The sequence below is a fragment of the Neomonachus schauinslandi genome, chromosome 15 (genome assembly GCF_002201575.2).
Source record: "Neomonachus schauinslandi chromosome 15, ASM220157v2, whole genome shotgun sequence".
Taxonomy (NCBI): Eukaryota; Metazoa; Chordata; class Mammalia; order Carnivora; family Phocidae; genus Neomonachus; species Neomonachus schauinslandi.
The window spans coordinates 11,229,592-11,357,684 of record NC_058417.1 but is presented as its reverse complement, the minus strand read 5'-3'; the positions used below and the strand labels follow the sequence as shown (position 1 = coordinate 11,357,684).

The window sequence follows — 128,093 nt, the reverse complement described above, 5'->3', positions numbered from 1 at the left end:
AAAAAAAAAAAAAAAAAAAAAAAAAAAGAGAGAAAAGAAAAAAAAAAAGAGTTTTTTTATTACAAAATTATTTTTATGGTCCCTTTAACAAGGACCCTATGGCAAATGCACAATTATTCAGAATTACATTTTATCGTTTTCACATTGAAAACAGCAAATGTTGACTTAGTAATTTTTATACCTATATCTATATGTAAATGTATATTTAATCAACCAGCAGTTTCAAACTAGTCATCCTGGTACAAAAGTTTTGCAGCATTGCATCCATTCTAGTGCTAAACCTGAGAGCTGTTTTGGGGGCCAGTTTAGCATTTGTACCTCCTCCTTTTGCTACTCACGACAGCAGTGCTCCGAGATGACCTTCTCCATCGAAAGCAGACGGGGCCCGTCGTTCTCCTGAAACAGCGACTCTGAAATGTTGGGACGGGGGAGGGGGTGGGAACGTGAACACGCTCGAATAACTCAAGGCTCATGTGCCAAAGTGTGTGTGTGGGTGTGTGTGGGCGGGGTGTGGTTTGGGGGGGGGGGGGTTGTTGTTGTTTTTTAACGTTTTAAAAAGCCGAATAGGTCGGTATCAGTTGGGGCGTCGCATCGGCTGGTGGTTTACGAGACTTGCTCAGAATACAGGAGGGAGAGAGCTATAACCCACAGGAGCAAAACAGGCTGAAAGCTGCCTTTCCAGGGTCGGTGTGAGAAAACACGCGGCCCTTCGGTCTAGATGAGCGTTAGGGACGTGGTGTATTCTTAAAAAGTGACTTTCCTTTTGACGACCTATGTACTGTACAGGACTGAGACTGAATGTCGGGGAAGCCTTAAAGGAGAGATACGTGGGAAACTAGTCAGAGGGCGCCGGGACACCAAGGCGGTGTAGTCCTAAGGCTTTGGACGGAGGGGAGACCGACCCATCTAGGGAGGCCAGGATCTTGGAGCCCCCAGAACGTTGCCCCAGTGACTGCAGTGGAAAAAGGATTCACATCCATTGGCGGAGCTGAGCCCGGTATTTTATTCTGAAACTTCAAGCCGTCGCATGGCTGGCTCTGGTCACACCAGCCAATGGCACAGTACCGAGGAGACCGCGCTCACACGGCCTCCGTGTGGCTGGTGGGCGTCACGTGAGTAGAGGAGACAGTGGGCGACTGTGCTGGCTTCCCTGGGCTACACGAGCCATCCATCCCCCCCCACCCCCCGTTCCTTTCTCACACCAAGCTCATCAGTCTCGTCTGCATTTTGCAAGCTCCTTGAAGCCTAGTGGCCCCACTCGGAACCCGAGGGGCGAGCTCACCCCCTGGAGCTCATCAGGACCCTGTCCGTGTGGCTCTGGAGGTCAGTAGGTCAGTCGAGCGGGCAGGAAAGGACATTTGCAAACATTGCTGCTGTTCAGCTAGCCAGACGGGCCAGGTTCTGTTGTAGGATTTCTTCCTTTTTTTTTTTTTCTTAGCGAGGTAATGAAGTGTACCAGTTGTATTGGGGAAAATGAAGAAGTGATACCTTTGCTAGATCTTTTGGGCGCATCTGCAATGAAGATTTGTTTGCATAAACATCTGCCCGGCTGAGGACAGGGAAGGCATTATTCTGCCCACCTCCTCTTAGTAATTCCCAATCAACATCAACTCTTTTCTTTTCTCTGCGTCCCCCATCCCCCATCTGTGGTGATCCTTTCCTGACCCTTCTCCGTGGTTTACGTGCCTCTGGTACTGTGTGCAATAGTTTGGTTGATGCTTGTATTCACTGGTAAGAAATCAGTGCAGGTTGCAGATTTTCTACCGTCTTTCTGCACTCCAAACCAACCTGCCGTGAGGTGGGATCTTAGGGATCCGGCCCTTCTTTGCTCAGAAAGCTTCCATTCTGCGCTTCCAGCCTTGTCTCTCTTCTGTGCTGGAACTATCCTGCCCATCCTTTCAAACTATACAGCATTTCAGCTGCAGTCCAAAAGTAAGCAATGCCTAATGTGAAGTAGAAAGTCCCCTCTGTGTGCTGGTTCTGTTGGCAACGTGGAAATCACAAACTCCGGGAGAGCAAAGGGGCTTTTCAGTGTCTTTTGCTTTCAGAAACAGGGAATTTATATTCTAAGGCCTTGAATGGAGGGGTGTTTTTTTTTTTTCCTCATAAAATAGTCTGATAAGCTAATTTTTTTAAAAAATGCCATTAAGTATGTTGCATTGTGGTTTAAAATTACTAACAAGTTCTGGGAAAGGAAAAATATTTGATTTTGAATCTTACATGTTTTTAAAAATTAGATTTGAATGGGCACAAAGTATGACTATTTTGTTCCTTTAGGGAGGACATGTGGAAAGGGTTTGAGGGTTTGGGATGGGAGAGGTATTTTGCAGAGCTATCAATGTCCAAATAATTTTTAAAAAAATAATAAAGGTATTTAAGCAGTGACTTTGTCCTATTTCTAAATCAAAACTGTTCTGTTAGAAGAGACCGCCCCCCCCCATGTCCTTATTCCTTCTCATTCCAGTGCTGTCCACCTCTCCACATTGACATTTGAGCTCCATTTTGTTAATTTCTACGTTCCTTTAAAAATGTGGAAGGTTTTGTGTTTTGTTTTGTTTTGCATGTGTTCAGGATCCATACCTTTACTTCCCACACAGAAAATTCACAAACAAAACTCTCTGTTCACTGCTTCTCAGTCGCGTCCCGGCACAGGCGGTGTGGACGGGGGACCGGTCTTCAGAGGAAATGCCCGAGCCCCAAAGCTCTCGGGTTCCCGAGTGGCTGCACCAGCGGCCTCCTGCAGCCAAGTTCAGGCCCTTGACTTCTCTGCACCCTGTGGCCGAGGGCCCTAGCCCAGCCCGTTAACGCCTGACTTTGATTTTGACACAGGACCCTGACTGGTGTGCCAGGCAGGACACCTTGGTTCTCTTGTTAACAATATTAGGTTTCTGGACCACCTCCCTAGGCAGGGAAGGAACACAGCTGAGAATGCCCTGGAATTTTTGAGAAAATGTTTACGGTGTTGAAAAGGTTTAACGTTAAGCGAGTTGAAATGCTAAGGAAACTTACATCCGTGTCGGCGCCAGTTTCCAGCGTGTGTATAAAGTATCATCCAATCTCCCGTTGTTTGAGCAACAGTGCTAAGAAACTCCTTTCTCCCGAGATGTGTCAGGAAAGGAATAGGCTGTTCACAAGGCCGAACTGCCACAGCTGAAGACACCATTTACTGGTGGTTTTGCAGGGGGAGAAGGCTGTGGGACGCCTGGGTTCTCACTTCCAGACCTCCCTTTAAGTCCTCATGGGACTTCCCATGTACCAGCCAAACCCTCTGAGCCTGGAGAGCGGAAGGAACAACCTTTACGTAGGTCAGAGAGTTGAGGGTTCTGGGCGGTGCTCCTGGAAGCACTTTTGAAACTGTAGAAACACCCCACACATGTCACACGTCCTTCTTGCCGGATAATAATAGTACAGAATATTTGCCAAGGCTTGCCGTGTGCACTGTTCTGTTCTAAGTATTGGGGCAGTGCAGAAACGCGCCTCGCTCCCGGGCCTCGAGGGACTAATAGTCCGAAATAGAGTGGAAATTGGCATTCTGATCCCCAAAGCTGGCAAAACCCTCTTTCTTATCTCAGTGTTAGAGCCCCACTTCGAAACCTTAGTTGGCTTTTCTTTTAAGCCATCCACTGGAATGGTGGAAAGTGCGTGGACCGTGTGAAGCGTGAAACCCACGGCAGGACAGGACAAAGGGGAGATTAGAAATATCAACACTGCCGGGCGCCTGGGTGGCTCAGATGGTTAAGCGTCTACCTTTGGCTCAGGTCATGATCCCAGGGTCCTGGGATCGAGTCCCGCATCGGGCTCCCTGCTCAGTGGGGAGCCTGCTTCTCCCTCTGCCTCTCTCTCTGTCTCTGATGAATAAATAAAATCTTTAAAAAATTAAAAAATTAAAAAAAAAGAAGTATCAACACTGCCTGCATCGATCTCAACTGCACCTGAGGAGGAAAGCGTTAAAATTGCCCAGGACTGAAATAGGCAGCTGGCTGTGACACAGAAAAGTGCCTGAAGATTGGATTGCAATTGAGCAGCTTTTTCCTCTAGGTTTTTCTTCCAAACATCTGAAGATCGAAACTCCCTACTTGTACACAGCAAGCAAAACTTGTAAGGCTTTTCATCTGTAGAGAAGCATAGGCTGAAATTCAAGTTCATTTTTGCGTTTCGTTTCTTTCTTTTTTTTTTTTTTTTTGGTCCTTTTGATTTTTCAGCTGGCCTCATCATTCGCAGCATTGGTACTCATTTTCCTCTCCTTTTTTGCTCAATGAATAGCCCCCTCCCTCCACGCTTTCTCCAACTGGCACTGACTCGGAGCACTGCTTCTCAAACCCGGTTGCACCTTAGAATCACCCAATTCACTTAACAGTCCTTTCGCCCGGCAGCACCCCGGACCTGTTCTCTCACAACCTGCCGAGTGCCTTGAAGTTCTCAGGTGATTTCGGTGTGCGGGGAGGATTGGGTTTCCCACAGAAATGAGAGAAGGGCTTTCCGGCTCGAGATGTGGGTTTACTGAGCGTGGTCCCTACTGGGTGGAGGCAACACAAGGTGTTTAGCATCACGACGTCAGAATAGCAAATGCCAGGGGTGCCTGGGGGGCTCAGTCGGTGAAGTGTCTGCCTTCGGCTCAGATCATGATCCCGGGGTCCCAGGATCGAGTCCTGCTCGGGCTCCAGCGGGGAGTCTGCTTCTCCCTCTGACCCTCCCCCACCTCATGCTCTCTCTCTCTCTCTCAAATAAATGAATAAAATCTTTAAAAAAAATTTAAAAAAAAAGAATAGCAACTGCTAACCTGTTGTGTGCAGACAGAGCCAGTGAAAATGGCACTCCATGTAGAAGCTCAGGCTCTGGGAAAATAAGGGGCGATGGTATCATTTCTTAGGAGGTCAGTGCTTACCTTCATCAGGGCCTTCATTCATGGGCAAACACTTCGGAGCCACCCACCATTCTGTGCGCCTGGGATGCATCCTTGCACAACAGATCCCAAGAACGGCCTGTGTTCTTGAGGGGAGGGATACATAACAGCATAAGAAAGAGCTCACGGAATGTCAGATGTGGTATTAAATGATAAGCCTTACAGGAAAAGAAAAAGCCAAGCCTGGGGGTACCGGGAGTGCCAGCCAGGGGAAGGGGGTGGATTGCAGTTGTTTAAAAGATGGGCAGGTTGGCCCCCATTGAGCAGGTGACATGTGAGCAAGGACCTGGGAGGGGGCCGGTGTGAGCCAAGCAGATGCGTGAGGATGAGCATTCCCCGGGGGGCAGGGGTCCCCAGGGAGTGAGCAAGCTGTGCTAGAGAAACAACAAGGAGCTGAGCCAGAGGAGGTGAGAACAGAGGTGACAAGGGCATGGCCATGGCGGGGTGGGGGCTGCGTAGGAGAGTCAGCCCCTGTGGGACCTCGTGGATCGTCGTCATGATAAGGATTCTGGCTTTTTCTTAGAGAGGAGTCGCTGGACGATGGGAGCAGAGGAGGGACATGACCCGGGTTCGGTTTTAAAGGATTTTGCTGGCTGGCGGGCAGACCGAAAGGGCAGGCGTGCGAGCAGAGACAGCGGTGAAGAGGCCACTGCAGCCCTGGGAGAGGCCGTGGTGCCAAAAGAGAAGTGAGGAGACGTCTTCGTCTGCATAGGTTGTGACGGTACAGCCAGAAGGATTTGCTGATGGGGGCGCCTGGGTGGCTCAGATGGTTAAGTGTCTGCCTTCGGCTCAGGTCATGATCTCAGGGTCTTGGGATCGAGCCCTACGTCAGGCTCCCTACTCAGCGGGAAGCCTGCTTCTCCCTCTCCCACTCCCCCTGCTTGTGTTCCCTCTCTCGCTGTGTCTCTCTCTGTCAAATAAATAAATAAAATCTTTAAAAAAAAAAAAAAAAGGATTTGCTGATGGTAACAGCAAGACAGCCGTTCAGGGTGACTCCAAGGTGTTGCAAAGGGTGGAGTGGCCACCGTGTAGTCAAAAGTCACCTTACCATTTCTTCCCTGAGGAATTTTATTATTTTTTGTTTTATTTAAGTTTTAGTTATTTAAGTAATCTCTACACCCAATGTGGGGCTCGGACTTGCGACCCCGAGGTCAAGAGTCGCATAGCCCTTCCGACTGAACCAGCCAGGCACCCCTCTCTCTGGGATTTTATTTATTTATTTATTTAGATCTTATTTATTTGTTTGAGAGAGAGCACAAGCAGGGGGAGTGGCAGGCAGAGGGAGAAGCAGGCTCCCACTGAGCAGGGAGCCCCATGCGGGACTCGATCCCAGGACTCCGGGATCATGACCTGAGCCGAAGGCAGCCGCTTAACCCACTGAGCCACCCAGGTGTCCCCCTCTGTGGGATTTTAATTTACAGAGGTGACTGAGTGACGAGAGAAAGGCCAATGCCATTGAAAGGTTTTTATTCCTTGTATTTCCCAGGAGGAAAGGGCATGCCAGGTTACACAGGGCCACATGGGGAGCACCAGGTTTGGGCTAGGAGGCAGGAGGAGTGAGAGGAAAGGCAAGGCCAAGAGTCTTTGTTGGGGTTTCCGAGGGAATGGCTAGTCAGGACCTGGCAAAGAATTTAGGATTGGCTAGTTTAAATAATTCCAGTGGGCTTTGGGGCCTGAGGCCGTCCCTAACTGTCTAGTACCCTGCCCTGGGGTAATCAGGGAGAGGGATATTGCCTTGGTGTGTGAGCGATTGATAAGGAGGTAGCTGGAAGCCCGGGGCTCTGTATGGGTTGTTTGCATATGAATGCATACTGGGAAATGGGGAGCTCTTTGTTATCTTTAAGAATTGGATGGCCCTGGGGTGCCTGGGTGGCTCAGTGGGTTAAGCATTGGACTCTTGATTTCGGCTCAGGTCATGATCTCAGGATCTTACGTTGGACTCAGTGTGGCCTGTGCTTGAGACGCTCTCTCTCCCTCTCCCTCTGCCCCTCCTGCCTCGTCTAAAATAAATAAATAAATCTTTAAAGAAAAAAAAAAAAAAGAAGTGGCTGGTCCTGGGAGAGACAGTGTGTCCTCAGTCAGCAAGGACACAAATGCCAGAGCATCAGGAATAAAATAAGAAAATACATAGTTAATATACTTGGCCTTGTGTTGAGAGAAACGCCAAAGGGACGGATCTAAGAAAACACAACAGTTATGTATTTGTATTCCAGCTGCTAGAAAGGGACACCCTGAACTCCCGGTGGCTTGACCTGATGGACATTTGTTACTCATTCACATCAAGTCCACTTGGCATAAGTTGCGCTGTGGGTTCTGCTCCACCAGTCATCAGGGTCGCGCCTGGCAGAGGCTGTGCCATCTTTTTATTTTTTTCTTTGAGAGAGAGAGAGTTCAAGCAAGTGAGGGGAGGGGCAGAGGGAAAGGGAGAGGGAAAGAATCTCAAGCAGACTCTGCGCTGAGCGCGGAGCACGATGTAGGGCTCGATCCCAGGACCCTGAGATCATGACCTGAACCAAAATCAAGAGTCAGAGCTTAACCGACTGAGCCACCCCGGTGCCCCGGGGCTGTGCCATCTTTGACCTGTGCCTTCCGCAATTGTCCTGGGCGGGCAGAGGATCAAATGACAGGCTTCCATGGGCCGGATCTAGAAGGGTCTTCCATTGCTTCTACCTGTTCAGTGGCCACACCCAACTGCAAGAGGGGAAAGGTGGCCTCACTGGGTGCCTGAGGGGACACGGAGATCAACTGGGTGACCAACGGGTCATTCTGGGGTGCAAGAGCTGGGGTTCGGCTTTGGATGAGGTAAGTCTAAATAAACATGCATAAGGCTTCCAACTGGTGATGGATGTGTGTGGATCGGAAACTCCAGGTAAGGTCTGGACTGGAGTTAAAACTGTGAGAGCTGTCAGCATCTGGATGCGGTGCTTAAAACCATGAGATGCCAAGAGCTCACCAAAAGGGTGACGGTAGACAGAGGGACCCTCCAACACAGAAAGCTCACGCACAAGAGGAAGACTGGAGATGGAAGGAAGAGCCAACGAGGCCAGAGGCGAGCCAGCAAATGGGTGTCCCTCAAGTCACATGACGACGGTGCCTTCTGGAGGAGGGACCAGCTATGTCCATGGCATTGAGGGTTGACCATGGGGTACAGCTATGTGAAGGTCACTCTTCTGACCTTGACAAGAGCAGCTTTCAGGGAATGGTAGGGGCAAATTGGGATCAGAGCAGGTTCAGGAGAGAAGGGAGGAGAAAGCAGACAGCAAGAATAGATAGCTTGGAGAGTTGTTTTGCTGCCCAGGGAAAGCAGCAAATAAATAGGAAGTCGTGGTGAGGGAAAGTGGTTGAAAGGTTTGGATTTTGTGAGGGACAAAATTATTATTATTATTTTTTTAAAGATTTTATTTATTTTGAGAGAAAGAATGAGCGAGAGAGAGCACATGAGAGGGGGGAGGGTCAGAGGGAGAAGCAGACCCCCTGCTGAGCAAGAAGCCCGATGCGGGACTCGATCCCAGGACTCCAGGATCATGACCTGAGCCGAAGGCAGTCACTTAACCAACTGAGCCACCCAGGCGCCCGGGACAAAATTATTTTTAAAGATTTTATTTATTTATTTGAGAGAGAGAGAGAGCACAAGCGGGGGGGGGGGGGGGGGTGCGGGGGAGGGAGAAGGAGAAGCAAACTCCCTGCTGTGCAGGAAGCCCAACTCGGGGCTCAATCCCAGGACCTGTGCTGAAGGCAGACGCTTAACTGACGGAATCACCCAGGAGCCCCTATTTTATTTAATTTTTAATTGAAGCATAACTGACACACAATACTACATTAATTTCAGGTGTACAACGTGGTGATTTGGCAAGTCTATACGTTGTTCTGTGCTCACCACTAGTTACCATCTGTCACCATACAACACTCTTACGATACTATGGACTATATTCCCTGTGCTGTACCTTTCCTCCCCGTGACTTATAATTATTCCATAGCAGGGCAAATTATTTTATGCTATCATATGTAATGACTTCTTTTTATTGACGTAAAATATACAAAATCTAAAATTTACCCCTTCGGCCACTTTAAAATATACAATTCAGTGGCATTAAGTACATTCACAATGTTGGGCAACCATCACCACCACCCATCTCTGGAACTTTCTCATCATCCCAAACAGAAATTCTGTACTCATGAAACAAAGCTTCTCCCCCCTCCCTCCCTCTCAGCCCGTGGTAACCTCTGATCTACTTTCTGTGGCTATGAATTTGACAACTCTAGGTACCTCATATAAGTGGAATCATATAGTATTGGTCCTTTTGTGACTGGCTTATTTCACTTAACAGGTCAGAATTTCCTTGTTTTTAAGGCTAAACAACCCTTCAGTGGATGTCTATACCACATTTTGTTTATTCATTCATCTGTCAATGGACACTTGAACTACTTCTACCTTTTGGCTGCTATGAACATGGGTGTACGACTATGTCTTTGAGATCCTACTTTCAATTATTTTAGTAGATAGCTAATATCTACCCAGAAGGGGAGTCACTAGAGCACACGGTAATTCTATTTTTAATTTTTTTGAGGAAACTCCATACTATTTTCTTTTTTAAAGATTTTATTTATTCATTTGAGAGAGAGCGAGACAGAGTGAGCACAAGCAGGGGGGAGGGGCAGAGGGAGAGAGAGAAGTAGACTCCCCACTGAACTGGGAGCCCGACGTGGGGCTCGATCGCAGAACCTGGAGATCATGACCTGAGCCCAAGGCAGAGGCTTAACCATCTGAGCTACCCAGGGGCCCCTCCATACTATTTTCTACAGTAGCTGCGCCATTTTACTCCCACCAGTGGTGCACAAGGGTTCCAATTTCTTCACATCCTCATCAACACTCATTTTCTGTTGGTTTTATATATATGTGGTCATTTTAATGAGTGTGAAGTGATAACTTATCATGGTTTTTTCTTAAAGATTTTATTTATTTATTTGAGAGAGAGACACAGAGATAGTGACAAAGAGCAAGAGAGAGCATGAGCGGAGAGGAGAGGGAGAAGCAGACTCCCTGCAGAGCAGGGAGCCCAATGCGGGGCTCGACCCCAGGACCTCCGGATCATAACCTGAGCAGAAGACAGACGCTTAACCGACTGAGTCACCCAGGCGCCCCTATCGTGGTTTTGATTTACGTTTCCCTAATGACCAGTGATGTGGAGCATTTTCTCATGTGCTTGTTGACCATGTGTAGATCTTTGGAGAAATGTCTATTCAAGTCCTTTGTACATTTTAGAAATTGGGTTGTTTTGTTGTTGACTTTTAGGACTTTTTTCTATATTCTAGATATTAACCGCTTATCCGGGTATGTGATTTGCAAATATTTTCTCCCATTTCATGGGTTGCCCCTTTACTCTGTGGATAGTATCTTTTAATAGGCAATCAAATATTTCTACATTTCTAGTAGTGGCCTCTCCAGAAGTCTGTAAACTCTATTTCAAAGATTCCTCAAGTGACACGATGGCCACGTTTGGGTTTGGAGGACCCAGACCTTCCAAGCAGAAAAGGCCAGTTGCCCAGAGAATACCTGATATTCAGGTTGTCTCTCTTGACCCCAGAAGTAGGAATGATTCTCATGTAATTTAGGAAGAAACTGAGGCCCATGGGGATTGTGACAGCTGCAGAAATGCCAAGACTCTTGGGAGGTGAGTCATAGTTCAGAACACTTGTGCTTCCCCAAGGGTAAACTGGAAGTGAATACGCCTCTGTGGGCATCATAAGCATGGTGGGAAACGAAGCCCAGAGAGCCACGTCATGTCAAAGTTGGAGGCAGAGAAGTGTTGGAGACCCACTCCTGGGCCAGGGCTCCTACTGGCCTCCACGTTGGTGTGGGCCTCCCTAGGTCCCAAAGGGCTTTCACGGAATCTTCTTTAAACCTTACACATAGGGCGCCTGAGTGGCTCAGATGGTTAAGCATGTGCCTTCGGCTCAGTTCATGATCCCAGGGTCCTGGGATCGAGTCCCACATCAGGCTCCCTGCTCAGCGGGGAGCCTGTTTCTCCCTCTGCCTCTGCCTCTCTCTCTCTCTCTCTTTCTCTCTGTCTCTCATGAATAAATAAAAATCTTAAAAAAAAAACCCAAAACCTTACGCATAGATATTCCTATCCTCAGTCTACCACGTTATGTCACCTTACAAGGTGACTGGACTTGGAATTGAAAGCTTTGCTCTCAAACCTCAGCCCTGCCATTGAATAGCTTGAGCCGCCAGGCCAGGCACTTTGAGTGGCTTGTAATCTCTCTTTGTAGAAGGTGGATGAGAACTGCAAGCTCAAAGCTTAGGAAAGCCCCTCTCTAGCTCAGAACCTGGTACATAATAAACATTCAATAAATGTGGTTGGGATCTGAGGAGGATGTGAGACCCACAGAGGAAAAATCACTTACAATGGCCCTGGTATTTGAGAACTTATGGGCAAACAATGTGCCTGGTACACATTTTCTTAGCAACCATGCTTTCCCATTTTTAAGATACAGAAACAGATTCGGAGAGGTTAAGATATTTAACCAAGCTCATACTGTTAGAAACCTCAGATTTGAACACAGGTCATTTCCAAGGACCCACTTTCTACCCCCCAACATTTTACTAAAAACATATAGAAGAGTTGAAAGAATAATTCAATACATACCGACACATTGTTAACATAGGCTACTTTAGCATGCTTTCTTTCTTTCTTTTTTTAAAAGATTTTATTTATTTATTCATGACAGAGGGAGAGAGGCAGAGGGAGAAGCAGGCTCCCAATGAGCAGGGAGCCCGATGCAGGACTCGATCCCAGGACCCTGAGATCATGACCTGAGCCGAAGGCAGACGCTTAACCATCTGAGCCACCCAGGTGCCCTAGCATGCTTTCTTTAAATGTATACATGGTTGGAACTACTTAGAGTAAGATACAAACATCATGTCCTTTAGCCCTGATATGGAATGAATGTTTATGTCCCCCCAAATTTATATGTTGAAGCCCTAAGACCCCAATGTGGTGGTATTTAGAGATTTGTCTTTGGAAGGTTATTAGGGTCAGATGAGGTCACAACGGGATCGGTGCTCTTATAAGAACAGACACCAGAGGGGCGCCTGGGTGGCTCAGTCTGTTAAGCGGCTGCCTTCGGTTCAGGTCATGGTCCCAGGATCCAGGGATTGAGCCCCACGTGAGGATCCCTGCTAGGCGGGGAAGTCTGCCTCTCTCTCTCCATCTGCCTCTCTCTCTCTATCTGCCTCTCCCCCCTACTCATACTCTCTTTTGCTCTCTCTCTCAAATAAATAAATAAAAATTAAAAAAAAAAAAAAAAGAACAGACACCAGAGAGCTCTCTCTCTCTCTCTTTCCCTGTGTACATGCACTGAGTAAAGGCCATGTAAGGACACAGGGAGAAGGCAACTGTCTGCAATCCAGGAATAGGGCTCTCACCAAGAACCCAACCATACTGGTACCCTGACCTCAGACTTCCAGCCTCCAAAGACGTGAGAAAACGAAATTCTGTTGTTCAAGCCATCCAGTGTGTGGTATTTTGTTATGGCAGCCTAAGCAGACTAAGACAATCCCTAAATGCCACCGGGTACATCCGCTGAGAATGAAAGACACTCTCCTACATAATCACACCCAAGAAAACTAGCAATGATGCCGTACTATCTAATACCCTATCCAAAGTCAAATTTTCCTCAGTTGTCTTAAGAACGTCTTTTTATAGCTGCTTTTAAAATGTTAACCAGATTCTGGGCAAAGTCCACACATTATATTTAATATCTTTTTATCTAGAACAGTCCCACTGTCTCACCTCCCAATGCACCTTCCCATCCTTGGCAATTGTGAAGAGCCCAGGCCACTTATAAAATGTACCACTTTCTAGATTTGTCTGATGTTTCCTCGTGTCTAAACACAGATACAGTATTTGGGGGCAAGAATTCCAGTAGGAGATGCTGTCTACTTTATAATGCATCATATCAGGAGGCATCTGATGGCAGGTGGTAAGGCTAAGTTGGAACACTTCGTCAACGTGGTAATGGGCATCCACTTTCAACCTCTGCACAAAATAAGAGCCACCAGGTTTTCAACTCAGCTCTTCTTGACACCAGCAGAGTCAGCTGCGCTTGGAACCCGAAGTTCAGGGTTCATCGCCCAAGATTCCCTCTGGGTCTCCCAAGCTCAGCTCAGGCCCAGCTCAGCCCTGGCTAGGTACAGCATGGCCCCGCCCGGACCCGCCCCGGACCCGCCCATCCTGGCCCCGCCCCGGCCCATAGCGGGCTCCCAGCCCCGTCGGCCCAGCGGGCGGAACCAATAGTGTCTGGCACTCCGCTCGACGTCGTCCGTCCGGACTCTGAATCCCGGAGCGCCGGGCGCACGAGGACGCTGTTCTCCGTGGGCTTCCGGGCGCACGCAGTTCTGCCGCCGCGGAGAGGGCGGAATTCCCGGTGCTGCTGCCGTGTCTGTCGGTGCCCCGGGTTCAGCCGCCACCATGGGGATCCTGGAGAAGATCTCCGAGATCGAGAAAGAGATCGCTCGGACGCAGAAGAACAAGGGTGAGGGCCGGCCTGGCGGGGCCTTACTTTCTGCCCGCCTCAGTTTTCCTGTCTGTAAAATGGGGGAACAACTCCAGCGATAGAGCGGAACGGGCTCGAAGGCAGCAGAGAAGTGCCAGAGACGTGACCAGGTCTCGCAGCGCGCTGGAGGCAGGCAGGACCAGGCGGGATCCTGGTCCCAGCGCGCTGGTCTGATTGCAGACGGTCGCTGTGAGATCGGCTCGGTGCCAGACCAGGTGCCCGATAGAGAAATCGCAGCGCGCAGCCAGCGTCTGACCCAGAGAGAGGCATGGTCGGGCTTCAAACCCGGGTCCCCTTTTGTCCTGGAAAGCCCAGGAGGAGACCTTTCACGGGTATAGCCTCACCCAGCATCTCGGGAACGGAGGCCATCAAGACTCGAGCCTGGCGGACCTGGGTTTGAACTCCAGCGCCACCCGTACATGCTGTGAAAGCTTGGAAAGTCACTTCGCCTCTTTGAGCCTCAGTGCCCTCATCTGCAAATGGGGATCATAATCCCCGTCTCATCTTAGCTCACAGCTAAATTAAACTAGATAGTGTGTGCAAAGTACTAGGCACATGGTAAGCGCTCTGTATTTAAAGTACCCCCGCGCCCCGGGCGCCTGGGTGGCTCAGTTGTTAAGCGTCTGCCTTGGCTCATGGGATCGAGCCCTGCGTCGGTCTCCCTGCTTGGCGGGAAGCCTGCTTCTCCCTCTCCGCTCTCCATGCTTATGTTCCCTCTCTCCCTGTGTCTATGTCAAATAAATAAATAAAATCTTAAAAAAAAAATAAAGTAACCCCCCCAACATAGATAGCACATAATAAAGGATCAAATCTTGAGTTAAGATTGTAAGGGCTGGAGGAGCTCGCAGGAGAAGAGCAGTGGGGAGAGAAAAATGATGACACCCAAGAAGGCTTCCAGGAGGAGGTGAGACTTGAACTGGTTAAGGGGAGGGTACTCCTGGTGAGGGGCGCTGCTGAGGGAAAAGCATGGCAGTCGGGGTGAGCATGGTGTGTTCATGGGGCAGTTCTAGATCTAGAACAATCTAGATCAGAAGGAGGGTCTGGAGTAATGGGGGATGCAATTGGCTTGGGTGGGTGAGGCCCGGTGCCTAAGCAGTCCTGCTGTGGGGTTGCAGAGGTAGGAAGCGGGGAATCCTAGGTAGCTGGTCTCAGTGTCTGTCCTTCCCTGGCTCTTGTTTAGTTCTAGAGGCTGAGAAGTTGGGGGACCTCATTCATTCATTCATTCATTATGTGAATCTTCCCCAAGCCCTTACTATCTTCTAGGCATGAACACAGCAGGCACATCCTTACCCTTACGGAGCTGACCTTCCAGTGGATGGTCTTTAAACGAATAACCAAATAAACAAGATCATTTCAGCCAGCCATAAATGCTGTGAAGACAAACAAGATTGATCTAAGAAGAGTGTGGGGGGTGGGAGGTGGGACTACCAAGGTAGAATGATCAGAGAAGACCTCCATGAGGTGGGGACATCTGAGCTGAGACCAGAATGAGAAGGAACCAGCCATGCAAAGATCTGGGGCAAGACTGTTCCTGGCAGAGGAAGGAACGTCGCTGAGGCAGGAACAAACTTGGCTTGTTCAGGGATCTGAAGGTCTGGGGCTGGAGTGCAGTGATGGCAAAGGAGAGGGCCAATCATGTAGGGCCTTGTAGGTCATGGGAAGGTGGCAGCTGTGTTCTCAGGCAGTGGGAGCTAGTGGAGGGTGTTAAGCAGGGGAGAGACATAGTCTGATTTCTGTTTTGTTTTATTTATTAGAGAGAGCACAAGCAGGGGGAGTGGCAGGCAGAGGGAGAAGCAGACTCCCCACCAAGCTGGGAGGCCGACGTGGGGCTTGAATCCAGATCCTGGGATCATGACCTGAGCTGAAGGCAGCTGCTTAACTGAGCCACCCAGGCATCCTCTGATTTCTGTTTTAAAAGTTCCCACTGGCTGCCCTGTGGAGTATCATCTACAAGGATCGAGGAGAGTAGCAGGGAGGCTTTGGCAGTGGTAGAAGAGGGGATGTAAAGATGATGTAAGGATTAAGACCTAGTCCTTCCCTTCAGGGGTGCTCAGAATCTTATGAGCTGGGATGACAGGAAGGATCAGATGAACCTGACGCTTGCTGAACCCATTCTTGACCACTTGTCACTGCCATCAATTCACTCCTTCCCTTGTAGACATTTCCTGAGTACTTGCCCTGTGCCACCAGAAGCCGGGATCCTGCCCCCTTTGAGTGAGGGAAGTAAAGAAACAAGATAGTTTCAAGTAGTGATCAAAGCCATGAAGACAATAAACAGGATCATGAAGCCAAGAGGAAGGGTGGGGGTTGCTGTAGATCATAATGATAACCAACAGTTATTGGGTGCTTACCGTGTGCTAGTCCTTGTTCTTAGTGCTTTCTGTAAGCCTTACGAAAATCCAGTGGAGTGGTTTGTCCTGTTAACATCCCTGCTTTGCAGATTAAGAAACTGATATACAAGAAGATTACATAATTTTTCCAAAGTTACACGGCCAGGAATGGCAGGGTGGGATTCCAGCTTTGGTTCTTCCCTCGGCATGACATTGCCCACAGTCCCCTCTGGCCGGGTAAGGGAGGTCTCTTTGAAGAGATGCCATTTGAGCTGAGCCTCAAATGTTGAGAAGGAGCCAGCCCTGGGAAGATAAGGTTGCAATGGAAGGAATAGCAAATGCCAAGGTCCTGGGGCACGAATGGTGACAGCTTGTCCTGAAGAAACAAGAAAGCCACTGTGGCTGGAATGTAGTACATAAAAGAGAGAGCAGAAGGAGATGTTGGAGAAGTAGCGAGGGGCCAGGTTACCTAGCCCCTGCCCGCTCTTGTGGTGAAGATTTTGTAACACCTCCCTTTACTGTCATGAAATGCAGCTCCCTTTTGATAGTATAACTTTTATACACACAGAATATGAGAAAAATCAATGTCATGCCCTAATCATAATACAAAGGAGGAGAAAAAAAAAAGTATAATTAAAATAGTGTTTATTTCAATATTTAAATGTTGGGGCACGGCCAGGATGCAGTGATGTTACAATGAAGGCGTGAGATGGTTGCACCTCTGGGTGGCATCACTGGGTATGTGGCAGCCCCATGCACAGTGTGATATGTTGGTGACTCAGGCACCCTACAAGAGGCATCACTGGTGACGGCCTGGGATCCCAAGATGGTGAGCACCTCTAGGTAAAGTTTCCAACAACACATGCTAGAGTCTTTCCTTAACATGCACGGAAGTTGCATTCCTGGAAATTTCAGTGTTTATTGACATTGTAAAAAAAAAAAAGTGTCCTGTGTTTCTACGTGAAACAGAATGAGGCTCTAGACTCCAATGATCCTAACCCAGGTTTTCCCTCTGCAGATGTCTTAGGACTGTGAAAAGTCATATGGAACGTAGGACGACTGATGGCTGTTCCTGACTGACTCACACTTTGTAGGGCTGTGGGTTTCCCTGGTCCCTGCCTGATAAATGCCAATGGGGACTTCGCCATCACACGGACAGCAGAAAACATCCCCCAGAATCCCCCAGGGAGTGGTGCTGCCCCCATTGAGAACCACTGACCTGGGATCGCATGGTCTCAATAAGGAGTCTAGCTTCTATCCTAAATGAAGTGAGAGGCTAAGGGGGCCTTTTAAGCAGGGGGGTGTTTTCTTCCCCGATTGGTTCTGATGTTTCCAACCAGCATTTGGTTGTATGTGGGGGTGCACCTGACCCACGGGGCTTGGAAACCCTGGATACTTACCTCCCGTCTTGCTTTACGTCCTGTAGCCACCGAGTATCACCTGGGCCTGCTGAAAGCAAAACTTGCCAAGTATCGGGCCCAGCTTCTGGAACCGTCCAAATCGGCCTCATCCAAAGGAGAGGGTTTTGATGTCATGAAGTCGGGTGACGCCCGCGTGGCACTGATTGGATTTCCCTCTGTGGGTAAGGTCAGTGATGGTCAGCATGGGCCTTGGGGAGGAAGCAGCTGTCCCAAACACGACTGTCCAGTGCCGCCTCTTGCTACTTTTCTGAATTAGCTCCAGGCTCCAAGGAGACCCAGCCTCCCCCAGGATTGGGTCCCACCCCTTTATCATCCTGCCATGGCGACCATCGTTGTCTGTGTGGGGGAGAAGTGTGGCCACTCAGTCTCGGACCTATCCATCACGTACGAACGTTTACTCAGTGCGTACCCTGTGCCAGGCTCTGGGCCGGGCGCTGGTCGTACAGCAGAGAACGAGATAGTTCTGTCCAGTGAAGAGGCTGCTCAGATACAGGCTGAGGGAGCAATGACCAGGTGGCCTGGACACATGCTGGTGGAGCAGCTTTTATTTTTTATTTATTTATTTATTTTTTAAAGATTTTATTTATTTATTTGAGAGAGAGAATGAGAGACAGAGAGCACGAGAGGGAAGAGGGCAGAGGGAGAAGCAGACTCCCCGCCGAGCAGGGAGCCCGATGTGGGACTCGACCCCGGGACTCCAGGATCATGACCTGAGCCGAAGGCAGTCGCTTAACCAACTGAGCCACCCAGGCGCCCAGTGGAGCAGCGTTTAAACCAGTTCAGCTAAAACGTGTGTCAGGCCCATTACTCTGGGCCACGCATGAGGGGAAGTTGGTAACAGCCACCACCTCTTGAGTGCTTACTGCTGGCCGAGCGGTATAGCTGTGCTTTGTATTGGTTTCGTTTTATTTTTATTTATTTATTTTTAAGATTTTATTTATTTATTTGACAGAGAGAGAAAGAGCACAAGCAGGGGGAGCAGCAAGCAGAGGGAGAGGGAGAAGCAGGCTCTCCGCTGAGCAGGGAGCCCGATGCGGAGCTCGATCCCAGGACCCTGGGATCATGACCTGAGCCTAAGGCAGCCGCTTAACCGACTGAGCCACCCAGGCGCCCCTGCTTTTCTTTTCCCCTCTGCCTGGATAAGGGGTGTGTGTATCACAGGAGGTGGGGATCGGTCTGCTCCCTATCTACACACACACAGTGAAGGTGGGCTTATAGCTACACTGGCCACTGGCATGTTTACTTCTCCAATGTTGTCTGTCCCATTCATACATTAGAGTTCCGTCACCTCGTAATGCCTGCCTAGAAGCCCCACTGTGGTCATAGTGTGATCAGCAGTCTGCTCCTTCCCTCCCGTGCCGATCGCCCGTCCTGGAGCTGCTGTTTCTGGAGGACGCATTCCTCCAAGTCAGCCCAGGGGCTCGAGGTTGTGGGTTTCAAAAATGCCCAGCAGCACTGCCATTTACCCTCCAGAGAAGCTCTAGCTGACTCCACGTGGGGACAGTTAGGAATGTCTCTGAGCATCTGCTCGCGGGATGCTGTGTCAGCACCGGGCAGCGAGCTGGGCCGTGGACAGGTTAGAGGAAGACCCCAGCCTCAGCGTCAAGGTCCGCGGAAGGCTTCCTTCCTGGTGGCTTGTAGGTGCTTCTTACTCTTCGGGAGCACTCGTACCCCAGTTGGACGTTATTATCAATACCCATCTGGATGCACTGTCCCCTTGCCCTCCATCCGTGTGGGCTCAGGACAAACAACATCCTTTTAGTTACCATCCAAGCCAGGTAGGATGAGGAGGGGAAAGTTGCTGGAAACGAGCCACTGCCATCCGTGGCTCTTCCTCCTCCGGGCCGCTAACAGTTCATCCAGCCGACACCTCGCAGCACTTGGCGTCAGACCTGATTGCCCGTTTGACACGCAGCTTCCTGGCCAGTGCTCAGATCCCTGTAGTGACAAGGTGCTTATGACCCCTCAACTTGACAAAAGCTGGACACGGAGCAGCGCAGGGGCCTCCTGCTCAGAAGGAGCTGACGCCCGCGCTGCAGGAGCCCCTCGGTCCCCTGGGACCGTCCCCACGTGTGCCCTCCGCCGGCTGAACCCCCTCATGGTTTCAATCCTGGCAGGGTTTCCAGATCCCTCTCTGTCTCTTTGGCCCTTTCTCATTTTTCCCCAGTTTTGTATACTAGAATTTCCAAACACAGAAGAGGTAAAAGAACAAGTACAGTGTACCCGCTCTCTGAATCCATCGATTTTGCCAAATTGCTCCATCTCTTCAGATTTATGTCTGTGCGGGTGTAGGGGGTTTTGTTTTTGTTTTTTGTTTTTTTGTTTTGTTTTGTTTTTTTTAAAGATTTTATTTATTCATTTGAGACACAGAGATACAGAGACAGAGAGAGAGCATGAGCAGGGAGAGAGGCAGAGGGAGAGGGAGAAGCAGGCTCCTCGCTGAGCCAGGAGCCCGATGTGGGGCTCGATCCCAGGACTCTGGGATCATGACCTGAGCCGAAGGCAGACGCTTAACCAACTGAGCCACCCAGGCGCCCCTTGTTTTTGTTTTGAGTGACCCATTTGAGAATAAATTACAGACCTCATGCTACATGACCTTTCACCCCAAAATATTTAAGCTTGTATCTCTAAAGAATAAGGATATATTCCTACTTAGCCACAAACTATCACACCAAACAAAATGAACAGTAATTTAGGAATGATCTAACGCCTGGACCACATTCTAATTTCAACACTCACCCCCAAATGACCTTTGTGGCTGGTCTAGGCTGTCTGGGACCCTGTATGTGTTCTCTCCACCTGCTCTAATCTAGAATGGTCTCTTTGTCAAGATCCTAATTCTAAAGAGACCAGACGGTGGTCCAACAGAAAGTCCACGGTCTGGAGCTATCTGCTGGCTTCCTCGTGGTGTGCTTTAGCTTGTTCGTCTGTTCGTTGTATTCCTATGAGCCTAGAGTCAGGTAGGAACCCAGGACTTGTGACCAGGTTCCACATAGGAGCTGGGGTGGACCTCATTTTGTACCATGCCAAAAACCCCTGACCACTGGTTGCATTTCCAGAATGGCTTAGGGGGAGGGATGCCCTGTCTCCCTTCTGCATGGTTGTGTTAGCCTCCCCCGCAAGCCCAGACAACTGGAAAGTCCGCTGCAAGGTGCTGCTACCGTGGCTTGCGGAAGTCAGGCCCTGTCAGCATCCCCTTAGTAACCTTGACGCCAGTGAATTGTCCTTGCCTGGGAGTTTTGTTAGCTGTGGTACAATGTCAGTTTTCCAGTTCTCCTCCTCCTGCCTCACTAATTAGCTGATGTTTGTCTGGGGAGTAGCGCTTTCTCTCATCGGTGTCAGCTCTTTGGTTAGCCTGAAAAAGTTCCTGGAAAGGCAGGACGAGTGCATGTGTGCTGCCCTTCAATGACCAGCAAGATGTTGGGGTCAGAGCTGTCCCGCAGGGTGACCGGTAACTATTTTTAGGCTTTCATTCTTGGGGCATTGTTATGGACATCATCAGTTTTCACCTGTTCTGGATTTTACTTCCAACCCGCCAAGGGCTTCTTTTCCAAGCCCAGGCTTGGAGAAGTGCTTTGTTTACCAAGGGTTGTGCCCTTGAGGGTCTGGCCCTGCGGCCAGATCCCACCGCCCTGCTGGGGATCTGGGCTCTCCAGCCTTGGGAGGGCCAGGCCTCCCCCTGCAGAGGCCAGACAGGGTTGGCGTTTCCTCCTGTTGGCCTGCAGCAATGGGCACTCAGGGTCTCGGCAGCCAGGGCTCTCAGGGCCACCCCACCTGCCCATACCTGTCTGCCCCACCAGGTTTTTCTCTCTCCTCAGGTTTCTGAGAGGCCCCCCGGGCGGAGAGTTTTTGGATTTGAGGCCAGTGTTTCTTTGAAGGTGTGAAGGTTGGAGTGAGAGGTGCCCCCAGCCTTCCTGGTTGCCGGAGAAGCAGGGCCAGGTGGCCTGGTCACAACTGCATCTCAGGCTGTTTGTTCCTGGTGCCCCGCTGACTAGGCTGGGGGGGACAGGAGGCCAGGGCTGGGTTTCTTCCCCCTCTGGCTCTGCCCACTGCTTTGCTGGCCCTCTGGGCCACTGCATCCATCGCTGTGGTCTCGCCACACTCTGGGCTTGGCCTACCGTGTGCCTTCTCATCTCCTTTCACCCCATGCAGCCCCCCCACAGTGGGGACCGAGCAGATGGCTAGCATGCATACGAAGGACTTGGACTCTGGAGGAAGAAGTTTCTTGCCCGGGGGAGCCCGGTCTCTCTGACTCCCAGCCAAGCCACGGCTCTGGTCCCACAGTGTACCGTGGCATGAGCGTTCCCATCTAGATCCTTCCCAGCTCACCCCTTCCTGCCTGGCACCACCTTCTCCTGCCAGCTGGCTCTGTCTCAGACCATGTCTGTCCCCTTGCACATCTCACTCCGCCCTGGGTGAGCAGCCACTTTGAGTGCCATGGGCTGTTGCCCGCTTGAAGTTCTCTGGGGCCCAGGAGGGGCTGGTGGGTTTGGTGGAGCTAGGGTGGGGGCCCCGATTTAGAAACCAGTTCCCTGTGTCCACCTGAGACAGGCCTTGAGGCCTCCAAGGAAGGGACTGGCCCTCTGGTACCCCACCCGCTCTCGGCAGGGCCAGAGGTGACGTTTCCGGCTGTCTTCTGTCCCCACGCTGAGGCTGAGGAGTCTCTGTGTTGCCTGCATCCGGTAGGCTCCTGGCCCGTGGGGAGCCTCCCAGGAGGCTGGGACTAGACTCCTCACTGCAATGACCTCCTTTTTCTCCTAGTCCACCTTCTTGAGTCTAATGACCTCCACAGCCAGCGAAGCCGCGTCCTATGAATTCACCACCCTGACATGTATCCCTGGGGTCATCGAAGTAAGTTGGGGTGTGCTGGATTCCAGAAGGGGGAGGGGTGTGTGCTCGGGTTTGCGGTGGTGTGGAGGGATGTGGTGTCCGTGCGGAGGGAGACAGCTCTGAACTGAGCTGCTTTGCCCCAAAGCCCTGGCACCTCAGGATTCTGGCTGCTGAGACCCCAGAGATGCCTGACTGGTTCCAAGAGTCGGGCCGGCCCATGGCAGCTCTCCCTGGCGCCCCACTGTGCTCCGCTGTCCCACACCGCCCCAGCTTGGGTCACTTGTTGCTGGCTGGCTGGATCCCTCTGGCTCCCATGAAGCTTCAGAGCCTGGGGCAGCTGGGGTCCTGGGGCCTGGAGCCTCCACGCTGCAGGGACGTTTTTGTGGAGTGCTCTTACCATCACTGAAGACCCACTGTGGTGGGATCGTAACACCTCGAGAGCCCCTCCCCACGGCTCCTCAGCTCGCGGGAGAGGGTCTTTGCCGGGCTGGAGTGGTGAGAAGACAAGGCTTGGGCCTGGCCCCGGAGGCTGACCACAGGGTTTCCCACAGCCCCTGCAATGCAGGCTGTTGTAGGGCTCCTGGGCTCAGGCAGGCCCTTCCTGCAGGGACTCCTCCCCTGACCTTCTCTTCCCCATTCTAGTATAAAGGGGCCAATATCCAGCTCCTCGACCTGCCTGGGATCATCGAGGGTGCAGCACAAGGTAGGAGGTGGGGACAGGAGGGTGGGAGACAGGGTGGCTCTCAGCACCCCGGCCCGCCCTTCCAGAGGGTGTTGGGTACTGGCCTCACTGTTAAAATCGGACGTGGCTCCGGGCTTGGACGGGGAGGGGGAGGCTCGCAGCCTCTCACACTCCTCCGGCCTCGTACTGTCCTGGCTGGCCCCATCTGAAAGCCCAGGAAACCGAGGCCCCTCGAGGTGAGGTGACTTGCCCAAGGTCGCATAGCTCGCCTGACAGGTTTGAATTCGCTCTTCTACTCCACGGGCTCCAGCGCGGGTTCCCTGCAGGGAGCGGACACCTATCAGCTGTGCTTCTCATCCTGGAGCCCCATCCTTGGTCGTTTTGGTTTTGTGTGTTCTGAGATGGGAACATGCCCGTGGCTTCTGGGGGTGGCCCGCAGGGGGTGCCCTGCAGCCTCGCAGAGATGGGAACCAGCTGATGGTTCTCTGGCAAGCGCCGGGCTATGTGCTGGCCACTGTCTCAGTCCTCAGCTGGCCCTGTGACTTAGCGAGTGTCACCATTTCCTTTTCATAGCTGGGAGGAACGTCAGGGATGATAGGTAAAGGGTCTGCCCTGAATGACTATTGACCCACCAAGGGGCAGAGCTGGGGTCGGCACCTGCCTCTCTGGCTCTGTAACCCCGGCATGGCTGGGCAGCAGGGCCTCCTCCCTGCGGGTCCAGTTGCTCTCTCTGCCCTGTGCCCTCCCATACCCCACCGTCATCGGGGCAGAGTCCTGCCTGCTTGGACTGGGGCAGGGGGAGTGGTGATGGTCCCCCAGGAACCTGCTGTCCCCGCTAGCATCGTGGGGCCTGTGGGTGGTCTGGCCACGGTGAGGGGAGTGTGCGGGGAGTGTCGGGAGGTCGCTGGCCCGTGAAGATCACCAGGCCCAAGCTCCTCTTTCTCAGAAGAGGGAGGCCGGTCATGGCTGAAATCTATACTACCTAGATCCTAGTGCTGTGACCTTGGCAAGATGCCTGGCTTCTCTGGTGGTCTCATAACCACAGGGTCTGATCTTTATGTGGCAGTTCCTAGAGCACCTCTTCCTGTGGCGTCTCGTGTGATCCTTTCTGCAGCCCTGTGGAGGGGGGGGTGGGTTGTCGCGCCCGTTTCCAGAAAGGGCACGTGTGTTGAAATCCTCAGACCACGCTAGCTTTGTGATCTCAGGCAAGTGAGTGAATGTCTCTAAACAAGGTCTCGGTTTTCTCATCTGTACAATGGGTGTGATGCTGCTGCCTGTACAGAATCGTTTTGAGGATTAGGTGAGGAAATGTTCAGGAGGCCTGCCGCACGGTAGGGGCAGGGGGAGAACGTTACTTCTCCTAGGGTGGCGATGTCAGATTGCCTTCTCTCTGCAAGTCTCCATGAGTAAAACACCACATGGATTAAAGAACAGCGCCGGGGAGATCCCAGCCCAGGGCTGCCACGTGGCGGAGACCACGGTGGAGCTGTTAAGGACAGGAGTCTGGGGCCCTGTGGGCGGGGGGGCGTGCTTCTGTCACCGTGTGACCCCATCTCTTCCCCCTGTCCAGGGAAAGGCCGTGGCCGGCAGGTGATTGCTGTGGCGCGCACGGCTGATGTCGTCATCATGATGCTGGACGCCACCAAGGGAGAAGTGCAGAGGTCCGCGGGGTGGTGTGCTGGGGGGGGCAAACTGATACATCTGGGGAGGTCCCTGGGCGGGCTCGTGGGATGCTGTGGCTACATCTGCTGTGTCCCTGAACTCACGATGGGTGGCCCAGGGGCTGCTTGGGCCCCTCCCACATGGCAGCAGCGGCAGGCCTGTCCGCAGGCTAAACCCGTGCGGTCAGCCTGGAGCATCCTCTCGGAGAGGCTTGCATCTGGCATGGAGGCGTCTGGAGGCTGAGGACTGCGCTGTGCTGGCGGAAGCCTCTGCCACCGGCCCCTAGCTGGCACAGGCTGTCCTGGCTCTGGCTCCTGCCTGCCGAGGCTGAGGTGCCTCAGTTGCTGCCCAGAACCCACCGGGAGCCCAGCCCCAAGCAGCAGCTTTATTCGTGCCCTGACCTGCTGGCTGAGGGGCACACCGGGCCTCCCTCTGTGTGCCAGTCGCAGACCCAGCCAGTCTCCCCTCCGACTGGCCAGAAGGTCCAGAGGCTCCCCCTCTGCAGCTTTGGGTTGTTGGGAAGGAACATTCTGGGTTTCTAGTGGTGGGTAGGAGGGCACTGGTCTCCCTCCGGGTGGGCAGGGGCTTCCTGTGGACCATGGAAGCCATCCGGCCTGCCTCTGGGCACTTGTGGAGGCTCATGGGGGCTCTACCCAGGTCTCTGCTGGAGAAGGAACTGGAATCAGTGGGTATCCGCCTGAACAAGCACAAGCCCAACATCTACTTCAAGGTAAGGCCCCTCACCTGTAGGCCAGGCCTGGGCAGGTTTGGGATGATTGCCGCTGCCCCTTGGTGAGCAGCTCTCCCTCCCTCTCTTCTCCAGCCCAAGAAAGGTGGTGGCATCTCCTTCAACTCAACAGTCACGCTGACCCAGTGCTCAGAAAAGCTGGTACAGCTGATCCTGCATGAGTACAGTATCCTTTCCAAAAGCAGCAAGGGAGGGGCAACGTGAGACAGGAGGCCTTGTGGCCCAGGATGCTAACAGACCACACCCCAAGCCACCCCGGATCCATCCGAACAGCCACCAGGAAGGCTGCAGCCCGGTGACATGGGGCACTTCCTGTCCCCTTCGCCTCCGTGCTCACCAGGCTGCAGGCTGCCTGGGCCACAGCCGTGTACTCAGCAGGGCCTTCCTGACTCCCTGCCAGGTTCTAGGCACTGGTAGCCAGTCACATCTGGAAGGAAGGTGAGATGGTGAGGGAAACAGCCCCCAAGGACAGAGTTCCTGGCCTGGGGAAGCCTCAGGGAGAACCAGGGGCCTGGCTGTTCACTGCTAAAGTAACGTTGGGGGCCTAGGTGAGTCTCTGGAGGACCCTGGAGGACGGGGCAGAACCCCAGAGGTAGAGGAGCTCAGCATATGAAGAACTCACCATGGGACAGGCTGTCTGCGAGGTCGTGAGGCCCCTGTCACCACAGGTATGCAAGCAGAGGCAGGGTGGCCTCCAGAGGAGAGCTTTCCATGGGGGAAGGTGGGTTAGAGTGGTGCTTGCAGACAGTGCTCTTGGCACTGAAGCCTGGGGTTCCACTGAGGATTCTGGCAAGTACATTTTTCTTCTTGCCTAACTGTGAAGATTGAAGCCACTGATTGAAACTTTACCTGTTCTGGTTCCTTTTGAAAAAAAAAAATGAGGGCACTCCCCAAACTCTGCCATCTTGTAAAACCTCCAAGGCAGATGCCCTCTGAGGTCCCTTGCAGCACTGTGTTTCTTGGCTGGCCGTTCCGGCCCCTCCGCTGCGGGGACATGAGGAGCTGCGGGTGCACAAGTGGCCCTTAATCCGAGCCCCTCAGAGATCTTCAACGCGGAGGTGCTCTTCCGAGAAGACTGCTCCCCGGACGAGTTCATTGATGTGATTGTGGGCAACCGGGTGTACATGCCCTGCTTGTATGTAAGTGGCACCAGCCCCCAGGGTGCGCGTGCGGGAGGGAAGCTCGCCAGGGGCCGACCGGATGCGAGGCGGCCTTCCCGGAGGAGCAGGAAGAGCTGGGGCTGCCTCCACCCGCGCCTCCCCTGTCCCCTGGGGGCTGCGTGAGGCTTGCACACCTGTCTAGCTTGACACCGGGGCTCTAGTCCAGCCTCCCCTTCTGGGCGTGGACAGCGGCCCCAGGCCCCTGCAGCCTTTCCCCATCCTTGAGGCGGTGAGGAAGGGAGGACATGGGCTTGGCGTTGCGCCGAGGCCCACAGAGGGAGGAACTGTGGGCCGAGCCGAGGCATTTGGGGCCCCATTTCCTGCACTACTTTGTCCCATTCCTTCCCCAACACCTACCTCCCCGCTCTCAATCCCAGGTTTATAACAAAATCGACCAGATCTCAATGGAGGAAGTGGACCGCCTGGCCCGGAAGCCCAACAGTGTGGTCATCAGGTGAGCTCTCGGCTGCCCTGAATCCTTCAGGTATCTGAGCTCGTCAGGCCTCCCGGGCGCCCTGGGCCAGGCAAGCCCCCCATGTGCGCCCGGGGCAGAGGAGACCATCTCAGTAACGGCTTTGACCTGGTCCTACCCCGGATCGGCCTGGGCAGAGTGGGTGATGTGCGGTGGGCTCTGCTTAAGAAAACAGAAGGGAAATAGTACCACCGATGTAGATGGTTAATAATCACTAAGAGGGGGCGCCTGGGTGGCTCAGTCGGTTAAGCGACTGCCTTCAGCTCAGGTCATGATCCCGGAGTCCCGGGATCGAGTCCCGCATCGGGCTCCCTGCTCGGCGGGGAGTCTGCTTCTCCCTCTGACCCTCCCCCCTCTCATGCTCTCTCTCATTCTCTCTGTCTCAAATAAAAAAATAAAATAAAATAATCACTAAGAGGCTTCGGAGCCTAGTAGTTAAGGTCAGGCCTCAGAAAGCCCAAGAGTGTGAGCCAGCTGCTCCTGGTCCTCTGGAAGATGCGGCTTCCACGGCGTCCACGGCATCCTCGGCGTCCTCCGCGCCCATGGCAGGCAGCGTGGGCGGTAAGGGGAACCCAAGTCGTCGGGTGGGTGGGGCCATCCTGGCCCCGCCCCCCGGCCCTGCTTAGACCGATGGGTCCTGGGGGTGCTGCTGGCACTGTGGCTGAGGGCTGTTTGTTCTCTGATCACCATCCCTGCAAATTCCTCCTTTGGAGCAGCCTCGGGCTCCACTCTGCTGGCAGCACAGCTCAGACAAGGCTTACGGGAGCGGGATGCTGAGGGACCAGGTGGGGTGACTGGTGCAGATGATGGGTAAGGGTCCTGGACCGTCTCCTGGGCCTTGCCGGCTACTGCCAAGAGCAGCAGAGAGCGGGCGTCCTTCCTGAAGGACAGCTCAGTTCCTCTCCTGCAGCTGCGCGCCAGGCTCCTTTCAGGGGCTGCGCGAGGACAGGCTGGTCCTCCGGGCCTGAGGTCACCTCCACACACACCTTCACCTGCTGTGCTCACAGCGTGTCAGCAGAGGTCAGGGTACCCGCTCAAGGTCACGCCTCCGCAAACGATGAAGCCGGGGGCCGTGCCATCACTGACAGCCCCACTGGGCTGCCCTGTGCCCGTCGCTGTCCTCCAGCAGCTGGCAGGAGGGAAGCCCCCCCAGAGCATCGCAGAGACCCCCAGGAGAGACAGCAGAGCTCTCCCGGGCGTGACCGTGGCTGTGACCAGAGGCGCGGGCAGCTGAAGTGTCAAGCTGCCGTCGGATCTGCGGGCTTAGTCTCCCACGGGTGCCCGCTGGGCCACCCTGGCCCCGGTACCCTGGCCTCCGAGCCCGCGGGGACTGCTCTGACTGGCCGCCTTCCTCCCTGGCAGCTGCGGCATGAAGCTGAACCTGGACTACTTGCTTGAGATGCTTTGGGAGTACCTGGCCTTGACCTGCATCTACACCAAGAAGAGAGGACGTGAGTTTGGTGGCGGGTGGCCCCGGGCCGAGTCACCGTTCCTGTGGGGCTGCCAGGCTCTGCCTGTGGCACCCAGAGGGCCCAGTGCCCCCGGCTCAGCATGTCCCGTACAGACCACAGCTCTTCTGGCATCTCAGAGCTGGCAGTGCCCTCGGCCCCAGGCTGCTAGAGCCCTCGGCTGAGCCTTTACAGAATGCCGCTCTCTGGGGCCGTTGGCCTGGTCTTGGGGACGCCCCCCGGGGTGGGGGGGCAGCAGGCTAGAGGCCGGCCCGTGGTTCCCCACGGGCTACAGTGATCACCCCCCTCCCACGCCGCCTGGGTCAGCACTTGAGGCACGTGAATATAGAGGAGCCTTCACCATGCCCCCCCCATCCACCCCTTGGGGCACACGTCTCACACCCTGTGACCGTGCGGCTGGGTTCTGGCAGTTTGCGTGGCCTTGACCTTGTCGGCAAGGGAGAAGCTGCAGCTGCCCCGGACTGGTCACCAGCAGCTGTCACATCTTGACAGTGCTGTCCAGAGGCTCCGCGTGGCTGCACTTAGTTAGGGCTCTCATGGCTGGTGGGGTTGCAGGCCGCCTGAGTCCTGGACGTGGATTTCTGTTGACTTCCTGTGTTAAGGTCAAGGTCGGAGAACACCGCACAAGGATCTGTAGGGAGGGTGTGCCAAGTGGTGAGGGGAAGGCTAGGCCACGGCTGGGGGCTGGAAGGGCCTCTGTCCCCTGGTGGAAGGCAACCACAGGGCAGCTTGGGGCCATAACTGGTTGCCCCCCTGTCCCCCCACCTCCGATCTCTACCTTTGCAGAGAGGCCAGACTTCACAGATGCCATCATCCTCCGGAAAGGGGCCTCCGTGGAGCATGTGGTGAGTTGCCGAGATGTGTCCAGACGGCGGGTCAGGGAGCTCTCCGTGCCCGCTGCGGGGTTTGGCCGGAGGCTCTGCCAGCCCTTCGCGGATGTGGGTCACCCACTGTGGTAGCAGAGTGGCTGTGGGCAGGCTCCGGAGTTAGACCTGGGGTCGCCTCCCGGCCACCGTTCCCAGCCGCATAGCGAGCCCCCAGGCCTCCCCCGGAGGCAGGGGTGTACCGCCCGCCCCAGTGGTGGTCGTCTCCCTCCTGTCACACGCTGCTGCCCTGGGGCATCTCTGTATTGTTAACTCCAAGCTGTGTTTCCCCAGTGCCGGCCCGTGGCTCAGAGTAGCTGCCTCCATGCCCTTGGCCCCTCCTGGCTTCCTGTCCCCCAGTCAGCCCCCCGCGGCCCTCCCTGCTCCCACATCCTGCACCCCCCCCAGCCCCGGATGGCTCTGAATGCTTTTTGCACTCAACACACATTTACTGAGCACGTGGGTAAAGCACTGAGTAAATAACGCAGCCCCAGTTCCGGCCAGAATGGGGTCCTTCAGGGGCAACAGATGCCAAACACCCAATGGAAGAGCTAAGAGGTCACCCCTAAGGGGGAGTGCAACAAAGTAAGGCAATGGGGAGTGACCCTGGGTCTACACAGAGAAGCCACATGGTCTCAGGGGAGGGGACCTGATTGGGCCTGTAGACCAAGGAGGACCTGACTGGGAAGAGTTAGGGGTGGTGGAAGCCCTCCCAGGCAGGGGAGCGAGGTATGCAAAGGTCCTGAGGCAGAGGGGCACTGGGCTGAGCCTGTGGGCTCAGGGAGAGGAGTGTGGGTTCCATATCTGGACTTTTGTTGCAGGCCCAAAGGTCACCTGTCCCAGAATGTGACCCTGCACCACTTTTTACGAAGGCATATGGGCCCTGCAGGAGCAGGTGACAGCCCAAGAGCCTGGGACAGTGTACCAGGTCACACAGACAACTTAAGGCTTTGGTTTTGGGGGGTTTTGTTTTCCATCTAGCTCATTTCTTTTCAGGATCTGTCCGGTGGACGGGTGGTGGGCTGGCCTGCAGGCTGTGCTCCCGCATTCATTCATTCAGCAAGCCCAGCCTGAGGCCCCTGCCAGCTAGAGGCCCCAGTACAAACAGGCGGGGTTCGGCCTTGAAGGCCAGCATGGCTGGCAGAAGCCACATCCCTTAGATGACTCATAAGGAGCTCCGTGGGGGAGTCCCTGTCCCTGCAAGCCTGTTTCAAAACCTGTGGCAGAGGTGTGTCCTGGGGACTGAGCAGCTGTTGGTATGGGGGCCCCCATGTGCTAGTCCTCTGTGGGGTTCCCCTACACCCCCTGTGGGGTTCCCCTACACCCCCTGTGGGTACTTTCCTCTACCCGCTCACGTCCTGGCGGCTTGCCCAAGAGGATGTAGGACTTCAGCCACTCCAGGAAGAAAAGCGGGAGATAGCAGGAGAATGGTTTTCTAGGCAGGGGGAATAGTAGGTGCAAAGGCCCAGAGGCAGGAGCGAATGTGGGGAATGCTCGCTGTTTGCCATCAGCTGCCCGGAGGGCCAGAGGCAGGAGGGGCTAGACCTAAGGGTGAGAAGTGCCCAGTGAGGTGGGGAGGGGTTTGGGGGGCCCGGCTCCAGAGCCTGGACTCTGTCCGCGAGAGCCTTGCTCTTCAGTGGTCACCTCCTCCCTGCTCGCTCTCCACACGGGTGCCTCCCTCCTGGGACACCCAACTGTCCCAGGTGCCACAGGGTATACGAGAAGGCCTGCCTGGATGCCGACGGCAGGGGCCCAAAGTAGAGGAACCACGTAGACACTGGAGCCAGGCAGACGCAGGGTCATAGCCTGGTTCCCCCATACTGTGTCAGCCTCCCTGTGCCTCAGTTTCCTCTTCTGGGCGTAACAGCCCCAGCCCCAGGGCCTCTGTAATGCACCCAGCCTCGGCCCTGGTATGCATTCAGTAAGAGCTGAGGAAGGCCTTGCCTCCAAAAGGGTCGTGGGCCATAAGCCCCCAAAGCAGCGAGGGCCTCGCAGGGCTGTCAGCAGTGAGAGGCGCGGTGGACACGGAGGAGCAGGAGTGTCCCCATCATCAAACAGTATGCTCTCTCCCCTCGTAGGAAAGATGGCCTGGGATGACCTTCCATTGGCCCCCACTGCTAGAGACAAGTGCAGAGAAAGGTAGAGGAGGCCCAGAGCAGGTGGGAAATGTTCTCTCAGGCTCAGCATCCGCACAGGAGCGGGGGCCGAGGCATCGGGGCTCTAGCCAGGACCCACAAGGCTTGCGGGCACCGGGGGGGAGAGGCAGCACCACACGGCCTTCCCTCCAGCCCCCCTCCACTGCGCCTGCCCCCCCGATCTCAGGGGGAAGAGCTGCCCACCCCTGCAAGGCCCCCTCCTTCCAGCTTCCTTTAGAAGCCCTGGGATTCCGGAGGTGGGGCTGGATGATGTCCTGGGCGGGCAGCTCCAGGTGCCAGCTGTGGCCAGGACGGTGACCAGGTGTGACTCCAGGCTGAGGTGCGGTGTCCGGAAAACCACCCCCGCCCATCCGAAGGAGCATCTGTCAGGGGTGTCACTCAGGCAAGGCTGGCAGGAAGGCTGCTGACAGCCAGATCCAGACCTTCTTCTAAAGCCTTCGAGAACATTTTTTTTTAAGGATTTTATTTACTTATTAGAGAGAGAGCACAAGCAGGGGGAGTGGCAGGCAGAGGGAGAAGCAGGCTCCCCGCGGAGCAGGGTGCCCAATGCGGGACTCAATCCCAGGACCCCGGGATCATGACCTGAGCTGAAGGCAGACGCTTAACCGACTGAGCCACCCAGCGCCCAAGGTTTCGAGAACATTTCTAATGGGCACCACAACCTTTGGGCCAGCCTGGAAGTGGGAGCATCAGAACAGCCTGCAGCCATGAACACGAGACTGTGGATCGAGCCTGTGGTGTTCACAGGCCACGGCTCTGAGTGTCTGCCAGCGGAATTGCTGCTTCTTGGCACCTGCCTGGGCTTGGGTGTGTGGCCAAGCTCGGTGGGCTCGGGTAGAGACTCCTCTCACTGTCCCTCTCTCCCATCCTCCAGTGCCACCGCATCCACCGGTCACTCGCCAGCCAGTTCAAGTACGCGCTGGTGTGGGTGAGTCTCTGGGTCAGAGATGGGCGGGGGTCCTGCCCAGCATCGCCCTGGGTTGGGCAGGGGCACGGCGTTCGTGCTGCTCTGTGCGGTGTCCCAGTTCAGGGGCGTGCGTGCTGACCCCTGCTGGCCTCTCCCACTTTGGGATCCGGGGATGGTCAGGCCCCCGGGGACATCTGCCAGTGCTGGGGCCCCCACTTCAGACTCTAGCGTTCACAGCCCCCCCAACATACCTACAGCGCCCCCCACCTTCCTCCTGTAATAGCTATACTAGGCGTGGCCCTGCTCAGGACAGAGGCTGACGTGGCCCCTTTGTCCCCTGCCTAGGGCACCAGCACCAAGTACAGCCCGCAGCGGGTGGGCCTGACCCACACCATGGAGCACGAGGACGTCATCCAGATTGTCAAGAAGTAGTGCCTCCTGCTGGGCCCCCTGCCTGCCCACCCTGTCTCCCCCGGGGAGTCAGACCTGGCCGGACACACCAAAGCCCAAACAGGAAATTCATACAAATACATACACCCCAGGAAGGGGTCTCTCAAGTCTCTGCTGTTTCTGGAAGTTTCTTCAGTAGGCAGATGATGAAGAGTGTATTGGGGCAGAGGGACATGGTTGGGGAACTTGGGCTGGGCTGGTGGCATTTGCCACGAGACTGGCCCCTTGGGTGGGGGTTCTGTGTTTGGAACACTGGGCCTGCGCCCTGCCCCTGGCCCCCGCTCAGGCACCGAGGGGGCAGGTTGCCCCCCCTACCCTGCAGCCAGGGCCTCATGCGGACGGCTTGCTCAGTGCTGGGGCTCAGAGCCGAGCCTGCCCGGGTCCCTGGGAGCTGTAGTTTCTGTTGGGGCACCTTGGGCCTTCAGCTCCTCCCAGCCTGCCTGACACTCGGGGAGGGGGCCTCCCAGGACAAGCCCTCTGCCCCAGCCCAGGGCTGCTCCATGGTGGCCTTAAGCCCCAGCTCATGCCCTCCTCAGCCCGAGGAGTCCTGATGTACTGCACTGACCCCGCCACCCGGGGCCTGCACAGACGCCTGGAGTGGTGGCTTTGGTGTTGGGTTTCTGTACTTTTCCCCCAAGCCCCTGGTCTTGGCTCTCCTTTCTACAATAAAGAGTGGAAACAATCCCTTTCAGACTGAGGACAGTTCTGTCAGTTTGCTGAACTCTTACCAGGCTGGATCAGGGCCAGCCACGAACCTGGTGACCTGAGGATGGCTGGAGCCTGGGCTGTGGCAGAGCAGGCCCAAGTCTGGGGTACAGAGGAGAGTGTGGGGGTGCTCTCTGCCCTGGCGGGTTGGCTAGGGCCCGTGGGCCCCAGATGCGGCACCTCCTGAGGCCAGGCCTGGCTGCCAAGGTGGGCAGAATTCTCAGAAGGCCCTTGTGGCTTTCGGGGTGGCAGGGAGGCTCCCCTGTGAGAGCAAGGTAGCCGGGTCTATCATCCGTTAGCTCAGCAGGCAGGGCTGGATGGGCCTTGGTGTGGTGCCAAGGAGTGGCAGCAGGTGGTCAGTGAGCCCCTGCATGCTAGGGTCGGTGCGGGGCCATCCTAGCAGCCTGTTCTCCAGAGGCAGCAACTTGCCCTGGGCTTCTACAGCTTGTAAGTGCAGGGCTGGGATTTGAACCCCAGCTGGGGCTTCTGAGCCACAGGGGAGGCTTCCCGGAGGAGGTGGGCCTTTTGAGAGTGAATCATAACAGGTTTTGTGGGGCTCCCAGGCACTGGGCTGGCAGGAGGCGGCGAGGGCTTCCCCGGGGGTCTTCAGGTCCAGCTGGGCTGTGGAGCAGGTCCCCTGCCCCGCTTTCCAGGCTGTTCCTGGCTCCTCTGTCAGCTGCTCAGGCTCCTTTCCTGAGACAAAACAGGAATAATAGACATCATTAAATATACATGGGGCCCCAGGCGGTCGGCGTGGTGGGCTGGGCCTCCTTTCCCCACAACACTGAGCAGCTCTGCTGGGCTGGCCATGCTCCTGGGGCCAGCCACAGGACCCCCATTAGGCGGCATGCAGGCAGGGAGCAGGCCACGGGACCCAGGTAAGAAGAGCCCGGCCCTGGGCCCTAGGGGTCTGTTACAAGTACCTCTCCCCGGGTTGCAGGGAGGGGAAGAAGGGAGAGGGCAGTAGGCCTTGCCCCTAACTCACAGTGAGGCGCTCCCTGGGCCTCGGTTTCTTCATCCATAAAATGGGCGTGATGCCCACACAGTTCCCCTCTCAGTGAAGGTCGGATGCCAAGACAGGTAAGTGCTCTGTGGCTTACCTCAGCCCTTCTCCCCACGGCCACCAGGCCCGGCCACGAGGTCCCACGTAAGGGTTTCCGCCTGGATGATGGTCACTGCTACTTCTTGCCTTGCAGGTAGGGAAGGGCCCCTTGTTCACAGAGCATCAGATCCAGGCCTATTCTGTGCACCAGGCCGGCTGGGAAAGGGTGGGAGATGAGGCCAGAGGTCCTCAGGCAGTATGGGCTTCGGGCAGGCATTGCCAAGGGTCTCCAGCCACTGGGCCACCGTGTTCCCCACCACGGACGGGCTGTTTCCTGGGCCAGGTCTGTGTGTCCATAGGTCCGGGCAATCTGCTTCTCTGTGTTGAATGTTTGGTTCTCTGGATGGGTGGCTGGCATGGTTATGCTGTCTGGACCCGCGTGAGAGCCGAAGGAACCACATGCTGTGCGCACCCAGGTCGGTGTGAACTGACAGCTTGCAGAGGGGTGTCCTTAGGGCTGGAGAAGCCCCTCAAGAGCCCCTGAGGTCCCTGCCTCCCCCCCCCTGCCACCAGGGTGAGTGCCAAGCGTTGGGCCCCGCCCTAGACGGCCACCCTGTTCCCACCATTCACCCTCCCTGGGCCTTCTTCGGTGCGGGGAGGCTCTGGCCAGGCTGATCCGAAGCCCCTTCCTGCTCAGAAGATCGTGAAGGTCAATGATACCCACGCCCTCACTCAGGCCCGTCCATAGACCACAGGGCTGCATTCCCAGAGGGCCCAGCCTGCAGCTTGATAAGACGGGGAGGGGGGGGCAAAGGAGCCCGGGGCATGAATATTCATCCACATCTGTGTGTTTCTGTCCGTGTCCCTCCTGTTCAGCTTAGATTCCATGCTTCCTCATTTCAGAAACCTCCTTTGGCAAGAATCCCTCCCGCTAAAGCTCATCTGCCCTCAAGATCCCCTCTGGCCTGGCCCCAGGAGCGGGGCTGGGGGGTTTGTACCATCTGTTGCGGAGGGTCCCCCCACAGCAAGGCCTGCCTCAGGTGCTCCCTCGGCAGCTCTTCTAACCGCCTCTGCTCCCCTTGAACCCCAGCTGGGAAACTCCTCATCTTCTCCAAACGCTCCGGCTCATCCACACCTCCATGATGAAGAGGCCGAGTCCAGGCCACCTCCTCTGGGCCTTCACACCTTCACACTGCATGGATGACTCAGCCTCCCTCTGTTTGTCTCAATTTCTCTCTCTCTCTCCTGGGTCGGTCTCACTGATTTGCCAACTAATCTGTATTAGTTTGCTCGTGCCGCCGTAACGAAATATCACAGACTGGCGGTCCTAGACAATAGAAATTGGTTTCTTGATCCCTGACAGCCCCCCCCCCCCCGTGCATGCTGCCATTCTGGAGGCTGGAAGTCTGTGATCAAAATGGCAGGGTTGGTTTCTCCTGAGGCCTCTCTCCTTGACTCAGAGGCTCACAGCACCCTCATCCGGCCTTTTGTCTGTGCGCCTCGTCCACTGAAAAAATTATGAGCCCCTGGACATGTCATTCCCTGTGGCCACCTGCTTTTCGTGGCTTAGCTCCTCCAAGTACCCCTCCCCCATGTCAATCTCACCCACCAGCTCTCCCCAACATGCTGCCTAAACAGCTCCTGCCCCGGCCCAATGTCACTCGTTTCTAGACAGCGACCATTTCTAACCACATTTACCTGGCCCAGCAAGCTTGGCACAGTCAGTAAGGGCCGGAGTGGGAGACCCCCTACTTCTTGCTCTGTCCTCCTACACAGGCTCACCCCCACCCCCTGCCTCTGTTTCATCTGACCTGTGGATCTAAATTTCCCTGACTCCTCATCTGGACATCCCATGGTCCCCCCAAGTCCTAGAACAAACCCCATCCTTCGCCACACGGTGGCCCAAAAGCTTTTCCCACACCACTTTCCAAGAAGCAATGTGAGGCAGTGGTTGAGAGCATGGACACTCAGGAGCCAGACTTTCCAAGCTCGAATCCTGTTTCAGGCTGTGTGGCCTCAGGCAACTCACTAGACTTCTCTGGGCCTGTCTCCCCACCTGTAAAGTGGGAAGAATAGTACCTACTTCCCGAACTCGTAGTGAGGGTTGAATGAATGCTGTGTGGCCGGGTAGTTCTCACTTCCTCGTTGGGGGTTCTCTGCTGGGTGATGGAACCTCTCTAATCCGGAGCCCTTCATCTACAGGATGGGAAGAGCAGTTCCCACTTTACATACCGTGCGAATCTAGTAAGATACTAGAGCAAAGCATTCCAGACCAACCCTGGCCCACAGTAAAACTTGCCAGTGTTGGTTTTGTTATTTTCTTTCTTTTTTTTTTTTTTAAAGATTTTATTTATTTATTTGAGAGAGAGAGAATGAGAGACAGAGAGCATGAGAGGGAGGAGGGTCAGAGGGAGAAGCAGACTCCCTGCCAAGCAGGGAGCCCGATGCGGGACTCGATCCCGGGACTCCAGGATCATGACCTGAGCCGAAGGCAGTCGCTTAACCAACTGAGCCACCCAGGCGCCCGGTTTTGTTATTTTCAAAATGCATATGTGGTCTTGGCACTCCTGACAGCCTAAAACCCTTCCGAGGCTCCCCACTACTTTAGGGATAGAGACCAAAATCCCACCCCAGCCTCCAGGTCTCACGGGGCAGGTCCCTCCTGCCATCCTGGCCGCTTCTCACTCCACATGCTCTGCATCCCTTTGCCCCTCTCACCACTTGGCCTTTGCACATGCTGTTCCACCTGCCTGGAACACTCTTCCCTCTTTCATTTGATTCGCTCCCTCTCATCCTTCAGATCTTGTCTCAGGGTCACCTACTCAGGGGCACCTTCCTGGTCTTCCAATGCACTGTTCGCCCACCAGGGTTGTGGTGGGCCTGGCCTCCAGAGCCCTGCTCATGGCTAGCAGTGTCCCCCTTGGGGTGGCTCTTTGCTTCAAGTCTGTGTCCCTGTGACCCTGGGAGTTCCACGAACACAAGAGACTGTGGCTGGTTCCACTCAACTGTGGGAGCCCCTAGCACCCAACACAGTGGCTGGCACCGAGACACACAACCAACATTGAGGAATGAATGGATGGGTGAGAACCTTGATCCCTGACAGCCCCCCCGTACATGCTGCCGAGGCCGGGGACACTGAGAGGGAGATGGGACCCACACCCACCAGAGAAGGGGCAGCCCTGGCTGACTGGGGCCACTCTCCCCATAGCCTGGGGGCAAGCCTGGGCCCCAGAGACCAGAAAGGACCATGGGAGGAGGCCCTGCTGCCCACAGTAACCCAGACCACCTGCCCAGAGCAGACAGGATGCCATAATGATGGCAGTTTACCCCAGGCTAGGCTCTCGAATTCAGTGCTTGCATCAGCCCTGCACGGAGAAGGGGCCATCAGCACCCACACTTACGGACGAGGAGACCTAGGCGCAGAGGCTGCATGACTTGCTGTGGTCAGATCCAGGACAGGAACGGGAACTGACCCAGGGCTCTGAGCCACCCCGCTCCACATCTGCTGGGCTCCCTGGAGCGCCGTGGGCCCTCCTGCAGCAGCACGGTTCACCTCTCTGAACATCAGTCTCTTCATCTGAACCAAGGACCCTCCACTTAGAGCAGACAAAGGATGTGGCTCTGGGACATGTCCTTGAGCCCGAACCTACCCTGCCCGCTCTCCCTAGCCTCAGTTTCCTCAAATGTCACATGGAGCCGCGGGACGGGGTTGGGTCTTGTGGTCTCAGGCCGACATTCTTCCAAGAGCCCCTCTAATGGGGTGTTTCCACTCTCTTTTTTCCATTAATGCACTCACATGGTTCAGAAATCTGAATGATACAGAAAGGTTTATAGCCGGATAACCATTTTCATCAATTTCTTGAATACCTTTCTCAGTATTTCTACATGTGAATAAAAGCAAATAGCAATCTATATTCCTTCCCCCACACTTGTTACAAGAAAGGAGGCCCGGGAGTGTACTGTAGTCAATACTGTTCTGCGCCGTGCTCCGGTCATTAGCAGATTCTGCGGATCGTCCCCTATCCACATACAGAGATTGTCTATGGTCTTTTTTACGGCTGTGTAGTACTCCATCGTGGAACGCACCACGGTGTAGGTAGCTAGGGGCAGCTGAGAGTGCCAGTGTCATCTCCATCCTTCCCCTTGTGCAGGAAGGAAACCCCGGAGGTACTCATGACGTCCCTGTAAATCCTATTGGCTCCGCCTATAAAATGCACCAGCGTCCCACCATTGCCCCCTAGCTCTGCTGCTTCCGGCCCGGGCCAGGCCCCCGGGGTCGCTCAGCTGGACCACACACAGTGGCTTCCAGGCCAGTCTCCTGCTTCTGCCCTCGCCCCCTGCCCTCTGTCCTCCTGAAGCAGCCAGAGGGGTCCTGGGAAGACTGAGGCCAAATTCCACCCCTTCTCTGCCACAACACTCTCACCGCGCCACCCTCACTTGCTGTCAAGGCCGAGTCCTCACCCTGACCTCTGACCTCACCTCCCACCTTCGCCTCTCACTGCACTCTGGTCACCCCGGTCTCACTGCTTCTCCATCACATCAGGGCCCTCCTGCTCCGCCCAGGGGTCCCTCCCTCACCTCCTGCAGCTCTTGGCCCCAGTGTCACTCCCCAGTGTCACCTTCCCCAGTCCCTAATCACTGTTGCACATACACCCCCTCCCTGCTTTATTTTAACCCACAGCGCTCATCACCATCTGACCAATTACAGCTCTTCCTTGTTTTCCTTGTTTGTTGACAATCCCCCCACCCCTGTATGTCAACTCCACAAGAGCAGGGTTTTTCTGTCTCCTTCTCAGCTGTATCCCCAGCGCTTTGATAGTGCCTGGCCCATGAATGAACAAACAGCGAATGCGTGCTGGCTACAGCACCCCAAGGACAGAGGCCAGGCTGGCTGTTATCCAGGTGGGAGCCCCAGATAGGGACATGGCCTGGGCCATCGCTACTGACATGTCAGAGCTAAGCACCGTGGAGACCTCGGTGCCTGATGGATGGAGGCCTGCCTGGGTCTCTGGCTTGCCCAGGGGTTGAAGCAGGACCTTCAGCCCCCAAAACTCCTGGAAGGCCCAGGCTCTGGGGTCAGCTCAATTAAGACCCTGCCTTCACCTAACATTAATTGAAGATCTGTGTTCAGCCATTCTGAGCCCTGTATGTCCAGATCCTTGATCTTTGGGCAGGGAGGGGCGGGGAGAGAACCTGAGGCCTCAGGTCCCAGAGCTGCTGCCCCTGAGTTCACACCCCCCAACCCCCTCGCCCCCCCACCACACACCCACTAACGAGCAACAGCCACTACCACTTATGATGCAGATTCTCCGAAGTGGACTGGTCACTGGCCAGACAGTGGGTACCTGGCCTTGGGGTCAAATGTCCACACTGGAGCAATCAGCTGCACCCAGAGAAGGCAGGGGCCACAAGAACACTGCCTTCTCAGCAAGGGCAGAAACAGGGAGGAGAGGCCAGGGCTGGGGAGGCAACCCAGATATGAGCCATGTATGTGGCATCTCCAGCCACTTATGACACCCAGCAGCTCCATCCAGTCTTGCTTCCTCATGAAGGAGACAGGGCATAGCTTATCACTCCCATCCTACAGATGAGGAAACTGAGGCCCAGAGAGGATAAAGGGATTTCCCAAGGCCACACAGCCAGTCGCCAGCAGAGCTAGGAGTCAGAGCCAGGACTGACCCACCCTCTGTTTTTGCTACCCCAACCCCCCGGCGTGGGGCTTCGCAAGGCCCTGCTGGAGTTCCACTAAGACACCCCCACTTTGTCCTGCCTTCTGAGCTGGCAGCCCGGTTCTCCCCAGTGCATTATTCATGTTCCCGAGAGCTGGCCAGGTCTGGTTACACTGACCACAGCCCTGGACACCTGCTCTGCCCACTCCCCTCCTCCCTTGCCCAGGACCTGCTGGGTCCAAAGTTCCCCTCCAAGGTAACTCAGCGGGCTTTGAACCTCCCACCCTGGCTCAGGAGAGGTGGCTCCCCCCTGGCCCAGGACGCATGTGCTAGGTGGATTCCCGCGGGTGGCTTCCCTGTTCTGGGACTCAGAGTCTCCCTCTGTGAAGTGGCAGTGACCCAAGCATTCACTTCGGTGGGCTGAGGCGGCTGAGGCACAGGGAGGGCTTGACCCGACAGCTCGGTTGTCCTCAGGGCCATTCTCAGGCCAAGATGGTCGCCCCCAGCACAGGCCTGGCCCAGGCCTCCCCTGCTCCCTGGTAAACAACACCCACACACTTTCCACCACTGTTGGGGTGAAACCCAAGGCGGCTCAGGAGGAGATGAATTATGGATCCGCCCTCCCGGAACCCGGTGGCAGCCAGAAGCAGCTTGGCTGTCCCTCCCCAGGCCACCCAGGCCAGTCCCGGCTGCTCCCAGCCCGAGGAGGCCGCGTGTCCAGCGGCGGGCAGGAGACGCAGCGTGTCCCTCTGTCTCCAAGTCCCAGAGCTCGTGACACGGGCCGAACCCCGGTGGGGAGCAGGCAGCCACCATGGCAAAGGAGGAAGAGGATGAGAAAAAAGCTAAGAAAGCAAAAAAGGGGAAGAAGGCTCCAGAGCCGGAGAAGCCCAAACGGAGCCTGAAGGGGACGTCGCGGCTGTTCATGGGCTTCCGCGACCGCACGCCCAAGATCTCCAAGAAGGGTCAGTTCCGGAGCGCGTCGGCCTTCTTCTGGGGCCTGCACACGGGCCCGCAGAAGACCAAACGCAAGAAGAAGGCGCGCACCGTGCTCAAGTCGACGTCCAAGCTCATGACGCAAATGCGCATGGGCAAGAAGAAGCGGGCGATGAAGGGCAAGAAGCCGTCGTTCATGGTCATCCGCTTCCCGGGCCGGCGCGGCTACGGCCGCCTGCGGCCGCGCGCCCAGTCGCTCAGCAAGGCGTCCACGGCCATCAACTGGCTCACCAAGAAGTTCCTCATCAAGAAGGCCGAGGAGTCCGGCAGCGAGCAGGCCTCGCTGGACGCCTGGCTCAACCGCTCGGGCTCCCGCGTGGGCTCCCGCAAGCTGCCCTTCCCGTCGGGCGCCGACATCCTGCGGCAGGGAGGCCGCCTCCGGAGGTTCCCCCGCAGCCGCAGCATCTACGCGTCCGGCGAGCCGGTGGGCTTCCTGCCCTTCGAGGACGAAGCCCCGTTCCGGCCCTCGGGCTCCCGCAAGTCGCTGTACGGGCTCGAGGGCTTCCAGGACCTGGGCGAGTATTACGACTACCACCGCGAGGGTGACGACCACTACGACCGGCAGTCGCTCTACCAGTACCAGGAGGAGGAGCCCTACCTGGGCTACAGCCCCTACAGCCCCTACGGCCCCTACGGCCCCTACGACCCCTACGACCCCGCCTGGCCGCCCTACGGAGACCACCCGCACGGGTACCCGCCCGAGGACCCCTACGACGACTACCACCCGGACTATTACGGCGGCCCCTACTACCCCACGTACCCCTACGGCTACGGCTACAACGATTACGAGCCCCCGTACGCGCCCCCGCCGGGGTACGCGTCCCCCTACAGCTACTATGATGCGTACCAAGACGAGCCGTACCCGCACGGCTACGACCTGGACCCCTACGCACCTTATGAGGCGCCATACCCGCCCTACAACCGCCCGTACGACCTCCCGTACGACGTACCCTATTTGGATCCCTACGGGGTGCCCTATGGCGCCCCCTATGGCGTCCCCTACGCCGAAGACATCTACGGTGGCGGGGACCCGGCCATCTACCCTCCCGAAGCGCCCTATCTTTACCCAGAGGAGCCGGCCTTCGCGTACCCGTGGGTGCCGCCGCCCATCCTGTCGCCCCACAACCCGTACGCCCACGCCATGGATGACATCGCAGAGCTGGAGGAGCCGGAGGAGGCGGGCGGCGAGCGGCAGAGCACCTCGTTCCGCCTGCCCAGTGCGGCCTTCTTCGAGCAGCAAGGCATGGACAAGCCCGCCAGGTCCAAGCTGTCCCTCATCCGCAGGTTCCGCCTCTTCCCGCGGCCCCAGGTGAAGCTGTTCGGGAAGGAGAAGCTGGACGTGTCCCTGCCCCCGTCCCTGGACATCCCTCTGCCCTTGGGGGATGCGGACGAAGACGAGGAAGAGGAGGAGACGCCCCCGCGGCCCCCGGGGCCCTACGCCCACCCCTTCTGGGGCTTCCTGACGCCGCGCCAGCGCAACCTCCAGCGCGCCCTGTCGGCCTTCGGCGCCCGCCGCGGCCTGGGCCTCGGCGCCGACTGGGGCCGCCCCCCGCCTCGACCGGCCACCTCGCTGGCGAGGTTCCTCAAAAAGACGCTGGCGGAAAAGCAGCCCATCCCGCGGCTCAGGAGCAGCCAGAAGGCGCGGCTGCGAGGCCCGGCGGTCCGGGAGGCGGCCTACAAGCGCTTCGGCTACAAGCTGGCCGGCATGGACTCCGAGCGGCCCGGCACGCCCATCGTGCTGCGGAGGGCCGAGGCGCGGGCTCGCAACAACAACAACTCGCGCCGGCCGCCCGCGCTCCCGCCCCGGCCGCCCTCCCACTGGAGCGCGCTCCTCTCCCCGCCCGCGAGCCGGCGGCCGCCCGGCCGCGGGCCCCCCGCCGCCCCGCCGCTAGCCCCGGCCCTCTCCGGCCTGCCCCGGCCCGCGTCGTCCGACGGCTCCCTCCGCCGGCACCCGCCGCCCTGGGCCGCCCCGGCTCACGTGCCCCTCACGCCCCCCGCCCGCCGGTGGGCCTTCGTGGAATCCCCTCCCGCGAACCCCGAGGTGCCCCCCGAGCTGCTGGCCGTCCCGGGCCCCCGGCCCTCCTTCAGGGGCTCCCGCCGGCGCCCCGCGGCCTTCGGCCTTCCCTGGACCCCGCTGCCCTCGCGCCAGCCTTCGCTGAGGAGCCTGCCCCGCCTGGGCTACCGCTCGCCCGCGGGGGGCCCGTCCCCTCAGCCATCCCTCCGCGCCCCGCCTTTCCAGCCTCCCTTCTCGCCCCCGCCCCGCCGGCCCCGCTCGCTGCGGGAGCCCCCGACCCCGCGCCGCCTCTCTGGGCGCCTGGGCCCACCCCGCTCGCCCGTGCTGGGCTCCCCGCGGCCGCCCTCGCCGCCTCCTCTGTTGGGCCACAGCTCGCGGTGCCGCTCCTTCAACCTGCCTTCGCGCCTCCCGCACGCGTGGCGCCGCCACAGTGAGCCGCCCACCAGGGCCGTGAAGCCGCGGGTGCGCCAGCCCTTTCCCCCGCCTCCCAGCGCTGGCTCCTGGCCCGTGGCGGCAGCTGCCCCTGAGCCCCGGGAGAGCCGGCGCGAGTCTGAGGACTCAGACACACCCTGGACGGTGCCCCCACTGGCCCCCAGCTGGGACGTGGACATGCCGCGCCCGCGGCGCCCACCCTCACCCTGGCCAGGAGGTGCAGGCAGCCGCCGTGGCTTTTCCAGGCCGCCCCCTGTGCCCGAAAACCCCTTCCTCCAGCACGTGGGCCCTGTGCCGTGCCCTGCCTCCCGGCCTGAGGAAGCAGCCTCGGACCTGACCAGTGTCTTCCTGGGTAGATACCACGACCCAGGGCCTGGACAATTGGTAAAATCAGCCAGCCTGATCCCTGAGAAGCCGGAAGAAGAGGCCACTCTGGGGGAGCTTCAGCCACCAGCAGAGCCTGAGCCCTGGACCTCGACACCCCCCAAGGATTCCCCGCCAGAGCGCAAGGCGCTAAGGCTCAGCCTCTCCTACCCACTGGCCACGTGTGATAAGATGAGAGCCACGTGGCCACCATGGCGCCGCTGGGGGACACTGCCCAGTGTCCCAGCCCCCTTGGCACCCACTGGGGCCCCAGGGCCCCTGCCCAAGGCGGGTGAGCGGCGCCAGGCGGGCCCTGGGCGATTTGCGGTGGTCATGCCACAGGTGCAAAAGCTCAGTGCTTTCCAGCGAGTTCGTCCTGCCGCCCTGCGGCCCCCTGTCCAGGTGACCCAGGACCCAGAGCCCTGCCCCAAGCCAAGAGCCTGGAGTTTGCTCTGGTCCTGTTTCTGGCTGCCGGCAGAGGCCCATCGACCCTGGCCACGAGTGCTCACCAGCCCCCAGTCCTGCCGCCTGGGCCCTGGAGCCAATTCCCTGCCCCATGGGGGCCCCTGGGACGAAGTTGGCCCCAAAAGCTGGTGGAACAAGGTATGAGGGCATAGGTCAGAGGGAGGGTTTGGGGGTTCGGTCCTGAGAGACAGGGCAGGAGACAGCCTCACGATCCTGGTGAGCCGCCGCCTGCTTGGGCCTCAGTCTTCCCATCTGTAACCTGAGGAGAACAGCCTTTGGGCTCCCAGAGCCTCTGGGAGATTGAACAAGAGGATGCCCAGCACAGGTGGGCACGGTGCAGAGACTCCAGAAACTCCTCCCGGTCAGTTTAGGGAAGGGATCTTGTCCCAGCCTGCGCTCTGGGCCAGTCTGGATGGCGTGTCTGTCCCCAGCAGCCCCTCAGAGATTTTGTCTGAGTACAGAACTTCAGGACATGCCTGTCCACCCTGTCCCATCCTCACATCCACGTCCATACTGTTTCTCTTGCCACCTGCTGACCCTTCCCCGGGCTGGAGTCTTTCTCTTTTGACTTCCCGCTTAAGGGCAGTTCCCTGGGCTGCAGGATTCTGACCTGTCCGAGGGCAAGGGGCTCAGGAACCAAACTTCCAGTGTCCTCATGGAATGGGGAGGAAACTGAGGCCCAGAAGGTCACACGGCGGATCAGGGGCCGGCCCAGGAGTCTGTCTGGGCCCCCCTGTGCGGTGCAGGGCAGGTGGCTTGTCTGAAGGGTGCCAAGCTCGTGCCTGGCCTACCATGCTCATGGCGGAACGCGAGCCCGATGCTGGGTGGCCCTCAGTGCAGGGGGGTGGTCACCGGAGACTCCCCCGGGACGCCTGGGGTGGGCGGGGCACGCCGGGACGGCGGGTGTTTCTCAGTCTCTGCACACGGTGCCCCGGGGAGCGGGCGGCTGGCCGGCCCGGCAATGGCGACCGGGGCGGCCTGGCTGCTGGGGGGACCCTGGCCCCGGCGCCGGGTGCCCCGTGCTGTGTGGGCTGCAGCATTGTGGGAGCGGGGCGCGGGGCGCCCAGGGGTGAGGGGCAAGGATGCCTGGGCCCTCCTCACCCTGGAATACGTGAGTGGCTGAATTATTCAGGGTTTGTGGCCACTGGCGCACATGGCCAGACGGGTGGGCGGGAGGCCAGGGCCTCCAGGGTGATACTCGCTGTGCCCTACTTAGCGGCCTGGTGACAGGCATGCAGCATGCAGGGCTCCCTCCTGGTGTCCCCTTTCCTGGCCTGCTCACAGAAGGGTGCGGGGCTGGATCCGAGAGGCTGCAAAGGCGGGATGCACACAAACAGGCTTTTATGCCTGGGACACGTTCTTAGGCGTACTGTGGCCAAACAAGGAAAGCGGGGATGTGTACTGTGTGTGCACCAGGGTCTGAGCAAATGTGGCATCCTTGGTGGCGCGAGTGTGCACGTAGATGGGCCTGGTGGAGATCCCGCAGCCCACGGGTGGGGGTTGAGACCCCCCCCCCCGCCCCGCTGTGGTTGAGACCGCCCCGGCCCTCCACGCACTTGTGAATGGGTCAGCTGGACATTGAGAGCATGTGCCTACGCATGTGAGTGTCTCTAGCCAGGCAGCCCAGGCCTGCACGCGTGTCCACTGGCATTTTGCAAGACCACGGGTGTGTGTGAGAGTTGCATGAGCTGCAAATGCCTTTGCTTGTGGGTCTGAGTGTAGGGGGTCTACGTGTTTGCTCTGGGATGGATGCAGGGGTAGGATGCTGAGTGGGACAGTCTCAGTGTCCGCCCTCCCCGAGGCCCCCTCCACCGGGACGTGGGTATTCATTCGATTGTCACATAAGCAAAGATGTGGGGTCCACCCGGGGAAAGGGTGTCAGCACTGGGAGAGCATGAGGTTGGGAGGACTTCCAGGCAGGGAACTGTGTGTGTGTGTGTGTGTGTGTGTGTGTGTGTGCTCGCCCCCAGGTCAAGGATACTTGGGAGCACACGGGAGCACCTGCCACAGGGAACACATGGGCAGAGGGCAGGCATGTGTCCCCATGAGTAAAGCTTGCATGCAGCCTCCACGGGCTACAGTATTCCACAGCAAGGAGGCCCCAGGACCCGGCCTGGCCTTGGCCTTGAGGTTCTCTCCTCCGCAACAGGAGCAAGTCCCAGGCATGTCCGGGCCAGGCGGCCAGGCATGGGCACCCTCCAACCAGGCCGACCACAGACTCTCTCTGACAGATGCACTCCATCCGCAACCTGCCCACCACACGCTTCCGCGAGCAGGCCCGGGAGGATGGTGTGGAGGACATGACCCAGCTGGAGTGAGTGGAGTGGGGCGGGGGGCGTCGGCAAGGGGTCACCACGGGGTTGCCCACTCCGGGCCAGAGCGCCTCCTCCTGCTAGGGGTGCCTCTCACCTCGTGGAATGTTTCCAGAGCCTCCACGCTCTCATCTACGAAGTGGGGGGCATGCAGTGTTACAAAGCCTGCGTGTGTGTGTGTGTGTGTGTGTGTGTGTGTGTGTGTGTGTGTGAGCTGTGAGTCACACAGGCCTGAGTTCAAATCCCAGCCTCACCACTTCCTGGCTGGGAGACCTTGGGCAAATCACTTTGCCTCTCTGTGGGCCCAGATGTCCCCTCTTCATGCCCTCCCAGAGACCTCCAGGAGACCACTGTGCTGTCCAACCTCAAGACCAGATTTGAACGGAATCTCATCTATGTAAGTCCCGGGGCTCAGATCAGAAAGGTAGCTGCCTTGTGGGGCCACAGTGGGAAGCACAGATTTCTCTGCTGAGCCCCCATTTGTGGCCTCTGGTTTGAATTCTGAGGTTTCTACCATTTGAGTATAACATGCTAGGGCCTGGGGTTCTAAAATCCTAAATCCTAACACAGAGAATTTTAGGATGGTAGGTGCCACCCACAAGGGCTCTGGACACCTCAGAATGCCCTGGGCTCCCGACTCCCAGCCCACTCCGGGCAGTGGAGATTTGACCTCACTTCGAGGCAGAAGCTTCTGGAGCCTGGCCCTGACTATGCGTAAATGAAGTACAGGACAGCTGACAAAGCCGCCTTTGCAGATTCTCGGCTGTAGGGTTTTGCTCACTTTAGCCTTCTCCGAGCCTCAGCCTGGTACAGTGCCTGAAATTCCCCAACCAGAGTAGATGACCTGTCGAGCTGTGAGAGGGCCCCAGGCGCAAACACGGAGGCTAGGCGGCCAGACACCTGGCCCCATGGAAACAGGCTCCCGGAAGCAGGGGAGGCGGGCCACGAGGAGGCATAAGCCCTGAGACCACTGTCTGCCCGGCAGACCTACATCGGCAGCATCCTGGTGTCGGTGAACCCGTATCGAATGTTCGGCATCTATGGCCCAGAGCAGGTGGAGCAGTACAGCGGGCGGGCCCTGGGCGAAAATCCCCCGTGAGTGTCTCTGGGGATGGGGAGGGGGCTGTCCTGGGCTCTCCCGGGTCCCTCTGCCTGACCTCAGCGAGTCCCCGCCTGCCCCTGAGCCAAGGGTAGGGCCACCTAGCGGTGAGCTGCCCACCTGTTCGGCCCAGTGGTCTCTCTCCGAGTCTGGCCACAGTGCTCCCTAGGTTGGAGGCCACTGTGGCTCCGACCAGAATGGGGCAGGGAGCATTTCCGCAGGGTGAAGGGTGGAGCAGACCTGGCTGCTTGGGTGGACAGAGATGCTCTCCTACCTGACCCCTGAGGGGTGTGAGAGGCAGGGTCCTGTCTCAGTGATACCTGTGGCCTGTCTCTCCAGGCACCTCTTTGCAGTTGCAAATCTTGCTTTCGCCAAAATGCTTGATGCCAAACAGAACCAGTGCATAATCATCAGGTGGGTCAGGCTGGGGATTTCAGTGTGCGTGGGGCAGGGTGGGGGTGGGGGAATGTATGGGAGGAATCTCAGATGACAGGTCTGCATCAGGCCAGACCCGCTGTGGGAGCTGGGAAAAATCACTCGCCGTCTCTGGGCCGGCCCACCCATGTCCTCTTGTGCCATAGGAGGTCAAAGAAGGGTAAGGGTAGAGGGGAGCCCAGAAGAGGCAGAGACCTGGTGGGTGCTCACTCTGCTCCTTTGCCCCGTCAGCGGAGAGAGTGGCTCTGGAAAAACTGAGTCTACCAAGTTGATCCTGCGCTACCTGGCCACCATGAACCAGAAACGAGGCATCACGCAGCAGGTGAGTCTGTCCGTTGCGTGGCCTGCCTGACTCCCCGGGACTCCCGAGCTTAGTGCTCTCCTGGGCCCCGCTTGGCGGATGGAGAGGCTGAGGCCAGGGTTGCACTGGGAGGGCTCCCAGGACCCCAGCTCTTTCTGCCACCACCCTCCCCACCCAGGGCATGGCTGCAGGGGAGTTCCCTCCTGCCTATGCTCCAGAGCAGCTCTGGTTCCCACCCTGCTGGGCCTGGCCAGAGCAGAAGCCCCATTTCTCCTGCCTGGCCTCACCTTCCTGGTGGAATAAGAGGCAGGATGGGCCTAGGCATGGGGGTGGGCTGCAGGAGATGCTGGGGCACTGAGGACATGGGACTGGGGGAAGTGCAGGGTTGGAGCATTGTGGAGAGCGCTAGGTCCTCCAAACCTGAGAATTTTAGACCCTCAGTAAAGCTTTCCTGGGGACATACTGTGTGTCAGGCCTGGGCTAGGTGATGAGGAAGTAGGCAGCAGCAATGCAGACAAATGCTGCCACCCTCACGGGAATTTCTTTACCGTAGAGGACACAGAAGGAAAGAAATATGCAAGGAAATTATGTGTATGTGAAAGGGTGGGAAGTTGTGGACAAAAAAAAAAAACAAAGGCAGGGAGGCGGGTGGGGAGTTTGGAGGGTCATAATTCGAAGCATGGTGGTCAGTGAAGGCTCTACTGAGAAGGTGAGGGAGTGGGCCCTGAAGACATCTCACAGAAGAGCAAACAGTCAGAGGGAAGAGCAAGTGCAAAGGCCCTGGGGTGCAAGGAGGTCTGATGTGCCCGGGGATGGCAAAGTGGCATCGTGGAGTCCAGGTGAGGGAGGACAGTGGCTTTGGCCAGGGAGATAGTGATGGAGATGGTGAGCACAGCTAGACCCGGGTGCAGTTTATTTATTTATATATATTTTTAAGATTTTATTTATTTATTTGACAGAGAGATACACAGCGAGAGAGGGAACACAAGCAGGGGGAGTGGGAGAGGGAGAAGCAGGCTTCCCGCTGATCAGAGAGCCCAATGCGGGGCTCGATCCCAGGACCCTGGGACCGTGCTTAACCATCTGAGCCCCCCAGTTTAAAGGCCAGCCAGTGACTTGCTGAGGGACCAGATTGGGGTGTGAGAGAGGGGATTGGTCCAAAGGCAACCCCAGGCATTTGGCCTGAGCCATAGGCCGCGTGGAGCTGCCATTGGCTATGTGGGCAGGGCTGTGGAGAAAAGGCAGTCTTTTCTCCTGAGGAATCTGCTGGGCGTCCTTACAGAGATGGTGGGAAATTGGTGGATACACCATGAGCCTGGAACTCAGGGAAGGTGAGGCTGGAGGCAAAGGCCCAGCAACTCAGACTCCAGAACCTCCCTTTGCTCCAGGTGGGGCTTTCAAAACCTCTAAGTGTAGGGCGCCTGGGTGGCTCAGTTGGTTAAGCGACTGCCTTCGGCTCAGGTCATGATCCTGGAGTCCCGGGATCGAGTCCCGCATCGGGCTCCCTGCTCGGCGGGGAGCCTGCTTCTCCCTCTGACCCTCCCCCCTCTCATGTGCTCTCTCATTCTCTCTGTCTCAAATAAATAAATAAAATCTTAAAAAAAAACAAAACAAAAAACAAACCTCTAAGTGTAGACTTCCGGAAGGACTGGCTGGGTAGGCAGGGAAATGTGTGCTTTGAGCCCTCCTACGTCTGGTGCTTTAGATACGGGGTCACACTAGAGCCGCACACAGGCCCCGGGAGGCAGGTACGTTTGTGTCCATGTATGGACTGGGAAACTGGGGTCTGGGAAGGGAGAGCACTTACCCCATGTCCAGAAGTGTGGGGGCGGAGGAGGTGGGATCTGAAGCTCAAGGCAGAGAGCATTCTCGGCAGGGGTGAGGGAGGACGGTCAGAGTGGTGGGACGTGGCTGGGTCTGGGGGTTTCTGTGCCAGGCCTGCCGTAGGTGTGAGGACGGGCCTGCCAGATGCAATGCTGTGGGCTCATTTCCTTGCTGCCGCTCTGCCCTGCTCACGTAATCTGACAGTCCTTACCTAGGGTCGGTTTTAGGTATGGCTGGATCCGGGGTCTTAAACGATGTCCCTTGTTTGGGCGCCATCCTCCCCATCTAGGGGCCTCATTCTCAACCTCTCTCCCATCGATCAGCAAGATAGTGCCACAGCGTACCACCCACACTTCCCAACGTGCCCAGAAAAGTCTCAGGGTTTCCTCTTGTTGGACTGGTTTGGGCCACCCGTCCTCACTGGGCCCAGTTGTGCCTCAGTGGGCCAAGGCCCGGGCCACAGGCTCTGCCTCTGGGCTGGGAATGCGACAAGTGTTCCCCGGGGGTGGAAGGTGGCTGGATGCTGCGCAGCCCAAAGCACAGGCCATCCCCCGACCTGCGGGTTGAGCTAGAGGGCCCCACAGGACCACGTGTTCACCCGTCCAGCCTAGCAGTCCTCTCCCCAGCCCCCGGCTGGGCATTAGGGACAGAGGAGTGGCTCGCTCCACACTCAGATGTCCGCACGGGGATTTCAGACTAGGGGATAGCATAGGCCAAAGTCCAGGCAGACCCCAACTCACTGAACAACCACAGGCCAGCTCCCACTCTCTCCTGGGCCGCAGTCTACTCCTTTGTATGATGGACATAGTATTTCCTGGGCTAAACGGGACCATGAGCGTGAACAGATGGAGGGAACTGACACCTTCCCCAAAGTAACATTTCTGCAGAGAGCGGGCCTTCCCTGCTTCTTTCCTGAGAATTTATCCCGAGGAAATGACTCAGCCCGAAAACGCTGTGTACACAGATACGTGCATGCTTGGCGCGGTGTTGTGATCTCTCTCTTGGACTCTGGAGTCCCCGGGCACACTACCTCACCCTTCCAAGTCTGTTTCCTGATCTGTGCAATGGGTGCATCAGTACCTACCTTGGAGGGTGGTTAACAGCCATATAATTAGGGCAAAGGGTCTGGCACGTGGTGGTTGCCTAATACACGGGAGCTGGGACTGGCTCTGGCTTGGGCAGCTCTGCGGTCCGAAAATGCTGGTCCTTGTGTCATCCGTTCAGCAGATATTGCTTGAGGGTTTCCGATGCTCCTGGTCCGGTGTAGATGCTGGAGACCCAGAGATTGCACACAAAGATTCTTGCCTGTGGAGGCTTACATTCTGGAGGGGGGGTGTGGTGTGGGTTGGGGGGGCGGGGAGACAGGATACAAGGAAGTGAGAGGATTTGCCAGCAGAGGGCTACAGAAGGAGAGAACTCTGGTCCAGAGGCCGGCGTGGGCCTGGGTGAGTCAGGTGGGCTGTGCAGGGCAAGGGAGGGAAGAAGGGGAGATGGGACCAACCAGGAGCTTGGCTGTGCAAGGGCTTGGCTTTGAGCCTGAGTGACGTGGAAGCCATGAGGGGAAACATGACTTAACACAGGTTTTCAAAGGACCCCCCGAGGGAGCAAGGCCAGGATCAGGAAGGCGGCTCCTCCGGGAGCCCAGGTGATTGACCAGCGGTGGTGGCCACGGGGATGGAATAAAGAGAACATCCCCAGAACCTTTTGGCAGGTAGACCCAGCAGACTCCCACACCCTGGGGTCACACTGCAGTCTCCAGGCCCAGACAGCTGGGGTCTCGAAGGTTCATGGGTTTGCTCTCACCTGGCAAAGCCCCTGCCCACCCCAGCGGCCCAGAGGTGTTGGTGGTCCCTCCATGGTCTAAGGCCCCTGGCATCCTGGAGGGAGAGGGTTCAGTGCTACAGGTGACCTGCTTCTGTTCTTGTTCTTCTCTCCTCCTCCTCTGTCCTGGGTGCTCCTGAAGATAAAGGTACTTGGGAGTGTGCGTGTGTGTGTGTGTGTGATGGCAGGATGGGCAGGAAGGGGCATCCAGCCGCCTGTCCTGGCTGGGGGCTGCTGTGGGAGGGGCTGGGGGCTGGGAGAGGGTAGCTGTGGCCTGATGTGGGGGTTGACAGCATGAGGGGTGTTGGGGGGCACTGGGGAGACCCAAGAATTCTACAAGGAGCCCACCTGCAGTTGCCCCTCACACAGGGGGTCCTAGGGGAGGTCCGTGTCTGCGAAAACCTAGGGGTGGCCCTAGCTATGCTCCCTACTCCAGGCCCCCAGAACAATTCCCACATCTTCTGGGGTCCAGATCCTGGAGGCAACACCCCTCTTGGAGTCCTTTGGTAACGCCAAAACCGTCAGGAACGACAACTCCAGCCGCTTCGGGAAGTTCGTGGAGGTCTTTCTGGAAGGGTGAGTGGGGCGGTGGAGGGAGGGGCCCCGCAAGGCCTTGCGGTGCACCCCATGTCCTGGTGCAGCCCCTCAGTGCCCACGCCAGCCACCCCACCCCCCCCTACCCTGCACAAGCTGACTGTGCTCCCCCTCCCCAGGGGCGTGATTTCTGGTGCCATAACCTCCCAGTACCTGCTCGAGAAATCCAGGATTGTGTTTCAGGTGGGACAGGCCCCCCCGGGCCCTCGTGTGCTGAGACGGGCTGGGGCTAGGCAGATACTCAGAGCCTGGCACCTGGTGGGGCTGGGGCAATGCTGAATTAATGAACAGGGATGTGTGTCTGTGTGAGCATGTGATCTCCCCTCTCTCACCCCCTCCAGCCACACTGGCCCTTTCTTGTCCCTGAAACACCAGCCATGATCCTGCCTCAGAACCTTTGTACCTACGATTTCTTCCCTCTGAGCACCCCTCCCCCTAGACACCCACGTGACCCAACCCCTCATCTCCTCCAAGTCTTCCCTGAAATGGCACCTGCTCAGGGAAGCTACCCCATTTAAGATGAAGCCCCTCTCCACCCCACCAGAACCCCCCAGCCCCTTCCCTGCGTTATTTCTCCCCAGAGCACTCTGTTCTGTCGGACATGTCTTATTGTCCCCAGCGGCTTGCTGGGTGGGTGTCTATCTCCGGAGCTAGCAGCTGGGCTCCAGGAGGTCGAGGGCTTCTGTGTCCCTTGTTCCCCGCTGGATCTCAAGGGCCTACAACAGGGCCTGGGGTGCAGTCGGCGCTCAGCCACCCTGGCTGAGTAAACCAGCAGGAGGCCCTGTGTGTGCGCATCTGGGCCACGGACAGAGCATGTGGAGGTGTGCGCGCCCGGTGTGTGCAAGAGAAGAAAGGCTGCCTTTCTCTTAGTCCTCCAAACAAAATTAAATCCTGACCAGCGTTCCAGCACTTCTCCGCCCCTGGCCCCGGCCCCAGTCAGAGCCAGGCTGGGGGCTCACTCGTCCCAGGTGCCCGGTCTCACCTGTATCCGTATGGGCGGGCACACCTGGCCTTGTATGTGTGTCGGGGGCTCATCTAGGTGGGTGGCTCCCTTCTCTGCACCCACCCACCCACCCTGCAGGCCAAAAACGAAAGGAACTACCACATCTTCTATGAGCTGCTAGCCGGGTTGCCCGCCCAGCTGCGGCAGGCCTTCAGTCTGCAGGAGGCTGAGACCTACTACTACCTGAACCAGGTGAGCACTGGCAGGCATCCAGGGGCCCCCAGGCCTGGCACCCCTGCCCCATCACCCTGGGCGGGCTGAGAGAACCAACTCATGTTGTCCTAATAGCCTGTGAAGGTGATGGGGAGGGGGGGCACGACTTTGGATTTAAAGTGTCTCATCACAAGGGTGACAGGCATTTTTAGGGTCCAAAGTGGGGGAAGAGGAGACCTCCCTGACTTCATTTCTCTATAACCTAGAACAAAGCTAAGCAGCCTGGAGTTACGGCACTTCCCCTTTTGTGCCTCAGTTTCCTCATCTGTGAAATGGGGACAGCATAAGACCACTTTTTAGGGATGTAGTGGCGACTAGATGAGCGAACATATATAAAGCGCTTGATCAGGGCCTGCCTCCTGGCCCGTGGGGGTGGAACAGAGCTGGAGTGCCTGCCCAGGGTCCCTGACACCCGGCCCCTGCTCTGGGCCAGGGCGGGAACTGTGAGATCTCAGGGAAGAGTGACTCCAACGACTTCCACCGGCTCCTGGCCGCTATGGAGGTGCTGGGCTTCAGTGGTGAGGACCAGGACAGCATCTTCCGCATCCTGGCCTCCATCCTGCACCTGGGCAACGTCTACTTCGAGAAATATGAGGTGAGAGAGCCCACAGCCTGCCGTGGGGCCCTGGCACCCTCAGGACACAGGTCATCTCCTCAGAGGCTTGGGGGACACGGATATTTGTCTTTCCGGGGTACGCCATGCGCATTTCATTTGTTCTCTCTCCCACCCCCGCCCCCACCATTGGGGTCACTCCTCTTTTTTTCTTATTGATGTATGAGAGCTTTTTACATATGAGAAGGAAACCAACCCTTTGTCCTTGATGGGGCCAGTATGTTTTCTGGCTTGTCTTTTGTATTTTGATTTGTATCCAGGTGTTTTTTTTGTTTTTGTTTTTTATTGGTGTTTTGCTTGGTGGTTGGTTTGTTCTGTTTTGGTTTGGTTTTTTGCCATGTAGATTTTTCAGGTATTTTATTTATGAATCTTTTCTTAAATAAAATTTAGATTTTGTATCATTTTTAGAGAGACACTTATCTCTCTAAAATTGTAACAGCTTTCTCCCATCATTTTTTTCAAAACTTTTTATGGTGTGTTTGTGTGTGTTCACATTTAATCTTTGGTTCGTCAGGAATTTATCCCCGTAAGGTGTGAGGTAGGAACGCAATTCCTTTTTTTTTTCCATACAATTATTCAGTTACCCTAATCCTGTAATTGAAAAAATAAATATTTATCATGTACTAAATTCTCACGTACGTTTATGCCTAGTTCTTGATTTCCTGTTGTGCTTCATTAAACTGTGTTGTGTGTCTATCTCCACACTGTTTTGTTTGTTTAAGATTTTATTTATTTATTTGAGAGAGAGAGAGAGCACGAGCAGGGGGAGGGGTAGAGGGAGAGGGAGAAGCAGGTTCCCTGCTGAGCAGGGAGCCCAACCCTGGGCTCCATCCCAGGACCCTGAGGTCATGACCCAAGCTGAGGGCAGACGCTTAACGGACTGAGCCACCCAGACGCCCCTAAAGTTCTCTACAGTGTTTTAATTATTGTAACTTTATAACGTGTTTGACTATCTTGTAGGGTCCCCTTCACTCCCCTTCTATCTCAGAATTTTCCTGGTTTTTCTAGCCGGTTTATGTTTTTTATATGAACTTGAAATTGAGTTATCTACTTTAAAACACACTGCTGTTGGTATTTGGCATAGACGGACGCGCAGGAGGCGGCCTCGGTGGTGAGTGCCCGGGAGATCCAGGCCGTGGCCGAGCTGCTGCAGATCTCCCCCGAGGGCCTGCAGAAGGCCATCACCTTCAAAGTGACCGTGAGTCCCCGGGCCCCGGAGCGTCGGAGCCTCCTGCCTGCACTTGGACGACGTAGGCTGCTCCCTCCGCCTCGAATGCTCTTCCCTTTCCTACACGTACTCATCCTTCAAGACCTGATGCAGGCATCCCCCCATCCAGGGAGCCGCCCCGACCCCTATCTGGGTCATTACCTCCCCTGGGCTCTCACAGCCCCCGGCCCTTTGTCCCTTCCCAAGGCTGATCTCGCTGGGTCTGTCTGCTTATGCCTCTGTCTCCCCCATTAGACCAGCGGCCCTGCCCCCGCCAGCAGCATAGCCAGGCGGAAGGGGGATGAGTGTGTCCTGTTCTGCCCCTGTGTGCTTGAGACCAGTCACACCATCATTCTGGCTCTCTTCCCCATGCCCCCCCTGATCCTCCGGGGGCTTCCTGGAGGTGGCGGCCAGCCCGCTGTCATTCAGGGGCCTCATCCCTCCCCAGGAGACAATGCGAGAGAAGATCTTCACCCCGCTGACCGTGGAGAGTGCCGTGGATGCCAGGTGAGGCCTTGCTCCTCCCCGCCCGACCCCCAGATCCCTGCCCCCCACCCCCGCACCGTGCCCACCTGGCCCAGCACCATCTCTGCTCCAGAGACGCCATCGCCAAGGTGTTGTATGCTCTGCTCTTCGGCTGGCTCATCGCCCGGGTCAACGCACTGGTGTCCCCCCAGCAGGACACGCTGTCCATCGCCATCCTGGATATCTATGGCTTCGAGGTAGGGCTGCACGGGTGGGTGAGGGGCAGGGGACATAAAGCCTCATCTCCCTCCCTTCGCTGTCGACAGCATACACCTTCATCTGCCCCTGATCTCCTCTCCTTCACTCACGCACAAGCACTCCCCGAGGCCACGGAAGGCGGTGGGGGGGGGGAGGGCACTGGGCGGCCGGGGCCGGGGAGCGGGGCCCTGGGTGGGGACACGTGAGCTACTGGCCAAGGAGGGAGCAGCCCAGCCTCACCGCCCACCTGGCAGGACCTGAGCTTCAACAGCTTCGAGCAGCTATGCATCAACTATGCAAACGAGAACCTTCAGTACCTTTTCAACAAGATCATCTTCCAGGAGGAGCAGGTGTGCGGAGCCTCCCTTAGCAGTCCTGTCCCCTCCTGACTGGCCAGTGGGCCTCCTTGGAGCCAGACAGGATAATGCTGGCTCTTTAAGGGCAAACCGGGGGTGATCAGGCGGAGCGCCGGGAAAGGCATTCTAAGCCAAGGACCAGCACCTGTGAAGGCCTGTGCTCTGGACGGGGAAGATGCTGGGTGCTGAGCCGACAAAAGCCCTCTTGTGGTGGTGGGGGGGGTCCTCCCCTGCTTCAGGGCTGTCCCAGGCGGAGGGTGGAACAGGGCTCAGAGATGGTTCGTGTTGCCGTCCTAGGGAGTGAGCTTCCTGTGCAGGCAGAGGTGCCCCTGGCCAGGCCCCTTCAGATGGATCCCACCTGGGAGGCAGGGTGTATGGGGCCTGGGCAGGGTGAGGAGGCTGAGCGCCTGACGCCCGCAGGAGGAGTACATCCGGGAACAGATCGACTGGCGGGAGATCACCTTTGCCGACAATCAGCCGTGCATCAACCTCATCTCACTAAAGCCCTATGGTATCCTGCGCATCCTCGATGACCAGTGTTGCTTTCCCCAGGTGAGCCACGGGCGCTGTGTGAGCCTGGTCAGGTCGCTCAGGGTCTCTGAGCCTCACGTCCCCATCAGGCCTAGGTCCTGCCTTCTCTGCTCTGGCCTGGGGGACAGGAGCTCGGGACACCCAACCTGCCATTCACGACCTGGGTGATGGAGGCTGGATAGGGGGCTGTGGGTGTCCAGAGGAGGGTACCAGCCTGGGAAGTCACAGAAGGCTTCCCGGAGGAGGTGACCTTGAGGTTGGACCTCAAACTCTGATTGGAAGACACAAGTGGGGGGGGGTCTACTTAAGCCTCCCCACCCAGGACAGTGGGCAGACGGAGGCGGCTGTGATTTGCTCCTTCCCAGCGCTTGCCGGGAAGCAGTCCAGGCTGGTGGGTCTGCCACTAGCCCCGGAACAGGGTGCCCAGGTCCCCTGCCCACCGTCTGACCCCCGCCTGCCCACAGGCCACAGACCACACATTTCTGCAAAAGTGCCATTACCACCACGGCCCCAACCCGCTCTACTCCAAGCCCAAGATGCCGCTGCCCGAGTTCACCATCAAGCACTACGCAGGCAAAGTCACCTATCAGGTGAGACCCAGGACAGCCTGCACGGCCTCTGGTGCCTCTGGCCCCTTGCTGATCCTCAGCTGTGTGACCTCAGGCAAATTGCCTCACCTCTCTGGGCTTATCTCTAGGACATCTGGAAAATGGGGATAATGATAGTGCCGGTCTCAAGTGGTGAGTGTGGAAGCCTAGGGCTGCGGTGGGTGATGAAGAATAGCTGTTATCACTCATGATGCAGCCGCTCTGTTATCTCAGACACATTCCTGCCCTGGAGGTGTCTCAGGCCAGGATTCCAAGCTTCTGTCTCCACTTAGGCCTTGTTTTCCTCATCTGTAGGACAGACACAGGACAGTGTCCTCCACTGAGGATGGGGGCCAAGACCCAGACTGGTTATGTGCCCCCCTCCCCAGAGGATGGGAAGGGTAGTGGGGGCAGAAGGGGAGGGGACCACAGCAGGGAGAAGGGTCCAGTACCTCCTAGGACAGATTGGGAGATAGAGGCCTAGTAGGGGCAGGGCCAGGGTCTCCCAGGGGCTGGGAGCCCCTGACCCGCTATAGGGAGGAAGGGAGGTAGGAAGGGAGCAGACAGGCTGATGCACACTGGGGCATGTTATCCCCCTGCCCTGTCCCCCAGGCTGCGTGGGCTCCAACCCAAGCTGCCCCCTTGTTCCCCCTTTGCAGGTGCACAAGTTCCTAGACAAGAACCATGACCAGGTGCGCCAGGATGTGCTGGATCTCTTTGTGCGGAGCCGGACACGGGTAAGCAAGCCTCGTCTCCTGCTACTCTGCACCCCCGCTCCCCGAGCACCCAGACCACCATCAGGCCCCTCTCACAGTCCAGGAAATGGGGAGGTCCCCTAGGTACCCAGGTGCTGGTCCTGCCTCTGGTGCACCCTAGCTCCAGCCAGGCTCTGACCCTGATCTCAACCCTAACCCAGAGTCTTGCCTTGCTCTGTACTTTCTCCCATTTCTGGTCCTGCCCCTTGAAGGGTCGTGCCCCTGGCCAGCCCCATTGGATCGCTCTGCCTGTCCCCTGGCCCATCCTGGCCCTGCCCACCCAGCCGTGCCCTGCCCTATCCCCTCACTGAGCAGTTCTCCCAAACAGCCCTGTTGTTCTCAGTCACTCACCCCATTCTCTGGGCCTCCGCCTTCTTCTCTGTCAAATGGGCACCCTCCTGAGGTCATTGCCAGAGTTCATGACCATGTGTGCAGGAGGCCACCTTGGGGCCAGGTGCACAGTCAGACTGAAGAAAAAAAGTCAGCCCGACCATGAGACAGGTCCCTTGGAAGGTGCTGTGCACCCTGACTTGAGAGGTGTGTAATCCAAGAGGACAGCGGCCTTGCAGAGAGAGGGCAGGGGCCCAGGGAGGTAGTTTTCTTATCCTTCTGGTTTGGAGATTTGACTCTTTTTGTTTTTAATGCCTTTTGTCCCCCCCCCCCCCCCCCCCCCCCCCCCCCCCCCTGTTTCCTCGTTTCTGTCTCTCGGCCCCCTGCCCCCCTGTGTCTTCCTGTCTTTTGGCGCCTTGACCACTGACCCGGCCTCAGGTGGTGGCACACCTCTTCTCCAGCCACACCCCACAGGCTGCCCCTCAGCGCCTGGGCAAGAACAGCTCCATCACCCGGCTCCACAAGGCACACACAGTGGCTGCTAAGTTCCAACAGTCACTCCTGGATCTGGTGGAAAAGATGGAGAGGTGAGCACGCAGGTGGGTGGGCACCCAGCCTCACCTCTGACCCACCCCACAACCTGCAGGGGTAAGCATTTCCCTTCTCTGGGGCCTCACACCGCCCTCCTCCCGCCCCTGTGCAGGTGTAACCCCTTGTTCGTACGTTGCCTGAAGCCCAACCACAAGAAGGTATGTGATGGCTGAGGTCCCTGGGAGAGTCAAATCCTCTCCCCCGTGCTGTGTGACCTGGGGCAAGTGGCTGTGCCTCTCTGGGCCTCCATCTGCCCAGCCCACTGTGGGGACTGTTTGTCATTGCTAGTGCCCGTGGCACACGGGTGGGCCAGTGTGCAAACTCCCTATCTGGGCCCTCCTTACAGGAGCCAGGCCTCTTTGAGCCAGATGTGGTAATGGTGCAGTTACGCTATTCGGGGGTGCTGGAGACTGTGCGAATCCGCAAGGAGGGCTTTCCAGTGCGCCTGCCCTTCCAGGTGTTCATCGACAGGTACTGCAGTCAGTGTGGTTCCTGAGCTCCACAGATCCTTACCCAGCTCCCCCATGGCCCCAGGAATACAGAACCCGGGCAGGACAGAGCTTGCCATGCACAGTTGCTCAGGTTGTGTACTACACAAGATCATTACGTGCTGGCTGTCACAGAGCAGATATATTTTTTGTTCCGCATTTTTTCGTACTTTTATTGTGTGTGTGTGTGTGTAGAGATTCCAGAGGAGTAACTTTAAGCTGTTATGACAAGTTTCCAGCAGATGGCAGTAAAGTGTCTTATTCAACTGAAACCACAGGTACCGCTGTCTAGTGGCCCTCAAACACGATCTGCCAGCCAGTGGGGACATGTGCGTGTCGCTGCTGAGCCGCCTGTGCATGGTCATGCCAAATATGTACCGCGTCGGTGTCAGCAAGGTGAGTCCCAGCCCACCTGCGGCCCCTGGAAGCCTCAAGTTCAGGGGCTTCAGAACTCGAGCCGGGGCAATGAGAAATGCCCCGACTAAAGACTACCGGCCCAGAGGCAGTGCAATGGAGCTTGGCCAGTGGGAGGCTAGTCCTGTCTCCGGCCCTTTGCTCGGGCCGCTCCCACTGCCTAGTTCCCCGTCGCTGCTCCTCCCACCTCTGGGCACTCAGCCCGTCCGTGCCTCACCGCCCGCCTCCCCTCCTCAGCTGTTCCTCAAGGAGCACCTGCACCAGCTGCTGGAGAGCATGCGAGAGCGCGTCCTGCACCTGGCAGCCCTCACGCTTCAGCGCTGCTTCCGAGGCTTCCTCATCCGACGGCGGTTCCGCTCACTGCGCCGCAAGATCATCCTGCTGCAGAGCCAGGCCCGGGGCTACCTGGCCAGGTGCGGGGCCCACGTGGGGCAGGACTCGCAGGCCAGGCCTGAGCTGGGGTACTAAGCTCCCCGTCCCGGAGGCGTGCAAGCTGAGAGTGGGGCCTCTGCGGGAAGGATGTTCGGACTCTCTCTGTCTCTGCATTCGATGTCCTTCCCACCTAAGCCCCAGGCCCTTGTGATCTTTCCAGCCAAGAGGGGCCCCAGCCGGCATCCTAGGAGCCCTGGGACGACAACCCGATGGGATGCACGTGCTCCAGGCCCTGCCACTTAATTTGCTGTGTGGCCTTGGCCAAGTCACTGCCCCTCTCTGAGCTCCACAGGGCTCCCACAGTGAACCCTGGGTGCTGATACCCAGGCCAGGCTGGCGTGGGCATCTCTGCACCTTGGCCACCCTGTGATCCCAACCCCTGCCCTCCCCACCCGCCCCCCCAGACACTTCTTTCCACCCCACCCTCAGGCAGCGGTATCAGCAGATGAGGAGAAATCTAGTGAAGTTCCGGTCCCTGGTGCACACGTACATGAACCACCGGCATTACCTCAAGGTGCAGGCCTACCCCTCGCCCTGCTCCTGGGAGCCAGGCGGCAGGGGGAGGGGGGAGGCACTTAGCATCCAGGAGGGGCCTCTTGGCCTCCCACCGTCTTGGGTTCCAGTCCCCACTCTGCCACTCACTAGCTGTGACCTTGGCCTTCCCTATCCTCACTTTCCCCGCCTACCCCCTGGGGTTGTGGAGGGGATTCTGCGAGAGGTTGCATGTGAAGGATTTGGCCTGTGCTGGGTTCACGGCGGGGCCTTCGGTAGTCGGGTATGATGGAATTTGTCGACCTGAGTAGCACTAGATCTATGGTTTTGCTCTTACCATAATGCCCATCTTGGTCTGTTGTCATACAAACCAACCACCAGAAAGACAAATGTAGTCCCCAAAGCCTTGAAGAACCCCCTGGCTTCTACTGAAGGCTTTGTGGAGTCACAGAGGAGGGGACTCCGTCACACTGCCCAGAAATCCCCCTGTATTTCCCTTTCCCCAAGTATTACTCCCTCTGCCTCGTGCCTCTGTCTCTTTCTCGATCTTTCTCCCTCCCCTTCCTGTTTATCTGGCCGTATCTTTGCCTCCTCTCTGCCGCCTGGGAGGCCTTGTGCGAGCCGACTCGAGCTGTCTCCCCCCACCCCCGGGCCTGGGGCCTGCCGTCACCTCTGCCCACCATTCGCCCGCCTTGACCATCTGCTCTCCTGCAGCTGAGGGCAGAGCGGAGGCTCCGGGCGGAGGAGGCGCGGCTCCGGGAGCTGGAGGTGGGTGCAGGTGCTGGGCGGCAGCAGGGGCAAGAAGGGAGGCTGGCAGACGGGACTTGTGGCAGGCCTGCCCCTCACTCAGCGCTGTCCCTCCAGGAGCTGAGCAAGCGGGAGGTAGTGGCCGTGGGGCACCTGGAGGTACCCGCTGAGCTGGCGGGACTCTTGCAAGCTGTGGCAGGTCCGTGAGTGCTGGACGCTGTGGTGGGGGTGGGGCGTGGGCAGGAGTGGGAGTCTGGCCCTCACGCCCCCCCGCCTCCCCACAGGCCTCAGACCGGCCCGGGTGCCCCGGGTGGCCCCTGTGCGGACCCCCCGGCTCCAGGCCGAGCCCCGTGTCACACTGCCCCTGGACATCAACAACTACCCCATGGCCAAGTTTGTCCGATGCCACTTTAAGGTAAAGGCCGGCGTGGACCCACGCGGCCCTGGCCAGTGGGCACTGACCGATGAGAACTGATACTGCTGTCAGCCTGGGCCAGGCTCCTGGCCGTGGCCCTGTGCTGTGGGGTATGAGCCCCTGAGGTGCTGGATCATGAGGAGCCTGGGGGCTCCAGGGGAGGGCTGGACGGAAGTGGGGGGCCCTCGGGGGCTTAGGAAGTGGCCGTTTGCCCACCAGTTGGAACCATTTCAGAAATTTACCAACCGGTCGAGCCACAGGACATCATCCCGGCTCTCATTCTGGGCTCTCCAGGGGGCTCAGATGGTCTCCACCCCCAGCCTGCTGACGGCCAGTGTCTGCCCCCCTTCAGGCCTCAGTATCCCCATCCAGCCGCTGGGGAAAGGAACCCTTACCTCTCTGGCTCTGCCCCTTCCTGGCACAGAGCAGTGGATCCAGATGTGCCCACGAGCCCCGGCTCTGGCCCCACGCCCCTGCCCTGTGCCCGCAGGAACCTGCCTTGGGGATGCTGACCGTGCCCCTGAGGACACCCCTCATGCAGCTGCCGGCAGAGTGCCATGCAGAAGCCGTGAGCGTCTTCAAGTTGGTAAGGGTCCGCCAGGCCACGTTGGAAGTCTTAGGCCGTGAGGCTCCTTGTCTTGCCCTCCTGGGTCGTCCACTAGCCCAGGCCATTTAGCCCAGCCCTCTTCTTTGGAGGAAAGACTTCTGGTGAGGGTGGGGGTGGGGGGATGGAATCTGGGCCCCTCTCTGGGCTAGGGCTAATCCCACTTTGAGAATTGGAAGCCTTTCTTCTCCCAGCCTTCTTCCTGGCAAAGAGGCTGCCCCAGAGCCTCTGTGGAGCTTCCCAGCGACACCAAGAATAGATCCAGGTCCTCTGCTCGAGGACTTCCTAGTCCGAAGGGGAAGGCAGAGCAGACCTGACCGGTGACGACTAGTGTGGACAGAGGTTAGGCACGGAGGCCAGGAAGTCTAACTGGACCCCTAATCCAGCTCTGGACAGAATCAGAGAGGGCTTCCTGGTGGGAGGGTGGACATTTGAGCTAGACTGGAAGGAGTCAGAATCTGCTAACCAAGACAGATGGAAAAGGCACAGAGAGAAGAAAAAGTTGATGGAGTCAGAACACATCAATTGATGAAAGTCAGAAGGGCAGAAGCAAGAGGGGGTCCCAAGGCCCTGTCTGCCAGATCCAGAACTTGGATTTCATTCCATGGGCCCTGGGGAGCCAAAGAAGGTGCTTCTGAGGGAGGGGTGTGATCAGACATGAATGTTAAAAAGCACTCCCTGGGGCCTGGATGGAGCAGGAGGTGAGGGGCTGGCTCGAGGCCAGGGATGCAGGGAGGGGCTGGGGCTGTATGGGGAGCACTCATGGAAGCTTCGTGAGCAGGAGAGAAAAGTCAGTATGCACTTTGGATCTTGACTTTTCTCATAGTTGGCACAACCCACCTGGTCATTTGGCACAGGGCATGGCAGTTTTATTGTAATCTGGGGGGCTGTTATATGACCTTTCCTGGGACACGTGGGAAGGACGTGAGAGGGGTGCATGTTGGGGTGGTGGGACCCTGGCAGGAACCACCTTCCAAGAGGCCCAGGAGAGTCTGTTTGTGGCCCAGATCCTGCGTTTCATGGGCGACCCCCACCTGTACGGCGCCCAGGAAAACGTCTTCGGGAACTACATTGTGCAGAAGGGGCTGGCGGTGCCCGAACTGCGGGATGAGATCCTGGCGCAGCTGGTCAATCAGGTGTGGCGCAACCCCAGTGCCCACAATGCCGAGCGCGGCTGGCTCTTGCTGGCTACCTGCCTCAGCGGCTTTGCACCTTCCTCGCACCTCAGCAAGTACCTGCTCAAGTGAGTGGAACCGGCCAGGGCCAGGGCCTGAGGATGGTGACACTGGCGTGAGGCCACGCCCCCCCCCACCCCGGGCGGGATGTCAGAGGTCGGGCCAGGAGTGAGGTCTCTGTGCTTGCAAGCTCGGGCACTGGGGCTGGTCAGGGGCTGGTCTCTCCGTCTCCACCGGGCTCAGAGCAAGAAACAAGGGGGCGGGTCTTCACTCTGGAGGGTAGGGCTCAGGAAAAACTTGGTAAAGGACTTGCAGAGCTCAGAGGACGGCCCACACCAGGGTCTGGGGAATTTGGGAAAAAGGCGCTGATCTCTCACGTCATGGGAGTAGAGCCAGGTGGTTAGGAGTATAGACTCTGGACGCGAGAGGGTCTGGGTTCAAATCCCAGCTCAACCTCTAAAATGCCGGAAGTGCTATGCGAGTCTAGCTCTTGCCAGCATCTTGATGATATGGATGATGACGATGATGATGTCCCCATGCTGGGTGAGAAGGGTGATCTGCAAAAGAAAGGGCTCAGGCAGGCCCTGGGTGCAAAGCCCAGCTCTGATACTTCCCTGCTGTGTGACCTGGGGCAAGTCACTGCCCTTCTCTGAGTCTCTTTCCTCACCTGTAAATTAGGATCGGTAACAGGACCCACCTTACAGCGGGGCTGTGAGCCTCAGAGTATCCAGAGCGTCATCTGGGCCCTGTGCAGTAGGTGGGCAGCTCAGTGGGTCAGTCTTGTGAATCTGGGGCAGCAGGTTAGGACCACTGCCTTCCTGTCTGGGGCTTCCTGTGGGGACAGCTCTGGGTTCCCTCTTGCGGCCACTGGCCACCATGGGCCTGCTCCACTGTTGCTCCAGCAGCAGGGAGTGAGCCAGGGAGCCCGGTATGTGGAGTACCTGCCCCTGGCGGGCATCAGTCTTGTTGCTCTTGGGCCAAGTTGAACCCTCATGTCCATCTCTTGTATAGATGAGAAAGTGGAGGCAGGCTCAGAGGGGGCAAATGACCCCCTGGGAGGCTTGGTGAAGGGATGGAAAGCAGAGTCTTCCAGAGTCCAAGTTCTTGCCCATACCCTGCTGCAGCCCCCACCTTGTCAATGACATTTTGCTCCAACAAGCTTTGGTGGGCCTTCCTGGAACCTCTTTGGCTTCTCCTTGGACCTCTGTGGTGGCTTGAGATACTTCTCGCTAGCCTGGGACCCTTTCAGCTTAGTCCTGGGACTCTGGGATAGCCTGAGCTCTTTTTTTTTTAGTCTAGCCTCAGAACTCTGGGGCTCACCTGAGGCCCTTTCAGCCTAGTCCCGGACCTCTGGGCTCTCCCGGGACCCCTTCAGTATCATCCCAGAGCTCTGGACTATAGCCTGGGACCCTCCCGAGCTAGCCTCAGAGCTAGGGCCTTCTCAGCCTGACCTTAGAGCTCTGGGCTAGCCTGGGCCTCCCTCAGACGAGACTTAGAATCCCCCTCTATCGAGGGCTAGCCACAGATCCCTCTTCATCCTGGCTCCAACTCCCGCCTGTCAGGTTTGTGTCTGATTACGGGCAGAATGGCTTCCAGGCTGTGTGTCAGCACCGTCTCATGCAGGCCATGGGCCGGGCCCAACAGCAGGGCTCCGGGGCTGCCCGCACCTTCCCCCCGACCCAGCTCGAGTGGAGAGCAACCCAGGAGAAGGCCAGCATGGCGCTGGATGTGGGCTGCTTCAATGGTGAGCTGTCCTCTCTCCACCGCGTGCTGCCTTCCCTCCTCCCCCTGCCCCTCGGGGGGGGGGGGGGGGGGCAGCTCGAGTCGGCAGGCCCCAGGATGTCCGGGGGGTCAGGAGAAGCTGGGGAGGGGCCCTCTGGGTGTGGCTCAGGAAAGAGGTCAGCATGTGGGGGTGGGGGCTGGACCTGGAATGGGGGAAGGGAGCTGGGGCAGGGAGGGTGCAGATCCAGGGCCCAGGACAAGAGTGGCGGAGCCTGAGAACGCGGTGCAGGCAGGAGAGTAGCAGGACTAGGGCCGCAGATGCATCCTGGCTGAGCCCAGCACCTGCTACCGTCCCAGGCGACCAGTTCTCCTGCCCGGTGCATTCCTGGAGTACGGGGGAGGAGGTGGCCGGAGACATTCTGAGGCACAGGTTGGCTCCAGGCAGGCCCCACCCAGCACACCCTTGTGTACCGGGGAAGGAGGGAGGGGGAGGGGCGGGAGACCAGCCCCCTGCACCCACCACGGGGTCCACTCTGGTCATGCTTGGGGTCTGGCTCGTGTTCCACGGTTTCTCCGGGCAGTACCTGTTGGCTCCATCTCTCATTTCTGCCCCTCCATGTGCTGTCACCAGGGGCCTGGCAGATGGCTGGCGGGGCTGGACAGTGGCCATGAAGAATGGAGTCCAGTGGGCAGAGCTAGCAGGCCACGACTACGTGCTGGACCTGGTGTCCGACCTCGAGCTGCTCAGGGACTTCCCGAGACAGAAGTCCTACTTCATCGTGGGTGCAGAAGGGCCCATGGTCGGCAGGGGAGGCCCCAGAGCGTAGGTGGCTACCCGGACCCTTCACGCAGATGGCCTCTCCTAGCACACAGCTTTTCTCCCAGCTGCTGGGTCGGAGCTGAGTTCTAAACCTAAGCTTTAAGTAACTTCTACACCCACCGTGGGGCTCGTATTCACAACCCCAAGATCAAGAGTCAGATGCTGCACTGCCCCCCAGGGCCCCACCTTTAAAGGGAGAGAGTCACCCATTTCCAGAGCCCAGAGGAGAACGTGGTGGTGGCGGGGGGTGATTCTGGGAGGGCCATGATCTCGCAGGAGGTCGGCTGCTCCATAAGCCCCTGCCCTACAGGTTGTTTGGGAACAGCTGGGACTCAGATGAGGACACGCCCACCAGGCCCCAGTCCCAGGGACATGCGCCCAAAGTGGCTGACTCCGATGGGTACCGCAGCCACAACGAGGATGGTACAAGTGGGGAGACTGGGGCCCAGAGAGGGACAGCGACCCACCAAGGTCAACCAGCAGTGGCCACTGTCTCTGGTAGGGAGGGATCCTGGGGGCTGTGTGGGGTGATCAGCAGGAGAAAAGAGCTTGGCTTTTGTGTCCCCCACCCCCCCAAACAGACTCAGACAGCCTGGGAGAACCATCTGTGCCCCACAAAGGACTGGATGGCTACCTGGACAGCCTCTTCGACCCTGTGCTGTCTTATGGGGATGCGGTAGGGATGTGGGCGGGTGTTTGCAGACCCCTGGGACCACGTGTGCACACCAAGTCACATACCCACAGGGTGGTGCAGGAGCCTCTCACAGCCAGGGTCGGTGGCGGGGGGGGGGGGGGGAATGTCTCATCTGGGTCTCTGCTGGGGGCCCGGCAAAGGATGAGGATGTCCTCATGGCTAGAGATGCTCCTGGCTGACCCCAGAAGGACCCACAGCTAAAGGTCCAGGGCCCCCCCTCCCCCTCCGGTGGGAGCCAGCCCCCTCAGGCACCCTTGCTCATTCCGGGAACTCCCAGGAGCCCCTCCGTGGCATGATGTGGGCCCTGAGAGGACACAGCGCCTCTGAATCTGTTTACTCTCCTGTGGGAGGGGGGATGGGTTTGCAGAGCTTGCAGGGCTGTGGGAATACTGACTATGAAGCCGCATGAGCGGAGCTGGGCAGGGAGCAGACACTAGGCTGGCGGGAGGCCCTGGGGACAGAGGAGGTGGCCAGTGTCAGGTGCCCGTTGCCATGGAACCTCGGGAGTATGGCGGTGAGAGGCAGACACTTGAGCCACCTGCTGCCCCTAGGACCTGGAGAAGCCAACAGCCATTGCCTACCGCATGAAAGGGGGAGGCCAGCCTGGTGGCAGCGGCAGAAGCAGCCCTGAAGACCCCCCCAGGAGACCCCCAGAGCCAAAACCAAAGCCAAAGCCAAGTCAGTGCCTGCCCCCAGGGTGGTTCCAGGGTTGGGCAAGGTGAGGGGGGCTCCTTCACCTGCTAGGATGGAGGCAGCCATGGGCCGCCTGGTGGGGGTGAGACAGCAGCAGGGTGGGGGTTAGCTAGGGAATTCCCACTTGCCGCCATCTCCCACCCCTTGAGATCCACGCCCTCTGACTTGCCTCCCCCCGCCTCCCAGTCCCAGGCCTGGATGCCTCCACGCTGGCTCTGCAGCAAGCCTTCATCCACCAACAGGCCGTCCTCCTGGTGAGTGCCGGATGGGCTGTGGGAGGTGCCCTGAGCACGGGGCCTGCCCGGTCACCACCACCACCTCTCCCCAGGCCCGGGAGATGACCCTGCAGGCCATGGCGCTCCAGCAGCAGCCTCTGAGTCCCACCCCAAGGCCCTTGCCCCCGGAGGTGAGCCTGGCCTGCCCAGGTGAGCTCTGTGCCGCTCTGGGGCAGTAGGCCCGCAGCCTATCGTGGGCAAACACGGGGTCCCTGAGAACAGGCCGGGGTGTCCCAGAAAGCGCACCCTACGCCCTGTTCTCTGCAGAAACCCCTAGCGCCAGAGGCACGGCCGAAGTCTGTGGGCACTGGACCCCCAGCCAAGCCTGTACTCCCGCGCTCCACTCCAAAGCCTTTGGCCCCAGCCCCTCTGGCCAAGACCCCGAGACCCCCCACCAAGCCCGTGGCCGCCCCCATTCGAGCTCAGGACCGGCTTTGTCCGGAAACCAGTGAGTGTCCTATGCCAGCGGGGTGGCGGGTGGTTCCCAGGACAGGACTGGGACCGTAGCTGTGTCCCCTGTAGCCTTACCCTGTCCCCCACCCGCACCCCTCACCCACAGCTTCTCCCTGCCCGGATCTGGTCCGGTATTCAACGCTCAACTCTGAGCACTTCCCACAGCCCACACAACAGATCAAGAACATCGTCAGGCAGTACCAGCAGCCGCCGCGGGGAGGCCGGCCCGAGGCCCTCAGGTCAGCTCAGCCCCCGTCCCCACCCTCCGGGCCTCTGGAAGAGTGGCCTCCTCACCGCGTGGCCATCAGCCGGGTGGCCGTTCACCCGGGGGACAACCTGCTGCCCAGCCCCCTTCAGGGAGTGAGTTTGCTCACGCAGATGGTCCAGACGAGCCCTTCAGCCAGAGGAGGGCCTAGACTGCTGCTCTCTAGGTAGTGCTGTGTGACCTCAGGCCAGTCTCTGATCCTCTCTGGGTGCTCATGTATAACGGTGGGGGTGGGGAGGTGGAGGAAGAAGTTCCCTATTACAGGAATTTGTGGCTGGGAAGAAGAAACTCCTGTCCGATCCCCGCAGGAAGGATGGCGGAAAGGTGTTTGTGAAGCGGCCAGACCCCCACGAGGAGGCGCTGATGATCCTCAAGGGGCAGATGAGCCACCCAGCGGCAGCATCTGGCAGCCAGGTGGGGGGCACTTCCGGGCTGGGCCCCAACAGGACAGAAGACAAAGCGGGGCATTAGAAATTCAGAAACCTGCTGCCCCTGCCACTGCCCCCTTCCTGGGTGCCCCGTCTTGCCCCCTGAGCACTCTCTTTGTGGTGGGGACAGGTGCCCAGAGAGGCCGTGGCCTTGGTCAAGCCAGTGACCAGCACCCCAAGGCCATCCATGGGACCCACACCAGGTGAGAGGCCAGGAGGGAGGGAGAGAGGGAGGGAGGGAGGGACACGAGGGTCCAGGTGTATGAGGGACCCTGTGTGCGCACAGCGGAGTCCTGGTCTACGTGTCCGTGGCATGTGTGTGTGTCTGTGTCCCTGAGCCCACGTGGACCTACTGTGTGCACATTTGTGTAAGTATATCGGCACTTAAATAACACTGATCTCAGGCCAGACCTACTCTGGCCTCACTAAATCCTCACTAAAATCCTTCAAGGAAGTACTGTTTTTGTCTATACTTTACAGATGAGAAAACAGACACAGAGGGGTGAAGTGACTTGCCCAAGATCACACAGTTCAAAAGTGTCAGACCAGGGATCTAAACCCAACCCTCCTAGCCTCACAGTTGGAATCCTAATCTTTATGTCCTCTGCCTCATGGCAACCACAGTGAATGTTTAAAATTTTTTTTTAAAGATTTTATTTATTTATTTGAGAGAGAGAGAATTAGAGAGCGCACATGAGAGGGGGGAGGGTCAGAGGGAGAAGCAGACTCCCTGCCGAGCAGGGAGCCGATGTGGGACTCGATCCAGGGACTCCGGGATCATGACCTGAGCCGAAGGCAGTCGCTTAACCAACTGAGCCACCCAGGCGCCCAACCACAGTGAATGTTTAAACACATAAATCAAAAAAATACGTACGTACATACATACATACATACATAAATCAGCTCACCTCATGTCCCTGCCAAAAGCTCTCCCATGACTCCTAGGATGAACTCCAGACTTCTCACTATGGTCTGTGAAACCCTGCATGATCTGCCCACCTCCCCAACCTCATCCCTTCCCTCTCTCCCTTTGGCACACTCTGTTCCTGGAACACAGCAAGCCCACTCCTACCCCAGGGCCTTTGCACTTGCTGTAGGTAGAATGCTCTTCCCCAGAAGATCTTTGCATGCCTGGCCCTTGTATCATTCAGGTTTTGGTTCAGTGTCATCTCAGAGAGGTATGCCAGATCACGGAGACCGAAGGACCCTCACAGGCCAGCCCCTAGACTCTTTACTAAGTAGCCCAGATTTATTTCCATCCCAGCTCCTAGAACTGAGAGCTTTATTATGTCTTGTCTGTTCTATCTACACTTACCACAAGACTGAACACAAGGGCAGGCGCTTTGTCTGTACCGTTCACCCCCCAGCCTGTAGCACAGACCTGCTGCATATACTAGGTGATCTATATATGTGTCAAATGAAGGATTGAGCCAGGGTGGAGCTGTATGATTGTGCGTGTGGCCTCATGATTGGTGTGTCTACAGCCAGGGGTGTGGGAAACCACTTAGCCCCAGCCCCTTCCCCGACAAGAGGTCGCCCCCCAATCCCCTTCCTCATCAGCACTGCCTCTCTCACTCATGCCTCTCCGACTCACTGTGCTCCCCAGGGCCACCCTCGCGGTCGCTGGAGCCCCCTGAGGAGCCCCTGCAGACGCGGCTGCACCGCCTGGTGAACCCCAACTTCTATGGCTACCAGGACGCCCCCTGGCAGATCTTCTTGCGCAAAGAGGTACCTGGCCCGGCTGAAGCCAAGGGAGGGGCTGCAGGGGGGCGAAGCCCTCTCCCCTGCAAGGGGCAGGGAGGAGGGGCAGGGCTGGGGTAGGGCACGAGGTGGGGCCTGGGCTAGAGGAAGGAGTCAGGGCCAGGGGTCCTGGTGGTTTGGAGCCCGCTGTATCTAGGGGGTGGGTCCGGGTGTGAAGCAAAGTGAGGGGACTGTCCCAAGGGCCTCACTGGAGCCCCGATCCCACAGGTGTTTTACCCCAAGGACAGCTACAGCCACGCTGTGCAGCTAGACCTCTTGTTCCGGCAGGTGAGGTCTTCTTTTCCCTTTTTGCCTCAGTGTACTCATCAAGGCAATGGGTACATAGACTAGCTGTCTGCAGATTTTGCTTCTGTACTCTTGGATTTGGGGTCCTTGACCACAGTGAGGATGGGAAGCTGTTCTACTGAATTTCCCACCCTCGTGGACAAGGTCAGTAAGCCCACAATTTGATTTAACCAAACACACCATTTTTCTGAGCTAGGTGGGGCTCAGAAGTCAGATCCCAGCCCCAGCAAGCAGAGGAGAAAGCTAGGGCCCAGGAAGGGCGGCATGGGTTGTAGAAGAGAGGAGGAAGGAGGGGCGCCTGGGTGGCTCAGATGGTTAAGCGTCTGCCTTCGGCTCAGGTCATGATCCCAGGGTCCTGGGATCGAGCCCCACATCGGGCTCCTGGCTCGGCGGGGAGCCTGCTTCTCCCTCTCCCTCTGCCTCTCTCCCTGCTCATGCTCTCTCTCTATCTCTCTCAAATGAATAAATAAAAAATCTTAAAAAAAAAAAAAAAAAGAGAGGAGGAAGGGGGGGGCCTTTGTAAATGGGATCTGATTCACACAGATCACCCCACTGCTGCAGAAATAGGACCCTCCGCGTTCCCACTCCCACTAGACCAGTCCAGCCTGGGCTGCCAGCGGGGGGAGTCTCACCAGCCACCCGCTTTGTGGCCCATTCCCACAGATCCTCCATGACACGCTCTCCGAGGCCTGCCTGCGCATCTCTGAGGACGAGAGGCTGAAGATGAAGGCCCTGTTTGGTACCGTGGGGGGAGGGAAAGGACACGGATGGGGCAGCCAGCTAGAGTCAGGCCAGTGCTTTCCCAGAGGGAGATCGGGGCTGACAAACCCAGCCCCGTTTGCCTCCCGGACAGCCCTCCTGGCTCTGCCTCTGGCCTCTTCCATGGCTAGGTGCCAGGCTGAGTTCAGTTTTGCCTGACACACAGTGTGGCCCTAGCCATCCTCTCTGTCTGTGTAGACACTGAGAACACGCTGTTCCAGTACCTTCTTGCCGGGTGTCAGCCTCCCTCCCTGCAATGTGGGCTGGCAGGGGAGGAGGAGGGAGGGTTCTGACCTGACCCGGCATCCCTTAGCCCAGAACCAGCTGGACACACAGCGGCCCCTGGCAACGGAGAGCGTGAAGCGGGCCGTGGTCAGCACCGCACGCGACAGCTGGGAGGTCTACTTCTCCCGCCTCTTCCCCGCCACGGTGCGAGCCCCCTGCCGGCCCCCACTCACCCAGGGGCTTCAGGGAGGAGGCTAGAAGACTCTCACGTGTCCCTTATCCCCGCCCCAGGGCAGCGTGGGCACCGGTGTGCAGATCCTAGCTGTGTCCCACACAGGCATCAAGCTCCTGCGGATGGTCAAGGGCAGCCGGGAGGCTGGCGGGCAGCTGCAGGTCCTGCGCACATACAGGTGACCGGCGGGCGAGACTGGGGCTGGCTGGAGACGGGCGTGGACCGGCAGAGTAGCGTCTCCTCCCCGACTCTCCCCCCAGCCGACTGCCGAGTGCCTGTGATGTGCCAGGCTCTGTGCCAAGCCCTTTTAAGCAAGTCCATTTTACAGACGGGGAAACTGAGGTTCAGTGAGAGGAGTGGCTTGTCTCAGGTCACACAGCCAGGAAGCGGATGAGCTAGAAGCCCACTACCCTGTCCCGCCTCTTAGACTGTACCCCAGCCCTGCCCTCCCCACTGCACAGTGGGGGCGTCTGTGTTGTGAACAGCCGAGTTTTGTTGCAGCGGGAAGGGCAAGGGTGCTCTGGCGTAAGACCTCGCTGAGTCCTTGGACCCCTCCCCTACCAGCAGCCCCTTTTGTCGTCTGTCACACAAGGACAGGGATAGAGCCTCGCTCTTTGGTTGTGTGAAAGCCTCTTGCTTTGAAAGATGCAGAGAATTTGGTCAGTGGGTGAAAGAGATACATTTGTGTGGGCGAGATCTGGGAGGTTGGATTAAAAAACAAACAAAATGGAGCAAGGCAAAGGGTAGTGAGGGCTGGAGTGTGAGTTCACAGGGTGCTAGGAAATGAGCGGGAGCCACAAGCAGGATGGGGAGGGGACGCTGCGCAAGCTCCCCGGGTCCCGTGGTGGCAGGTGGCAGGGGGCTTGGGTGGAGCTGGGCTTTGGGAACGGTACAGGGCAGGAGCAGGAGGAGCAAGATGGGTAGGGAGGAAGGCGCCCTCTGGCCAAGGAGCCCTGCCTTCAAGCCACTTTCCCGTTCTCCAGCTTTGCGGATATCCTGTTTGTGACCATCCCCTCCCAGAACATGCTGGAGTTCAACCTGGCCAGCGAGAAGGTCATCCTCTTCTCAGCCCGAGCTCCCCAGGTCAAGGCCCTGGTGGACGACTTCATCCTGGAGCTGAAGAAGGTCAGGGTCCTCCTACGGATGCCCCCTCCTCAAGGGGCAGGGGGCGGAGAACAGGGCTCTCGTGCACCTGGACACACCAGCCGCACCTGCCTGGGCAGCATGGATGCCATTGTGGGTGTGCGTGTGCGTGTCCAGAGACTTTGGTCATCTTTCAGGCCTTTCCATAGGCCGTGCTGCCTTCCACCTGGGACACCTGTTCCCACTTCTGCCGGCTCCTTCGGAAGCCTTTCCTGATGCCCTCATCATGGGTGTCACAGCACCCCCCACCCCCGAGCTCCAGGGCGAGTGCCCCCTTCGGCCTCCCACAGCCTCCCTTCCTCCCGACTGGGCAGCCTCAGGCCCAGCGGCTGGCCTCAGTGGGGCAGCTTTGGTGAGGGACGGGATGGCTAAGGCCTATGCATGTGCCCTGATGGCCACCTGTGTTCATCGGACCCCTGACTCCAGCCCATTACAAGGCCACCCCTTCGACTTGCATAGCGCCCTTCCCTCTCACACCCACGGAATGGTCCCTCCCCCAGGAGTCAGGGAGGAATGGCTGTGGATGAGAGGAGCCGGGGTGTGCCCCAGGCTTCTGGGAGGAGGGGGATGGGACCGCAGCCCCTCACCCTGCCCCTGGGCGACCCAGGACTCGGACTACGTGGTCGCGGTGAGGAACTTCCTGCCCGAAGACCCCGCGCTGCTGGCCTTCCACAAGGGCGACATCATCCACCTGCAGCCCCTGGAGCCTCCTCGAATGGGTCAGGGCCGTGGGACACAGTGGGTACGGGAGGGGGAGCTGGGCCAGGGGGCCTCCCTGGCAGGTGCTCACATCAGCTTGACCCCCAGGCTACAGTGCCGGCTGCGTTGTCCGCAAGAAGGTCGTGTACCTGGAGGAACTGCGGCGCAGAGGCCCCGACTTTGGTGGAGACCCCCGACCCCCGGATCCCCTCCCAGCCTCCAGTGCTCCCAAACCTGGAAACCCTTAACAGTTCCTCCTGGCTTCATGCACTCACACTGCACATGCTCGGTGGGGCTTTCTCGGTGCCCCGGAGGGGTCTGGCCTGGCCAGGCCTCCTCAGGCACCTGCTGCGGCCCAGTCAGTTCCTTCTGGTGGCCCCTAGCCCAGCCCTCTGCATATCGGGCTGAGGGGTCTCTGTGTTAGTGTCCCCATGTGTGTGGCCTGGGTCTCTCTCTTTCTGAGAGTCTACAAGCACCGTTTTCTACTCTACCTCCCACTGAGGGAATGCCTTCCCTTTCCCTGTGTCCTTGTCTGCAAATAGGCTCCATGGCATGCCTCCCTCACAGGCCCTGGGCAGGGGCAGGAAGGTGCTCGAATATCCCTAGAGGGGCCCCTTAATCCCAAGACGAGACCCTTCTCTTAGTCTCAGACCCCTTACCTGCGCCCTAGGCTGGAGATTCGGGACCATCCACGGGCGCGTGGGCCGCTTCCCTTCGGAGCTGGTGCAGCCTGCCGCCGCCCCCGATTTCCTACAGTTGCCAGCCAAGCCAGGCCGGGGCCCGGCCGCCGCCGTGGCCGCTGCCGTGGCCTCCACAGCGGCTGCATGGGAGGTGGGCCGCAGGAGGGAGGTGAGACCGGCAGGGCCGGCCATGGGGCTGAGACCGCGGGTGCAGGCAGACAGGAGCAAGGTCAGCCAAGGGCGTGGCCAGTCCCAGGATAGGGCGAACCTGGTAGGGCTAGCCAGATGTGTGACGCACAGGATGTGACCAGAGATGGTTGGAGGTGTGGCGAAATGCGGTCGGGATGGTGGGGGTCAGCAGAAGGATTGTGATGAGACCCGTGGGGCAGGGACCAGCCTGGGGGCCAGTAGGGGTGGGGCCAGGCAAATGGGGCGGGGTCAGGCATGTGGAATGGAGCTAGCGAGGGGTGGGGTGAGGTAGAACTAAGGAGTGAGAGGGAGGATCAGCCACAACCAAGCAGCTGGGGAGGCCAACCCTAGGCTGAGATGGGGGCGTGGCCAGGTGCCGCAGGGGGCGGGGTCAGCTGGGCCCGTGGGAGGTGTGACCAGGCAGCTGGTGCCAGGACTACCGAGGCGGAGTGGGTCTAGGTGGGTGGGGGTTAGGGGCAGCCTGAGAGGGTCTGGGCAGAGTCAGCCTGCGGTTGGGTGTGGCAGCTATGAACGTGACCAGGTGTGGCAGGACAGGACCTCTTAGCTCTGGCCCTTCTGCAGGGTCCCCCGGTCAGGGCTGGCCCCCCTGACCGAGCAGAGGACAGCCTGACTCTCCCCCCGTACTCGATGCTTGAGTTTGCCCAGAAGTATTTCCGAGATCCACAGAGGAGACCCCAGTGAGTGGTGGCCCCACCCCTGGTCCCCACTCTGAGGAAGGTCCTTCTGGGGCTTCTTGCAGCCATCCAAGTGGGGACACCCCACTTCTGATGGGGGGGATGAGAAACCACCCAGATGTGAAGTCCACCTGCAGCCTCCGCTTCCAGGAGCCTTCCTGCCTGGTTGACTGACATTGGGTCAAGAACATTCTGGGTGGAGGGGCGCCTGGGTGGCTCAGTTGGTTAAGCGACTGCTTTCGGCTCAGGTCATGATCCTGGAGTCCCTGGATCGAGTCCCACGTCGGGCTCCCTGCTCGGCAGGGAGTCTGCTTCTCCCTCTGACCCTCCCCCCTCGCATGTGCTCTCTCTCTCTCATTCTCTCTGTCTCAAATAAATAAATAAAATCTTTAAAAAAAAGAACATTCTGGGTGGAAAGGGGATGTAGCTGGAGGCTCAGAGGCAAGACTAGTTAGTAGTGCCTGTCTCCTGTTGCAGGGATGGCCTCAGGCTAAAATCCAAGGAGGGTCGGGAGTCCAGAACCTTGGAAGACATGCTTTGCTTCACCAAGGTGTCCAGCCCCAGGCCTGTTTCCCCACCTGTAAAATGGTGATGCAAGAGCCCCCCCCGCCCAGGCCCCTCAGGCGAACAGCCTTGTCCTCAGTGGGACCCCTCCCAGCTCTCAGCACCCCAAGGGCCTGAGCGCACCTCCCAGCGGCAGCATCTGTCCCCATTGCCAGGCAAGCCTGGCCACCTTTTCTGTGGTGTGGACTCTCCTGTCATAAGACGGGAGGCACCACCTGGCCCTCCTTCTGACATGTCCTTCCGCCATCATGACACAACCCCCCCTCCTCCCCTCACAGACCCCACTCCAGGAATCTCTCATCGAGCTCAGCGACAGCAGCCTCAACAAGATGGCCACCGACATGTTCCTAGGTGTGGGGGTGGGATGGGACCGCGGCCAGGGCTCGGGGGCCGGGTGGGATCCAGCACTGCGAGACCCTGCTCATTCCCCCCACCGCCCGGGTCCTAAGAGTCTTCCCCTCCCCGCAACTCAGACCTGGGGCCCCATTAAAGGAAGAGGAGCCCCCAGCTGCCTCGGGTTGTACCCTCCCAGGGACGGACCCAACCTTGGGGTACCCTGGGGTGAGTGGGCAGTTGGGGCGTCTGGTGGCCTGAGTGGGACAAGTCGTTCCTATAGCTGTGATGAGGTTCATGGGTGATGCTCCGCTGAAGGGCCAGAGTGAACTGGATGTGCTTTACACCCTCCTGAAGGTCAGTTCAGCAGACTTTGCCGGATGCTCCCTTTCCTGCTTGTGTGGCTCACTTTCCCCATCTGTCAACCAAAGTTGCAGGACATTGCAGGGCGAGGAGGGGGGAAGCCCAAAAAGGAGTGCATCCTGCAGGTGGGGAAGGGGCTGGGGAAGGGACACCAGGCCTTTCTCCAAGTGCACACCCTGTTCTTCTCTGCCTCGTGTGTGGCATGGGCCCTGGCCTGCCCTCCTCCAGCTGTGTGCGGACCATGACGTCATGCGGGATGAGTGTTACTGCCAAGTTGTGAAGCAGATCACGGACAACACCAGTACCAAGCTGTGAGTGAGCTGGGCCTTTACCTCTGCCCCCTAGTCCCCATGCTGTGTCCCCGCTTCAGGAGGGGCCGGTTCAGCCTCTCACCCCCCACCCAGGTCTTCCCTCCTGATTCCCTCCCCCCTCATCCTTTTCCTCACCCAGTAGACAGACCACATGTGCTTGGAATTGCTTGGTCTGGGACAAGCCACTGCTGCTCTCTGAGCCTCACTTTCCTCATCTGTAAAATGGCAATGATAATGTGTTAAGTCCAGGATCTTGGTTTCAAGTGACAGAAGCCGCATCCAAGCTGATTTAAGCAAAAGAGGGCTCAGGTGACTGAAAGGCCTAAATACAGCTTCAGGCATGGCTGGATCCAGGTGTCATTGGGAACAGGCTTTCTCTATGTTCTAGTCCTGCTTCTCTGTGTTGATAGCATTCTTAAGTAATATCTCCCATCCACTGGCAAGATGCCAGCTCTGGGGAGACATTTTCCAGCTCAGTAGTCTTAGGGAAAGCAAGATGGACCTGATATTGTAGCAAAAATTCCCAAATCCAGTCTTTTGGGCTTGAATTGGTCCCGTGCCCATCCCTGAACCAACCGCCATGGCTGGAGGATACGGAGTTTGACTGGCTAGAAATGGGTCAAATTTTCATCCCTCAACCCATCACCAGATCCAAAGGAAGGCTGAACTCTAATTGGCCAGACCTGGATCAACTAACCATCCCTAAACCAATCACTGTGGCCAGGGGGCTACAGTGTTCTAGTTGGCCAGCCCTGGCTCCCATGCCTGGCGCCAAACCACGGTGACCTAGGGAGGAGTGGGTGCTTTCTTAAAGGAAGCCCAAGTGCTGTCCCCAGACCCCAGCAGTCCCCACGAATGAAACCTCACCTGTGGGGCAGGGTGAAGGTGAATGACTGTGTCTTACCCAGGACTGACACACAGCAAGTGGCCATCATGGGATGCTCTTGTTACCTACTAGGTCCACCCTCCCGTTCCCATCTAGTCTACCTCCCCCACTCACTCTCCATCCCCCCGAGGAGTTTTAGAAGCACTCGGCATATCCTCCGGCCCCTTCCCACCCCCTGGCCCTCCGTGCCACTACCTGTGCCCAGCCCCACTGGGTTCCTCTTGCCCTCCTTTGAGGACTTCCTCCCAGGAGCCTCCCCAGAGAGATTCTACCCAGAGAATAACTCGAGTTTTTGCGCATGTCCGGCCTGTCCTGTCAGGGGCCTCATCTCCTTCTCTCCCTGTCGCCCACCCTGGCTTCCCAAGCAGAATGTACCTCCTGCATGGCTGTGGGGCCCCCCCCGCCCCCCTCTCCTTGGCCGGGGAGCACCCTCAGCAAACAGGAGCTGCCTGAGAGCCGGAGACGTCCAGCCGCGTCCCAGGAGACTCCTGGCGCGGCACTCCAGGGCTGCGGGCACCTGTGACGTGGCCCTGTGTGCGTGTGCCCTCAGGGACAGCTGCCTGCGAGGCTGGAGGCTGTTGTACATCATGGCTGCCTACCACAGTTGCTCCGAAGTCCTCCAGCCACACCTCGTTCGCTTCCTCCAGGACGTGAGCCGGACTCCAGGCCTGCCCTTCCAAGGTGAGGGGCCAGTGAGTGGTGACTCCGGGTAGTGAGCACGTGGAAGGGACTTCTAGGTGGGCCGAGTGGCAGGAGCAAAGTCCTGGAGGTGGGACTGTGTGGCATGTGGGAGAAGGAAGGAGGCAGCAAGGGCCTGGAGTGCTGGGTGAGGCCTTGCTTCTCTCTCGGCCATTGCGAATCCACAAGGGTCTTGAGTGGGTCTGGGCAGGGGTGAGACCCAGCTGGTGGCAGGGTCTCAGCCTTTCCCCGCTTGGAGTCTGGAGGAAAGGGGCCAGGCCTCAGCCTTACCCCGGCCCTTGTTTCCAGAGCAACCCCTGGGTTCCGCCTAAGAAAAAGGTCATCATGGCAGTCATGAAGGAGATAGGGCACCTCACTTTGCCTGCCCCCGAGTCCTCCTCTTTGACTCAGTTAACATTCCCAGACTGTGAGATGAATAGACCCAGCTCCCCCGCAGGGAAGGGCTCCCAGATCCGTGGAGGCAGCGGGATGTGCCCAGAAGTCTTGCCTCCATCTCCTCCCCAGAGCAGGGTGAGGGCGCTCTTTAAGCCCGAGAAACAGACGGTGCAGTCTTCTGCACCGGACTCTGGGTGAGGGAGGGTGGTTGGCAAGGGGGTTCCGGCTGGCGGGGGGACATAGCCCCCGGTCAGCAGCTGGAGGTGACAGCTATTTTCCAAGGCTCAAAGGTAGCCAAGGGGACCGTGGGCTAGACAAAAGGCTTTAACCACATGGGATGTGGGTTCGAATGCAGTTCTTATACAGCAGCCCTCAGCCTTGGGCAAATCCCTGCCCCTCTCGGGGCTGTTTCCTCAGCGACCACGTGGGAGAGGAAATGCCCCGTAGGTTGTGGAGAGAAACCAGTGGGCTTGTGGCTGGTGGCCGGAAGAGCCTCCTTCTCGCACTGCCTACCCTGGGCAAGGCCTTGACTCCCCGTCTCTGCAGGTATTGCCAAGGCCTGCGAACAGAATCTGCAGAAAACCTTGCGCTTCGGTGGCCGCGTGGAGCTCCCCAGCAGCATGGAGCTTCGGGCCATGTTGGTGAGCGTGGGGTGGGGTCAGGAGGAGCGTGAAAGAGGAGCCCTGCCCAGAGACCCTGTGGGCACTCAGCGTTCACAAGTGTTCCTGCCCACGCCGGTCCAGAGCCCCTTGGCTTGGGGGACTTCCATGGCCGGGGACAATTGCTGGCCCAGATCCCAGGACCCGGCCTTTCTCATCTCCTCCCCTCTCTCTGTCCCAGGCGGGCCGCAGTTCCAAGAGGCAGCTCTTTCTTCTCCCTGGAGGCCTTGAACGCCATCTCAAAATCAAAACGTGCACTGTACGTGAGGGACTGTTTCTGGCAGGCAGGTGCTGGAGGGAGACTGGTGGGCCCCCAAGGGTGCTGAGCCGGGCAGGGCAGGACTTAGGTCTCAGGGAAGCAGACCGAGTCTCAGAGAGGTGAGGGGTCATACTGCCAAGAAAGAATCTGAACCCTGAGTCTCTCAGACTCCAAGAGCTGTGCTCCTTCCCTGCATGAGGCCGATTCTCAGAGGATCGTTCGTGTACCTGCAGGGGGCCTGAGGAACTCTGTGCTTGGCTTCCCGGGGCCTGGGCCGACTGTGAGGACGGAGATCGGCTCAGTTGGCCCAGCCTCACCCTTCCCTCCCTCCAGGTGGCCCTGGACATGGTGGAAGAAATCTGTGCCGAGATGGCTCTGACACGCCCCGAGGCCTTCAGCGAGTATGTCATTTTTGTCGTCACCAACCGAGGTGAGCGGCCAGGACTAGGGACGCTGGGCCCAGCCTGTAAGGCCCAGGTCAGATGCCACTTCCTTCAGGGAGCCCCGGGCTGCCATGCCTAAGAACTTTCCTGTGCGCCGAGCACCCCCAGCTCTGGACGTTGGTCTTGCCTACCAGACTGGAAGTTCATGGAGGACAGCGGCTTGCTCAGCGGGAGCCCATGGGCCCTGCCCTCAAGCAGCTCACGTCCTGGGAAGTTTCCTTGAGTAGACCCTGGCTTCTGGGGCCCGCCTGTCTCTCAGGCTGTAATAGTGGTCCCGCCTGGCCCTTCTCACGCGGCCCAAAACCCCTTCCGTCTGCGGCCCACTCTAGACCGTGGTCTTGCCTCCTGCCCCCGTGGTCGGCCCCAGCCACCTGCACCCAGCTCTTGTCGCTGCTGCCTGGGCTCTGAACTGTGTGTCCTCAGTCCTGACTGCCTGGGTCCAGCTAAGACAGGGCGGGGCAGTGGTAACAAAATGGTCCTCATAACTGACGTTTATGGACCAGATACGGTGTCCCAGGCACAGTTCAAAGCATTTTAATTGTAAAACTCCTTTAGGCCCAGCAGCAACCTTATGAAGTAGACGGTGATCAGCCCCATTGACAGGGAAACTGAGGGCCAGGGAGGTTGAATAAGTTTCCTGTGGCTGCTATAACAAATTACCGCATATTTAGTGGCTTAAAACAACACAAATGTATTATCTTACGGTTCTGAAGGTCACAAGTCCTGAAATGTCAGCAAGCCTGGCTCCTTCTGGAGGCTCTAGGGGAGTATCCCTTTTCTTGCCTTCTCCAGCTTCTAGAGGCCGCCCACACCCCTTGGCTCCTGGCCCCTTCCTCCATCTTCAAAGCCAAGAGTGTAGAATCTTCAAACCTTTCTCTCTCTCTCTCACCTTCGTAACTCTCCTTCTGAGGACCATTGAGATGACATCGGGTCCACTTCGATAATCCTGGATAATCTCCCCTTCTCCAAATCCTTAATTTAAGCACATTTGCCAAGTCCCTTTGCCATGAAGGGAAACATATTCACAGGTTCTGGGGAGTAGGACATAGACCTCTCTGGGGAGGGGGTCCATTATTCAGTGGAGGTTAAGGGATTTCCCTAAGGTCACACCGTGGGGATTTGAACCCGGGCAGTCTAGCCTCAAGAGTCTGGACTTTGTCATCATGCCACGCCCCCTCTTTGGTAAAATGTTACTGAAGATGTGGGATGGGGAGCAGGAAGGTCAATGCAAGAAGGAAAAACTTAAACCTCCCTCACAGACTCAGACCCCCTCATTGCCAGGCCCCAGTCCTCCCCACCCCTAACCCATTCCAGGAGCTGGGCAAGGGGTCTCTCCTGAGGGAGTTCTGTAGAAAGGCACCCATGGGTCTCATGATCTGCGGCCTGTGGTGCTTCTCCCTGTCCCCAGCCTCCTCGGAAAGGGGCTGGGCTTCCTCGGAGCATAACCCAGGACACTTTCTGAGACCTAGATAGGCTGTAGCTTGGACTGGAATTATTCCCAGCTCTGCTCATCAGCATTCTGCAGACATAGGGCACCCTGTTCCATATACATGCTCCCCTTTAGGAAGGACTCCACATGCTGGAGCGGGAAGGGCCTCGCCCAGGCTCTGCACGTACGCTCTGCAGTCACCCCCGGCTCTCCACAGGCCAGCACGTGTGCCCGCTCAGCCGCTGTGCCTACATCCTGGATGTGGCCTTGGAGATGGAGCAGGTGGATGGTGGCTGCATGCTCTGGTTCCGGCGTGTGCTCTGGGATCAGCCACTCAAGTTCGAGAATGAGCTCTACGTGACCATGCACTACAACCAGGTCAGCACATGTGGTCCACTCTGGGGTTCTGGAACCTTCCACACTCCCCTGTGCGAAGTCAGACTGCACAGCCTTGGCATCTGAGGCCTTCCCAGCTATAGCGACTCTGGGTGCATGCTCAGTTTTCAAAACCCCCGGCCCACTGGCCGTTCCTGAACGCTGCAATGCAGATGTCCGTGACACTCTTCCTTGGCCACTGTGGGGACTCCCATGTGGCCTTCAGGGCCACGGCCCTCCCCGTTCACCCTCACATGCCTCTCAGTGTTCCCCAAAGCCCAGGAGGGTGGCCGGCCACCCCAGCCCAGAAACGGGCGGGAGCGGAACTATTAAAATCGCGTGTGGGGGTGCCTGGGTGGCTCAGTTGGTTAAGCGACTGCCTTCGGCTCAGGTCATGATCCTGGTGTCCTTGGATCGAGTCCCGCATCGGGCTCCCTGCTCGACGGGGAGTCTGCTTCTCCCTCTGACCCTCCCCCCTCTCATGTGCTCTCTCTCTCAAATAAATAAATAAAATCTTTAAAAAAAAAAAAAAATCGCATGTGTTCACGTCTTCCTCAGAGGAAAGTGTGAGTGCAGGCCTGCCTGCAGCCCCTCATCGGAATTCTCCCCCACAGGTCCTGCCCGACTACCTGAAGGGCCTGTTCAGCAGCGTGCCAGCCGGTCAGCCCAGCGAGCAACAGCTGCAGCAAATGTCCAAGCTGGCCTCCCTGCAGCACCGGGCCAAGGACCACTCCTACCTGCCCAGTGTGTGAGCACACCCCTCACCCCGTCCCGCCGAGGGCCCTTCCAGGCCCCAGCACTCCGCTCCTGCACCCGCGTCTGCCAAGCTGGCTGGGAAGGTGGGGGGCGGGGGCTGGTCCTGGCCCTGGGGCCGAAATCTTCCACCACCCACAGTGAGCTGGGACTCAGCCTCCTTCCGCAACATTTTGCGTCTGGTGGGTCTTCACAGCTCAGAGAAAATGGAACGATAAAAAAGCTTTGGAGATGCACAAAAAAAACAGGTTTCTGTGGCCACGCAGAAAGATTCGGCCACAGAAACGTTCACGGCGGTACCACAACCTCAATCCCCAACAATAGGAGATTCCTTAAATAAATCCTGGGTGTCAGGCAGCCTTTCAACCTATGTCCCCAAAGAGGTGATACATCAGTCATCCTAAGACTTTTGGTCTCAGAACATTTTTGCTCTTAACCATAGGACCCCAAAGAGCTTTCGTTATGTGGGTCGTACTTACAGTATTGAAAATTGAAACTGAGAAACAACTTCAAATATTTGTTTGAAAAATAAGGATAATGTATTAAACAGTATAAATAACTGTATAACAATTGTAGTTCTAAAAACACGTGAGAAGCAGTTATAACTCAAGCAACGTAAATTATGTGCCGATACAAACAACTTCTAAAAAACAACTGTATTTTCCTAAAAAATCGGAGAGTGGCACGAGTTTACGTTTTGCCCATCTCTTTACCAACTGGCCTAACAGAAGACAGCTGGTCAGATGTGCTTCTGCGGTCGGTGAGCTGGGATCTCACAGGTCATGTGGCCTCCGGCAAATTCCACTTGTGCGAGAACAGGAGGGGAAAAGGCCAAGTAACATCTTAGCTCTTAATGTTATCAGGGAAATGGCTTTGACCTCCCAAGGCCCTTGGCCACACCCTGAGAAGCCCTGGTATGAATAATAGTAAGATAACATAGGTAGGTACCGCTGTCTCCGTAAAACTCTTTTTATGTTCCAATTTTAGGCAAAAGGCGAAGGAAGCACGTACACCTATAATCCCAATCCTGGAAAAAAAAAAAAATCACTGAGTTTTACTTTTTGGAAGGCATTTTGCGTGCATCATCGCAGCTAATCTTTATTTTCCGCCTTACAGACAAGGAAATTGAGGCCCACAGAGGTTACAGGGCTTACTGAAGCTTACCCAACTAATAGGTGGGGAAACTAGGATCCAAACAGAAGGGACTGGAGTAGGGGCTCTGTTGGCCCAACGGGTCCAGCCTGGAGCCCCACGCTGCTCTGCTCCATGCTCTGACCCGCTGCTGGTGGTCACTTTGCCCCCCCCCCCCCACCACCATATTCCCCCCGCCCCAGTGCGTCTCACCCCTATGGCCTGGGCTTCCCCTTGGGGATTGGGGCTACAAAGGACTAACCCACCTTGGGTTCGAGCCTCGGCCCCCTAGTTCACTCAGTCACCGTGTGACCCGGGGCCAGTCAGGGAACTTCTCGGAGCCTCAATCCCCTCATCTCACACAGGGAGCTTAGTGGTAGGGGCCACGGTCATGGAGCCCCTGCCATGGACCAAGGCGCCGAGTGAGCACACTTGACAGGCAGCATTTAGTCGTCCAGGGAGGTGCAAAGATCATGTCGGTTTGGCCTAACACCTGCCCCGTGGTGAGGATGACTGAGACCGCGCGCAGGGCACGTGTGACCGTGGGCACTCAGGCCCGCTATCCCTCCACACGCAGGCGAGAGGTGCAGGACTACATCCCGGCCCAGCTGTACCGCACCCTGGCCGGCTCGGCCTGGCTCAACCTGCTGGGCCAGCACCAGCAGCAGACACAGGCGCTCAGCCCCCACCAGGCCCGTGCCCAGTTTCTGGGTAAGCGCCTGCGGCTGGGGCAGATAAGCGAGGGGTGCTCCTGGAGGGTGGGGAGGGAGGCACTTTTTTCTTTGCACAAAGGCATTTTCGGTGCTAGCCCAGCCAAGCACCTGCCTGGAGAGAACATCTTTCTAAAATGTTCACCAAGGCACCACCGAGGCTCTGGGCGGCCCTGGGCAGATGGGGGTGGCGGGTGCTGGAGAGGCGGGAGGAGCCTGGGGTGAGGACACGTATGCGGGACGCAGGACGCAGCCTCCGAGGGAAGACGCAGGCTGCAGCCTGACCGACCGCCCCTCTTCTCCCCACCCCAGGCCTCATCAGCGCCCTACCCATGTTCGGCTCCTCCTTCTTCTTCGTCCAGAGCTGCAGCAACGCCTCGGTGCCAGCCCCCTGCATCCTTGCCGTCAACCAGAATGGCCTCAACTTCCTCAGCGCCGAGACCCACGTGAGTGGCCGGAGCCTGGCCCCGCCCCGGCCCCGCCCCCTGCCCGCACCACCTCCGGGGGCTGAGCTGGGCCCCCGGCACGCAGCAGGCTCCGGCTCCGCCCCGCTCTGAGCCTCACGGGCCCGTCCGGAACATGGGTCTAACAGCAGAACCCACCCCACTGGGCTGTGGTGAAGGTCAGCCGCGGTGGGCGCTCACGTAAATAGCGCACGGGTCCAGACACTGATTCTTCCCCCGTCTGGAGGCCCGAAGCCGGAGAGCAGTTGGTTTCCCGCCCCCCAACCCCGCCCGAGGCCTCTTTCTTGGCGTGTAGATGGCCGCCTTCTCCTTCCTCACTGGCCTTTTCTCGGCATACACATCCTTGGGGTCTTCGTCGTGTCCAAGTTCCCTCTTCTTCTTAAGAACACGGGTCGGATTTGAATTGCGCCCACCCTGGTGGTCTCATTTCAACTTCGTTTCCTCTTTCAAGGCCTTGCCTCCAAATACACTCACACTCTGAGGGACGGGGCGTTAGGACTTTATTGCAGGTGATTCTAGGAGACACTGGAGTGAGGAAGTGAGACCAGGAAGGACGGCTCACACAACTTGGGAACACACTTTCTGGAAGGGTGTGTGAGCAGCAAGCTCCCGCTGTGGGAACTGGCGCTGGAGACAGCCTGGAACACGCCCCTCGAAGGATGCCCTCTGTTCTGGGGGCGAGGGAGCCGGGGTGTCTACCCACCTTGTCGCTCTCTGTCACTAACTCCCATTGCTCTGGATTTCTGTGCACGGGCTTGGGCTTTGCTCCTGGGGACAGAAAGCAAGCTCCAGACAAAGAGGGGCAGATGGTGAGAAGTAGCTTTGAAGGGAAGGTCAGGGCACCACTGGCACCTACTGCACCCCTAGCTCCCAAGGCTTCAGAACAGCGCCCGGCACACTGTAGATGGGTGCGTCTGTATTTGTGGAATCAGTTTCACAGGTGAGGAAACTGAAGTCCAGAGAGGTGAAGCGACTTGCCCCAGGTCACACAGCAAGTCCTAGGGAACTGGTGCTCCAGCCCAGAAGTTCTGCCTCCTATGGATCTGATCTGCAGGGGCGAGGTAAGGGTGGGTGAGGCTGTGCCACCCACAAGCCTATCTCCTCCCCTCTCCCTGTAGGAGCTGATGGTGAAGATCCCCCTGAAGGAGATCCAGTCAACTCGAACCCAGCGACCCACTGCCAACTCCAGCTACCCATATGTGGAGATTGCACTGGGGGGTGTGGCGGCCCAGCGCACCATGCAGCTGCAGCTGGAGCAGGTGGGTCCAGCCCCGGCACCCAGGCCTTGTCACCCAGCCCCTTCCTCCTTCATTCCACCCACCAGGCTCTCTGCTGGGCCTGGCTCCAAGGTAGGTCCAAGGTGCCCCAGGGAGCATCCATCCAGCCCAGTGCTGGGGACAGAGCTAACCCAACTGAGCAAAAACTGTAGGTCATTCGGGTGGTCTCCCAATGAAGCATCTTAGTGGTAGGCTCATGGGAAAGGGCCCAGGTTATTTGCAGAATATTGAGGAGTTTGTTGGGGAACTGGGGAGACACAGCCAGGGCAGGGAAGGTCTGAAAAGCCCTTAAATGTCAACCTAAGAATCCGGGCATTCTCCTGAGGGCACTAGGGAGCCACAGAAGGTTGGTGAGAGGGCAGGGACACAGGAAGTTTGAGGAAGCTCACCTGGACTGAGGCTTGGAAGACGGATGGTGAGGCCTGGGACTGAGGGTAGAGGGTGGGGTCCTCATGTGACAGGCAGAGAAACTGAGGTCCACCTGCCCTGTATCTTCCCATATTTTTAGCAACTGTGGCTGCTTCTTAAAAGCCATGGCTGACCTCTAGACTCCTGTCCAAGTCTCACACCCCTGGGGTGAGAGTTCTCATCCCACTGGGGAGAGAAGATTGAGGCCCAGGGAAGGTTGTGGGACCAGGACTAGGGCCTACACATGTCTGCCCTTGCCAGCCTTCCACACCCCCTCAAGATCTCGGCCTAGAACTGGCCCCCACACCAGGGCCTGCCTTGGAGGGGCCGACCTCCCAGGGCAAGAGGGAGGGACTCCCACCACCCTAGCCCTTCCGCTGAGGGACACAAAAAAGCCCCTTCGGCTCCATGTACCTCTTGGAGAGCTGCAACTCAGGACCAAGCCAGACCAAGTCTGCTTCCCACCACACCCCAATTCCACTCCTGCCAAGCTCACCCCCAGTCTTGGCCTTACTTCTGGCCTGGCCTGCTTCCCAGAACCTTCCTCTCTGAGCTCACACCACAGTGAACCTACCTTATGCTCCTTCTTGGGCTCCTTTTCTGCTGCCCCCTCCCCTGGATGATGTCTGAATGTTGCCAAGTCTCAGCGCCTCGCCCCGCACTCTTTCTGGCCCTGAGGCAACCGTCTCTGCTGTGACAGCCCCCATATTTCTGTCTCCTGCCCTGACCCCTCATCATCTCCCCTGGAGACCAACAGGCCTTACTTGAGAACCCTCCCAGGCACTCTCGGGCCCTAACCCAGGGGCCTTTTTCCTCCCCGTCGCCTCCTCTCTTTACCTCTCTGGCCTCTGCTCTCACCACCCCCCACCCTCTGCTCGCAGCCCTGGCCTCTTCCAGCTCCCTGATGCCAAGCTTGCCCTCACCTCTCTGCCCCAGACCCTTTGCACTCATTGTCCCCTCTTCCCTGGTTCGATCCAGGGCTCTCCCCGTCCTTCCCTTTATCTGGGTACAGCACAAGCATCACCTCTTTCCAGAAGCTTTCCCTGACCTTCTCCCTTATATATTACTATCTTCACCTTGGTAGAACTCCTTAGGGCTTGCAGATCAGTTACTTGTTTACATATTGTCTGTTTCCCCCACCAGAATGCCAGCCCCAAGAGGCCAGCTCTGTGTCTGTTTTGTCTACATTGTGTCCAAAGCACAGCACCTGGCATGTAGTAGATACTCAGAAAGCGGTTGGTAGGATGGATGGTTGGATGGGTCCTTTTTGGCTTTTCCCCTTCTTTGCAGACCCCCAACCCCTTTGATGCTGCTGCCTCTGCCTCTGGCATGTTTGGGGCGGGGGGAGGGGGGTGCATTCATTCATTGATTCAACATGTAACCACTGAACATCTCTATGTAGCAGGCTCTGCACTGGCTACAGGGATACTGAGGTCACTGTGACCCTCTCAGCCCTGGCCCTCACCGAGCCCCAAGTCAAAGAATCTCTCCAGTAGCCCACGATCCGTGCTGAGAAGGATGTAGCTGAGCTTCCCGGGATGTAGTCAGTGAGGGCTTCCAAGAGGAGGTGATGCTGAGTATTGCAGCAGTGCAGCCGACAGACCTAGGTCCCCCTCTCGCCCACCTCTGACAGGCTGCATGAGGGGGATCTCAAGGCGCCCCACTTCTTACTGAGCTTCAGTTTCCACACTTGTCAGGTGGGGCCACGGCTCCAGGGAGGCCTCACATTTTGCACGTGGGTGGGAGGGTTGGCTGGAGCATTGCCTGGAGGGGACGATGCCCATCATGCATGCCCTGATCTCATCCCCCGAGGGGGCCCCCAAGCGTGGGGCAGGCACCGCTGACATCAGCACAGATCGCTTCGGAGTGGGGCCTTGGGCCTCTTACCCCCTGGGTTCAAGTCCCCACCACCTGCCTGCCAGCTTCGAGGTCTGGGGCAAGTGGCTTCAGAGTTCTGGCCTCAGTTTCCTCGCCGGTGGAATGGGGTGTAAAAGTGTCTGCCTCATAGGGATACGGTGTGGACGAGAAGGGGTAAGCTGCAGGAACTTTCGGGACGGTGCATGGCACACAGTCACGGCTCAGTCCCTGTCCTTTCTCTTTACCTCTGTCAGGGCAGCTCCCGTGGCCCCTCGCAGATCCCTACAGGGATGCCCCCGCCGCCTGTGGTCTGAGAACCACTCTCAGGTGGATTTTCCACAATTCTCTGCCGCCTCTTCCTCCCCACGCCATCTGGGAGCCCTGAGGCTGGCCCATGGCTTATTCTCTGCCCTGGGTGCCCCGTGGTAACCATGGCAACACATCACTAGACACTTACCACTTATCGACTAGACTCATTTTTTCCATTTAAAGGGTTTCCATGTAATAAAATCTCACAGAATCCTCCCTGCAGCCTTGTGAGGCAGGCCCTGGGAAACCGAGACCCTACCGATGAGGCCGCTGAGGCTCTGAGAGCTGAAGTCACCAGCCCTAGGTCACGCTGGTCACACGCAGCAAAGGTGGCCGATGCGCCTGGTCTGCTGCTTACTGATCCTTTCCGGCCGGGAGGCGGAGACAAGGGTGGGACCCGCCAGTCCTCTCCCAACCACATCTCACCCCAAGGGGAGAGCTGGGGGAGTGCCTCTGGCCGCGTGGACTCTCACCGTCTCTCCTGCAGGGCCTGGAGCTGTGTCGGGTGGTGGCCGTGCACGTGGAGAGCCTGCTCAGTGCCCGTGAGAAGCGGCTCACGCTGCCCCCCAGCGAGATTACGCTGCTGTGACCCAGCCCCCGGCCCTCCAGCTGCCCTCTCCCAGAAGGCTTGCTGTGTGGCCCCAGGGAGGTACTGGGTCTCTCTGGGCCAGTGACCCCTGGAAGGGACCAGACCCTTGGTAGGGAGACTACGAGGTGGTAGGACGAATGACCTAAGTTCCCGGGCGTCACATACGCAGTATGGGCCCGGCCCCAACTCGCCCCTGTGGCAGAGAAGCCCCACACCAATGGTCTAGTCAAACTGGACTCTGCATTTGCTTTACTGCGGGTCTGATGTTCAAATCTGCTGCGGCTCCACATCTCAGCCCCTCACGTGCCCTCCTTGAGTGCTCCCCGCACCGCTGCTCAGCTTGGATTTCTGACCCTTGGTCTTGTCTGTGCACATAAAGGGTGTGCCTGGCAGCCATTCCTCCCTCCACACAGTTGCTGAGTAGCTGGAAAAGCAGCCTAAGGGAGGAGGCAGGAATTGGGAGGCCCAGCTGAGCCCCTGACTCACTGCCCGTGAACAGAGCGTCCAGCAGAGACCTGTCCTTATCTCTCCCTGCAGACCCGTCCCCCCAACTCCACACTCCTTAGGTAGCCCCAACCCAGGCCCCCCCATCACTGGATGGCTCACACAAGGTTTGAGAGGGGTATAGTGCAGGGAGAGAGAAGTTTCACGTCAGAGTCTGGGGAGGAAGCAATCTGGCGAAGGCTTCCCAGAGAATGGGACACAGGGGTTGGGTTTTGAAGGATGGGTTTAGGCATTTGCTAGGAATAGATGGAGGGGAGGGGAATGAACATTCCAGAGAAAACAGTGTTCATTCCATATTGTATCCCCCAGAGCCTAGGACAATGCCTATCACAGAGTAGGCACTTGCACAACGCTTGTTACATGGATGAAAGGATAAATAAATAAATGTTGATGGAAAGTGCTGGTGCTTTGGGGAACTTGGGGAGGAGGGAGGCACTGGGCTTGGGAGAAGGCTGGATAGGTATCTGAGGGCATAAGTAGCTGGAGCCATGGTGCCTGAGGACAGATGTATTTACTCATTCAACAGCTATTAAGCACCTACTGCGTACGAGGCAAATGCCAAGCCCTGGGACTTGCTCACAGTGAAAGGACTATAAACCATGACAAGATCTGTGAGTGGAGTTAGCTAGGTGATGAGGGGAGGGAACAGCATGTGGGCTTTACTCGTGAAGGACTTGAGACTGAAGAGGCCAGCAGGGATGGATGGAGTCAGGCTTGCAGGCTACACTAGGGGTTTAGGATTTCATCCCAAGAGTCATGAGGAGCCTTCAAAGGTTGTTCGGTGGGAGAAGGATTGTAATCTGCTCAGATCAGACTTTGAAGAGGTCATTTCGACCACAAAGCAGAGTGAACGTAGGGGACGGGGAGGCCAAAGCGGGGGCTGCTGTCGTGTCAGCCGGGAAACTGTGGTGCGGACACTGCTAGTGGTGACAGGCGGGGAGAAGTTGGTATCTCTAGGGGATCAATCAGGCTGTCCTGAGACAGGGAAGGTCAAGGAAGAGCCCTTCACACATAGGCCACGGGGCTGTCCCACTTTCAAACACTGTCGGGGTGGCTTCCCCCAAAGCAGCCCCACTGAGAGAAATCCAGTGCATGTAGCTGATTTGGGAAGTGAGGGAAGTGGAAAAGGAGCCAGAAAGAGTGCGTTTTCCATCAGGCTACCCCTGCTGCAGTCACTCTGTCCCCCCAACTCCACACTCCTTAGGTAGCCCCAACCCCAGGCCCCCATCACTGGATGGCTCACACAAGGTTTGAGAGGGGTATAGTGGAGGGAGAAAGTTTCACAGGTGAGGGGCGAGAGGCCTTCTGGGTTTCAGAATCCAGGTGGGCCTTGTGAGTACGGCCCCTTGGAAGTGGCTCCTCGAGGTTGAGCTGCCCTACTGATGTGCATGGAACTGAGAGGAGCCTTCCAGCCCATCCCTGGCAAGGCTGCAGATCTATGAGCTGGAAAGGGGACTGAAGCCTAAGTTTTGGGGGTGGTTTGCTACATAGCATCGGACAACCCAAACACCAGAGCTTTGGGATTTCAGGACCTAGTAATTCAAGCCCTTGTAAAAGGAGGTCACAATCCCCAGAAGGCAGAGTGGAGAGTCAGGTGTGACAGGAGAGTCAGACCCTGCTGTGTCCCTCGGGCACCGTAGCGATACCACACTAGGCCCCTCTACCTGGGCCAGGACCTAGAAAGACAGGAACTCCAGGTAAGTGTGCGGAGATCCAGAGTAGAAGGGACCAAGCCTCGGGGTTCCCAGCCGAGCGTGTGGTGAGAACAATACAGGAGAAAGGTCTAGGTCGCCTGGGAGCCCGAGACAGTCAACTGGTAAAGGCTTGAGGTCCCAGATGGGTGTGGCAGGATGCACCATATTTGGGCACCGAAAAGTAACCAGAAGGACTTCATTGCATCCCCTATGTGGGACAAGTGGCTAGACTTGGTCAGGTTCTGGGGTCCACATACTCCCCTTGCTGGTTCCCCCTGCCTCGGGGTGCTCCCTGTTGCCCAGAGCCCACAAGCCTATTAAGAGAATCTTCGCTTGGTAGTTGAAGGCTGTGGAGCTAGCTGATTAGCTGTGTGGCCTTTGGCAAGCCCCTTGCCCTCTCTGAGCCTCTGCTTCCTTCTTTGTAAACCGGAAGCACTGACAGAAGTCTTACAGCAAATACTTCCTAAGGGGTCATCATTATGTCCAGCATAGGATACAAATGGATGTCTGGGGTGGGGGAAGACTTTTTTTCCTTTAAAAAACTAATTCTCACCAACTTTTTACTCTGTACCAGGCATTGTACATACACTGACTCATTTAACCCTCAAAGTACCCCCAGTGAGGTGGGGACTGTTATCACCATTTTAAAACGGGAAAACTGAGGCCCACAGAGATGAAGCAGGTAACCACTAAGTGACCTAGCCAAGATTCGAACATAGGCAGGCTGGCTCCACAGTCAGTGTTGTCTCTCAGTGAGGCTCAGAGAGGGGAGGGCTCTGGCTCCAGAAGAATCAAGAAGGAGCGCACCGAAACTTTGGATGGGGGGTGTGGGATGGGAGGGGTTGTTGAGACCTAGAGAAGGGGTGAGCCTCATTTTTGTCTGGGTGAGGGGAGCGGGGCGCCGCACAGGAGTCTCTGGATTTTCTCACGACTGTGATATGACCTCCCTGTCAAGCAGGTGGTGGGCAGAATCTAGTGCCCCCCCATGTTAGAGGGCAGTTTCGAGGTAGGTGGGAGCTGGGCTTCTGGAGGGCCTGAGCCCTCACAGGCCAACTGCTCATTATGCAGGCGAGGGGTCCCTGCCCAGGCGTTCACACAACATGGCCGAGGCGGGACTGAAGCAGCAGCCCAGGCCGCCTGACCACAGCCTTGCCCATCCCACAGGCCCTGCTGGCCTACCCTTGCCCAGCAACGACACAACCCACACCTCCCAACAGGGACCGGCAGGCCCTTCGGTTTGGAAACGGAGACCCTGACTAGAGGTGTGCAATCCCCTCTGCTTAACATACATGACCTCGTTTCGTTCTCACAGCTACCAAATGTGGGGGTACTAAGGTTATTCATTTTACAGACCACAAGACTGAGGTTCAGAGAGGGTAAGTCCCTTGCCCAGGGGCTTCAAACCCATGTCTGTCAGTCTGGTGTTTGGCAAGTTGGGGGGCGGGGGCGGGGGCGGCAGTGGAGAGGATGCAGAGACACACGGGCGGGGAGCAAAATGGCCAGGGAGGTGAGGCTGAAGGCAGATGCCAAGGCCAAATCACGAAACCAAAGATGCATTTCATTTCAGTGAGTATCTGGGAAGGCTGCTAGGGAAGTGAGCTGAGCCTCAAAAAATCAAAATGAAGGAGATGGGTGGAAGGAACTGGCATTTCAAGAGGAAGAAACAGCTTGGGCGAGGGCCAGGAGGTGTGACGGGAGTATGTCTGAGCGAGGCTAGCGCTCAGAGTTCGCGGAGAGGGGAGAGGAGGCGAGGCCCGAAGGGTCTCAAACAAAGGCTTTGAACGCCAAGCAAAACAGATGAACTCGATCCTGAGAGCCCCGGGAGGTTCTCGAGAAGAAACCCGTAGCTGGGGACCCGCCCCTGCGCGGAACCGCCACGCCTTTGCCCGCGCCACCACCCTGTCCACCCGCACTGCTTCAAAACTCTGGAATTGTCCCTAGTGATTAGCTATAGTTTTGCCTTCGCCGTGAGCCTACTCGTCCCCCTGAGTTTCCTTCCGTCGTTCCGAAGAGGAGCCCCTATACCCATCTTTAACCCGAAGGAAAACCGACGCCAAATCCCCGCGCGACCCGCGGCTGCGCACGCGCCCGCCGCCACCGGGACGTGACTCGTGGAACGTCCACTCCGGGCAGCGGGGAGGCGGCGGGGGTGGGGGGCAGGGAGGTGCCCCCTCAACGAGTCCAGCTTCTGCGGCCGTCGCCGTCTGGACTTAGAGCTGGGACCCGGTGCTTTCGGCCCCGCAGTTTGAGAAGTTTCTGCTGGTTTCAGAAGTTTCCTAACAGTCTGAGGGCTTTTCTCCGTTGGCGTCCACATTCGGGCACTTCCATAGCCACCCATTCACCCTTCAGGGGTCCTCGACGCCCTCCACGCAGTTAATTAAGTGACGGACGCAGTAACCAAGGCGACCGCTTGATTGACAGGCATGAATGCGAACCAACTTCCGGAAGCTCCCGCCTGGGCCCGCCCGGCGCGTGGCCGGTGACCCAATGAAAGAACTGGAAACGCCAAAGGGGGCGGCGACGGGGCAGCCTAGGTTGTGGCGGTTCCCCGGTGGTTGCGCGTTGAGGGCTGAGGCGTTTTCGAGCATTTGGACGATGCCGTGACGCAGCATCGCGATAGCGTTGACAGCGTGAGCGCACCCCTGTGGAGGGAGCCCTTCGGTCGCGGAGGTGGCGCGTCAAGGAGACAGGTTGCTATTTGAGGGTGCTCCCTCGGAGCCCTTCATTGAGTGGGGGAGGGGCGGCGGACGCCGTGCGGTCCCCGTCTGCGCTTGCGCGGGCGCCTCCGCTGACCCGGCCTACACGCACGCGCATGCCCGCTGCGCGCAGAGCCGCGGTGGCCGGCGGCATTGCGCGTGCGCGCTGAGGAGCCCGCTGAGGAGCGGCGCTGGCGGACGTCGGGCGAACGGCCCGTGACGTCGTGAGGAGCGCTTTAAAGTGCGGGCTGGGCCGGGCGTCTGAGGGTCTGGCTGGGAGTCGGGTCGGTCTTCTGTAGCGGCCCTTCGCGGCATGAGGCGCTGCCGGCGCCCTTGCTCCGTGGGACGTGGAGAAGGTGGAGGAGGAGGAAGCCCTGTTGCCGCCACCGCTGCATGACCCGCCGCCCCTGAGGCCCGACCCCGCGCCCGTTCCCTCGACGCCCCCCCCCCCACGCCGTGTCCCCCGGTCTCGCATGGGGGCCTGGCGCTGAGGAACCCCATTTCTCCGGGGGCGCCGGGGCGCGTCCTCCGAGAGCCATGCCCGGCCGCCCCTCCCGCCCCGGAGGACCCTAGAGCAGCGTCGTGGGGGCCATGGCGGCCGCCAGCGGTTACACGGACCTGCGTGAGAAGCTCAAGTCCATGACGTCCCGGGATAACTATAAGGCGAGCAGCCGAGAGGCAGCGGCCGCCGCCGCCGCCGCCGTAGCCGCCGCCGCCGCTGCCGCCGCCGCTGCCGAGCCTTACCCGGTGTCGGGGGCTAAGCGCAAGTACCAGGAGGACTCGGACCCCGAGCGCAGCGACTACGAGGAGCAGCAGCTGCAGAAGGAGGAGGAGGCGCGCAAGGTGAAGAGCGGCATTCGCCAAATGCGTCTCTTCAGCCAGGACGAGTGCGCCAAGATCGAGGCCCGCATCGACGAGGTGGTGTCTCGCGCCGAGAAGGGCCTGTACAACGAGCACACGGTGGACCGGGCCCCGCTGCGCAACAAGTACTTCTTCGGCGAGGGCTACACGTACGGCGCCCAGCTGCAGAAGCGCGGGCCTGGCCAGGAGCGCCTCTACCCGCCGGGCGATGTGGACGAGATCCCCGAGTGGGTGCACCAGCTGGTGATCCAGAAGCTGGTGGAGCACCGCGTCATCCCCGAGGGCTTCGTCAACAGCGCCGTCATCAACGACTATCAGCCCGGCGGCTGCATCGTGTCTCACGTGGACCCCATCCACATCTTCGAGCGCCCCATCGTGTCCGTGTCCTTCTTCAGCGACTCCGCGCTCTGCTTCGGCTGCAAGTTCCAGTTCAAGCCTATCCGGGTGTCGGAACCTGTGCTTTCTCTGCCGGTGCGCCGGGGAAGCGTGACTGTGCTCAGGTAACCCACCTGGGAGGAGGGGGCGCCCCTGCATCCTGCTGCCTTAGCTGCCCACCCTCACCCAGGAGGCGGCAGCAAGTAGGAGCTCGCGCTGTGCAGTTCTGACCCATTATTCTGGTTTCGGTGGGGGGAGGGGGAAAGGGGTCTGTGTTTAAAACACGTGTAGTAAGAAAGTAGGGAGGGGTCAGGGAACCAATCTAGAATTTTGTATCCCGAGGGCAGGTTTGGCGTGATCACACACGCTTGACTAAGAATTGATACAAAGGCATCTTTCTAGAAGGCTGAGATTTTAGGAGTCTGTGTTCTGTGTGTGATTTTAGCAAGTCACTTTTCCGTTTCTGGGTCTCTGTTTCCAAATCTGTGTTTTTAAAAAAGTAAGTTGAACTCTTATCTGAGAGTCTTTCCAACTGAGCCATTTTCGTGTTTTTGTTTGTTTTTTTAAACGGAAGACGTGTAAGGATTTCTTAACTGAGAAAATATGGAGGAAGGTCCCTGAGAGTATTTAATAGATACGCATTCTCTCTTCCCAACACTTCCCAGGGAGTGACTTCCCTGGAATTGAACAGATTAGTGGTTGAGGCAGAAATAGAGTGTAGCAGACTCTGAAAATTCAGCCCCTGTTGGCTACAGAAGAGCCTGTTGGCCCTTTGTAAGAATGTGTTACCTGTTACCAGGGCCATATGAAACCAAATAAAGCAGATCTTTTTACCTGGTATTTGGCTTTGTAGTTGCGTCAGCCGCAGAATTTAGGTTCTTGGCCTGTTTTGGGTCCCAGATCCTGCTGAGAATTCGCTCAGTACCCTGGCCCCCAAGAAGATTTTCTGCTGAAACACCTTTGTTTATATGAAGTAGAAAACTTACTAGGAGGCTGCCTCCTTCCAGCCCTAGAACAAGTAACCTAGCACTGTACTTCAGTAATCTCCAAAACCTCTTAGGAGCTCTAGAATGCAGCTGCACAGAGCGGCTTGCTTGACCACCGAGTTTTAGTATAGGATCAGAACATGCTGAGTTTTTGTGAACAGCTTAACCTCTGAAGTCCATGCCATGGGCCCTGGTCCTGCGGAGAAGCGGGTTCCTTAATATGAACTCTCTTAATATGAGGCAGGTCATCGATCTCATTTGAGTTTAACAGCTAAGGCTGCTTCTGTATCTGGGAGTGGCAGCAGAGCCTTGTGATATCCCAAGGTCTTGGGAAGTCAGTGGTAGCCGAAACAGTACTTTGGCTTCCTTATGCATCCGAAACTTAGACGGCCACTTATCTGTCAGGTGCCCCTTTGTCATTTGGGCTTCCAAGCTTACCCTCAGATCTAAGTGGTGCTCCCAGATTGAGGTCGTAGTAGAGTCCTTTAAGATGGGATTTCCAGGGCAGACCCTCACAAGTGGCTTGCTGTGTAAGGCAGTTTGGTGTCTGACTTCGTTGAAGGGCTCTTGATCCTAAAAGGATCTCACACAAAGGCCGTTTAGTCTCTTAAAGGGAATATTAATTTTCCACATAGTCACAGGTCTATAAGGTTGTCATGAGGAGGTCTAGCAGTGGTTGGGTGTGTAATGGGTGATCATAAGAGGCAGTTTGTGACTTTGAGGCTTTCCCTCCCACCAGCGCGCGCACACCCCCCCTACCTCCCCCATCCCCCACCTCGCCGTGTTGAAGAGCAGAAGTTTCAAGTTCATAAAATGCAGGTCTGTTAGTGATCAACAGGATTGCATCATCAGGAAAATTCTCTTCATCTTTTCCTTGGAATAGTACAGTCCTAAAGCTTTCCCAGTTCTTTCCAACTCCTGGATTCTGACTTGGCTGGGGAGTTAATGTGGGAGGCTCAGCCGTGTCCTGAAAAAGTGCTGCCCTAGGCTTTGACTCTAGCTTGGCTGTCATTTGCTTTGGGACCTTGTGGGCATTCTCTGAGCTCGCTTTCCCATCTGTAAAGTGGGGGTGATGCCAACTTCCAAAACCTATTAGAACTAATGGTGATGATTTGGTGTTTTATACAGAGCCTGGCACGGGGTCAGCGCTTAAATGGGTATTTGTTTTCATACACAACCCATTTAATGATCCCTTGATCTCTTGTTGGGGAAGGGGCTAGGGATTTGATGGAGCGTGCATGGTGGCTCTTCCCTTCATAGAGTTCACAGCCTAGTGGAAGCCACAGACGGTTACAGCCCAGGAAAATAACTGCAGGAATACTTTGAAGGTGGGGGGACCCTTTTTGGAGTGTTAGAAATTTTTAGGAGGAAATAAGGTAGAACTTGAAGGGTGACTAGAAGTTAGCCAGGCAACGAAGTTAGCAGTGAGAACACAGAAGCTTTGGTGGCAGTAGCAGTGAGTAGCCATAGGTAAGGGGGGGTGGGGGGTGGCAGGTAGATGCTGACTTGAGGCTGATGGAATTCGTTTTTAGTTCTCAGATTCAACCTGGACCTGAAGTAGAGATTCTGGCGAGGCATGCCATGGGAAAGCACTAGATCAGATCTTATCCATAGTGGTACTATTGACATTTTGGGCTGGCTGATTCTTTGTTTTGTAAGGGCTGCTCTGTGCATTGTAGAATGTTTAGCAGCATCCCTGGTCTTTGTCCACTAAATAGCAGTTTCACCTTTATGGTGACCAAAAATGTGTCCAAATATTGCCAGATATCCCAGAGCGGGGCTGCAAAAATCATTCCAGTGGAGAGCCACTGCTCTAGGGTTCTGGATGCCCCCACTAATTTTAATCTTCTAGCCCCTGCTCACTTAGTACCCTCAGTTTACTTCGTATGCAGGTGGGCGAACACCTGCCTGTTAGTAGTGCCTCTCTTTAAGTGCTGCTTGGACTCTTCCCCAAGCTGGTAAGAGGGGATGCTTTCTTTCACTTACCGGTATGTATCCCAGCCTGGAAGTGATGAGCTGTAAATTTGCAGATTGGAAGACCAGGGCTGGTGAAAATAGTGGTTTTCTGAAGGTGGGGAGGGTTTTTAGTAATTCTCATGTGACTCAGACATCAGTTGTTAGCAGTGGAGTCTATACCCGTTCCAAGGCTAGATGGCAGGAATACTGTTTTATATTTAATAGTTGTCAGTGTAGACATTAGTATGTGGCAAACATTGACTCAGCAGTATCCAAATGTGGGCATTTAGAGCAGTGCCTCACAGACCCTTCTGGAAGTGCTTTAAAGGTCTTTCCAAATCCAGTGTTTTTTCTTGTTGTTGTGTTTGTAACCTTCCCATGTTGAGCCCAGTTGGTCCCCTCTTAATGCTGTAGTCCAGGGAAATAAGTATCTTTTTACCTTCACTTCATATTCCTTCTTTCCACGTTCCTTCTGTTCTCTGTAGGGTGACTGGGCAGATTAAAACACATTTTAGTTGGATTAATTAGAATAATTACCTCAAGAGTAATTGCTTACTTGCTGCTCCTTTTAATCACTGCTACGTGGTCTGTGGTTGTGGTGGCCACATGCCCAGAGACCCAGGCCTTAGCCACCTGTCTGGAAATGACTGTTACTACCCAGCCATGGGACACGCAGAGGTGAGCGCAGCCTGTAACTTCTAGGTAATAACTGATACTGGGTGGAGTGGGCATCTCTGTCCGTTCTGGGTTAAGGGCTGATGTTGTTCAGCTGTTTGAAAGCAAAATTTAGCTTTCTGGCTTAAAATAGTTGGGAAAGTAGGGCAGATAGGTCCTGGGCCACATCTCTTGTGTGCAGTCTTCTGATTCCATGGGAGGGGGAGGAACCTCAAGATGAAGTCAGGGCTGTGCGTTCTCGGGAGGAGCTCTGGGCCAAGGGGATTGGCTGGACTGGGGTTCTGCCAGGCCTAACAAGAAGGCAGAAGCAGTAAAGGGAAGGAAGCTAGCAGGTGAACCATGGTCTTAATCATGACGCTCAGAGCAAGCAGAAAGTAAATAGGCCATACAAATTTCAGGGCTGGCTGGCCATTTTTGCCTGGGCAGTTGGTGTGCAGCCATCACTGAGATACGGTGCTAGCCCTCTGGGGGCACGGGCTCATCTTTGCAGACTTCTTCCTTGGGGGTGGTGGGTATTGAATGTCCTTTCCTAAGGCTAGCGAGGTCCTCAGGATAGATTGGACCTTGTCACCAAAAAATACAGATGGGCTTTTCTCTCTACTCATTACCTATCCCCTCTCCCAACCAAAAAAACAAAAACCAGTATAACATAGATACTGAAATCAAGAGTTTGATTAGAGGGGTGCCGGGGTGGCTCAGTCGGTTAAGCGACTGCCTTTGGCTCAGGTCATGATCCCAGGGTGCTGGGATCGAGTCCCACATCTGGGTTCTTGCTCATCGGGGATCCTGCTTCTCCCTCTCCCGCTACCTGCTACTCCTGCTTGTGCTCTCTCTGTCAAATAAATAAATAAAAATTCTTAAAAAAAAAAAAAAGTTTGATTAGGTTTCCAGTGTCACCACTTTAGATGTTTGGCCTTGGGTAAGTAACGTAATCTCTCTGGGCCTTAGTTTTCCTCCGCAAAATGGGCTATTGATGGCATAGAGTTGTTATCGAAGATGGAATTTCTTTCACACTGTTGAATGCTTGAAGTTTAGGTAAAAGAGGTCTCTGGAGATGAGCTGCTTTCTGTGCTTAGCTACTCTCTAATTATACCTTGATGTGTAGAGAATTGGGACCTGGAACAGGTTGACCTTCCTTCTGTATTCATAAAGTCCCAGGACTTCTCATAAAGTTAGGCCGTGTGTCATCTTGGAAGGTTGGGTCTAATGAGTGTGAGCTCACAGTCCCACCCCTGTGCCCAGGTGGCTGGCCTGCTGTTCCCCAAAGCCTAAGTTTCTTAGTCCTGTAGGCCCATTAGAGGCATGAGGCAGGCTCATGGGGGCTGCCCAGAGCAGGTAGCTGTAGCTGAAGGGAGGCTGTTAGGCAGTCTTGGTGATCTTGGCCGGTCCCTCCACCTCTGGTTCTGTTCTGTCCTGGCCAGGGCACAGAGTGGATGGGGAATGGTGGCTGTCTTGGAAATGTGCCTTAACACTGTCTCCAAGACTATCCCCTAGAGGAGAGATGTACAGTCCTGCACAGTCCCTTAGAGTTTTTTCAGACTCTTCATTTAACCTGCACCTAATCCTCTGAGGAAGGATTTGCTTTGAGATCTGTTTTGTAGATGTAGAAACAGAACAGTTAAGCTCAACACACATTTCATTTAGTGTCCACTGAATGCAGAGATGAATAGCCTTTGCAGCACTTTGTCTTGCAGGGAAAACACAATTTCCACAAGGCCAAACATAGTAGTGGGGGGGGGGGGGTGGGGGGGTGGTGTGGGGGAAACCCAGCCTGGGGGATTTGAGGAAAGCTTCTCTGGGGAGAAGAAAGACTCTTAGGAGTCACTGAAAGCCATAGTGCTACTGGGTGACAGAGCCAGGTCTGTCACTCTTGATGTTTGTGGCGTGCTGGTGACTGCTACGTGGGGTGGGGGGGACTTGAAAGGACTCAGCCCAGGCAGGGAGCAGGAGGCTGACCAGCATGAAGTATTTCCTCTTCTCCCTTCCCTGTGAAAACAAAGAGCAGGAGGCACTGGAACTTTTCTTCATGCCAAGGGTAGGGCTGGACCCAGGGCATATTAAGTTTCAAGCTGGCAGACTGTGACTTTCAGACAGTTTCTCTTGTAGTAAGTAGGTTTCTTAGCAGTAAATAATCCTCTGTGGTCTCTGCTGGAGATTTTCTGTTGAAGTTTAGCCAGAAGAGCTTCCCTTGGCCAGGACTTAGAGCCTCCTGCTCCCAGAGAAGACTGAGATACTGAGGAGGGGTCAGTGGGCTATGTCACAGCTGCCAGGAAGTTCTAGAAGACCAGTACTAATGAGCTGTTCAAGTGTGTTCAGTGCCACGGCCATTTCTGGGGGTCCGTGTGGTCTTTTTTTTTTTTTTTTTTTTAATTTTATTTATTTATTTGACAGAGAGAGACAGAGTGAGAGCGGGAACACAAGCAGGGGGAGTGGGAGTGGGAGAAGCAGGCTTCCCGCCGAGCAGGGAGCCCGATGCGGGGCTCGATCCCAGGACCCTGGGATCATGACCTGAGCCGAAGGCAGACGCCCAACGGCTGAGCCACCCAGGCGCCCCTGGGGGTCCATGTGGTCTTACCTCCACACTAGTTCTCCTGAGGCCTGGGCTCTGGCAGAATTCTGGAGCCCTTTGGGAGGTGGGGGCAGTTAAGGTTTGACAGACGTCTGGGTTTATTCTTTCTTTTTTTTTTTTTTCCCTTAAGATTTTATTTATTCATTTGACAGAGATAGACACAGCGAGAGAGGGAACACAAGCAGGGGGAGTGGGAGAGGGAGAAGCAGGCCTCCCGCAGAGCGAGGAGCCCGAAGCGGGGCTCGATCCCAGGACTCTGAGATCATGACCTGAGCCGAAGGCAGACGCTTAACGACTGAGCCACCCAGGCGCCCCTGGGTTTATTCTTTCTGCATTAAGGGAAGTGGTTCCTTGTTGAAGATGGGAGGTGAGGGCAGAGGTGCCTATAGCCATGTCAAACCGATTAATACTTGTAACAGTAGGAAAGGTTGCCTGGGGCTAGTACTGCAGGTTCAGGCCTTAGAAACATGCCTTGGGGGGCACCTGGGTGGCTCAGTTGTTGGGCATCTGCCTTCGGCTCAGGTCTTGATCCCAGGGTCTTGGGATCGAGCCCTGCATCTGGCTCCCTGCTCTGCGGAAAGCCTGCTTCTCCCTCCCCCACTCCCCCTGCTTTGTTCCCTCTCTCGCTGTGTCTGTCCTTGTCAAATAAAAAAAATCTTTAAAAAAAAAAAAAAAAAGTGCCTTGGATTACCTTTGGGAATTGGACTTAGCTCTTTGGGGGAAGTCCTGTGTTTATACAGGACTGTCTTGCACCCCACACCTGCATTCTCCCATTGTGGAGTGACAAGAGCCTAGAACGAGCTCTGGAATTGGCCCTGGGAATGGGGCCCATGAGGCCTCTTCTGCTGGCAGATGCCTGCAGGAGGAACCCAGATCACATTTCCTTGGCAGGTACTGAACCCAAATCTGTAGCTTGACCCGCGGTGGTCCAGGGCCCTCTGGCTTCTGTCCTGTGCTTAGTAAATGGGAATGCTGTGTCAGGCACACTGTATTATTATCTAACTTAATTCTCACAAAAGCCCTACAGGTTCCAGGGGTGCTAACCATGTAGTCATAGAACTCTAATTCTGCCTACAAGGGAAGAGACAGTGTCCCCCTTTTTAAAATCTTACCATTGGTGCACCTGGGTGGCTCAGTAGGTTAAGTGTCTGACTCTTGGTATCAGCTCAGGTCATGATCTCAGGGTTGTGAGATCGAGCTCTGTGTTGGACTCTGCTCAGTGCAGTCTGCTTGGGATTCTCTCTATCTGCTGCCCACCCCCCCCCACTCTTGTGCATCTGTGTGCGTGGCGTCTGTCTCTCTCAAATAAATACAAAACCTTATCGTTAGTGGTCATAAAGGAATACGTAAGTTGTGAAGCATAACAAAGTGAACACTCCAAATCTACTACTGTCCTTATTACAGATGAAGAAACAGGTTTAGTCCCCCAGCAAATGACTTCCCTAAGGTCACGACGCTAGTAGGCGACAAAACTCGGGTTCTCACTCAGGTCTCTTCCAACTCAGAGCTCTTATCTCTGTGTGGCATTTCTCACTGTAGGTCTACAGATACGAATACGTGTTATTTGAGAAAAGTTTCTTTGGTCAGTACTCCATTAAAGAAAAAGATTCTTTTGCTGTAGTAATTCTCAGATCCCTTAATATAGTCATGCTTTTTTAAACTTCAATATTTTCCACATTGATCTGGTTGTGGACGTTTGTCCATAGTCTCTTCTAGGACTGATGTTCCCAGAGAAAACTGAAAACCTCTGGTCTAGGAGCAGCTCAGAGAGGAAATCTTTAAAGTAAAGGTTCTGGGGTTGCCTGGGTGGATCAGTCGGTTAAGGGTCTGCCTTCGGCTCAGGTCATGATCCCAGAGTCCTGGGATTGAGTCCCACACCAGGCTCCTTGCTCGGCAGGGAGCCTGCTTCTCCCTCTGCCTGCCGCTCCCTCTGCTTGCCACTCACCCTGCTTGTGTGTGCGTGCATGCTCGCATGAGTGGTGTGTGTGTCTCTCAGAAATAAAATCTTTTAAAAATGATAATAAAGTAAAGGTTCTGTCTCTCCCAGCATGGCCTCAAATCAGAGGGGTTTCTCTCTTGGACTTCTTATTTTTTATTTGTCTTGCTTCTAGTTCTTGCCCACATTGGGGCAGCCTGGCCATTTTGAGGTGTTCCTCCCAGGCCTGCAGTGTTTCTAACGGTCACATGGGTGTCTTTATAGCTGTCCTTGAGAAGGGAGCTGATGAGCAGCTGTGGAGAGGAAGATTTGTGGTCCAGGGGTGGCCAGGGAAAAGCTGAGCAAGACAAGGCTGAGGTGTGCGCCTCCCACTGCGCCTGTGGCTGAGCCTGTGTCTGGCTGTGTAGAGCCCTGCCTTGGCTCAGTGGAGGAACTTGGGGTGCGAGTACCTCTTGGGTGCCATGCTCCTGGTGAGGGCATGTGAGGAGGCTCAGGATGCTGAGTTTGCTTCCAGAGTTTCAAATTGGAAAGATGTTAGCTGTGAAGAGGACAGTCATCTACCCACATTCATTGGTCTAAGCAGTTTTTTAAATTGTGTAACTTGATGAAAATAAATAGATATTTGAGTGTGATGGGAATTCTTAAAATAGCCCAAACACAGCTGTCTTCAAGATTTTTGGATCCCCCCAAATGGAGGTTTTTGAAGGCTTGTTTTCAAGTAGACAAATTGAACGTTGCAGCCTTAGTTCTCTCTGGTGACTCAGGGCTGTCAGTGTCTGCCTTGGCTTTCTCTTCGTGCTGAAGGGGGGCGGGGGCAGGGAAGGAAGAAGAGGAGGAGATGCAGTTCTTGTCTTCTTACCAAGGTCTGGCCTCAGTCACTCTGGCTGCCTGCAGAGTGACTAAAGGTGTGCCTTCTTGGGGGCCCTATAAAAGAAGGGCTCTTGGGCGCCTGGGTGGCTCAGTTGGTTAGGCGACTGCCTTCGGCTCAGGTCATGATCCTGGAGTCCCTGGATCGAGTCCCGCATCGGGCTCCCTGCTCGGCGGGGAGTCTGCTTCTCCCTCTCCCACTCCCCGTTTGTGTTCCCTCTCTCGCTGTGTCTTTCTCTGTCAAATAAATAAATAAAATCTTTAAAAAAAAAAAAAAAGAAGGGCTCTTGGCTTGTGTGGAGAGATTGCTGCTGTGGTTTCTGCCTTCAAGCCTGCCTTTGCCTCATCCCAGGTTTTTTCCTTGAGTGGAGCGTCCTAGAGCTTCACAGGTGATTTCCCTTTCCATGTAGATCCTTGAACCTCTCAAAATAACAGGGCAGAGGTGGCCTTAAGACCTGGACCATATTTCTCTCTCTTTACCCTATAGGAACTTTGGTTGTCTGTTCACTTTCCAAGCTCATATGCTCTGTGTTTATTTTCAGTGGATATGCTGCTGATGAAATCACTCACTGCATACGGCCTCAGGACATCAAGGAGCGCAGAGCGGTCATCATCCTCAGGAAGTAAGTGCCCCGGTGTCTGGCACCTGCAGGACTGTCTGGAGATGTAGGTCTGGATTCCCTTAGAACTTGGCTCCTCTGTATCAATAGCATAGCAGCATGAAGCCTGGGAGAGAAAAGCCTATCAGGTCTCATACTTTTTGATTTTAATTCTTTGAGGAAAAAGCTGTTTTGTCTTTCCTTCATTGGAAAATTAAGTTCTGTGTCTGTTTAGGGAGTTGGGGGCTGAGCCAAAGCACATGCTCCCAGTGTTTATGGACACAGTCTTGAGACAAGGTTTGGGGACCCCTCTTCCAGACCTTCCTTCCCCCTCTCTCTTTCCCCATCTCTTTGGTTCTGATTTGTCACATGTGATCTTGCTGATTATTTTTAGACTGCGCCTTAGCAGCCTGCTTTAAAAACGCCTGGGTTTTCACTTCTGGGAGGAGCAGGGAGTGAGAAGAGGAAACGAAGGTGGGAGGTTAGGCTGCAGTGTTCAGCAGTGGCATAGCTTGTGGCTGTCTCTCCTCACTGGCCAGGGAGTCAGGGATGTACTGACCGACATCACCAGACCTGGCCTCTTCGGCACTTCTGGTTTTCTGCTCATGGAGTGAATGGACTGAGCCAAACAGATGCTGGGTCAAGACGAGCTTGTCTTTAGAGTGGAGTCCCAAGAGGCTAGATGATTGTCCAGGGTCGTATAGATGTCGGGAGAGCAGAACCAGTGCCTGGACCCCTCCCCCCCACCCCTAGGCTGGAGCACAATGTCCTATAGCTTGCCCTCTTTTCTTTTTCTTTTTTTTTTTAATTTAAATAAACATTATTTTTAGAATAGCTTTAGATTTGCAGAAAATTGTAAAGATAGTACAGTTTCCATGTACTGGGCATACCACTTCCCCGATCTTAATGTCTTAATATTAATAAGATATGTTTGTTACAGTTAAGAAAGCAATATTGATACATTATTATTAAGTCAGTATTTATGCACCTTTCCTTAGTCTCTTCTAACATACTTACTCTGTTCCAGGACCCCACATTACGTGTAGTTGTGACAGTTTTTCAGACTTGCCTTATTCATGATAACACGTAAGTGGTCAGGTATTTTGTAGAGTATCTCTCCATTGGAATTTGACATTTTTCTCATGGTTCTACTGGGGTTTGGGGTTTGCGGGAAGAAGACCACAGAGGTAAAGCCCCCTTCTCTTCAGTCCTATCCAGGGCACAGGATTTCTCACTGTTGATGTTGACCATGAACACGTGGCTGAGCTTGTGTTTGTTGGTTACCTTCTGCACTCTAAAGTTACTATTTCCCCTGCCTTAGGAAGGAAGTAGCTGTGTTTGTGGGTTACCTTCTGCAGGCTAAAGTTACTCTTTTCCCTGCCTTAGGAGGGAAGTTGCTATGTGCAGCCCAGGCATAAGGAGTGGGGAGTCACCACCCAAGTTATTTGGAATTCTTCTACAAAGACATTTTGTTTCTTCTTCTTCATTTGTGTATTTTTCTTTAGTTGTTTACTTAACATCAATATGGATTTATGGGGTATTTGTTTTATGCTCCAGTTATTCCAGCTTTGGCCATTAGGAGTTCTCTCTTCTTTTTTTAAGTACATCCTTATTTTTGGCTTGCCAACTTTTTAACTTCAGTCTGTAACTTGAGCATCTTGGCCTTTTGGGTCCAGAACTCCAAAATTACGTGGTGGATGAAATCTCTTTGGCATGGCTCTGCCACTTTGTCAAGTCAAAACTTGGAGTGTCTGTTGTACCTGCATAGAATGGAAATGCAATGACCTGAAGGACAGTCCTGGTGTGCAGGCTGAGCACCAGGCACATGTGGGAGCTGAGACAGGGGTCCATTAGGAGCTGGCAGCGTCTCACCTCTAGCCTAAGAATATTCCCAGAATTCATCAGAAGAAGGGTTTTTATCTGCCTTTCTACTTTCTTTCCTGTGGTTCCCAGCACAGGCCAAAACCCAGAACACGGAAGTGATACAGCCCAGAGTGTAGCTCCCTTCTCGCCTCTTCTCCCCAGTCATTTCTTCCTGGGCTATACTGGCACTTCCAACTTAACCAAGGCCAAGTGGCCCACCTAGACCAGGAGCTTGGAGAGGAGCTCCTAGAGGGATATAAAACCAGAGCAGCAGCTTCCCAGGTGCCCGGCAAGCCTCTCAAAATAGCTTATCCCAGGGAAATCTTGACTGGAGGCACAAATGAAGTGGCCAAAGCTGGAGGAGTGTCAGGTCATTCTTCCAGCTATTTCCTTCCTCTTCAATGGTGGCTCCCTTACTTGACTTCCCAGGCTGGCTGGGTCGGATGCTTCTCAGTGGAGCTAGGAGCCTACACTGTTACCCAGGTCCCCCCAGAAGCTCTTTGGCCAGCCAGGCTCTGACCTTGGAGAATGACTGTTGGTAGGTAACTGATGCTCTTTGACCTTTTGACTTGAATGGGCTCAGGAGCTAACCACAGACTGGGCTAGAGAACAGAAGCACAGAGCTTTGGTATGAGGGGGCTGGAGAGGAGTGGGAGGATGGCCCTCAGCCAGTACTGCCCAGCTGTAGGGAGACAACTCAGGTTACCAGATGAGAGGCCCAGGATAAAAGGCAGGCTCCTTGTTGGGCTTTGCCTGTCCATCCAGCCTAGCCTTTTGGCGTTTTCCTTGTTGTCTTGTACTCCACACTTACATTAAAGTACTTGCAGCTCCGAGTGTGATCCATGGACTTGCATCCTTGCAGCAGTGTAGCCTCTGTTGGGAATGTTTTCCCATCTAACATGTTCATCTTATCCTCCACATCCTACCCTGCAAATGACCCACATACGTACAGTGAAAGTTGGTTGACTTCGTTATCCGTCAAGGCTCAGGTGTTGACCGTTTTGACTCGCGAAAAGCATCACACACATACTTGTAGCCTTCTCAGTATACTCCCTCCCCCTTTAAATTGTTATATATAGTGTATATTTGCCATCGTGAATTTCCAAATCTGCATTCTGTGGGGGCGGGGACCCTGTTCAGTCAGGCCCAGCATTGAGGCCTGGCCCAGAGGAGGTATCAGAGGAGGACAACACAGGTGAATGAGGAGCAGCTCCAGAGTAGCTGTATGGGCTTGTCTTGGAAAAGGACAAGCTGGTGACAGGATGAAAAAGCGAGCATCCTGGCCCAGGCACTACCCAGACATCAAGGATGTGGCCTTGACAGGTACCTGGCTGACTTGCTTGCTGGTGAGGCTGCATCTAGACGGGTGGCATCTAGGCATTGAGTCTGGCCCTGCTCCTCATAGGCAGAGGGTATGGAGCCAGTCCTGCCTTCTCTTAAGTTTGGATAAAAATTGTACAGGCTGTTGTGGGAGGGCTTGGGTGGCTCTGTCACGAGCTCTGGTCAGTCAGAGCTGGGACTGTCCTTCCAAGCGCCTCATGGGGGGAAATGGGTGGGTGGCCGCCAAGTGCTTTTTGATTCAACAGAATGTGGCACCTTTGAATGTGGTTGGTGCTGAGTCTTCATGTGTGTGGCACCATTGTGTCTCACAGGGAGGACTGGGAGGCTGGGAGTGACCACCTGAGAGTTTCCCCATGAGTGGAATCCTTGGGCTGCAGCTTAGTGTTATAATCTCTTTGGGGTCACAACCAGTAAATGGCTGAGTAAGACCTTGACCGTGGGTCTGCTGGTATGTAACAGGTGGGCATTTTGCATGCCAGAACAACACAAGCAGAGTAAACACTGTCTTAAAAGCACAAAGTGTATCTGCTGGAGCCTAGCAAACAACAACAGCAACAAGAAACAAAAATTTAAAAATTACATCCAGCTTGGTGGGGGTTGGTGGTGGGTTCGGACAGGATTGGTAGATCTGGCTCCTGAGCTGGAAATTGCTGGCCAGGCAGAAATGGTAAGCCCAGGATGCCTGGGTGACGCAGTCGGTTAAGCGTCTGCCTTCGGCTCAGGTCATGATCCCAGGCTCCTGGGATTGAGCCTTGCGTTGGGCTCCCAGCTAAAGTGGGAGTCTGCTTCTCTCTCTCTGCCCCTCCCCATGCTTGTTCTCTCTTTCAATTAAATGATAATTCTTGGGATGCCTGGCTGGCTCAGTCGGTTAAGCGTCTGCCTTCGGCTCAGGTCATGATCCCGGGGTCCTGGGATCGAGTCCCGTATCGGGCTCCTTGCTACTCGGGGAGCCAGCTTCTCCTTCTGCCTCCCGTTCCCCCTTTTTGTGCTTACTCTCTGTCTTTCCGACAAATAAAATCTTAAAAATAATTAAATTAATTAAAAATTCTTAAAACCAAAAAACCGGTAAGCTCAAAGGCTAGAAGGCGTGAAGTGTAGAGGAGCTCTGTAGTTGAGGGGAGGTGTGGGAAGGAAGTCTTGGATCAACTCTTGATCATCAGGAGATGGCTTGTGGGCCTTCAGGGCCTTCAGTTGGCCAGGGCGTTCAATCCCTTGGTCTTCAGGAGGCACCCAGGGCTGCCCTAGGTCTGCCTACGAAATGTTGTATTCCTGCATGGCTAACCTCTCTAGTAGATAAAGTGGTTCGAGGCAGTGTTAATAGTCCATTTCTTTGCTTTGGTTAAGTGAGCTCAGCTTAGTGGGTTGAAGCTGGGAAGAGCAGCTAGAGGTTCATTTGCCAAATGTTAACCAAGGCTGGTGCGTGCCAGAAAGCAGTGGGGTGAGGGATTTGCATGAGAGAGACTTTGTAAGAGGCTGAGTTAAATGGCTTATTTGGTCCTTCAGACCAGGGGATTCCAAGGGGTCAGGGGGAGACTGTTCCTGAAAGCAGAGTAACCCAAGTATGAGGCTGTGTGTGTATGAGCAGAGGGTGAGAATGGAGGGTGCATTCTGGGCTTCATCCCTCGGGGGGGGCAGGGGTGGCCAGCTCTTGGTTTCCCTGACTCGGCCTGAGACACTGCTTCTGTCTCCATGATTCTCGTCCCCTGGGCCAAGGATTAGCCTACCTTTGTTTCCTGGTCCAGTGAGTGTGTCCATGTGCATTTACCCTGCACAAGGAATGGGGGAGCAGTAAGACCACCTGGGGATGAAACTGGTTTAAGCTCCTGGCCTGGCTTTGCCCTGTCTTCACTGAAGACAAGTTGGTTACCTGAGCCCTGTGTTCTCACCTATAAATTGGGGCAGTGGTGGTGCTAGGGATGGTTAAATTCAAGAATGTCGTGCCTGCTTCTCCTAGGTCCTTCCTCCCCATATTTGTTCTCTGAATTTGATGAGTCGGGCAGGGGATGAGGAAGGGTGCTGTCCAGTCGAGGTAAGGTGTGAGTACAGGCACAGCGAGTGAGAGGAAAGCGAAACCTGGAGATAGGTTGTTCACTGGCCCAGGCCAAAGAAAACAAGCTTGTTGTCTGGCCGCTTGGTGTCATGGAGGATATCAGTACCTTACCAGGCCTGAACGGGGGATTCCTAGGCACCCATGATGCTGGCCCTGTTGTCTGGCTATCATCTGTGGAGCTCTGGGTTACACGTATGTGGTACGACATGTTGGTAATCAGGCTGAACGAGTTGGAGAGGCCCTTGGGGCCTGGTTATCGTGCAGGCCTGGGTATGGAGGTCTTCTGGAAGCCCTGCTAGGACCATGGGCTTGGGGTGCCCTCTCTTTGGGTTATACCCCTCATGTGCTTTTCAGGCTCTCCTGAGACCAGTGTAGAAGCCTGCTACAGTCAGAACTGTCTTGCAGGCAGCGAGGTGTGATGTTGGAGGGAGTTTGGTGGAAGCTGGGGAGTGGTGTAAGGAGGGGGGTGGGTAATGTTGCAGGAGAGACAACGGTACTATCTGCGCCTTGTGGGAATCTGACACTCAGGTGCTGGAGCTTAGGCCTAGAGGCCTAGGTCACTCAGTAGATAAGGGGTGCTCAGACAGGCCTGCCGCACTGCTTCTCTGCTCCATCTTGAAAGTCAGGCTTTGCAAGCACAAGGGTGCTTGGTGTGAGGGTGGAGCCAGGAGTTGTGGGATGGTTGGCTCGAGGTGCAGACTGGTTCCTGGTCTGCCTGGACAGCAGTCTGCACTGTTGCAGAACAGAGAGCCCACCTGGGCTTCAGAGGCCATCATGGGATAGTAGCTGTGTGACTTAGGCCAGTGATTTGGTCTCCAGTATAGCATGGCTTCCCATCCTTACAGTGGAAATAATCCTCCTCAGCAGCTTCTCTGGAGGATTAGAGGATTCAGTGAGTGATAAAGGAACATGAGGAGAGCTCCTGGGATGGTCATCTCCCTCCCTTCACCCTCAGGTCACATGTTAATGTGTTAATATTAATGCTTAGTCATTCTCCCTTTGTTTTGGCTTCCCCAGGATCTGTGCCCAAACCCTGCTTTGTCCTGGGGGCTGTCCTGACACCGTGGGTGACCTCGCATACCTGGGGTGCCTTGTTGTAATCCCTGGATATTAACTAAGATCTGTGAGGCAGGTGTCTGTTCCTCTTGCCACCTAAGGAGGCCCAGGCCCAGCCCTTAGTGCTAGAACTTCCTGACTTCCAAGTTTATGAATCTCTTTGCTGAACCTTGAGGGGCCTAGCATGCTCCTTGGAAGTTAGCTGCCTTTTAAGAGGGGTGTTCTCAGAAATTAAGCTGTCAGTGGGCACTGGGTTTGGGATCTTGCTCTAGCCTGGCTTCCTGCAGCATCGTAGCTTTTTGGAAGTGGAGGGAGGGCAGGAACTTCTCTAGCTGTTCTGAGATGTACTTGTAACAGCCCCAGGGGATGTGTTAGGAGCACTTTGGGGATCCAGGGCTTATACTGCCCCCAAAGTGGGTACAAGAGACAGGGTTTTTAGTAGGGTCACCTCTGATCATCCCTTCTCTTGAGGGCTGCCTCCTGATGGCAGTGGAACTGTCTCGTGCAGAACACCCTTCCCCTCCTTCAGGCAGTTGGAGAGAAGTAGAGCCAGTCCGTGTCCTTGGCCTGTCTAGTCTCAGCTGGTTCCACCTGTCTACCTAGCCTCTCCAGTGGCCCTACCCCCATGATGGGGGGCCACCACCACTGCCCAGGCTGGCTGCTCAAGAAGGGCGGGGGGGGTGGAATCCCCTCCAGGGATCAGTGTGTGCCAGCGCTCTGCCTGCGTGGCAGGATGTGCTCAATGTTTTGCAGCCCCAGAAGTGCCTGGGCCACCCAGGCTCTCCCTTGGTGGCTGTGCTCTTGGTTCTCTTGCCGTCTGTCAGTCATCTGAGGTAACAACTGCAGGCTGCCAGGTCCTGCCCGCCAGGGCTTCAGTGGGGCTGCTTCGTCCTGCCGCATTTTTCCTGCCCTGAGTGTGTGCTCCTGGTACCTGTGCGGTCTTAGCATTGGCGTTAGCTCCACCGTGCTGGCGGGGGGGGTGGGGGGCGGGCTGCGGCTTTCCTCCGTAAGTCTTCACAGCCTTGGAGGCCTCTCAGCCAAGCTTAACAGCTGATGTCTTGATGTCTTACTTAGTCTGCTCTCCCGCCACCTGGACCTCTCAGCCAGGAAGGATTGGGGTGGGGGGATGAGGCCTGGCCTGGTAATGAAGAGGTCCTTGGGCTCCAGTGATTTCTAATTCCCACCCTTGTGTCTGGGTGTTGCTTAGCACCACCTCTTCCTGATACGCCTCTCAATCCTAGCCTTGAGGGGCACCTGGGTGGCTCAGTCGGTTAAATGTGTGCCTTCAGCTCAGGTCATCCTCTCAGGGTCCTGGAATTGTGTCTGGCTTCCTGCTCAGCAGGGAGTCTGCTTCTCTCCCTCCCTCCCCTCTTCCCCTCCCCCTCTCAAATAAATAAATCTTTTTTAAAAATATTTTTTTAACTTTTTTTTTTTTTTTAAAGATTTTATTTTTGGGAGAGAGAGAAACAGCAATTGTGAGCAGGGCAGAGGAAGTAGCAGATTCTCTGCCGAGCAGGGAGCCTGATGTGGGGCTCGATCCCAGGACCCTGGAATCATGACCTGAGCCGAAGGCAAATGCTTAACTGGCTGAGCCACCCAGGCACCCCCCCCCCCCCCCCGCCAAAAAATCTAAAAACAAAAAAAAAACTCCTAGCCTTGAAGGACACCATTGGATTTCTAGACCCTTAGAACTCAAAGAGGCCCTAGGACCAGCCACACTTCTTCCTACTTTGCTTAGGTGGAGAAATAGGCCCAGAAAAGGGTGGAAACTAGCTTGGATTCTAAGTGGCACCATTACGGCTGGATCTTCCTTTTGCTGCTAGGGAGGTCCTGGTTCCCTGAGCCTGGAGGGCCCAGAGTGGAGGCCGAGACTGGCAGGCCAGTCTGTACAGCTGACCATTCTAATGCTCCTGTGGCCATAAGGCCAAAGCAAACAGGCAGGGGAAGTTGCCCTGCTGGTCTGCCCACCACTTTGGGCCTGAGGGTGTTAGAACTTTGGTTTCCAGCTAGAAGGCGCCCCCTGCTGGGTACATGAGAAAAACCCCTGCCCAGGGTCAGAGCCCTGGGTTACTGCTTGTTAGGCTTGGTTGGAGTCTCACCTGGGCTTAAACCTTTCTGCCACGACTTCCAGGACCCGTAACCTTTGGGACCTAGTTTTCCCCATCTGTTTACAGCAGGTCAGCCAGTCGGGGGGGGGGGGGGCCGGGGTAGGTAGAGGGACCTGTGAGGTTTGCATGCAGTTGTTACCAAGAATACCACGTGGCTTAGGCCAGGGCAGCTCTCGGATTTCTCTCCTGCTGTCTTCCCTGCAGTGTTCTTGTGAGGTTGCTCTGCTCTGACCACAGCACCTTCCTCAGAACCAAGTGACTGTTTTGTGCATAGCTGCCTTTGGGAAGGGTGCCTTCAGGGCCTTCTGCCAGATGTGTCCCCATCACTCCCCACCCCACGCTTCTCTCCTGCCCCCTTGCTGCCTCCAGCCTGACTTGTCAGCCTTCTCTGTATCACACAAGAAGCCTCGGGGCTTTGAGGTTTCCCAGGCTAGCTTCCTCCTGGCCTGGCTTCATAAAGGACTCCGATCAATGGCCTTGGACTACCTCCCTGCTCACCTTCTCCCTCTCCCCCGTCCATACTTGCATGTTTTCCCTTTACTGGGCAGTGTGTTCCTTAAAACTCAACGCCTACTGTTCGGTGGGGATTTTGCCTTCAAAAGCCTTTTGGCCTTGACTTGATTAGCATCCTGTAACCAGCAGAGGCTGCCAGGTGGCTGTGGTGGGATCAGAGCCAAGTGTGTGAATGTTGAGTTGGGCCTGGGCTTTCCTGGCTCTGCCACAGCCTTAGCATTCCCGTGTGAGAGAGTAGGAGAGTCTCTCTTCCCTTTTGTAGGCCTGGACCAGGGGAACCTTCTTTCCTGTCTTGATATTTCAGGAAGGATGAAGGCATCTGCTGGAGTATTATGGGGCCCTCAGTACTCTGGCAGGTGGAATAGAAGCCCCTGGAGAACCTCTGGGCCGAAGTAGGGTGAGTGGGGCTGCTTGTCCAGCTGAGAGAGAGCCCTGGATCTTTCCCCTGGTGCAGCAGATCCCTATCACTAGAGGTCTCCAAATAGAAATGTTCCTGTTCCTACTCCTAAGCCTCAACTTAAGAAGGTGGGTCTTTGCGAGTCAGCCAGACCTAGTTGAACCATGAGGAAACTGAGGCACAGAACAGAGACTGCTGGCTCCCCTCTCCCTGGCCAGAGAATTGGTCTGATGGGGCCCACACCCTCCCCAGAGGCCCACTGGTTGACCCCACACATGTTTCCTTTGCAGGACGAGATTAGACGCACCCCGGTTGGAAACAAAGTCCCTGAGCAGCTCTGTGTTACCACCCAGCTATGCTTCAGATCGTCTGTCGGGAAACAACAGAGACCCTGCTCTGAAACCCAAGCGGTCCCATCGCAAGGCGGACCCTGATGCTGCCCACAGGTGCTCAGCTTAGGGACCTTCAACGAAGGCCAGCAGAGCAGCCCCATGGCTGCAGGGTACAATGGGTGGGGGAAGCCTGGGGTGGGTGGTTCGGAGCCGGGCCTTGACTACCTTTCCAAGCCTTAACGTCTGCTGCCGGTCAGTGGCATTGGTGGCCATTCCTCCTAACCCGTCGCCAGCTGCCTGCACCCCCAGAGAGCGGGGCTTGAGACGAGATTCTGACAAGTGGGAAGGCTTTATGGGCTTCCTGTGACTTGCCTCGTTCAGTCCACCCAGACAAATACTCTTGTGGGTTATACTTATATGTTAGGAGGGACGCTCGGGACATGGAAGATAGCAGGCCAGGCGCTCATTTCAGAAGGGTTGGGGAGGATTTCCGGGAAGTGTTTAAGCTGAGATGAGAAGGATGAGGAAAGCAGTACGTGAAGGCCCATCTAGGCAAGAGGTACTTGGGCTGAAGCTCTGAGGCTGGAAGAGCCTGCTGGTCAGGGGCTAGTGGAGTTCGTGAGCAGATGAGGGGTGGGCAGAGCGCGGGGACGGAAAAGAGGACTGAGAAGTGGAGGTGATGGCAGGACGGTGCAGGGCCTTGAGGCTGTGCTGGGGGTGGGAGGGGCCTCCTGCCCGGCCGCCTTGGCAGTGTCCTGGGGTACTGGACTCAGCCAGGCAGACCCCCCAGGGTAATTGGGAGGTGTTTTAAAGACTAGACGTGGCCATTGCACTTAGTGGGCAAAGAGCTGATGCCAGTACATCCGCCCTTGCCGCCCCTGCCGGAGAACGGCCGAGCTGGAGTGCGCCGGCCCACGAGTGGTGAGGGACGCTTCCATCCACCCCTTCCCTTGCAGGCCTCGGATCCTGGAAATGGACAAGGAAGAGAACCGGCGTTCAGTGCTGCTGCCCACACACCGTCGGAGGAGTAGCTTCAGCTCCGAGAACTACTGGCGCAAGTCCTATGAGTCTGGGGAGGACTGCTCGGAGGCGGCAGGCAGCCCCGCCCGAAAGGTGAAGATGCGGAGGCACTGAGGCTTGCCGCGCCTCCTGGGAACTCTGGTTAATCCTCACGGAGCTGCCCCTTCCTTCTGTTCCTGTCGGTTTTTTGTTTAGTGTGTTTTTCTTTGGTTTTTGTTTTTTTATCTTTACATTTTTTCCTCGGGTTTGTTGCCTGTTAAGGCTGAAGAACAGCACTGGCTGGGACCTGATTCTCATGTTCTTGGTTTTCCTACAAAATGGAAAGGCTGTTGGCATCTATAGGGGACAGAAGCTCACGCTGGAGTGGCCAGTAGAGGTGGGGGGGGTAGCTGTCCTCAAGTGGGGCCGTGTCAGACTGGGTTTATTTAAGAGCAGCAAAGTGTTTTGGTTAGGAAAATTCTTGTTTTGCTTTAAATGTAAATCTTCCTCCATGTTGTAAGTGAAGTTCAGTCTTCTGCCCCTTCTCCTCCCTCCCCCATGTCTGCGTGCTGGGTTGAGGTCTCATGTCCCTTGTTGGCTCTGCAGGAGGCCTGCTGTCCTCCCACCTCTCACCCATTCTCCAGGCCCTGGAAGCTCACGCAAATACCCTCTTCCTCCTCCAGCAGAGTTGTTCAGGATGACTGGGTGGAGGTTTAAACAGTCCTCTGCCACCCCAAAGTTACTGGCTGAGCCCCTGGGCTTTCTTCACGCCCATTGGCCTGCTTTGCGCACAGGTCCCTGAGCTGCTGAGGGGCTGGCTACAGTGGTCCTGACCTTTCTTGCCAGGAGCACGCCTCTTCGCTGGGTTGCTTCTTTCAAGCATATGCGTGTGATTGTACGCAACAGTTAGACTTACCATGTTGGGGCAGTTTTAGGAATTGTTTCTAGCTAGAGGGACTGGTGTCCTTCCAAGTCTAGCATTTGGGGTATGGAAAATTGTTGTGGTGTGTGGTAGGGTTTTTGTTTTCTTTTGTTTTTGAGTTTTTATTTTTTCCTTTGGTCTCCTGACTTCTTCCTAACCCTTTCCTTTCTCCTACGTTGGCCAGCGTGAGCCTTCTCTCCATGTCATCCCCATAGGAAGGTGCCTGTCCACTCCCTCTGTCTGCCTGTAGCATGCATCCAAGGCCAGAGCTCAGGGCTGCAGACTGGGCTGGCGCCTCCTCTGCTTCAGGGGCGTGGGAGCTGGGGAAGGGGTTTTGAAGAAGTGATAAAAGGAAGAAGATAAAGTTTTTGGCAGTTCCCACCTACTCAGATCCTTGAAGGTTGCAAAGTTTTGATGATCTAGATTCATTAGGAATGTCTCCTTGCCAGCCATGGCCGAGACCCAGGCCTGCTGAGAGCAGAGGCCTTCCCAGTCCCCAGGCTGCCACCACCCCAGGGGGCCTTGTCTTACAGAGGCCCAGGCCTGAGGCTGCAGAAATCTAGGGCAGCCACCATCAAGAAGCCCCTCTCAGGGCCCAGAACTCCTTTGCCAGCGTGGATTCAAGTCAGGACTGCATAACTAAAGCAGTTGCAGTTTTATTTTTTTTACACCTTTTTTCCCAAAAATGATTTGTAGTTGTGTGTGCAGCACTTTGCCCTGATATGTGTGCTCTACAATAAAAACCAAATCTAATATATTTTGAAACAGTTGTCCAATACTGTTATAAGAGAGGACTTGCCTTTGGTGCTTCCTTAATCCCGTTATTTTCTTAACCCTGAACCCAGGCTGGGGAGGCCAGACAGAGTTCATTGCCCACCAGGGAGGCCCTCCCGGGAGATAATAGGGCTGAGGGCCGAAGGTGAACTTGCCCTCTGCCTGCTGTGCTCTCACCCACTCCCAGGAGGATGGACCATGTGTCCAGGTGCCCAGGATGCCATGGGCCTACAGGAGCCAGGATCACACCCTGCTGAGTTTTCGAAGCCCTTCCCCCCGCTGGGCGTGATCAGACAGGCTATGTGCCAGTGAAGGAGGGACAGGGTGAGCAAAGTCAGGGAGAGCCTGGCCTTTGTAAAAGATAAGCAAGTGGTTTTGCTCATTAAACAAATTCTTGAGTTCCTACTATATTCTGGCTGAGCCCTCACTGTGGCTTCATCAGTGAGCAGAAGTCTTCTGGTCCCTGTTTTCAAGATGTGTATATAGAGTTGTGGGGTACAGTTAGACACGTGTCAGGCAGATGTGTTTGTGTGGACTGGGGTTGGAGCCCAGAGGGTTTTTAGTCCCTCCAGGTCCCAAACCTGGCTGCCAGATTCTGGTCAGCTTGGGTTTGGAGTCTCCCTCATTGACTTCCAGTGCCCAAGCCAGTCTGGCCAATTCTTGCTGTGGAAACCTGGCAGCAAGTCACTTAACTGCCCATTTCAGAGAGGAGAAGAGAAAATCTAGAGGGAGCAAGTGACCGGCTAGGGCTCAGTCCTGGAAATTGGTGACAGGATATGAAGGGCAATGGGGGAGAGCCTACGGTACGGTCTGTGGCTAGTTGGGCCTGCGGGGGTAGACTGGGTCACGGTTGCCCCCGAGAGGAGACACTGGAGCTGAAAGGGAAGGTAACTTGCTCAAAGTCGTCCAGACTCCATGGCAGAGGGGGGCACCTCCCACTCTGTGCCCAGGCCCCTGACTCAGGCATGGAATGGGGGGCTCCCATGGAGGGCTGGGGAGCTGCAGCTCTACAATAGCTGTGATGGAGTCACACCTGGGCTCTTCCTAGTCCCAAAGAGGCCCTTTGCAGGAATGAGAGACCGGAGAGGCTGGGGCAGGGGGCTCTAGCCCTGGTAGCTTCTGCTGCATCATTGGCTCCAGTCTCTGCCCAGCGGTTCAACAGCACCCCATCTCTGGACTAAACTAATTTTCTGAGTAGTCCCTAAGCCTGTGGGGGTTCTGTACCTGACTCCCTGAATCTGACTCTGCCCCCACCCCAGTCTTGCACACAGTAGGTGCTCTAGCAACATCTGGCACTAGCCCTGCCTTCCTGGGGAGCCCATCCCGTTCCTCCGATCCTATTGGCTGGGGGAAGTTGAGGCCCAAAGTCCCCTTCATTCAAAAATAAGAGTGTCCTACTGTGTGCCAGGCTCTGCGCTGGGTGCTGAGGATACAAGACAGACCAGGTATAGGTCTCTCACACAGCTGTTATAAATTGTGCCGGCGTAAAAGATGTGTAGCACAGAAATTACGAATGATAAAATACACGGGACACTCTTTGTTATTAAAGTTCTGTATAGCCAAGTGTTCCTCACAGGATGCTTTTGTTGATCTTTTTGATAGATTCTTTTATTTGTAGCCTACCTGTGGTTGTAACTCAACCGTGATATGGCAAATGGAGTTGTATCCCATTGCTGATTATAGTTTTCCAGGGCTCCTGTAACAAATTACCACAAACTTGGTGGCTAAAACATCAGAAATTTATTTTCTCACAGTTTGGAGGTCTGAAATCCAAAACTACGATCGCTGGGCTGAGATCATGATCGAAACCATGCTCCTTCTGGAGGCTCTAGTCCTTGCCTCTGAAAGCTTCTGGTGGCTGTTGACGTTCCTTGATTGTGGCCCCATAACTCCTGTCTCTGCCTCCGTGGCCACATGGCTGCCTCTTCTGTGTGTACCAAGTCCCCTTCTGCTTGTCCCTCATAGGACACTAGTGATTGGATTTAGGGCCTACCAGGATGATCAAAAATAATCTGCCCATGTACCGATCTTTACTCACATCTGCAAAGTGGAAAAAAATGTTCAAATTCCAAGGATTAGGACCTGAAACCTTTGGGGGTCACTGTTGAGCCTGCTACACTACTCTTTTCTCGATAAGTCTGTCATTAAATCTGGTACATGGCCTACTGATTTCTCATCGTTGGAACAAACTATGTTAATTGGATTGAAATTTCTCAGCCTCAGCACTACTATTAAATTTAATCCGCATTATTTTCTCTACTGATTTCTTAAATCTAGACCTGTGCTGTCCAATATGGCAGCCACTGGACAGTTTGGCTGTTGAACACTTGAAATGTGGCTGGTTTGAATTGAGATGTGCTTTAAAGTGTCAAATACACACTAGAATTTGAAGTTAGTATGAAAAAAAAGAATGTAAAATATATCCTTAGTTACTTTATATTGATTACGTGTTGAAATGACAATATTTTGGACATACTGGGTTAAATAAAATACACTTTAATTTCACCTGTTTCCTGTTACTGTTTCAAATCTGGCTACTCACAAATTTGAAATCACGTATGTGGTTTACATTCTGTTTCTATTGGATGGCACTGGTCTAGAAAATCAATAAATCCAGCCTGATCGGTGGCGTTTGCTGATTCCTGTGGTGTAAACACTCCCTTGGTGGCTGATTGAAAGCTGTCAACATAAGGTCACTGAACACAGAGTTGTGAAGAGGGGGACAGAAGCACATGGTTGTACAGGGTCTCCACCCCACAGATACCACAGATGTAAGGAATGAAAGCGTACAGACAGTAGGAAGACGGAACATAGGAAGTGCTTAGTTTTGAACATTACCTTTGTTTTTAACATAATTTTAATTTTACATAATTTTCAAGAACATTTAATGAATTGCAAAATTCCTTAAAATTTGACAATTGGCTCTTGTGAGTAGCTTCTCATGGGAGGGTTTTGAGCAGAGGACGTGATCAGGCTTAGGATCCCTCATGCTGCTGTGTTGAGGACAAGTCAAGATCATTAAGAGATTGGCACTGGCAAGAGATTAAGGGGCTCCTAACCCAGGAGCTGCGGCCTACTGTGGGGCTGGAGTCCTCCAGCTAGGTGTCCCGTGTGCTCCCTGATGCAGTACCACCCCGTGCCCACAAGGAGGCAGCAGGGTCCAAGCGACAGTGCTTCGGAGCGGGGCAGGGGACTGCTGTACCTGGGTTTGGATGGGGAGCTAAGGCCCCAGAGGCAAGAACTTAGGTTCCCCACTGCTTCTGCCCTGCTCGCCCAGGGCCCCCAGGCTTAATGGCTGTGTGGAGGGGACCCAACTCACCAGGGCATGATCCTGTGAACCTCTGCAAGTGCCAATGCCCTCCGCCTTCTCCGGCCCTCACCCGGTTTCCTCAGGTTGCCTCTGGGCTTCCCCAGGCCCCTGGCTGGCTTCAGCACAGTCCCGAGTGTGCTGTGTGGTCCCATCGCTTCCACTCCAGGCAGGGAGACTAGGACCCAACTCCCCACCCTCTCCTGGACTCTCTCAGTGTGGCCCTTGACAAGCTGTCCCAGTTTATTCTCACCACAACCTCTAATACTTTCCTTGGGGGCCTGGGCTCAAATCGTGACTGCTACATACTAGCTGTGTGACTTCGGGCAAATTACTTAACCTCTCTGACCTTGGTTTCTTCTTGTGTAAAACGGGCATAGGATTAAGTGAATGACAGTGGTGCCTCGCATTGACGAAATGCTCAGTCCTAATAAGTGGTAGCAATATTTGCCCCCATTCTGCCAGATGAGTAAACTGAGGCCCAGAAAGATGCCATGGCAGAGTCAGGATTAGAACTTGGGGCCACAGGAATGAAACACAGATAAGCCTACCACAGGGTCAAGCTGAAGCTTCAAACCTGACTCTCCTGCAGGGGGCAGGTGCACGTGAGTCCCCAGGTCCCATGGCCCAGCGTGCCTTGAAGAAAAGCCCAGCTCAGGATCCAGGCTCTGGGGGTGGGGGATAGGGGGACTGTCCAGGCTGAGTCCTGCACCCAGGGTAGGAGCACTGGACTGGCGGTCCAGAGACCAGTCACTTCTCTGAGCCTGTTTCCTCCCCTTTAAAACGAGGACAGGCTGGGTCTGCTCCAATACTCTCCCTCCTTGTTTGGCCTTTCCTTCACTGAGGCCCAGCACACTGTCTGCCTTCTGCGGACTGGAGGCCCCCAGATCCACTGGCCCCTCGCCTGTCTGGGCCCTCAAGAATGCCTTCAGAGCCAGCTTCGTTTTGCATACTGTGCAGCATCAGGTGCTCTCTCCTCCCCCACCCCGAGGCCCAGGCTCCCCAGTGGCCTCTCTGTCAACCTCCCACCCACCTTTCTCCCACCCCCAGCCCACACTCCAGGAATCCGCGGGCCTGCCAGGCCCCTAGAGGAGCCGCCAGGAAGAAGCTGTGTGTGTGGTTTGGGCAGCAGAGGAGGGTCGTGGCCTCAGCCGGGATCTGGGCCAGCTCCTGGGAGGCAGGGCCTGCCTCCCTCAGCCAGGTTTTCCATCCCCTCCCTCGCTGCCCCTACTCTGCCTCCCTTTGGGGCTTTCCCATGTCACCCCTTCTTCCCTCCTTTTGCCCCTCAGGTGGCCTTGGCCAAGTCCCTTCTCTCTCCTCAGCTTCCACTTACTGTCTGTAAAGTGGGATCGTCCTTGTACCTCCCTCCAGCATTGTTGCAACGATTTAAGCAGATAAAGCCCAGATACAGCACGTACTGGGACGTCTGCCTCTGAGGACGCCCTTGATGCATGCCAGCCTGGCTCAGGGACACCCCTGTTACTCACCTGCTTCTCCACATGCCATCCACCACCCTTTTCTGTGGATTTGACTCCTAAACGTTGTGGATTATCATTGTTTGTTTTAAGTGTGCTTTATTAAAGAGAGTGAGCGAGCAGGGAGGGGCAGAGGGAGGAGAGAGAGAATCCTAAACAGGCTCTGTGCTCAGTGGGGAGCCCGTCAGAGGGCTCAGTCTCACAACCCTGAGATCATGACCTGAGCTGAAATCAAGAGCCAGATGCTTAACCGACTGAGCCAACCAGCTGCCCCCAAATCAGGGCTCCCATGTTTTATATATATTTTAAAAGATTGATTGATTGATTCAGAGAGTACGAGCAGGAGGGGCAGGGGGAGAAGGAGAGAGAATCCAAAGCCGACTCTGCACTAAGCGCAGAGCCTGACATGGGGCTCCATCCCATAACCCTGAGATCACAACCTGAGCTGAAACCATGAGTTGGATGCTTAACAGATTGCACCACCCAGGCGCCCCTGTGTTTTATATTTTTAATGAAATATTTCAAACACACTGAAAAATACTTTAACAGAGAAGCCACAGGAACACCCACCACCCACACATGTTAATATTTCGTTGTATTGGCTTCAGATCTTTTTCAAAATTTTATTTATTTAGTTATGTGTTAAGTACCTACTCTGTCAGGCACTGTGTTCTGGGCACGGTGGACCCAGCATTAAAAAACCAGCAAGACCTTAGGGAGCTCACTCTCAAGCTGGGGAGACAAAATACACATAAAGAAGTCAAGGGGCGCCTGGGTGGCTCAGTTGGTTGAGCATCCAACTCGTGATCTCGGTGGCTCGGGTCATGATCTCAGGGTCCTGAGATCCAGGCCTGTTCCCGGCTCTGCACTCAGCGGGAGTCTGCCTGAGAGTTTCTCTCTCCCTCTTCCTCTACCCCTGCCCCCACTCACTCACTCACTCACTCCCACTCTCTCTAAAATAAATTATTTTTTATTTTTTTTTTTAAGATTTTATTTATTTGGGTGCCTGGGTGGCTCAGTTGGTTAAGCGACTGCCTTCGGCTCAGGTCATGATCCTGGAGTCCCGGGATCGAGTCCCGCGTCGGGCTCCCTGCTCAGCAGGGAGTCTGCTTCTCCCTCTGACCCTCCTCCCTCTCATGCTCTCTGTCTCTCATTGTCTCTCTCGCAAATAAATAAAATCTTAAAAAAAAAAAAAAAAAAAAAAAAAAAGATTTTATTTATTTGACAAAGAGAGACACAGCGAGAGAGGGAACACAAGCAGGGGGAGTGGGAGAGGGAGAGAGCGGAGCAGGGAGCCCGATGCGGGGCTCGATCCCAGTACCCTGGGATCATGACCTGAGTCAAAGGCAGACACTTAACGACTGAGCCACCCAGGTGCCCCAATAAATAAATCTTTTTTTTTTTTTTTTAAAGATTTTATTTATTTATTTGACAGAGGTAGCGAGAGCAGGAACATAAGCAGGGGGAGTGGGAGAGGGAGAAGCAGGCTTCCCACCGAGCAGGGAGCCCGATGCGGGGCTCGATCCCAGGACCCTGGGACCATGACCTGAGCCGAAGGCAGACACTTACCGCCTGAGCCACCCAGGTGCCCCAATAAATAAATCTTTTTAAAAAAATTAAAAAAAAATCAAATAGATGTGGGTGTGAAGAGGTCATCAGAAGAATTAGGCAGGGAAGGGCATCAGGAGTGAGGGAAATAGGCTTCTTTGAGCAAGTATCATTTAAATTAAAACCAAAAGGATGTGAGGGATTTGGCTAAGTGAAAACCTGGGGGCATAGTGTTCCAGGCAAGGAATCAGTGAGTGCAAAGGCCCGAGCTGGACAAGTGGCTTACCTGAAAGTCATCCACCTAGCAAGGAGAGGTCTTGGGATTTGAAGCCAGACCTGAGTCTCACCTCAGAGCTGGGCTAGGGCCCTGAAGTGCCTGAGCAGGAGGAGGGAGGAGGGAAAGGCCACCCCACCCAGGAAATGCCGAGAAGGAAGCAGTCCTTCCCTGGCCTGAGGTTGACCCGAGGCTGGGAGATCGAAGGAGGGACCTGCTTTCCCTTCCATGCTCCCAGGATAGGTATGGAGGTGCCTGAGATCACTCAAGGTCCTGTGTTCATGCCCTTGCCCGGGCTCCCCCCCCCCCCAGCTTCGAGGCTCTGAGCCACCGAGCCTCCCTTTCCTTCATCAAGCAGAGGAGCCTGGTGGCCCGGCCCTATTGCCTTGGGCTACTGCAGTAATCACTGGCCTGTTCCCGGGGAGGGGGGAGGCTCTGGGGGATGGGAGGACGAAGAGTCATTAGTGCCCCAGACCCTCCCAGCCTGGGATGATACCCTCCCCAGTGCCATTCCTAAACCCTGCCCTGTGTGTGGTTGGGCTGGACCAGTCTACCCGCGTCTTAGTTTACCGATTTGTACCCCAGTGGACCCATTGAGCCCCCTTCAAACTGATCGGATGAGACCAAGCTGGGCCTCAGAGTCCTCAGAGAAAGGGCTGGTTTAAAACCCACATTCTGGGCCCCCACACCACAGGCACTCACATTTGGGGGACCTAGAATCTGCATTGTTTACAAGTGTGGGGGTGCATTCGGACACTTCACGAACCCCTCCTTGCCGCAGGGACCCTTCTCTGTCCACCCCCAGGCCTCCAGGACACTACCTCGGGTCAGATGTCTCTCCTGGGCTCCCACAGCCCCCACACGTCTCCCATCATGGCACAGTAAACCCTGGGTGGTCATGGTCTCCACTCAGCTCTGCCCCCCACGCCCCTGCAATTGTGAGCTGGGGGTGTGGTGGAGAGGCACGGCTGCTCACTGCCTGATGACTAAGTCCCCTTTCAAAGACAGAGAACTGGAGCCTGAGAAAGGGCAGGGACTGGCCCAGGGTGATAGAGGGGAAGAGCTCACATGGCAATTAGCAAGCACTCTACGAGCTGCTAACACTCACACGGCCCTTCCCCATCTAACACTCACACGGCCCTTCCCCATCTAACACTCACACAGCCCTTCCTGTCTGCCTGGAACTTGATAAGGGCTTTCCAAGTCCTAATTCATTTCATCTCCATAGCAACCCTTTGAGGTAGGTACTAGCAGTCTCCACATTTTCACAGGTGAGGGACTCGAAGGCACAGAGAGCTTAAGTGACTTGCCCCAGGCCACACAGCTTCTAAGCAATGATGTGGGAATGTAAATTAACGACTTCACACTTCCCATTGTGAGGCTCTCATTTTGCGGAGGAGGCAACTGGGGCTCAGGTCTTGTCACTCTGTCAGTCGGTGGCAGGGACCAGAACCTAGGCCTCTGAGTTGCCTGAGCTGCCTGTGTTGGGCATGCGGTGGGCACTGGCCGGAGGGCTCTGCCCCCTCTGTCCAGCCAGCTCTGCCCACAGCTCAGGTCAAAGCCCCCCACTTGCCTTTGCCCATCTGTCTTAGCTTCCTCAAAAGTAAAGCAGGGAATATTGTTTCCTCCCTCACAGGTAAGTTGAGAGCATTAAGTCAGTTGAACCAGGAAAGGCTCTGGAATAGTGCCTGCCCCACAGGAGGTACCCTTGATCATCTTCCCCGCACGCACCTCCTGCTCCCCCACCCGCTCCTCTTGCAGATGCAGCCCCAAGCCCTGGGAAGGGCTGAGCTGGGCTGCTGTGGGCGTGGGCGGGCGGTGGGGGACAGCCAGGCCCCTGTTGCTTGGCAGCCACCCCAGGGTCAGGAGTCAGGCAGGCCTCCCTTGACCCAGCTGGTGGGGTTGGGGCCTGGTCCCCCTGCAGCACCTAAGCTTCTGGGAGCTCCCTCCTGCCCAGCCCTGAGCCCAGGCAGCCTGTCCTCAGCCTTGGAAGGAAAGGTTCAGCCTTGAGGCCATCGTCCAGATGAGAAAAGGCGGCCTGGGAGGCGGGTGGGGACAGGCCCAATTGTCCCCTGGAGGCGGGGTGCAGCTTTGTTTATATACACTGTTCCCTGTGCACGGGTGGCCCTTCCCCCATCTTGGAACGGCCCGAATCCAATCGCAGAATCGTCCCAAATGCCACTTCCTGAGAAAGGGCCTCTTACCTGTCCCTCTCTTTAGCTGATGGCCCTCTTAAGAATCCCGTGCTGCTACACAGAGCCTTTTACGGTGGACCCTGAAGAATGTGTAGGAGTTGTCCCGGGGCTTAGGACTGAGGAGGGTACTCCTGAATGACCCACCCAGCCAGGGCAAAGCATGGCGGTGGGAGGTGTTCTGGCACACTGGGGAACAAAGCGGTGTCCCGTGAAACTGTAAATGTAACTTGGCAATCACGGGACCATAACGTAGGTGGGGAAACTGAGGCTGAAGGGTCAGGGAGCTGGACCAGTCAGAACTCTCCTCGCTTTCGGGACAGGTCTGCCTCAGTACCTGAATAACCACGCCGCTCCTCGTTGGAGGAAGGAAAAGGCCCCTCCAGCAAGTTGGGGAACACCCGCCGGCCCCCTCCAAAGCTAGTCCCCAGCCGCCCACGCAGGAGGCCTGGCTCATGGACTACAAGTCCCGGCAGGCCCCGCGCCGCAGCGCATGCTCGGCGGGAGTACTTTCGCGAGCCCGGCCGAGCCCGGGGGCCCAGTCTTCCCCCATTGTCTGGCCGGCAGGGGCGGGGCGGGCAGCGCACGGGCCCACCCATTGGTCGGCCTGCACGTCAGTCTCGCTTTGCGCCCGCCCCCGTTCAGGCCCCCCCCC

General features: G+C 56.3%; 3 protein-coding genes across 5 annotated transcripts; all 3 read left to right on the top strand.

Annotated features, from left to right (window-relative positions):
* Positions 1–13,277: 13,277 nt before the first annotated feature.
* DRG2 (developmentally regulated GTP binding protein 2) lies at positions 13,278–33,281 on the top strand. Of its 3 annotated transcripts, none has more exons than XM_044921918.1 (13): positions 13,278–13,441; positions 17,219–17,379; positions 21,975–22,064; positions 22,686–22,746; positions 24,296–24,386; positions 25,045–25,117; positions 25,211–25,301; positions 26,177–26,274; positions 26,673–26,749; positions 28,130–28,218; positions 29,023–29,081; positions 32,130–32,167; positions 32,508–32,719. In XM_044921918.1, exons 1-13 carry the CDS (start codon positions 13,378–13,380, stop codon positions 32,545–32,547), a joined length of 1,032 nt encoding a protein of 343 aa, XP_044777853.1. In that variant the 5' UTR covers positions 13,278–13,377; the 3' UTR covers positions 32,548–32,719. The 3 variants fall into 3 exon arrangements, with proteins under 3 accessions (XP_044777853.1, XP_021550551.1, XP_044777852.1); XM_021694876.1 differs by having other exon boundaries at positions 32,130–32,183; XM_044921917.1 differs by lacking the exons at positions 25,045–25,117; positions 25,211–25,301 and having other exon boundaries at positions 24,296–24,345; positions 26,227–26,274; positions 32,159–32,183; positions 32,508–33,281.
* Positions 33,282–40,839: 7,558 nt separating this feature from the next.
* Positions 40,840–90,569, top strand: MYO15A (myosin XVA). Its single transcript, XM_044921938.1, has 65 exons — positions 40,840–44,433; positions 46,527–46,609; positions 46,941–47,004; positions 47,593–47,702; positions 48,046–48,120; positions 48,373–48,463; positions 52,230–52,235; positions 52,560–52,663; positions 52,801–52,864; positions 53,763–53,876; positions 54,331–54,492; positions 55,595–55,708; positions 56,166–56,224; positions 56,316–56,439; positions 56,695–56,790; positions 57,217–57,348; positions 57,792–57,917; positions 58,574–58,651; positions 59,438–59,586; positions 59,703–59,748; positions 59,937–60,061; positions 60,357–60,474; positions 60,730–60,905; positions 61,354–61,438; positions 62,131–62,184; positions 62,281–62,362; positions 62,448–62,578; positions 63,069–63,164; positions 64,190–64,425; positions 65,920–66,101; positions 66,437–66,509; positions 66,711–66,902; positions 67,210–67,370; positions 67,481–67,575; positions 68,145–68,271; positions 68,473–68,540; positions 68,615–68,692; positions 68,829–69,009; positions 69,121–69,253; positions 69,588–69,693; positions 69,838–69,910; positions 71,314–71,435; positions 71,676–71,735; positions 72,417–72,492; positions 72,826–72,941; positions 73,029–73,147; positions 73,953–74,094; positions 74,720–74,831; positions 74,920–74,994; positions 75,482–75,660; positions 76,263–76,378; positions 76,853–76,925; positions 77,218–77,290; positions 77,556–77,629; positions 77,864–77,946; positions 79,383–79,513; positions 80,453–80,547; positions 80,747–80,824; positions 81,158–81,254; positions 82,914–83,074; positions 83,686–83,819; positions 85,533–85,666; positions 85,978–86,111; positions 87,248–87,388; positions 90,468–90,569. Exons 1-65 carry the CDS (start codon positions 40,840–40,842, stop codon positions 90,567–90,569), a joined length of 10,590 nt encoding a protein of 3,529 aa, XP_044777873.1.
* Positions 90,570–95,310: 4,741 nt separating this feature from the next.
* ALKBH5 (alkB homolog 5, RNA demethylase) lies at positions 95,311–121,152 on the top strand. The gene is made up of 4 exons (XM_021694700.2): positions 95,311–96,824; positions 106,231–106,311; positions 115,906–116,061; positions 116,904–121,152. Exons 1-4 carry the CDS (start codon positions 96,055–96,057, stop codon positions 117,079–117,081), a joined length of 1,185 nt encoding a protein of 394 aa, XP_021550375.1. The 5' UTR covers positions 95,311–96,054; the 3' UTR covers positions 117,082–121,152.
* The last annotated feature ends 6,941 nt before the right edge of the window (positions 121,153–128,093 follow it).

Excerpts from the sequence above, each read along its gene's own strand:
- DRG2 (XM_044921917.1), top strand. The coding sequence starts at position 13,378 with ATGGGGATCCTGGAGAAGATCTCCGAGATCGAGAAAGAGATCGCTCGG. Across the intron at positions 22,747-24,295 it reads CATCGAGGGTGCAGCACAAG|GGAAAGGCCGTGGCCGGCAG; the intron begins GTAGGAGGTGGG and ends CCCCCTGTCCAG. Across the intron at positions 28,219-29,022 it reads CTACACCAAGAAGAGAGGAC|AGAGGCCAGACTTCACAGAT; the intron begins GTGAGTTTGGTG and ends CTACCTTTGCAG.
- MYO15A (XM_044921938.1), top strand. The coding sequence starts at position 40,840 with ATGGCAAAGGAGGAAGAGGATGAGAAAAAAGCTAAGAAAGCAAAAAAG. Across the intron at positions 47,703-48,045 it reads GCCCTGGGCGAAAATCCCCC|GCACCTCTTTGCAGTTGCAA; the intron begins GTGAGTGTCTCT and ends CTGTCTCTCCAG. Across the intron at positions 57,349-57,791 it reads ACCAGTGTTGCTTTCCCCAG|GCCACAGACCACACATTTCT; the intron begins GTGAGCCACGGG and ends GCCTGCCCACAG.
- ALKBH5 (XM_021694700.2), top strand. The coding sequence starts at position 96,055 with ATGGCGGCCGCCAGCGGTTACACGGACCTGCGTGAGAAGCTCAAGTCC. Across the intron at positions 96,825-106,230 it reads GGAAGCGTGACTGTGCTCAG|TGGATATGCTGCTGATGAAA; the intron begins GTAACCCACCTG and ends GTTTATTTTCAG. Across the intron at positions 106,312-115,905 it reads GCGGTCATCATCCTCAGGAA|GACGAGATTAGACGCACCCC; the intron begins GTAAGTGCCCCG and ends TTTCCTTTGCAG.